Genomic DNA, 144,179 nt, shown 5'->3' with positions numbered 1-144,179 from the left:
GGCACACAAGATACCACAGTCAAACTGGGGGGGGCATTCTTAATTTCCAAAAGTAATGTGCTATGGAATTATATTATTGTTATTGGGCTAAAATAATACTTGATCATTCAACATGGGAAGCCTGAAGCCACAATTGAGTGTGACTAATCCTTGAAATAAATATTATAACACAATAAATAACTTTTCCACTAAATTATTTCAGGGCCTTGAACGTTTTGTCCCCTGAAGTCACTACAACTTCAGGAGGACATTTTATCTCTGGATAAATATGTAAGTTAAGTGCCAGGAAACAGATGACCAAACACCCAGGCACATACACCAGGACAGGCTCTGCCACACAGACACCCACACACATCAGGACAGGCTCTGCCACACCCACATCCAAACACACACACACCAGGACAGGCTCTGACACACTGACACCCAAACACACACCCTAGGACAGGCTCTGCCACACTGACAACTGAACACACATACCAGGACAGGCTATGCCACACCAACACCCAAACACACACCAGGACAGGCTCTGCCACACCAACACCTATACACACACACCCGAGGACAGGCTCTGCCACACCAACACCTATACACACACACACCCCAGGACAGGCTCTGCTAAACTGATAACCAAAAACACACAAACAGCAGGACACAATCTACGTCACAGACGTCTACATCAGGATGGATTTTTCACACTGCATTGTCGTTTATACCCGCCTTAGTGTTTTTGCCCCTTGTGTATTGATGCCCCTGCTGCCCATATATATTAATATTAGCCCCAGTTGCCGATAGCAGGTATAGATCAAGACATTAACACACAAACCAAGCTTTGCATGTATAGATCAACTGAAATTCACTTGTGATCTCAGCACTGAAGGTATATATCAAATAAACAGAATCAGACATACAAATCCTGTATTTGCAGGTATATAATAGTATATGAAACGTAGCATTGCAGGTATAGATCAAATAAATACATGGAAACAGCATTGCAGGTATTAATCAACTGAATAAGATATACAAACACTGTATTTGCAGGTATACATAAATAATTTATGGAAATATATAGATATGGATCTACAGAATAACGCAAAAACCCAGCTTTGCAGGTATAGATCAATTGGAATTCACATAAAAACACGTCATTAAAAGGTATATTTAAAACCCCCTAAATTACAGGCATAGATCACAGTTTGCACACCCCAAAGCCAGCCCTGGCATCCACACTCCCCACACAGCAATCACACTCCCATCCTACCCAGACAACCAGTAAATGCTGGTACCTAAGCATGATGGGACTGTGCTTGCTGTGATTGCTGTCAGCAATCACACTCCTATCATGCCAGGTCAGCAAGTACATGCTGGTACAGGGTGGCTGTAAGTGATGTGTAGACCCCATACTGCTGGCAGCATCAATACACAAGGGGGGCAGCTAGCTAGGTTTCAGCATGTACTGGCTGACTTGGCATGATAGGAGTGTGATTGCTAACAGCAATCAAAGTCCCATCATGCCTAGGTTCCAGCACTTACACATCCAACCAGTAAATGCTGGAACCTAGGCATGATAGGACTGTGATTGCTGTTAGCAATCACACTCCTATCATGCCAAGTCAGCCAGTACATGCTGGTACAGGGTGGTTGTAAGTGATGTGTAGACCCCATACTGCTGGCAGCATCAATACACAAGGGGGGAAGAAAGCTAGGTTTCAGCATGTACTGGCTGACTTGGCATGATAGGAGTGTGATTGCTAACAGCAATCACAGTCCCATCATGCCTAGGTTCCAGCACTTACACATCCATGCTATCACACACACACGCATTCATTCATATACTCATTCATTCACAGATTCATTCCCTCAATCACGCATACTCATTCAAACACCCTCCCCACCCCCTTACCTGCACTGCAGCTTCTCGATGCCGCTCACAGACTTCAGCAGGGGGTGCGGCCTCCCTCTGCGTTCTCTGGTACTGCACAGAGGAAGCAGGACTGGAGCAGAGTCATGTGATGTCACGTGAACTCTGCTAGGTTCCGCTTCCTCTATGCAGTACAGAAGACCCTCCCACAGGTAAGTAGCAGGGCTCGAGGTTGCCCTGGCTGCCAATCTTACGCGGGCCGCACCCTCTCTCTCCTCCGCATTAAAAAAAAAGAAATAATCAAAAGACGGGATTTAAAGTCGCATTGCGACTTTATTCCAAATCATCTCCCAGAAGGCCGAGACCTTGGGATAGATGAGTAGGCAATGCTTCAGGTTCAAATGTCATATATACCATCTAGGCCAATACATAGGTCCCTTAACCATTTTCCAGCATGTACCTAATTTCAAGTAGCTTTGCTTGATATTTAATTGAATTTTAAAATAAATCTGATTTAAAAGAAGTATGCTGTAATATAAAACTGAAATATGAACTTTAATATGAAACACCTTATTTCACTTGATTGAAGTGTACACTCTAAATAGGCCTGCTAGAAAAAAACTTAGATAATTATTTCCTTTATACTCTGATGGCAGAGATGACAAGAGGGAAGAAGATACAATGTTAGATCAGCAGAGAACACAACTTAAGTCCTATGGGCTTTAAGTCAAAAAGGTTGAAGTTCATATCCTGACATTTAAAGACCACAATGTCCTTGTGCAATGTTATTAGATGGATGATATGATTCACTGGATTCTATTCCATCCCACACACAGTATCTCAGTAGAGCCAGGCATCTCTTCTATTTTCTATTTTGCAGACTTTAACAAATCACATGCCCATAACAAAAATCCTCGAGTTCATCTCTTTGTCCCTATACTGCCTAATAAATATAAAAAAGACAGCCTCATACATTTTATTGTAACTAAAGAATAATAATAAGTTTATATTTCCAGCAATGCTTCTACTGCTAAATAAGCATCACGGTAGAAGGTGCCCTTCTGAAATAATTCTGCATTACCTGTGGATTGCTGATGCATGACAATCTATTGAGGCGTTAATTGTAATGTCTAAACCTGACTAAAAAGTCTGGAGAACGGTATTAAATCAACTTTTACAAAGATCCATATAACATGATAGGAAAGAAATATAGGTTAAAAAGCCACGCTGCAACGCTCTTAAAAAGATATTGGCACTTCATTATAGGTTCGAATAATTAATTGTTAGCATGATGACAAGTCCCTAGGATGGAAATGATTGCTACTGCTGAAATGTCATTGATTTGGTTCTTGCAAAGGTACTTTACTTGACATAACCAGTTATCCGCTTAAGCTTGAGACATTGCAGGAAAATACCACAAATTGTTTGGTAATGCAAACATTATGATAAATATAAATATTGTGGGGAAAAATGCCCGTGTAGCATTGCAGACTTTGGCATTTCCAGAAAAAGCACTGCACTCATTATGAAGTTTCAGGGTCCCCAGTCAGCATATCTGATGTCCTTCTTTTCTAGGAGCTCAGAATGTTTGGGTGAATGACTTTGAGTGTGCCGCAGTTTTTTACAACACTAAGGTCACAATATATGTATGTATACATCAGATCATTTATTGAATTAATTTGTTTCATAAAATATGAAACGTTGAAATGACTCCCCCAGTTACCTATATATCTGTCAACAGATTACATTCATGCAAAAAGACATTGACATTATGTCATCAGTTATGCCATCCAGTGGCGTCGCTACAGGGGAGCAAGGGGGGGCAATTGCTAACCCTAGGTTATTCCTTGCCCCCCCCACACCGAATTTCAAAACTGCCGACTGCCTACCGGGAAGCTGGGAGATTTCCCGGTGGACCGGCTGATCTGGGGACTGGTGGATCAATGATGCCTTTAGACGTGACGCTTGTGGGGGCGGGCTCACATGGTCATCGGAGCGCCTCGTGTGCAGTGAGTTCCGAGTGCAGATCAGGCAGGCTGGCTGTGCAAAGAAGTCAGCTGGGAAACGAAGAATCAATACAGTATTAGTAAAATTGTTGGTGGTGGGACTCTAATCAATGTGGAGTGGACATATATTAAATCTAAATAACATACTAAAGGGGGCTGGCTGGGGGGGCATAAGTGCGCAAGGCAGTAAACAAGAGAGGGTTGAGTGGGGCATCATATATAAAGCAATACTAAAGGGGTTCCTTGCTAGGGGCATGAATACAATTGTGTGGGGGCACAACTACACAATAGAGGCAACATACACGTGTGTGGGAGAATGAAAACATAATGGGGGGTTGGGAGGAGCATCACATAAATCAATACATAATTGGGGCATAAAAAAACAATGTGGGGCTGGCTGAATGGCACAAATATAAGGGGGTGTGACAGTGTGGGCATCAATTAACAAGTAGGGGCTGGCTGGTGGCATATCACATAAATCAATACTAAAGGGTGGCTGGCAGGGACATCAATACACAAGTGGATATCATGTGACTAAATGCATCCTGGTACTGTTGAGTAAAATTTAGCTTGTGTTATCATGTGACACAAAAGCAGGCACAGAAGATGGGGGGGGAAGCTTCTTAAAAGTTTGTTGTTTGTAATATGATCAGACCTTCAGTGTCAGACATGTAATATATGATCAACCAACTGCTTTGGTGGTAGATGACATGGGGTTCAAACTGGGCTGGGGTAGGGGGTGGCTAGCGATGGGGATGGGTGGAACTGAGCCCAGCAGGTGCATGACCAGACCCAGGAGAGTTGTGGTTGGGGAGAGGAACACTGCCCACCTTACCTTAACAGCCAACCAAAATTTTCATATTCTCCCCCTGCTCCCCATATACATAGTGAGAAGGGAGGGAGAGGGGGTAGATAGTCAGAAAGGGGTAGAGGGGGTAGATAGTGAGAAAGGGGGTAGTAAGAATATTGAAATAAATAAAGAGTGAGATAGAGAATAAATGAATTAATGTGTGGATAAATTCTGTGAATGAGGGAGAGAAGGAATGAATTAATGTGCGGATGAATTGTCTGAATGAGGGAGAGTACTAATTAGTGTGTGGATGATTTGTCTGAATGAGGGAGAGAATAAATGATTATGTGAATGAAAGTGTGAATAAGTGAGTGACTGACTGTAAAAGTGTTTGTGTGTATCATAGATGTATAATTGTGGAAGGGCAAAGATGGCACTAGCAGGATGTTTGAGCCTTGGGCACCAAGATGGTGCAGGTAGGGTGTTTATGGGACAAAGATGGCATAGGACGGACTGTTTGGGGACAAAGTTGACTTGTGCTGGGCTATTTGTGGACAAACATGGCAAATCTTATGTGTATTATTTGGGTGCTGGGCAGGTTCTATGTGGGCAGTGTGGACTCCAGGGCTGGTTTTGGGGTGTGCAACCTGTGATCTATGCCTGTAATTTAGGGGGTTTTATCTATACCTTTAATGCCGTGTTTTTATGTGAATCCCAATTGATCTATACCTGCAAAGCTGGGTTTTTATGTAATTCTATAGATGCATATCTGCTATGCTATGTTTCCATACATTATTTATGTATACCTGCAAATACAGGGTTTGTATGTCTTATAATATAATACCTGCAATGCTGTTTCCATGTATTTATTTGATCTATACCTGCAATGCTACATTTCATATATTATTATTGTATACCTGCAAATACAGGATTTGTATGTCTGATTCTGTCTATTTGATATATACCTTCGGTGCTGAGATCACAAGTGAATTTCAATTGATCTATACATGCAAAGCTGGGTTTGTGTGTTAATCTATATTGATCTATACCTGCTATCGGCAGCAGGGTCTAATATTTATATATATATATATATATATCAGCAGCAGGGACTAATAATATATATCGGCAACTGGGGCTAATATTAATATATATGGGAAGCAGGGGCTAATATTTATATATATATATCAGCAGCAGGATCTAATATTTATATATATTGGCAGCAGGGTCTAATATTAACGAAACTGCCAGTTCAGCTGTAATTTTGAAATCATGTTTCAATCATAGTCTTTACTTCGAAGAGATAAGTACTCATTATGTAGTTAAAAATGCATGTCTAACCCGTATATGCGAAGTTGCCATCACATAAATCAATAATAAAGGGAGGGGCTTGCTGGGGGCATTAATACAAATAGTGGTGGCTGGAGGCCGATCATACAAGGGTGTGGGGGCACCACATTAATCTATACTAAAAGGGTGCTGGCTGGGGCATCAATACACAAGGGGCAAAAACACTAAGGGAGATATAAACGACAATGTAGTGTGAAAAATCCATCCTGTTGTAGATGACTGTGACGTAGTGTCCTGCTGTTTGTGTGTTTTTGGTTATCAGTTTAGCAGAGCCTGTCCTGGGGTGTGTGTGTATAGGTGTTGGTGTGGCAGAGCCTGTCCTGGTGTGTGTTTGGGTGTTGGTGTGGCAGAGCCTGTCCTGGTGTGTGTGTTTGGGGGTGTCAGTGTGGCAGAGCCATATATATGTTTTTTCAGTGGTATGATTTAATGGTGGAAATTATTAATGCCCCCCCAGTTTGACTGTGGTATCTTTTTTGCCCCCCCCTATATATTGTTTCTAGAGTCGCCACTGATGCCATCGCTTACTTAAGCTTGTTATATCTCCTTATAAACAGGGTCGGAGGGCACAGGCAGGCTGTTTAGGGGCAAATAGGACATAGGCAGGCTGTTTGTAGGGCACAGGTGGCACTGTGGGACATGTTGCTTGTGAAGTTGTGGTACTTATTGGAGCCTTTTAACACATTTGGTTCCTGGGGTTTTATTAATAGTGTGGTATTCTGTGATCATTAAGGAACAATTGTATGTAATTTTAAAAAGAATGATATATAGCTATTTGAATTGCAAATCGTGTGGCTCAGATTGTCCTATAAAAAAGAAAGTACACCCTCTTTGAATTCTATGGTTTTACATATCAGGACACAATGATAATCATCTGTTCCTTAGGTCTACAAAATAGTTAAGTATAACATTAGTTGAACAACACTGTGTTGTGGTTCAACCCCTTAATGACAAAGCCCATACATATACGGGCTCAAAATGCATTGTTTTCAATGGGTTTAGGGACCGCCCATTGTCCTTAAGGGGTTAATAAACAAAAATGAAGCCAAAATGGAGAAGCCACGTGTGAAAAACTGAGTACACCCTCACTGCTTCCATAGGAATTAAGATGCTAAGTAGCAGACAGGTGCTGCTAATCAAATGCCTTTGATCAATTGATCATCAGCAAGTGTGACCACCTCTATAAAAGCTGAAGTTTAAGCAGTTTGCTGGTCTGGAGCATTCAGGTGTGTGTTAACACAATGCCAAGGAAGAAAGACATCAGCAATGATCTTGGAGGAGCAATTGTTGCTGCCCATCAATCTGGGAAGGGTTATAAGGCCATTGCCAAACAATTTAAAGTCTATCATTCTACAGTGAGAAAGATTATTCAAAGGTGGAAAACATTCAAGACAGTTGTCAATCTTCCCAGGAGTGGACATCCCAGTAAATTCACCCAAATGCTCAGAGAAATTAAAAAAAAACAAACCTGACAGTAAAAGTAGAAAAAGACTGAAAAAGTATTGTTTCTTTGGAAGGGTTGCCTCTTCTCTCCAAAAACAGCATGGTAGTACGGCTTAGATTTGCCAAATTGCATCTGAACAACCACAAGACTTATGTAACAATGTAATTTGGACAGACGAGACCGAAGTCGAGATATTTGGCCATAATGCACAGTGCCATGTTTGTCAACCATGAACTCCTCTGTATACCAAGGTATTCAAATGTGAGGCAAATTGCCCGACAGCTAAAGCTTGATAGACATTGGGCCACGCGACAGGACAATGATTCCAAGAACACCAGCAAATCTACAACAACCCATATAATTCAAAGAGGGTGCACATGCGATAAAATATATGGGGCTGGTATCCAGGTCTACTTTTCATTCCAATGCTGTGTTTATTTGATCATTTAGTTTTGCCATAACCTTCTATAAGATCAAGCTTATTGACCATCAAGCTACATTTGTTGCTACCTGTAAAAACCTTCAGAAGTTCTAATAGTACATATTGTGAAATAGCATTAATGTTTTTCCTGATAAACCATTATACTGTAGATTTATAATGGACTGGCTCAATGTATGTAAGTTTACAACAATAGATAGAATAGTAAGAAATCCCTGATTAATTTATGGTGATGTAGCAACCAGGTAGATAAAGACGACAACCACTCCATCTATTAATTCAGAGACCAACATTGAGTTTGAATTGTACTATTCTGTAACAGCATGCCGCCATGAGATTATGAGATTAGCTGGCTAGCATGCTGTAAAAAAAACAAAACCTGATCCCTGCTTACAAAGGGATCAATGGCTGTGACATCAAGGGTAAAACCCTACCTTAATAAAAGTAAATAATATAAATACACATTTTAAAGAAATTAGTTTATAATAAAAAAACATAAATAGGGCAGGTTAACATCATGTGATGTTGTGTTTAAAATTAGCAATAAAGGTTCACATTCATCAATTTTGTCACGACAATCAGTCAAATTTACAATGAAAATCAATATTTTTCTAGTGAACCAATCGGATAACAATAGATGACGGGATGCTGAGAAAACAGGTGGCTCAACTTTATGTTTATGTTATCATATCAAAAGATAAAATAAGAAAACATTGATACCCTAGGTATGTTTAGAAGAGAATGGTATAAACCTAGAAAAAGAGTGCACTGAAGTGGTCCATATCAACCATTAACTATATTGCTGCCATCCTTTTGGCCATATTAGTTTTATATATATTTTAAATGAATGTAACTATTATTTAAAAAAAAATGGACAAATCGGCTTCTGCTGATGACAACTACAATCACTCTCAGTCAGAATATAGGGGTATCACCTATAAATTGTGCTAGGAAATGGGTTAGCAAATGTACATATGATGAATTATTTATAATATGCCATCAAACCCCATGAACGCCAGAGAAGTGTAATTTTTTCTACTGCTACAAAGAAGTAGATGTGTTAAGAAGAAGCCCTCTGCTAGAAGCCCTCTTAAGAAGCCCTCTGCTAGAAAACTAGTCTGTGTATTTATCTGTTTTTTTTTCATTTCTGAAAGTTAAAATAGCACATAAATGATCTCACTGTATGTGCAATAAATATGCAAACCTTTACACTTTTAAACACATTGACAATGACTGTAAGCATTAACCGCAAAACATAAAAAGCTCTTTTACTGCACATCTACCTAGTTAGCAAAACGATACACCTATAAAATATCATTATACCAGAAAAAACTGTTGCATTTTAAAATTGTGCAGCAGTAGGCTTTACTGTTACACTGTTGATCGTTTAATCAATGTAATATGTTATGTATTTATAAATTTTTTAAGGGCTGTATAAATAATTTATCAAGGCTAACAACTTGACAAGCATAAATATGGAGAATGCATAAATAATTAATTAATTTGTGATATGGATGCTTTAACCAGAGTTCATTGAAATTTATGTGAAATAATAATAACCTCTCTTTCAGTTTTTTACCTTAATATAATTTTTAAGTTCAGTGGAAACTTTTTTTTTCTGTTCCATTTTATACACATTTATGTTTATCAAAGTATACTGGGGCAATTTGGCACAAAGATTGAAGTGCTTCCATCTATTCCTCCATATGACACCACTGACACCACTGAAACATGGTCATATCTACTTATAGGGATACGTAGGGAAGTCCCAGGCCAGGCTACCAGGTGCTCTCTCCCCTTGTCCTCTCTGAGGGAATGTTTTAGGTTATATACACAAAACTTGTACTCACTGGAAATATCACAATGGAGTCGGGTCCCTAAAGATGTGGGTTGACCTTTTGGCTCCCACATCCCCTTGAAGATCTCAGGGGTCTTCCTCTTTGGCAGTGGACCAAGAATTTTTGGCCCTCCTTTGGTTTTACCATGGAGGGAAGAAAAGGAAACGTATCCTTTCGGGGAGTATAGCCCCAGAAGAAGAGCATTGAGCACCCAATGTCCTCTGTAGCCCTACATGGAGCACTGGTACCTTCACTGATGAGTTCACAGCACAACGCCTCAGCCTTTTTAAAAACTTTAATCACATCTCTTCTTAGGGAATATGGATGGGGATCAGAAAAGGGACCAGGGAGCTGGCAGGCAGAACACCATTTCACTAATTGGAGGAAGAAGACACAATGAAGCAGTGCTTCACCCAGGGGATTTATAGATATAATTTTATGTAAGACCATTTTTTTAACTTCATCACTACATTACCTTCTGCAGCATGCGTATATGCCTTTTGCATGTGTGTATGGAACTCTTTTGGCTCTATTTTAATGTTTTTTTATTCTGATCTTCCAAAAGCTAATGTAACTTTATACCTTTTATGTTGCCTAATAAAAAGTAGCAACTGACACACCAAGAGTAAATTAGTGTTATGCCCAGTTCTAAATGTAACAACTATACTATATAGCAAGATAAAGAAATTATATAGAGGGCTACATTTGGATTTGGCACCTGTAGTCGACAATAAGGGAATGTGTTTATGAAGACACAGGAATAAGAAATATACACTTGATGTTTAACCCCTTCAATCCCAGGGGTTTTTGGTACCTCAAAGCCCAGAGCAATTTTGCCATTTTTGCGGTATGTCGGTTTAGCGATTATTCTCTGTTCCTGTGAATAGTGTACCCATGTAAACTATATATTGTTTTTTCAAGGAGAGATAGAGCTTTCTTTTGATACCATAGTTGGATGATTAGCTGAAAATTTAGAATGAGAGATTTAGTAAAAACTAGCGAAGATTAGAAAAATAAACACATTTTTTTTCCCTCTGAATCCTCACAAAATTAGGTAAAGTGATGGAAAATCCCCTCCAAGTTTATCAATTCAGATGTCCTGATTTCAGAAATACCTAATTTATATAGATTTTCCAGACTTTCCCAGCACCAGGGAGCATACTATAAAGTGTACAATTTTGTATAATTTTTATGCCTATGGCTTAACGGGTTTGGGGGTTGTGAACAGGGGCAGGAGGGTTATACTGGCTAGATGTTATGCTAGGGCAATGGGAAGTAAGGTTTTTTTATATTTTTTTTTAAAAAAAATTTATTTTAATTTTTTTACATTTTTTTTTATTTTTTATATATATTTTTTTACACATAAATGGTTAGAGGTCCTTCTAGGGACCTCCTGAACATGCCAGTGATGTCACAATGACATCACAGCTCACATTATATATTTTTTTAGTATTATTTATATTATTATTTTAATGATTTATTTAATATTATTTTTTTAATGAATTAACTTTTTCCCCCCCCCAGCTTTTCTGTTACATGACGGGAGGGGGAGTGAGAGACATGGTTCCCCCTGCACCGATCACACTGTGATCATGCCTAGGTTCCAGCACTTACACATTCATGCTATCACACACACACACTCATTCATTCATATACTCATTCATTCACAGATTAATTCCCTCAATCACGCATACTGATTCAAAGATCCTCCACACCCCCTTACCTGCACTGCAGCTTCTCGATGCCGCTCACAGACTTCAGCAGGGGGCGCGGCCTCCCTCTGCGTTCTCTGGTACTGCACAGAGGAAGCAGGATGTGATGTGATGTCACGTGAACTCTGCTGGGTTCCGCTTCCTCTGTGCAGTACAGAAGACCCTCCCACAGGTAAGTAGCAGGGCTCTTGTTGTAGCAGAGCTCGAGGTGCGGACCGCGTAAGATCGGTTGCCCTGGCTGCAGATCTTACACGGGCCGCACCTCGAGGTCTCGCGGGCCGCATTTGCGGCGTTTCTATTGGGGGGGGTTTCCTACGGCCCTGGGGGGGATTTCTTCATTATCGATCCCCCCCGCATGAGTTACTGGGGGGGATCTGTCCCCCCATCCTCCCCGGTTCCTACGCCCATGATCTCAGGTTTAAAACTGATCTACTCATATAAATCTGGATAACAGCCTGGATAATTGAATGTGTGGGGGTGACACACTCAGTGTCATTGTGATTAAAGATATTGTCCAAAAATCAATGCAGCAGTGCTGCCCCCATTCAGGTCTTTATCTTTGTTCACAACCACATCTGAATAGCAGAAAAATAACAACAATGGCTTCACCATCAGACATTCTTGGTAAATGAAACAAGGAAATACATCCTTTAGCAGACCATATCACCAAAACAAAATTCTGGGGTGGACCAGTATGGGAACCTATAGAACATTTAATGCAAAAGTAGAGATTCCGAAGAATAATGGATATTAAAGTACTTTCTTACTGAAAAACAAAAAAAATCCTTACTTTACAGAGTAGCTGCAGTTCCCTTCTCCTCGTCTGTGGTGAAATGATGAAATCAATGCCAAGGAGTTTTGATCATGGCCAAAGGAAATCTAGTAAGACACCTTGCGATGTTCACTAAGCCATCGGTGGAACACTTCCAGTATTGTATTGGGTGATCAGTCCCCCCCCCAGTTGCCATACTGCTCAATGTGCCAGTTACAAGGGAGAACATTGATGTCCCTAACTGGGCCATTCACACCATAGCTCAGCACACTCTTCATATACTGTTTTAAAAGGCACTTTGCACCATTAAGTCACAGAGTTCTGTGGGGTAACATATCCAAGTGCTCCACACTGAAGACAATGGATGTGGAGGAGGAGGCTTGGTGTGCTGCCCTGGACCAAAGGCAGTGCCCAAGGTAACACACATCTCTGAGCACAACACGATGATATGGAGTCTGGAGTGTCTGCCTAACGCTGCTTGTTCTTATTTTACCCATTAGTCACACAATACATATTTCCTCCATTAATGTCACCTGCCATACGGACTTCCATTGTATGTAGAATTTCTATGTCTTCAATTAACACATATAGAAAGTGATTTAACTTTAATGGGGAAAACCACTCACACATGCAATTCTGGGTTATATTCCTATTAGCTTGGTTAATTGGTTGTCTGTTTAGACTATCTGAGATTTTTAATGGAATAGTCTGCTACCTTTACTGGCATGCCTAATTATTTTTTTTTAGTTAATTGTTGAAGCAGTAGGCTTCTTGTAGATTCTTGCCAGTCTCTGATCAATTACTCTAAAATCCTTTTGTGGTGAGTACTTAATGGTACTCAATCAAATGACTTGGAATTAAATTCAAGACAAAAAAAACACCAGGTAGAAATTATTTTGTCCTTGGGGGGGAAATGCTTTTGATAAGGAAATGCTGACAAAGTTTATTCTTTCAAAAGGTGAGTCACATCGAGTGTGTGGGTGTCTGATAATGTCAATGCAATGTGCATTGTCCTTAATATAATTCAACTAATCTTTAGTAAAAATAAAGAAGGGATGTGTTATGGAAGTTACAGGCATGATATGATCCAACATGTGCTCCCAGTCATCTAAAACCCAGGAATAATAGATATTTCTCAATCAATAATTAATACAACACTGCTTTGCCTTTATTTTACCAAAACATGAAATATTGATTATTTATATTTTTAAAACATCTAAATTACCCGGGATTGTTGATAGATATTGTTTCGGAATTTTGTACTGAAATATCAATATCACAAACATTTCTTTAATAGAACTATGTGAGGTTTTTTTGTGTGATGGATTATCTAGATCCATTTTACCTAGCTTGAATGCCTCTCCCCCTGATGAGCTGGGCATGATCTGAGCCTACTTGGGCTTGCCCAGCTCTAGATACTGCAAAAAGAAAGCCTGATTGCTTTGTCTTAAACTCACGTTATCCCTATCCAGGATCAGGACACACGAGAATTATTGTAATAAAATATCTAGCCCACAGAGGGTACGGAATGAGATGGGTGCAGTTAAAGAGCACAAGGAAGGGGTCGGTGGAATAGTGCATCCCTCCCAGAGCTTCTCCATTGGTATCAACAGAGGGATACTGTTTCTACCCAGGGATGCCATTCCTGTGCAGGAAGTGCGGGAGCTATGGGCACTCAGGCGACCTGCACAGCCGACCCTAGGACCCTATGCAGGAACTGTGGAGAAGGGGGCTACCTCACCGCTAGCTGTAATAAGTCCAAACTGTGCAACTGATGTGGCAAGCCAGATCATTTGAATAAGGACTGTCCCAGTAAGCCCCGGCAGTCCCAGGCAGATGGATGGCCTGGGAAATTAAATCCAGGTCCAAGTAAGCCCAGTACATCTGACCTGAAGGAGCCTGTAATGGTGATGCTGCCACTGGATGATCCTGCTGTGCTGGTTGCAGTGGCATTAGTAATCTCAAGTGATCAGATGAAGGCTGTTTCGGGTCCAATGGATCCCTCCAAAATGGTGGGTCTTGCGGATCCCAATGTGCTTTTAAATCCGTGTGCAGGTCCTTCTACCAGCCATGAGAGTCGCATTCCTGTGAGAGACCCTGAGAGCAGTCCTGACAACAGAGGTGGAAAGTCCAGCACTGCGATCTCGCCATCAAATCCGGAACAAGCATTAACTACAGCTGTTGTAGAGGAGACCGTCCAACCCCTACTATCCATTAACCCTACGGATACGATTGCTCCATCTGGACCTATGCCCAAGAGGGGGAGGTCTGACAGTGAATGCTGTTTGGCACCCCTTCTGGGGGCTGATGTGGAGATCCTGGTAGACAACGCAGAGGAGGAATCCAAAGTAGAGTTTTCCGTGAGCCCTGGAGATGATGCAGTTGAATCATCAAAGCGGAAGTCAAAGCAAGAAGACCTTCCGGAGTCATCTGTCTGGAAGGTGGCTCGGAACATACAGAGCTGTGCAGGTGTTGCTGGGATGGGACTTTCTCTGCCTGATCCTTTTTTCATCATGGATTACAGCAGCGTATAAGAAATTTTGAACTGTTTTATGGACATTTAAAGAAGGACTGACCCATGTCAGAATTATTTGGATTGGTGGGAAACCATCAAGTCCAAGATTAAGAACTTTTTTATTGTTGCTGGCAAGAGGAGGGAAAAAGAGCAAACACGTTTTTTAAAGATCCTAATGTGCGTTTGCAAACTCTTTTTAAGTTGAAAGAGGCTGGTGTAAGCAATACTCACGAACTGACTTTTAATTTAAAAAAGGAGATTAAAAATGTTTTAGATTTTAAAAGCAAACATTTTAATGCCCGGGTAAAGCACTTGGAGGAAGGGGAGAAGTGCACTTGTTACTTTTTTAAACAAATATATCAGAGAAATAGAAATGGAAGGTCAGTCCTCCATTGTGGGCATTTTAAATGTGTCACAAGAGTTTTACCAAAACCTTTTTAATGAGAAAGTCATAAATCGTTCCTTTTTAACAGATACTCTGGGGGCCATAACTAATGTTTCAGAACCTGATGATCAAGCGGGTTTAAGCAGAAAGCTGTCCTTAACCAAATCGCATGATGCAATGAACAGCTTTTCTGCTGGTAAGTCCCCAGGAGCTGATGGACTCCCTATCGAATTTTATACATGTTTTTGGGAACTTTTAAATAATTTTATAGAAGCTTTTAATGCCCAGCAGTTACTCTCTTCCTGGCGAAGAGGCATCATAAAGTACATTTTTAAGAATGGTGATAGATCCAAATTAGAGAACTGGAGGCCTGTTACCCTTCTGAATGTAGACTATAAAATGATGGCCAAGATTTTAGCTAATAGAACAAAAGCTGTCATAGATAAGGTTATTCACCCAGATCAGATCTGTGGTATCTCAGGACGTGCTATCTGGGAGCACCTAAATGTAATACGTGGTCTGATTCCCAGATGATTTTATTCAGCGTATTAACGTTTTATATAAGTAGTCTTTTAGCAAAATTTTAATCAATGGCTTTTTAACTCAAAGTCTCTCTTAAATCTGGGGTGAAGCAAGGATGTCCGCTTTCACCCCTTCTTTTTGTCTGTGCCATTGAACCCCTTTTAGCCCTTCTACGAAAGGATAAGTTTATCCGGGGCGTCCCCATCCCAGGGGGGGGGCAGGGGTACAGGTGAAGGCTCTGGGCTACATGGATGATGTTAGTGTATATTGCACAACCCCAGAGTCCTTGAAAAGAGCTATTAGAACAACTGAGTATTTTACATGTGCCTCTGATTTTAAGCTGAATTAACCTATGCGTGTTTGTTTTATGTTTTTCTGGAACTCCAGAAGTGAGAAACTTAAGAGAGAAAACGTGCAAACAATGGTGGTACGGAAATGCCTGATGTGAAGCACATGTTTTAAAAACTTTTACAAAGAATGTACTTTTGCTTACTTTTTACGCTACTCGGCTGGTCATATTTTTAGGAAATATAACTTTTATTCGCTGTCTCTTAACTCTCCTGTGCTTTTAAATCCGCCAAAGCAGTATGTCTTTTTAAGGAAAGCAATACAATTTTATCACCTCCAAGTTTTTAGCCCGGATATTTTATCAAATCCAAAGAAGTTGACTGCTGCTATATTATCAAAGGAACTGAACAAGTGGCACAATACTCTCTCAGAGTCCAGAAGAGTTTGGCAGAATGTATGTCGCCACTTTCTAGCCAACTCTCAGAGAGATCTTGCATGGCAGGTAGTGCGCGAATGTTTGCCAACTAGGCAATTTCAGCACAGGAGAGGCCTTGGTGTTACCACTAAGTGCCCCAGAGATCAGTGTACCCAAGATGAGACAGTGCTGCATATATTTTGGAACTGCTTTTATGCACAGGCAGGCCCAGGTTTAAAATGGATTTGTGGTGTCCAGTTGTTTTATATGGCCTTTTTACCTGTCCCACAGCTGACCAGTCGCGTGTTTTTTTATGGATTATGATAAATTGTATAAAAGAGGCAATTTGGAAGGCCAGGATTATTTTATTGTTTCATAAAGAATATAAGGGGTAGTAGAAGTATTATTACTACCTCTTATAATAAGCAGCACCCATTCAAAAAAAGTTTCCTAAGGCCTCCTGAGAACTTTGAGCATACCCTGCAGAGAAATAGTACATGGGGTAGCAACATGCTACTTGTACTTATTGTCCTATAACTTGCAAAACATAAAAACTGACTATTTTCTAAACTCGGGACAAATAGTAGAATCTATTTAGCAGGTTTTTTCATTAGCTTTTGTAAATGAGCCCCCCCCCCCAGCCTCCTAGTGCCATAACCCCTCCACTAGTTTCTTTAAAATTATTTTTCTTATTCATCTCGCTCTCTTGGTGTAACTTGGTGTTAGCTTGTGTCTGTTATCCTATGTTTGTGTGTCAGTGTTTGGTGTTGGAGTGTCATGGGTGAGCCTAGGGTTGGTGGATTCCTGGGAGAGGGAGAGGAGGAGCAGGAAAGGGAATGTGTCTGTGTGTGTAAGGTGGTGGAGTGAGTGGGTGTTTATGTCAGTTTGCTTGTTTGTATGTATGTTATTGTGTATGTTATGTGTTATTTGTATGTTATTATTGTATGTTATGTGTTATTTATAGAGGCATGTACTGGGCCCCAAGATTTCTAATGGCAACTATGTCCACTGACCAGATATGCAAAAAAGATGCATTGATTGTAAAGGGTCAAGGGATGTCCTGATTCTAGGTGGTGTCTAAATGATGCCCTACTTGTGATACCCAGTTTAACCATTGTACAGTGCTGCAGAATATGATGGTGCTATATAATCAATAAATAATATTACAATAATTGAATTATGCTCAAAACTGAATGATGGGCGGCCACAATTGGATAATGTTCAGAGAGGTGTAGATGAGGCTAGTGCTAAGCCTTCTTGTTTTTGATTCTCACCCCTCAATTGTTACCTTGTGGTGTTTCTGTGATCAATGAAATAATATCAGTAATTAATTTTGACTATAACTGAGGTCCCATATGTACACTTACAGATCAACTGTGCCTTCTTTTGAAATTAATCGTAATAATGTAAGACTAAAACGATACAGCATATGGTTAGTGTTATTAGAGATATTTTTATCATGTCATGGGCGCTTTGCCTAATATTGTTAGTATCTTCTCAGCTCTATTTAATTTAATGAAACAACTCTGCTTACTAATCACTAATTAACTTTTTTGTATGGCATTGGGTACTGATGACAGATCATTAAAATATGCAGCGAACAGATGACTGTAGGCAACTATAAAAATAGTGGTTACTCTCTGAGACTTACTGTAATGTGTTGTCATAATTCATGCCCATTTAGCTAATACATCTCTCTGGAGTGATTATGACCATTCTTAAATAGATTAAACAGGTTTCAAGGATAATACAATTAAACAGCTTACAGCAGATGTAATACTATAAATAGATTAAATACTGATTATGACTTTGTCATTGTGCAAAAGCATTATGGCATACAGTATATGAAGCACCTTGTTTGAATCATCTAGTTCTACTTGAAAGGCACTAATTTGTTTGGGTCTCCTAAACTAACATACAACCATCATCCTATTATTCCAAAGAAACAGGCACAAATATAACCAAAACAAATCTTTGGACACACTGGTAAAAACAATATAAAATGAGTTGTAACCGTTAGTGCATCTACTCTGTATTTAGTTCTGGCCTGGTTCCTATTAAACCCAAACTTTTAAATTACAAATGCACTCGGGAGAACTTATTTTGAGGCATTGACTTGTGAAAAAAGACTAAGCAAAGTAGGATTTACAAACATAGACTTTTACATGGTTACCATGTTTTCAACACTTTTTAACCCATATTGAAGAAGTAATATTAACAGATCATTAGGCACCACTTCTGATTAGCAGTTCTGTGGATGATGTTAGATGCAAATTCTTGTTCTTGGGTAGAACATTGACTTAGTGATAGAGTACAGAGAGTTGTTATAAATGGTACATTTTCAAGCAGGACAAAAGTGGTAAGTGGTGTCCCTCAGGGTTCAGTTCTGGGACCAATTTTATTCAACATATTTATAAATGACCTGGCAATAGGCGTTGAAAGTCATGTTTCCGTGTTTGCAGATGACACTAAACCCTGTAGAGTAGTACAATGTGAGCAGGATATTACTGTGCTGCAGAGGGATCTAGATAGACTGGGGGAATGGGCACACAAATGTTAAGTTATGCACTTCGGGGTAGGGAATGCACAAGCAACCTACACTGTAAATGGTAGTGAATTTAGGGATAACAACAAATGAGAAAGATTTGGGAATTGTTATAGGCAACAAACTAGGCAACACTGTGCAATGTCAGTCAGCAGTTGCTAAGGCCAGTAAGGTATTGTCGTGTATAAAAAGGGGCATCAAGCAAAATAAGTGCCAGTGAAGGTATCACAGGCCCCAGCCAATGGCTGGTAAGATAAAAAATTCACCCTCCACCACCAGCCAATGGCCGGGTATAAAAAGGTGCATCACGAGGGGGATCCAAGGTGAATACAACGTGCTTATCAACCCGTGTTTAGTGAAAAAAAGTGTGCTCCCCACACACTCATCACAGTGCCGAGTGCCACAGCAGATCCACTAGAACGCTAGGGGACGCTATAACACCTCGGGCTCTCTGACGCCATATCCAGCCTTAAGGCCAGAGGACCAAGCTCTCACAGGTACTCACTTAATCTTAGCCAAAACAAATGCTGTACATCCTTGCTACGTCCCACTGCAGCTCCATCTCTGCTCTGGTGCAGCAGTATCCCCTTCCTCCCTTCAACGCTGGTTTTGCCTGGTGCTTGGTCTTCGGAATACGTAAGCATGGTTTGGCGGGTGTACCCAGCTAGGGTACAGGTTGTCCTGTTACAAACACTTTGCATACTTTGGCAGACATGCAAACTTTGGCAGACATGCACTAACATTCATACCCAGGCAGACACACAATAGCACCCATACCCAGGCAGACATGCACTAACATGTATACTCAGGCAAAAACTAACATACATACCGAAACAGACAGACACTAACATGCATACCACCCATGATATATAGTGTATATGAAAAATACTGATTAGGACAAACCTGTACATTTTACTAGTGAGATTACCATTTTAAAATGTATATAAATCTTCGGTCAGAAATTGGCAATTACATAACTAGCTCACAATTACAGAAAATCCCTGGAGATAATTTGCAGTCTTTTAAGTTTACTTAGAAGAAAGAAAAGCTTCCATAGTCAGGACAGTATGTTTTCTGTGAGTTAAGACGCTATCCAATTAAAATGTAAATGAAGGTAATACAATAAGTAGCTTGTGTCCTCTCTTTGAACAATATGGCTTGAGGTATAACTTTGAGAATAAACTTTGCATATAACTAAAACCAAAATATGGCCTAACATTGATACAACTTCTTCCCTGATAAACACAGAAATAAATTACCCTGTGAGTCATATTAAAATGTTTAAAAGTTCTACATGTAGCACTGTGTTTATAAACCAAAATCTTCCTTATAAATAATAAAAAATAGAATTAGAAAAGTCAAAGTAAATTTGTAAATCGTAAATTTACAGAAATCTTAAAAACAGTCACAATATATCTCTAGTAGAGATTTCAATTCCTTTCAAAGATGTAATTTTTGGTTGGCCTGAGAAGGGTGTTAAAAGTGGAGAATAAACATTTAAATACCGTATTTGCTCGATTATAAGACGACCCCCCAAAATCAAAATATTAATTTAGGAAAAAAACAAAAAGCCTGAATATAAGACTACCCTATAGGAAAAAAGTTTTACTAGTAAATATTAATTCATGTAAACTATTTTTTCATATTTAATAAAAGCTATGATTGAGAAAAATATATATTTTTTTATTTCCTTTTATTTGCCAACCTGCCCCCCCCAGTTATGCAGATCTGCCCCCAGGCTTGCCACTCTGCCTCCAGAAATGCCTTATACCCCCCTATTTGACACTCTGCCCCATGATGTGCCTTTTAACCCTCTATATGCCACTCTGCCTCCAGAAATGTCTTATACCCTCCTATATTCCACTGTGCCCCATGATATGCCTTTTAACCCCCTATATGCCCCTCTGCCCCATGATATGCCTTATACCCCTATATGCCATTCTGGCATATAGGGGGGTAAAAGGCATATCATGGGGCTGAGTGGCATATAGGGGGTTAAAATGCATTTCTGGAGGTATATATATATATATATAACTGCTAACAGCAATCACACTCCTATCAAGCCAAGGCAGCTAGTACATGCTGAAACCTGGGGATGATAGTAGTGTGATTACAGCCTCCCTATGCCATGCTACCACCCCCCCCTTACACATCCATGCTATCACACACTCATTCACAAACATTTAAATACTCATTCATTCCATTAATCACACATACTTGCTCAAAAAAACAACCCCCACCCCCTTACCTGAACTGCAGATCTCCCACTCGCAGACTTCTGCAGGGGCCCGGCTGTGCGAGCAACTTCTCTGGCCCCGCCCCCAGAGGAAGGAGGGGGGAGGTAGAGTTATGTGAGGACTGTGCTAGCTTCCTGTTCTCCTGCTGCTAGTAGCAGAGACGCTGCTCGCGACCAAAGCCCGGTAAGCAGCATGGCCCCAGCAGACATTTGGAAAAAACCTTGTCTTATAATCGAGCAAATACGGTAAATGGTGTTTATAAACCAAACATTCAAATAAATATTCAAATGAATAAATAATTTAGAGAAATAATTATGAAATTATTATACTATCCGATCATACATAAAAACATAATAATATTATTTAAAATTCTTTAAAACCAAAAATCTGTAATTAAATGTCCCTTTTATATTAATATTATTTACAAATTGTGCTTGTAGGCTAAAAATCATCTGAGGAAAAGCATACTGGAAAGTCAATAGTAAATCAATATAAGATACAAAATGTTTCTTGTGTGTCTTTGTCAAATCGCAACATATATTCAAAAAAGTGACACAGTTCAAAATCATTGTTTAACCCATTAGGTATTAAAGTTTTTAAAGTATAAATCCACTTCATATTGGTTGATAAGATTATCCCCTCTCCAAAATGTATTCACCTTGGAGATGGCCATAAAATTAAGATGTCTAGGGTCACTATTATATGTTGCGAAATGCATTGGCACACCATGATTCTGGGCGCGATTTTTTATATTCCTTATGTGTTCTTTTATCCTTATATGTAATGCTCTCATCGTACGCCCTACATACTGTAAACCACAGGGGCAATTTAGGATGTATATAACATTTTTTGTATGACAAGTTAGTGCATGTATTGTTGTTTGGTCGTGAATGAAAAGAACGTTTTTACTTTTTTATCAGAATGATTCTTTGTTGTCCTACAGGCCAAACAAAAATTGCATCTTTGAAAGGAATTGAAATCTCTACTAGAGATATATTGTGACTGTTCCTCATCTGTTATGTAACTTTTACAGATCTGTTTTAAGTAAATGCCAGTGTTTTTGTATTACTTTCTTTCAATTTGCTCCTACACCACTGTAGTTTAGCATCAGTGAGGTGTCTTTTAATTTAGATGTTTCATACTTTATTCTTAATATTATTGAGTATATATTTTTCGTCTATTTGGGATACTTCTTTTATAGTATTATCTAGAATTTTGGAGTCATATTTCTTCTCTACAAAATAATTATTTTGCTTGAAGCTCATATTGACTCTTATCTCTGCAATTTTTTTCAATCTTAAAAATTGTCCCTTAGGGACATTTAAAAGCCAGGGGGGATAATGGCAACTGTCTAAAAAAATAAAACTATTGAGATCTACCGATTTGAAATGAGTCCTTAATAAAGGAAATCTATATATACATATATAGTTAAATTGAGGAAATCAACCTCGACCTGGATATAGGATGATGTGAGCTCAATACCCCACTGATTATCATTCCACATAAAAAATCATCATCTATATATCTTTTGTACAGTATCAAATTACCATCTGGGCTTAAATGTGGATTCATAAAAATTTGTTCCCAAGATGACATAAAAAGATTGGCATAACTATGGGTAAATTTTGAGCCCATGGCTGTGCCTCTTAACTGTAAATAAAACTGGTTATCGAACCAGAAGTAATTATGGGTTAATATCATATGCATCCCTTTAATAATAAAATCAATGTGTTTTTCTTGAAGTGTATTGTCCTGTTTTAATATATTGTTAACTGCTTCACATCCTTTTTGATGTTGTATGATGGTGTATAGACTATTGACATCGCATGTAACTAATATATATGTGGTTTGCCATTTTGTGTTAGTTATAACACGTAGTATGTCCCCAGTATCCTTTAAATAAGATGGTTGTTTGGTCAGTATGGGTTAAAGCAGTGTATCAATATATTCAGACAGTCTTGAAGTTACCGAACTAATTCCAGATACAATAGGTCTTTTTCTCATCTTTGTGTATTTTAGGTAAAAATATAAAATACTGGAATAGTTGGATTTTTGGTTAAAATACCTAAAAGTAGACCTTCATTCAGAGTTCTATTTTATATTTCTTAGTCGGATCTGAAGTTAATTTCTGATAGATATCTGTATCATTTAATTGTTTCATAGCTTCTCCGACATAGTCTTTTTTGTTTAAAATAACAATGCCACCCCCTTTGTCTGTTGGTTTAATTACTATTGTTTTATCTTCTTTTAACTCTTTAATGGCCTTTCTCTCTTTATTTAAATTGAATACATATTTATGTTGTTTCGCTTATTTTTCTACATCGCCCATGACTTTGTTTAAAACTACCTCCATGCCTGAAGATTTTTGTGTTTTTGGGTAAAGATGAGATTAATTTCTTAATGAGGTTTATTTCCGAACTAACACAAACTGTAACCCAGGCACCCCTTTCTCCTGTGGCCTCTGGAATGCTGTGTGCAACAAACTAACTGCTGTCTATGACCTTTTCATCTGTAACCACCTTAGTCTTCTTGCACTCACCAACACATGGACACTTCCTCTCCTGCTGCTTTCTCTTACAGTGGCCTTTACTTCAGCCACACTCCCAGACCTGGAGACAATCAGGAAGGTGGTGTTGGTATTCTCCTCTCTTCCTGCTGCACCTTTCAATGTCTACCACCAATTCCCTCTCTCCCTTTCTCATCTTTCGAAGTACACTCTGTCCGCCTTTTCTCCCCGATTGCTCTTCGCATTGCAGTGATCTAGCGGCCTCCTGGCCCCACCTCACATTTCTTTGATCACTTTGCTGCTTGGCTTTCCCACTTTCTTTCCTCCACCATCCCTGCACTAATCCTAGGGGACTTCAACATACCTATTGATGACCCATCCTCACATGCTGCTTCCAAACTACTTTCACTCTCCTCCTCCCTCGGACTCTCACAATGGACTAACTCCCCAATGCACCGTGGCGGTCATCACATCGATCTAGTGCTCTCCCATCTTTGTTCCACATTTCATTTATCCAACTCTCCCATCTGTCTGTCTGATCACAGCCTGCTTACATTTAATCTCAACATACCACACACACCTTCTCTACCGAATAAACCACCTCAAACCTCCCGTAACATCTGCAACCTCAACACTCCACTACGGCAACTCACTCCTCTCAAGTATATCCTCCTGTCCAGACACAGCTACAGCTCGGTATAACCATACACTGGTCTCAGCCCTAGATATGGTTGCCCCTGTAACTGTATGCAATCCCACACCATCCACCTCAGCCATGGCATTCCACACAGACACGCCTTCTTCAAAGGTGTTCACGTACCGCTGAGCGCCAATGGAGGAAGTCTTGTTCACCTGAAGACTTCATTCACTACAAACTCATGCTCCGTTCCTACACATCGGTGTTTCCCTAAACAAACATAATTAATTTCATTAATCACCTCTCTTAATCCTAAACGTTTATTCTCCACTTTTAACACCCTTCTCAGGCCCACAGCACCTCCCTTGCCCTCCAACTTCTGTGCCCAAGAGCTTGTCAAAAACAAAATTTACACCATCAGGGCTAACATCCTCCCCTACATTGTCAATCATATGGTAACTCAACCTCCCTCCCCACTTTGGAGCTATAGTTCATGCCTGACTCTGGACCTGTCCCTTGGATTTACCTTTTTGACCTGGACTGCCTCTTGGATTTACCCTTTTGCCTGCCTGTTACCTTTTTGACCCGGACTGCCTTTTGCTTGCTACTCGTCCCAGACCCTTTTGGATTCTTTCATGGACTATTCTAACTTTGTCCTCCCCAGCAGTCTGTATACTTGATATGGCTACCCTGCTACTTATGGTGAGATGTATCTGCTTTGTTTAATATACTTATAATCAAACATCCAGCTTTTGTCTCATTTGTGAAGTGTGTGTCTATCACTGTGTGCCTTCTTACACTCCCGCATCCTGGATTCCAACATCCAGTAATGGCTGAGATATGATGAGCCTGACATTAGCCAACTCACCTCTTGTCACAGTACCTCATTTGTGAACATGGAAAGAAAAGCTTGCATTCTCTTACAGCTCAGGCAGCATTGTAGGTCTTTGCACATCGCCGCTAACTAGCACTGGAAGACAAATGCTTTTACTTATTCCTTTGCTAGATGTTTTGCAAACATAAACTACATTTAGTAGCTAGACACAGTTATTCTAGGTGCAGATGCAAGCAATGAAATTAATATACTAGAGACCACAACCTCTATAATCAAGTAATCTTGCTTTATTTACCTGAGTGATATCTTCATTTATAAATTCCACATCCCACCACTCTCACATCACACTTTATGTCAGATAATTCATCATATGTCTCTTCTTCATGTTTCAGTGGTCTCAATTGCTTTTTTTATCACTTGTGACACTGTAAGCCCCAGGGAGATGATTTGTTTGACAGTTGGACACAAGTGCATTACAATTCATGTATTTGGGTCCCTGTGGTGGAGCAACTGGAGAGCAGAGTGGGCCATTGCTCTATTTCCCCTTTCTTTTGTAAAAACCTTGCCAGCTAATGCAAGGTAAGTAGATGTCTGTGATTAATCTGAAGCCTGCATCAGGTACAAGTGTTGAGCATTAAAACCCAGTGGAGCCAGACAATCAGTGAGACTGTGGAGCAGAGAGGTTGAGGAGTTTTCCTGTGCTCCCAGGGCAAGGAGAGGCCCTAAAGACAACCCTTGTGCCAAATGTGGCATTACCTGCCTGTTCTTGTGTACTATATATAGGGGAGGTTTCGGGAAATATAGTTGGTGGGTGTTTAGGCTGGTCAGTCTGGACCAGCAATGTATAGTCAGAGAGGGCTCCGATTGGGAGCTAGGATTTCCTTTTATGATTATTTTTGGGGTGTTTGATTTGCGTACTTGCAAATAAATAACACAGTTTGCAGCGAACGGGTGTTCTTGACTCTTATTGCCCAGGAAGACCATACTTAAGATCCCTAAAAGTGACATTTATGGCTGTTGGCTAACAGGATGTGTCAAAATATTTTAGGCATATGCAGCAATAGTCTTTTCTAACTAGATTTCCATGGACTAGTCAACTATGGGGCCTCTAGATGGCCGGATACTCTCTATGCACCTAACCGGGCATCATGTACTGGGCAAGTCCATGGAACTGTGCAGTGGCTAAAAACTGTGGCGATGCTTGCCAAAATTTGGAACTGAATTGCTATGGACATCTGTTGCCCTAGCACGTTGCTCTTTTGGGATTATACTGGGGTTGTGGTGGGTCACAATCAGGTTACGGAGAGGGAGCTCATTTGGGAAACCTGGATTTATTATCCTTAGAACTGGGTTTACCCAGCCGTGGCTCTGGATCTCTGGCCTGGCTACCAATTCGGACTATTCCTGGGGATGTTCCCAGTGCTGTCACACAGGCTCCTGACAACGTATCAAGTAATTTTTTGGAACATAACATCTTGGACCTTGAGCTCTCCATCAGTACCCTAGGATTGATGCCGCTCTTTGGGATCACCCTGAAATAATACCTCTTTGTCAGATGGTCATTGCTGGCCATCCAACTGTATAGAGGCTCTGGGCTGTCTGGTAGTTGATGGGATTAAACTTCCGATCTAATTATGTTATAAATATCTGTGCTATTCCCAATAAACTCAGTTCGGTTTGCACCCTGCACTAGGTCTCAACTAGTTCTTGGGTGATAACAAATAGTTGAGCAATTGAACATTCAGCGGCAAGGAAGATCTTTACGGCGGAGTACGGGTCTCCTTCACACATATCATCTATTATTTTTCATTGATAAATAAATATTGGTGACAAAACCTGACATTATAATATGTATACTATATAATAGTGGACAAGTTCTGTCCAGCTCCAAGACACTGCATGTGCCTATCATCTGCCAGCCCTGGCTTAATGCCCTACTACTGCTGCTGCATCTCTTTGACCCTCCTTACTCTGGGGGCAACCTTTTTTTTACATTTCTATAATGAAAGTTGAGTCCAGAAGGTGTCATGGACCTCTCCCTTTAGGAACGTCCCCCGAATATCGTTCCAAATTGATAAAGTCCCCCAAATTTAATCTGAGCTGAACGGCTGGGGATCAAAATTCATTGCCCGAAAACTAACACTGCAATAAGGAAATTAAAATTTTGTCTGAAGCAATTCTGCTTGCCGTGAACAGGTCTAATGTTTACCCACTAAAGTCAAGAGTGAGTTGAGTAAACCCCTATCTTTCCTTATCCCATGTGCAGTGACATTAATGGAGTGATATAATCAAAGAACACACAGAAAAACCCTGCAACAGATGGGAGATATGGATCCCACCAGACCTCCCCTATGCCTAGAAATCTGTGCAGGTGTACCAGAAATCTCTGCTCCCTTGTGGGTGACACTTATGGGTGACCTATTGGATTTCTGGAAGACTTGACAAAAACAAGATTACGGTAACATTAGAGATGATAGCTGCTTTACAAATACATGCATTTTCTATCATAATGGATTTGATTTGCATTCTATTTGTAACATTATTGCAGCAACCCCAATCACATGGATCATAATATTTTGAATACAGTTTCACCTAGCATTCCTGTATTTTGTAGTATAATTAAAAGAGATAGTCTAAAAGGAATTTGACAAAAAAAATAATAATAATAATAATAATAATAACTTTGAAGCCCAGATGCTACTGATTAATTTGTATTAGTTATAACAGGAATTAATTTTGTAGATGGTTTCAAGTCACATGGTAGAATTTGTTTACTGCGTTTGGAAAATGTTTCTTTATTCTATAAAAAATCATTATTACATTTATTTAAATGTAATCAAGGTTAGTCTGCGATTGATAATTCCAGAATTTGCCCTTTTCAGAATAAATATTTATGTCCATGACTTTTCCTTTAGCTGTGCTGAAAACCAATTACAATGATTTCATTGAATTAACTGATCCACAACAAAACAGTTTTTTATTTTTACATTTCATTATATTTTTAATATCTAGATTGTAAGCTCGTTTGAGCAGGGCCCTCCTCACCTGTCTCTGTAAGTTAAATTGTTATGTTACATACTACTTGTTATCAGTGGCGTCTCTGTTGCCCCCCTGCCGAATTTGGAATAAAGTCGCAATGTGACTTTAAATCCCGTCTTTTTTTTTTATTTTATTTTTTATTTTAATGCGGAGGAGAGAGAGGGTGCAGCCCGCGTAAGATCGACAGCCAGGGCAACCGATCTTACGCGGGCCGCACCTCGATCCAGGCTACTTACCTGTGGGAGGGTCTTCTGTACTGCATAGAGGAAGCGGAACCTAGCAGAGTTCAAGTGACATCACATGACTCTGCTCCAGTCCTGCTTCCTCTGTGCAGTACCAGAGAACGCAGAGGGAGGTCGCACCCTCTGCTGAAGTCTGTGTGCGGCATCGAGGAGCTGCAGTGCAGGTAAGGGGGTGGGGAGGGTGTTTGAATGAGTATGCGTGATTGAGGGAATTAATCTGTGAATGAATGAGTATATGAATGAATGAATGAGTGTGTGTGTGATAGCATGGGTGTGTAAGTGCTGGAACCTAGGCATGATGGGACTGTGATTGCTGTTAGCAATCACACTCCTATCATGCCAAGTCAGCCAGTACATGCTGAAACCTAGCTAGCTGCCCCCCTTGTGTATTGATGCTGCCAGCAGTATGGGGTCTACACATCACTTACAGCCACCCTGTACCAGCATGTACTTGCTGACCTGGCATGATAGGAGTGTGATTGCTAACAGCAATCACAGCAAGCACAGTCCCATCATGCCTAGGTACCAGCATTTACTGGTTGCCTGGGTATGATAGGAGTGTGATTTCTGTGTGGGCAGTGTGGACGCCAGGGCTGGCTTTGGGGTGTGCAACCTGTGATCAATGCCTGTAATTTAGGGGGTTTTAAATATACCTTTTAGTGACGTGTTTTTATGTGAATTCCAATTGATCTATACCTGCAAAACTGGTTTTCCATACATTATTTATGTATACCTGCAAATACAGTGTTTGTATGTCTTATTCAGTTGATTAATACCTGCAATGCTGTTTCCATGTATTTATTTGATCTATACCTGCAATGCTACTTTTCATATACTATTGTATTCCTGCAAATACAGGATTTGTATGTCTGATTCTGTTTATTTGATATATACCTTCAGTGCTGAGATCACAAGTGAATTTCAGTTTATCTATACATGCAAAGCTTGGTTTGTGTGTTAATGTGTTGATCTATACCTGCTATCGGCAACTGGGGCTAATATTAATATATATGGGCAGCAGGGGCATCAATACACAAGGGGCAAGAACACTAAGGGGGGTATAAACGACAATGCAGTGTGAAAAATACATCCTGATGTAGACGTCTGTGACATAGATTGTGTCCTGCTGTTTGTGTATTTTTGGTTATCAGTGTAGCAGAGCCTGTCCCCGGGTGTGTGTTTGGGTGTTGGTGTGGCAGAGCCTGTCCTGGTGTGTGTTCGGTTGTCAGTGTGGCAGAGCCTGTCCTAGGGTGTGTGTTTGGGTGTCAGTGTGTCAGAGCCTGTCCTGGTGTGTGTGTGTGTGTTTGGATGTGGGTGTGTCAGAGCCTGTCCTGGTGTGTGTGTGTGTGTGTGTTTGGATGTGGGTGTGGCAGAGCCTGTCCTGATGTGTGTGGGTGTCTGTGTGGCAGAGCCTGTCCTGGTGTGTGTGTGTGTTTGGTTGTCGTGTGGCAGAGCCTGTCCTGGTGTGTGTGTCTGGGTGTCGGTGTGACAGAGTCTGTGTTGGTGTGTGTGTTTGGTCATCTGTTTCCTGGCACTTAATTTACAGTAGGAATTATTTAATTTATATTTATCCAGAGATAAAATGCCCTCCTGAAGTTGTAGTGACTTCAGGGGACAAAACATTCAAAGCCCTGAAATCATTTAGTGGAAAAGTTATTTATTGTGTTATAATATTTATTTCAAGGATTAGTCGCACTCAATTGTGGCTTCAGGCTTCCCATGATCAAGTATTATTTTAGCCCAACAACAAAAGTATAATTCCATAGCACATTACTTTTGGACATTATGAATGCCCCCCCAGTTTGACTGTGGTATCTTGTGTGCCCCCCCTATATATTGTTTCTATTGCTTGTTATGTTCTGTTTACCCAGCTGCCCCAGTGTACAGCGCTACAGAATATGATGACACCATATAAAACAATACATAATAATATTAATATGTAGGTATATATTTTTATGTATTTTTACTTAGATTACTATAGTTATTTTGGTGTCATTTGGTGTGATTTCTAATAACAATTGTAAATCACCAACACTCATACTTTTAGGTAAGTAAATTAAGTAAGATTGCTATGCATTGTGGGTAGCATTTCTTCTCAACTATATTGCAAGTATATTGTAATAATAATACATTTCTCCCACACAAATTTAGCTTTAATTTCATTATATTTTTAAACTTTATGCATACTGTCATATAAACCAGTTTTCAGATGCTGACAACACAAGTTAATATGGGAACAGGCCAGACTGGAGAATAAGACTGGCTCTGGCAATTTAAGGCCAGAGGCTGATAAATGACATATGTACAGCCACCTACGAGATAGGTTCAGCCACACACTATGATCCTACACACTTTCAATGTACAGCTGCATGTACACCCATTAGCTACACACCAAAAGAACGGATCTGATGCACAATCAGCAGTAAAGTTAAGTGAGCAGTGTTATTTGCTTGAGTTGGCAGGAAGGGCAGTCAGGCAATTCAATATGAATACCTGTCCTGAATGAAAAATATATTCTTTCTTCTAGCCTTAAAAATACATAAAATATATGTTTCTATCACAACAACATACTAGTGCTTGCTGACAGTCAACTATTCCCAGAAAAATTATTCATAAAGTTAGTTTTAATTTGCTGGAAGAAATTCTGTCCTGTCTAATATGAGAGGATATACAAATTTCAGATAATTAAAATAGTTAATTTAATAAGCAAAGGTGAATTGGACTAAAATAATCCATAATTTCAAATACTTGTCTTTCAATAAGCTATGATTGGATATCGGGAAAAGAGAAGCACCATAGCCAATGAGTGCTTATATTTCTACACACACACAGGAAAACAAATACAACAATTCCGTTGTCAATAGGGACATCTGTGTTTGGGGTTGTGACAAGAGGTGGTGATGGGTGGCAGGGCCTTCTTTAAGATTGATTGGGCTTTGGACAAGCATTTGCTTATCCACAACCCAGCTCCATAGCATGCAATTACGCTCTACCCCAACGGCAAAAAAGGGCACAAAAAAAGTTCTTGCCACCCTCACTAAGCAGATTAGGAGGAGACTGCCAGAGTCAGTGTGGTCTTCCCTTCTTCTGAGCCTACCGTGACTCCGGCTGAGATGTCCACACGCGCAGGGGAGGAGCACAATACTATGCCGATTGCATACCAAATGAATGGTCCCGAAAAGGACATGAGAGTCATGATCAAGCACAGCTTTAGGTGTTCACTCTCACTGTACAGGCCCCATCACCCCCAGAGTCCCTTTGCCCCCTCCGTCCAGATTGGACACATATGATTTTCCATCTATTTCCCCAAACAGCATATCAGTGCCATCTTTGTCACCAAACAGCATGTCTGTGCCACCTTTTCACCAAACAGCTTGTCAGTGCCTCCAAGCAGCCTGCATGTGCCATTTTTGACCCAAAAATTCTGCCTGTTCAATCCTTGCCCCCAAACAGCTTATTTTTGTCATCTTTGCCCACACACAGCCTGCCTGCGCCATCTTTGCCCCAAACACGTATACATCTATGCTTACACACAAACACACATCCATGCAAACACATACTTATTAATAAATGTATACATACAACCATCCATACTCATTCACGCATACACTTTCACACATATGCCATTTCATACCCCCTTTACCTTACCTGCAGCTTCCTCATGCAACTGTGGTTGTTGCGGGCTTAAGAGGCAGCTGCTATCCCCTGCAGTCACCCCTTTTGCCCCATGTTAAAGATGGCCCTAAGGGGTGGCACAGGAGAGGAAAGTGGGCTGTACCAGAGACATAAATGGGTGGGGCTGTAGGCATGGTCACTTGTCAACGTTATCTGAGCAGCCATCTTGTGTTACCCAGATACAGAGTGCTGCAAGGTGGCTACATGGTAGCTGTAATGAAACTTTGAACTGCAGCATCACAGTGCTGCATTGATGTTTACAGATCTCTCCAACTGGCCCATAATCCCTGCTGCTCCAAAAAGCAGACTTTCCGGCCAAAACTGTGACTGCTGGCATTTATGTATTTGGACACATAGGTATAACTAGTATTTCAGTAATATGTAATACTCACTGTGAACCTAAGTAAAAGACACCCTGTAAAGAACGTACGCTTGTTCAATGTTTGCTGTAGGATAAAACGTTGGTATACTATATATTAGTAATAAAGCAGTGATGTAATTTCAGTAGTCACACGGTGTCACTGAACTTGCTATGGCTGAGGACAAAAGAGTAAAATCGACTGTATTTGACTTGCAGTGCATAATTTATGAAAGGTCACTCATCTGATATTTTGAAACCATTAATAGACCCTATGATTGAACATTTTAATGATCAACATCAGAATATGCCGTGGGTTTTGCGAATATGCACTGTACTTCCAGGCAGTATGACAGCAAAGAACTGAATATTTTTCACATATCAAATTATACTAAAATTATAGTGCTATAGAGAATGTATCATTTTCTATGATTCAAATTACATTGCTTTGTTGCAGAGAGAAATTTTGATTTGATTTTTTTCAAGCTGAAAAACCGCTGAAACAATGTACTAGGTCTGCATGTAGCAGATGCCCACATTTTAAAACTGTGAAACGAACCTGACATAAAACGCTATCTTTTAAATATTCTTATTAAAAGCCCTTTAACACAATAGGTTGAGTAGTTTATCACCGAAGCAGGAGCAGGCGCTTCTTGAAAACACTGTTAACCTGAGTAGTCTAGCATGCAGTAAGACCACCCAAGCAGCAGCTGAAACATAAAGGCCAAAACATCAAGGGAAATATCCAGAAGAATGGCCAGAGGTCAAGGGTAGGCGGCGACAATGTCATAAACAATTCCACACAGGTTGGGCTGGTGGCAAGTAGCGTAGTCAGGAGGCAGTCCGAGGGTCAAAAACCATAGGCATGCAGCATCTGAGCAAATGGGAACAGTGGGCTGAAGGACACAACCACTGGCGAGCTGGTATAACCAAGCAATGATGGATTTGCTTGGTGCACTTTTACAGGATCTCATGCCTTGTTTCCTATTCCCTGTACAGGGAAAGGTGCACATGCCCCGTTTCTTGCATGCGTCTTACTTTTATTCAGCATGTGTGCCTGCCACGCTGCACGGACCCGCGATGCAGCCTCACAGGGAAAGAATGCACCCTTGGCTACTCGAAGGTAAGACTCCACAGTGGTCGCAACACAATTCTTTTCAAATTGTATTGCCCTCAAGTAAACTGTTGGCAAAGCTTATCCTTTGAAACTTTAAGTCAGAAGAGCTATCCCACAATTTTAAAACATGGCCTCAACATTCAAAATATCAAATTGGAGCATAATGAAGAACACCTTTGAACCCAAATGGAAAACAATGATATACTGAGTCTGCAGAAAAATAACACTATGGTCTAAATGACCTTTCCTCAACCATATCCTATGGCATCAATGCTTTCTCCATGATTCCAATAAAGGAAACCACTACCTCAGAATACATGATGGGAACAAGTCTGTTCTAGCTGGGGAAGGGTGTCCCCAGGATTGGGATCAACAGACTGCATACAACAAAAGCAAAGATGGGCTACCTGTGTCAATTTCCTTGTAGAGAATAAATGTTTCTCTGATTGGTTGCCCTGGCTTATATCATACAATAGGTGCATTTCCATTGACTGCTTATCTCTGACCCTAGGGGTTGTTGTAAATATGCTGGTGGTTAATTTATCTGAATATCTAATAAGATTATATGTTTTCCTGATAAAGAGATTTTTCTTTGGATTAAATACTTCTCAAAAAACTATGATATCACTTTGCTGAAGTGGCCCGAAAGCAGAACGCATTAGAGGGATTGCGTCTAAGGTACATGATAGATTGCACTCTATGACAGCCAGGGGTTAACCCTTTCAACCCTGCTTCCTATCACAGACGTGTTTGAGGCTCACATTTGGCACCAATGATCACCACCCTAACCCATGCCATTAGCAATTACCAAAAACAAATTATATACCTTAAGTCTAACACAAAGTCCAAGTTCAGAAATTGTGCCTTCTTTTTTCCTCTTTATATTACATGCTTAAACACTCTTATCTTCAAGACACATGCCACTTCTTTCCCTCTTGTATCATTTGCGGATCACGTTGAAGTGTTCTTCAGACAACTGGTAATTTAAGAACCATGGGTTAACTACAACTGTTTAAGATATCCTGTCTAAATAAGATTGGCAGTTCCTGAATTATAAAATGTCTTAGTTTTTGTTAAAATAGTCTGTTTGGAACAAATATGCTTTTTTGAAAGTATAAAACCAGATGATTTGGCTGTGTTCATGTATATAATTATCCCAATCTACCGCTTAGTGAAGGTCCATTAAAAGCCACAAAACATGAACAAATTACTGTACCATATAACAAGAGTTCTGTCCTTGGTATTACCGTATTTGCTCGATTATAAGACGAGGTTTTTTTCAGAGCAAATGCTCTGAAAAATACCCCTCGTCTTCTAATCGGGGTCGTCTTCTAATCAGACCTCAAATAGAGGTCTGATTATGAGACTAAGATCCAGATCCCCCGCACCGCTGCTGGGGACCTGGATCCTCCTGTCTCCAACCCACCACACACACACTTACCGGTGCTTCCTGCTGTATTCCCGGGGCAGCGGGTTGACGTCTACGCGATCCGCGTAGACAACGTCCGCTGCAGCCGGAAGGAGGTGTGGCTAGCAGCGGGGGTTGTCTGCGTCCGTTGCGCATACCTTCCCCGACTGTCAGAGATCGGTGCGGGGAACTCTGATCTCTGACAGCCGGGGAAGGTATGCGCGACGGACGCAGACAAACCCCCGCTGCCAACTCCACCTCCTTCCGGCTGCAGCGGAAGGAGACGTCAACCCGCTGCCCCGGCAATACAGCAGGAAATTGGAAGCACCGGTAAGTGTGTGTGTGTGTGTGTGTGTGGGTGCTTGTGTGTGTTAAATGGGGGCATAGGGCATTTCTGGAATGCCTTATACCCCTATATGCCACTCTGGCATTTAGGGGGTTAAAAGGCATATTATGGGGCAGAGTGGCATATAGGGAGGTATAAGGCATTTCAGGAGGCAGAGTGGCATTAAGGGGGCATTTAATAGAGCACTCTGCCTCCTGAAATGCCTTATACCTCCCTATATGCCACTCTGCCCCATAATATGCATTTTAACCCCCTAAATGCCAGAATGGGATATAGGGGTATAAGGCATTTCTGGAGGCAGAGTGGCACATAGGGGGTCAAAAGGCATACCATGGGGCACAGTGGCATATAGAGGGTTAAAAGGCATATCATGGGCCACAGTGCCATATTGGTGTGGCAAGCCTGGGGGCAGATGTGTGTAACTGGGGAACAGGGTGGAAAATACAAGGAAATAAAAACCAAAAAAATATTTTTCTCAATCATAGCTTTTATTTAAAAAAATAGTTTACATGAATTAACATTTACTGGTAAAACTTTTTTCCTTTAGGGTCGTCTTATATTCAGGCTTTTTCTTTTTTTCCTAAGTTAATATTCAGATTTTGGGGGGTCGTCTTATAATCAGGGTTGTCTTATAATCGAGCAAATACGGTAATGTGTATGCGTAAACTGAACAAGAACATTAATGTGAGTAATTCAATATTCTGAAAACATACTTTTTGGGACATACATTGCAAAAATATTTTGTTTTTTGTTATTATTTTGAAGGATAATAAAATCTGCATGAGAGAAGATAGATATAACACTGTTGTGAATCAACATAAATGTCTTATGAAGCTAATGCTGTTTCAAGGGCTTTCTGTATTTCTGTTATTATGTATTAATTTTCTGTTTTGCCTTTGGCATTGGCATTTCCTTTTACAAATTAGTAGGGAGTTGCAATAATCCAGGCGGGATATCACAAGGGAGTGGATTAGTAACTTGGTGGTGTCTTGCGTGAGGAAAGGGCGGATTCTGGAGATGTTTTTCTGGTGGAGGCGGCAGGATTTGGGAAGGGACTGGATGTGAGGGATGAAAGAGAGAGAGCAGAGTCGGGGGTGACACCAAGTACCTGTAGCCAGGGGCCTACAATGTCTTAATCCACCCTGCTGGCTATGCTAACCAGATTGTGGCGCCAGGCTGTCTAAGCAGGGTAAACTGCTATATACAGCTATTCTTCATGGTTCCAGTGCTGAGGAAGGAGTGTCTGACAGAGATACCCCACCTGGGTACCAATGAGTCCATCACTCCATCCATCATATGCACTTTAATTTACATGATAGCTGAGTGGTCAGTTTCAGTCTGCATTTGCAAATATATCAAAGCCTCTACATGCACTTGTCCCTTTCCCCAACTGTCAACTATTTACTGTGCAGCAGGTGCGTTTGGCTGAACACATTTGCTGGCATGTGGTATACTTACCATCAATCAGCTCGAGTGCTGTCTTGGCGAATGTACCGGGGGAACTCTAATGAGATATGCATATATGTGGAAAGTGATCCCATTAATTTCAATAGAAACTCTTTCCTGCTAGCTATGTCACACTTATAGAGGTTGGCTTCCCTGGAGTAAAATTTAAATTCTTTCAAAAACTGATCAACAAACAAAAAAGCACACAGTATAGTTAGTTTTGATATATTTTCTTTTTAAATTTCTTTATTAGGCAGAGAAGCATAATCCAACAAGTTGCAATCAACGTACATTATGACATCAATCAAAGCAAGTACAAATGATCATATGAGTAATAATACATTGCCACATTAGTAGAAGATAGCAAAAGAGAAAAGAAAAACAAAGCACTGTGGCACCCTATGACAAAGATCTGGACAATGAGAGTAAATCATACATATGATAACAGGGACATGGTGGCTCTATACACAGACAGAAAAAAATCTAAGCCCATCTAAGACTCACCCAGGTGCAACCAAGACCTCTCACACAAATGATTGGTAGGCAGTACCATTGTGTTGTGTTAAATGCATTAAAAGGTGATTGGCGAGTATCCATATCTAGAGTTGCAATATAAGGCGACCAGCGATGAAAGAACTGTTGAACCCTGCTTTGCCTATGAAGAACGGATTCAAGCCAATCCATACGGAATATGAACTGCAAGCAGGAGAGGGACATTGCCAGTGATGGTGGTTGTTGGGAGATCCACTGAGATAAAATGGCTTACTGCCGACAGGACGAGGAGAAGGGACTTAGCTCCCAGCACACCAAGTTGTGTAACTTGCGGGATCAAACCAAAAATTTCCCATTCCACAGTGATTTAAAAGGGTATGCCTAGGGTTTCAGAAACGTAAGATTGTAGATCATTCCATAATGGTGCGATCGAGCCGCATGACCATAGGCTATGAAAAAGGTCAGAATCTGGTGATTGGGATTTCGGACACCTCGAGTGGTCAGCAAAACCCATCGAGTAATCTCAAGAAACAAGAACCTTTGAATTCTTAATATAAGCCTAGAGAACTAAGTCCAAGTCTAGAGTAGGGAATTCATTACGCCAAGATGCCGCACCAGCTATTTGCCTTTCCCACGCCAACAGTGGCCTAATAAAATTGAAAATCGTTGCCTCGATAAGTTAATTTAATTATGGTAAAATCTGTAGTGGTAACAGTTTCCCTTAAGCAGAAATAACAGTTGGCACATTAAAAATAAAATTCCATAATAAAAACAGTAAAGAAAGATATCCAAAATTGAAAAAGTCACAGATGTGTTAAAGGTATTTAAGCATAAAGGAATTAAAATACATGACATGCAAGCCGTCAAAGGATAACAACAAATTGCTTGCTAAAAATACATTTGCTGAACAGTGGTTTATCGTGCTTCTTCCTCTTTTAGGTATTGTTCACCTGTACAAAACTAAAATGCACACAGCATTATTAAATAAACATAAAGCTTAAAAAAATGTATTATGTGACAACAATGGCCATAATCAACACAAAATATATTGTCATTTAGAGTTGTCTTTAGCAATAGCTACCACATTTTACTAATTTCAAAAATGTTTACTTTGAATAATTACAATATTGTCAATCATTCTTTCACCAGAGATTTTGACATATCTTCAGAATGAACTGATCTGAACTCCTTTTAGCTGGTAATAACACCGTAATTCCTCTACAAAGAACAAAATAAACAATAGGATTCATTTATCTGTAGATAGTACAAATGACTTTATGAAAAGGAGATTACACACATGCTTGTAGCCTTTTATCTTGAAAGCACTGAATCTGTTTCAATATATGTTTGGTAAGAAAATCATGTTTATATCATTTATATTTTATCTTAATTCAAAATGTAAATTTTTTCTATAGATAGACCTGTTACAGCAATCAAATTATTAATTGTTATGATTCAATTAAAAAATAAAAATTAACTAGATTGTTTCCTGCATTATTGTGTATTTATTATTTTTAACATGACATGTATATGTTTCTATGCCCTATACTTATAATGCATTGCTAATGTATCATGGTCTAAGCTACAGACTTAGTATTGGGGTTTATTTGCTAAAGCAGGAGTTGGCAGGAATTGTGAATTAAGCATAATGGAGCAAGTAGCAGACCCCACTTTGCCAACTATTCAGGGGCATCTTGATCGGGTCTAAAGGCCAAGGAGGCACTTTTGATTTTTGTTTGCAATTATTCTCAAGTCCTCTCTGAGCAGTAATAAGCTGTAGGAAACACACATTTAAAGTGAAGTTATGAGCTTTAACAGCCTGTTAAAACTTGCATGTGTGATTTCAAATCAATTTCCACAAACTCTGATGGATCCATGCAACATTAGAAACATCAATAATTTTTCTGCTGGATGCTGAAAACCATCTCAGAAATAATTATTTCATTATGTTAAAGTTTGCTTCCTTTATAATTTTCAGCTGTGTACTTCGTTATCATATGATAAAAGCAGGTACTGATAGATTGTCGTTGAAAATGGTAAAAAAGCTCAATGTTTAGTGTCATTTTTATGTTATGAAAATTTTGAGAAAATAATAAAATGATAGATCTGCTATGGTTTATTTGCTAAACCTGTTATAACACCCAATGTTTTGTCTAGGGGTATAGCAACTCCTAGAGCCACAATGTTTCCAGATTTTTTGTACTAAATTTTCACATGATAATGTTATAGAGCCTAAAATATGTTTTCTTTACATACAAAAAACATAAGTCAATAAGGTATACAACATTAAAATGTCAAACTCTTAAATATGCTTTTTATGCAGAGAAGTTACTATAAACAAAACTTAACAATTACCGGTAACCCTTTTACGACAAGCGTATCCACCTTAAAGTAGATACTACTTTATCATTTTGCATTACTTTGCATTAAAATACAAAATGATAGCAAACATTGATAACAATATTTTGCAGGATTTCTTCCATTGCACAGGTCCCGCTGCTGAGAAAAAAAATCATTGTGCAGCAACATCCACATAAATACTGCCAATACACAGATTTTAGAGGGTCAAATCATCCATCAAAAACATTTTAGAAGGGGGGGCGGGGCCAGCGCCAATCCAAGATGGCTGCTTGACTTCGCAGCTCCGTTCGTCGTCTCGGAACTAATTAAAATTTTTCTATTCTACTGCGATCATGGGGAAATCCAACCGAGCTACTGGCACCCCTAAACCACCGGGCACGCAGGAAAAGCACCTGGCACCATCCGTTCAGCACTTTTTCCGGGGTTCCCGGGACGCCGAGGCTCACGACCATGCTTCCAAGATGGCGCCTTCCCCATCGAGTCGAGCTACCGAGTGCTCTGAAGACGCCTCCTTGGACCAGGAGTTTGTGACCCAGGACCCTCCGGTTCCGGCACCTACATGGCAGGATGCCTTTAAACAGCTTCCCACCAAGGCGGATTTGGTCTCGGTGATAGACGCAGCTTTGGACCACGCATTGCATGGAGTCAGAGCTGACCTTGCCTCGATCAAACAAGAGGTCAAGCACATAGGAGACCGCGTTGTTGTGCTGGGGGAGGACCACATTAAAACATGTGAAACTCGGGCTTGTATAGTGACCACTCAGATCTCTTTATTACCCTCAACCGACAACTGGAGGATTTGGATAATCGAGGGCGGCGCAACAATTTACGCATCAGAGGTTTACCTGAATCGGTTACTGCTGCCGATATACATTACAGTCTTTTTTCAACAAGCTCCTACAGCACCCGGATGACACGACGATCCAGTTTGATAGAGCCCACCGAGCGCTCAGACCGAAAGGTCCTCCTTCGGCGCCGCCGAGAGATGTGGTTTGTTGTCTACACGAATACTCCGTTAAGGAAGCGGTCTTGAAGGCGTGCCGCCTCTCCGGCGACTTGGAGTTCGATGGTGTGCAGATCCAGATTTTCCAAGATTTATCCCCGCTTACTCTACAGAAACGTCGGGCTCTTAAACCCATCACGGCTGCGTTACGGGAAGCGAACATCCCCTATCAGTGGGGATTCCCGTTCGTGCTCATCGCCCGTAGAGACAAGGAGGTCTACACCCTTCATCAACACAGGGATTTAGAGTCCTTCCTCGCTCAACTTGACTTACCTGTGATATCTCTACCGAACTGGGAACTTTCTTTGCCGCCTCCACAGCCGCTTGCTGCACCTGCCGGTTCATGGATAACACCGTCGAGCCGAAGAAAGAGGACTCGTCGAGCAACTGCTGCAGCGGAACAGACAGGATGATGCCCTTAAGTAACAGACTTCCACTTCTAACTTTTGTTTTCTGCAGCGACACTTGACCGAGACCTGCGGTCTGGCTCGTCACGGCGTCCCGGTAGGGGTTGCTCTGTTGCCCCGCCGGTGAGCGTTGTCTCGCTTTTTGCCCTGTCTCCATGTCTACCGCGCCTGTTGGGTAAGGTGATTTAGACGCTACTTATTGGACATTATGGACTTCGGCACTTTTCTTTTCGTTTCCCATGGTTTTTTTTTGTTTTTTTTCCGTGTTCGATACATACCTATACTCCAACTATTCCTCCTGTGGATAGTTTTGTGCTTCCTCTCTGTCACCACACACTCAAGAGTTCTATGTGCCACCATGTTGCCATGACATGTTTGGCTTAGCTAGGCTCCATGCTTAGGTTATACTCCCTACCGAACCTTGGTGGGCTGGGTCCAGTAAGCCCTTGTATTCCTCTCGGCCATTGCACTCATTCCGTTTATCCCTTTTTTTTTATATACACGTTTTTCACTCTTTGTTTTTTACTACATACTCATACACTTTCTGCGGCTCTTACTCCCTGTCCGCTGCGCCAGTTTATGTTCCCATGAGCGGTGCTTTAACTCACTTATGTTCCGTAGACGGGGACGTACAGTCTCCGTATTCTTCCGTTAGGAGGCCTTTTTGGTTCCTTTCTCCCTTGCCTTTCCAGGCGAACCCCCCCTCAGAGCCATCCTGTCCACGTTGGGACAGTAGATTTGGGCCTGCTTGCAGTCCCCGTGCTCATCCTACGTTTTTACACCATGCCACTTGGGATGTCTTCCCTTTTTCCACGATACACGACACACGACACACACACTACACATTGTTTGGGTTTTGTTGTTTTGTTTTATTGTTTTTCTTGCTTGTCCCAAGGGTCCAGTCATTCTGCCATTTTACATTCGGTACCCTTTGCCGTCTCAATATGGTGCATGACACTCTTAATCTGGTCTCTTTGAATATTAGAGGCCTTAATAAACCCCAGCAACGCCCTAACCTTTGGCGTTTTTACATTCCTTTAAATCTCACATTGCCTTTATACAGGAAACGCACTATTCTGCTGCAAGGGAATTCCCTCTTTTAAACAGGCATTTTATACACTCGTTCCTCTCCAGCTCTCCCTCCTCTAAAACTAAAGGGGTAGCTATCCTCATACATAAGCTCATACGTTTTCAACCACTGGAGACCTGGAAGGATGAGGAGGGTCGGGCTCTATTTGTTAAAGGCTATGTGGGCTCCCACAAAATTACGCTGGCCAATGTATATGCACCCAATTGTAACCAAGCCCGTTTTCTCACCTCCATTCTCACGAAGCTGGACTTCCAGGAGGGTATTACCATCCTGGGGGGTGATTTTAATATGGTGTTCGATCCTAAACTTGATACGTCCTCTGGGAGCTCCCATGTCCCTTTCTCTATGATACGTAACGTACTTCATCATTTACGACTTAACCAATTAATAGATGCGTGGAGGACCCTTTACCCCAATGGCAGGGATTACACCTATTTTTCCCCTAGTCATTGTAAATATTCTCGTCTAGACACCTTTTTCCTTTCGCATTTTCACTTGTCGGTCCTGCAAACGGCTAGAATTGGGGTAGCTTCTCTCAGTGATCATGCCCCGGCCTTTCTGCAACTTAGATTGTCGGATTTTCCCAAGTCTAGTTGGCACTGGCGGCTCAATGAAAATTTGCTGAGTAATCCTCATCATGTCTCGCAGTTGTCCTCCCATATTAGACACTATTTCGAGGACAATGTCACCCCTGATGTCTCGACGCCGGTTATTTGGGAGGCGCATAAGGCTGTCATGAGGGGCCACCTGATCAAGTTAGGGGCCTCCGTTAAGAAGTTGAATTTGGCAACCATTTTGGAACTCACAAAACAAATTGCCCGTTTAGAAACCCGACACAAATTGACCTTGCTCCCGTCCATTCAGGTGGAACTATCGGCCCTCCGGACCCGATTGGCATCTCTCCTTGATGCTAGAACTCAGCGTAACTTCCTATTGATGAGACGCCAGTTCTATGAATTTGGTGACAAACCTGGCAGGCTCCTGGCACGGGCACTGAGAGCGAAAAGGGCACAGACCTATATCACCCGTATTAGGGATCAAGCCAATCAGCTTCATTTCCGTTTGGAAAGAATAGCTGACTGCTTCAGACAATACTATGCTTCTTTGTATAACTTGAATCCGGGACCTCCCCATACGGGCCCAGATGCGGCCACCGTCGATTACTTATCGAAATTTCTGACCGAAACTCTGACACCTGAGGCTCGGGACCTCCTGGACGGCCCCATCTCGTTGGAAGAGGTTGCCTCGGCCGTTAAAAACTCCCCCGCCGGCAAAAGCCCTGGTCCGGATGGCTTTACCATGTTATATTATAAAAAATGTTTCCCTCTCCTGGGCCCGCACTTGGTCTCCTTCTTTAATGTAATCGCCCAGGGTGCTTCTTTTGCTCCAGACTCCCTGACTGCGCATATCGTAGTTTTCCCCAAACCTGATAAAAACCTAGATATGTGCAGCAGCTTCCGCCCCATTTAATTGATAAACGTAGATCTAAAACTGTTTTCCAAAGTTTTGGCGAACCGCTTGCAGCCTTTGTTACCTTTCCTCATACACTCATACACTCCGGGTGGGGTTTGTCCCGGGGCGCGAGGCCAGGGACAACACTATCAAGGTGATTAACCTCATTGCCCACGCTCAACACCACAAAACTCCAATGATCGTGGCCTCGATGGACGCCGAGAAGGCGTTCGATCGTGTGTCTTGGTCTTTTCTCTTCAAGGTCCTTTCGAGAATTGGCATAGGCTGTCGCTTCTTGTCCTGTATTAAAGCTTTATACGAATCCCCGACTGCGCTAGTGGCCGTTAATGGCGTACTATCTGATACATTTACATTATCGAACGGCACACGGCAGGGATGTCCTCTTTCTCCCCTTTTGTTTCTTTTGGTACTTGAGCCCTTTGCGAATGCAATCCGAGCAAACCCGGACATTGCGGGGGTTCGGATAGGACCCCGCTCCCACGTCCTATCGATGCTTGCAGATGACATCCTACTGACCCTCACCGATCCGGTCCGATCTCTCTCAGCTGTCCTATCGGAGCTTGCCAGGTTCCAGGGGCTCTCGAACTATAAAATTAACATTTCTAAGTCAGAAATTATGGGCTTCCATCTCCCTTCCCCAGTGAGCCATCAGATACGTACCAGATTCCCCTTTAAGTGGAAGGACGATTTTCTTAAGTATCTGGGTTTGCTTATCCCCTCGGACCTTTCCAAGTTGCGGGCTCTTAATTTTGAGCCCTTATTATCTACCCTGGAGTCTGACCTACGTAAATGGGCTTTCCCCCATATCTCTTGGTTTGGGAGGGTGGGGGTTATAACTATTGCCGCGTTTCCTCTATCTGTTCCAAACTCTACCCATTACTCTCCCGAGATCCTTTTTTCAGCGTTGTCGCAGAATCTTTCTGCGCTATATCTGGAGGGGTAGGCCTTCGCGCTTGGCGTTTTCGCATTTGGTTCGACATAAGTTGCAGGGGGGGGTTGGTCTCCCTAGTTTAGAATTATATTGGCAGGCGTCCCATTTGCGTCGCATCATCGAATGGTCTGTTCCCTCAGTTAAACAGTGGGTGTCGGTGGAGGGCTCATTCCTGTCGTGCCCTGTTACTGCTCTGTCCTGGATTCGGGACCCATCGCGGAGCGTCAGCTATCCTGCCCATCCCTTCATTCTACCTACCCTTCGAGTCCTGCGCAGAGCCCTAGGGGACGGTACTGTCGCCGGTATCCCTGGCCCATTAACCCCCCTGATGGGGAATCCGGACTTTCCTCCGGGCCTATCCTCGGGTAGTCTAAAAGCTTTTCTACCACCGGGAGTGACCACTCTCCGTTTATGTCATGTGGTTAGCGGTACTGCATTGAAACCCTTGGAGACACTTTTGGGCCCGGGATCCCATTCCTTCTCCACCCAGTTTGTTTATCACCAAATCCGACACTTTATTCTTTCTCTATCAGTCCTCCCGCAGGGAGATAGGCCGCTTACGATGTTGGAGAGGTTTTGCCTAGATCAGAAGGAACCATCCCACTTACTGTCCAAATTGTACGTAGTCCTACTGGCCCCGGGCCCGGTGGTCAAACCCTACTTCTTCAGCCTTTGGGAAGGGGACCTGAATTGCTCGTTCTCCCCAGAGGATTGGTCGAAAATTCTCTCTATTATTCACAAGGGCTCGGTCTCTAGCCGGATGCAGGAAACGTCGTTCAAAATACTTTCACGATGGTATAGGGTACCCTTAGACATCCATAGGTTCGCTCCTCAGGTTTCACCTACCTGCTGGAGATGTGGTACTCATCCTGGCTCGCTGTTACATATTTGGTGGGAATGCCAGGACATTAGGCCCTATTGGGACTCCATCATATCGGTAATCTGTGAAGCCGCTGACCCCGACTTTCTGGCCTCCCCAGCCTCCATCCTGCTTCATCACACAGACACCCCGTTCACCAGTTACAAACGTTCCTTGACGTTTCACTTGATTAACGCAGCTAACACTGTCCTCCCTCGTAACTGGAAGTCGGCCAACCCCCCCTCATTTTTGGCCTGGGTCAATCAGGTAGAATTTGTTTATCAGATGGATGTTTTAGTGGGATCTGCTAAGGGTGCTGGTCATAACGTTGAGCTTAAATGGTTCCACTGGAGGTCATACGTAGCTGCTCTGGAGCGACGCCCTATCCCTGTTTCCATATAGGTTTCTCTGTGCCATCTTCCTGTTTAGACTTTGGCCATCGGGGTGAGTCACTGCCCGTAAGTGTTCCTATGTGCTCCCCTGTTGGTGGTGTTTGTTTACCCTATGGTTGAAGTGCTACCCGCTGGATCCTGGGACTGACATGTTTACCTTAGTTTTCTTTTCCTTTTGATTTGTCTTCTGGTTTATCTATTACTCACATACTGGGTACATTTACGCACATATGGTTTTCTCCACGTTTCCTCCTTCAGGGGGTAGCTCGTCTCCCGTGATGTACCTGGTTTGCTCTCTCAAAAGATCTCAAGGTCTCGCGTTTCCCTCATTGTATCGCACTGTAAAGCCTGGCACATTTGGTGTTAATGTTTGCTATATCAGGGTGTTTATGGTTTGCTATATGCGAATTGTATTCGCCTTCCGGATGTACGTTGTCTCTATGGACTTGTTGTTCCTTATTGTCTCTCTTACCAAACGTGCAATAAACCGAGAATTGAGAAAAAAAACAAAACATTTTAGAAATGTTTCTAATAGGTTTGGGCTTATGGGCAGTAAAGCGCCCCCCCAAATAGGTTAAAAAATAAGTTTTCACTTTATTATTTATTGTTATTTTTTAATCTCATCAGACAGCCTGTCTATTCATGCCCTTGGTGTCTTTGTGGACCTAAGGGATCGCTCTTGTAACTAGAGGGTTTTCCTAATGATGTCATGGTGACATCACTGAGTGGACAGACCTAGCTTTTATTAGTCTGATTAGTCTGATTATTAGTCTGATTATTTTTAATCACTCTGATCCCTTATGTAGATGATCTCCCCTCTTATATGATAAAGCAAGTCATACTAATACATCCTATAGTCACTTTTATTTTTGGCAAAATTGTAAATCCGAAGGTGTGTCAACCAGTTAATTTGTTTCCAAGGATTAATCTTTGACAAATATGTTCTACCACAATTTTTGGTAACTAGGGGACAAAATAAAAAGGACCTGCATAAATAATGTCAGTCTTCATTATTCGTTTGACTTCTACACATCATTCATTGATTTCTACACATTGGAATTAATTAGTTATTCCCATAAACCTTTGACAATGGGATTGCTGCTAATTAACCCTAATGCAAGTAGAGGAATGGTTTCCGTTAATCCTTTCCATTTCTACATTCTTATTGCCTGTATTTGTACAAAGAAAAAGTACAAGAAAAATAAAAGGGTAAATTATTTCTTGAAAATGCCACAAAATATGACTACTCGTGGCCACTAATAAAAACACATTTATTGTGGTGCTAATGAGGGTGAAAGTGATGGAATAGAACTGTAATCTAATTCATTTAATTTTTACCAGATGTCTTTCTATGCTCCATAATAAAATTTCTTTTTGATGTTCCTAAATGTATAACCTGATATATAGCTTTGATTTGTGAATATTAGCTTCCCTATGTAACTAATAAGGCATAGTTCATTACATTTCCCTGGCTTGTTGGGTGACAATATTGAATCACATTACACAAATACAATTAACAGCATTACATTACACTACATTTATTTATATAGTGCCAGCAGATTCTGTAGCGCAGAGTAGGTAGGATAGATTTCAAATCCCAAACAATAATAAACTGGTACAAAAGAAGAAGAAGGCCCTGCTTTTGTGAGTTTATAATATGCTTTAATTTAAAAAAAAAAATATCCTGGATTATATATAAAATTAATTTTCGTAGAAAGATTTCATACAAAAGTTCCTTCAAGATATCTAGATGTCAAAAACGTATTCTCCAGTTATTTGCAAAGATACCAAAAAGGCACTTGAAAAAATGTTTCTCCTCCACTAAAAATGCATATTTTAAGGATTGTCGACTCTTTGGGAGGTCTTTTCATAATTTTTATAGGGGGACATTACAAAGTAGAAAATTTAAACAGTTGGGAACCATTTTCTGGTAGAAAGGGGAAAGTTCACTATGTAAGGTAATCACTATACCAATCAACTGAATATTTCTGCTGACGTATCTACATTTGGCTTTTTTTTTGGCAAAAAATATTAGTATGAATGGAGATACCAGACTAGCCATTTCAACCCAGCCAGTTGAGTCACCTGAGCATCCTTTTACAAACAGATAAGTATGGAGCAGTTCAGGTGGTAATGACTGATGATGATTGGGAAATAAAATAGAAAGAGAGCCCAAGCAGGTAATTACTAGACTGGTGCATTCGTATTCAGGTGAACATGAAAACGAACACGCAGAGTGCATTTTTGTTGTTCGTCCCGAAGAAACGAAGAAGTGAAGATGGTGGCGATAAAATGTACACTAAGACGAAGACACACAAAACAAATAATCTTCATGTTCGTCTTTGTCTACTAATCTCCCTGGTCCCTTCCCCATCTAGCCTACCTAATTTACACAGCATTGCAGGGGTTGACAGAAGCGGAAATCCGTAGGTTCACCGTCAGGGGTTAAGGGGCCGTGCGAACGACTCTATTGGTCGCCTGCAGGGTCCTCCTCTGGCATCAGAGCCTGCAGGCGACCAATAGGCTCACTCGCACGCCTTTTTAACTCCTGACGGTGAACCTACGGATTTCCTCTCCCGTTAACCCCTGCGATGCTGCGTAAATAACGGGAGTGGAAATCTGTAGCTTCGCTGTCAGGGGTTAACTAGGTGCAACTTGGCCGGCAGAGACCACTGGTCTCCCTCCTCCAACAGTTAAAAGTATGTACGAACCACCAATAAAGTCGCTTGTACGGACCTTTAACTTTTAAAGCAGGGAGACCAGTGGTCTCTGCCGGCCTAGTTGCTGGACCAGGATTTTAAAAGTCTGTACAAGCGACTCTATTGGTCGCCAGCAGGGGTCTCATATTCCATCAACCAATGAAGTACAATGAAGTTGACCTGGAGAACGGCCGCAAATGGGCGGGGAGTAGGGCGTGTCAAGACCCCATTCCCCTGACCCAGAGGATTCAAGTGTTGACCTGGAGAACTGGTGGTTCACCTGGAGATCTCCGGGTCAAACACGGAGAGTTCTCTGGGATTTAAGTAAAGTTTGTCATGTTACAAAACGTAACATTTGTCATGTTACAAAAATCGAATTTTTCATTGGAAAAATGTCAAAATATTTGGCAGTTCTCAAGCTTATAAACAACATCACATCTCCTGGACAAGCTTGTATATGTTCAATAAGGCTGCAGATGCAAAAGCTTAAACATGCACTTTAAATCTACTGCACACATAATATGCATTTCTATTAGCTTAGTCATTGCCAGCTACGGAGTAATTTCCAGAACGTGTTTTTTAAATCAAGTGTTATGTTTTATAGGGCTTTTACTCTGAGAATGTGAAAAAGTACATTGTGTAATGGATTCATACTTACATACTAGTTAGGACTAGGCTTGGAATAAAACCCAGTAACTGAATACCAGTGCCATAATTCATAAGGTCATTATTGTGTACATTGTGCGTATTTATGTCATAGCCTCTATATTTTCTTTGTTCAGCACCCCAAAATAAATACCTCACTATCACCATAATGGCTCCACCATCTTCACTACGCCTCCATTATCATATCCAAAGGTGTATCCCAGGTAAATTGAGAAGCAACGCATGTAATACCATTAAATACAGTTAAACACAATCCCAATAAAAAAATTTTTTTTTATAGATTACGTTTAATTGGCAACCTTAATAAGACATATACTCAGGGGCGTAAACAGAAACCACAGGGCCCTGGTGTGAGTTGGCCCGGCGCCCCCCAACTTCACAACTGGCATGTGCAATCATTGACCCCAAACAAATTGTCTGTGCATTCTTTGGCCATTGCCCCCCCCAACATACACTCTGGCACACATATGTAATTATTACACACACTTACTCATACTCACTAATACACACGTACACATTCATTCTAACACGCTCCATCTCACCCCACTTACACATCAATGCTTACACACAAACAACTACACATACATGCTCACACACGTTACACATACAAGTACACAACCATGCTCACGTACACGTACACATTCATGCTCACACACATACAACTACACATTCATGCTCACACACGCACATACACACAATTACACATCCATGCCCACACACACATACATATATGCAAACACATGTATATACATCCCACCTCTCACTCTCCACCACCTTTTTTTCGGTTTTACTACAGGGTCACGTGATGTAACGTGACCCGATACGTCCTGTCTCCCTGTGCCAGTTCAAAATAACTTAGAAAGGGCCCTTCTGACCTGAACCGTTTGGTCTGATTATAGTGCATAACAGGGACAATACAATTTCCCACTTTCTACATTCATTTTATTTTAATAGCTTTTTTAATAGATGGAGATTTTAACTGTCTTTTTTTCTTTTTTGTTAGTTTTTGGATGTAACTACAGTTATGCCTGTAGACACCTGTCTACTTAATTGGCATGTAGGACAAACATCTACCCCAACAACAGAGACATTTACAGGCATCTTTTGTACATTGGTATTAGGCATGACCTTTCCTTCCATCCTTTTTAATGCACACTTATACTATAAAACAAGTTAAGCTAAATTACCGCATACTTCTTTTTCTTATCCATTACAAATTTTCCTATCTCATTATTAGCCTTTTCAAACTGTAACAGTAAATCATTTAACAACTGTAAAGCATTTAACCTATCATTGCATACAGTTGACTTATCCGCAAAATTATTAATAGCTTCCATCTTATATACTCACAATACCGAATCTCTCCGTTCTCATGCAAATTCCACCCTCTATAATGCTCGCAACGTAGTCCTGGACTCACCAAAGATTGTCTTCTTTAACCAAATTTTAACTGGAACGTTAACCTGCCTGGCTCTGCCAATGTAGAAAAGCCCCTAAAATACCGGCATTTATAAGCTTAATCCGTCCGGCTTGTCTTTAAATACTACCGATTCCTCTTTGTATCAAACTCCACTTACACCAGTGTCTTAAGACAATATGTTTTTTAAAATAACAAATACATGTATGTGAGTATCCAGAGAAGCGTCTGAAATACAAGGCTTTATGACTCTAACTACACTATGCTAGTGACTCTATGTGTGCATGTAATGATGGGGTGTCCCTGTCGCCTTGATGCTATCCTTTTTTCTTCTTTGTTATTGCTAACACAACACCTTTACAGCCACAATGCCCAAACAGTCCCAGCCAATCATCTTCTGAGTTTTTGTCCAGTCCTCCTTAGGAAGGCATAATCTTGTACCTGCACCAGCTGCCTGTAGAGATCGCTCTTGTGCAAGAAATTAGATTCCCCCCACAGTGAAGTTTATGGTCCTAAAGGGCAAATTCAAATGGAATGTTGATATTGTCTCCTGCAATTCTTTTGTTGTAGGAAAAACAAATGCTTGTCTCCAGCCCAGATACTATCTCATGCAGTCATTTTGTTTTAGGAGACAATCCCTTCCCACACTTTGGTGTCCTTGGCTTTTCACAAACTATTGTAAAATGTATAGAGATTGTATCTCCTGTTTGTTGTTCCCACCTGGTAGAGAGAGCCCTTTAATGTATTGGCAGTTTCTGGACATTTGGGTTTCGCCACTAGTGTAATTCCTTAAAACTGGTTTACTCAAGAGGAACCCCACTGTGGTGGGAGCCAGCTGTTGTCCTTGGAGATTAATAATTTAATTATATTTGTTACACTTGAGATGTTACAGTATTCCTTATACAGTTAGCTTTGGCTTCATGTAGGATATACTTTAGCATGGTAATTACTCGACTTGGGCGCCGGCCATCTCTTTGTGTTCGACTTCGTGGGGGAAAAAAATCTTCGTTTTCCACGAATATTAGCCCGTTCATGGGTTCTGTTTGGGCGAATATGCGTTTTTTTGCACAAGCAACTCTATTGGTCGCCTGCAGGGGCCTCCTCTGCCATCAACCCTTTAACTCCTGATGGAGCAACTTGGCGTGGGGAGACCATGGTCTGTAGTTAAAGGGCCGTGTGAGTGAGCCTATTGGTCGCCTGCAGGGGCCTCCTCTCGCATTAACCAATTGGTTGCCCCTGCAGGTGACCAATAGAGTTGCTTGGATGGCCCTTTAACTCGTGACGGCGAACCTACGGATTTCCGCTTCCGTTAACCCGATGCACGATGCTGCATAGATAAGGTAGGCTAGATGGGGAAGGGACCAGAGAGATTAGTAGACAAAGATTCTTCGTGTTGTGTGTCTTCGTCGTTTTGCCGCCGCCATTTTCGTATGTTCGGTATTCGGGCTGAACAACGAAAACGCACCCTTCGTGTTCGTTTTCATGTTCGCCCGAATACGAATGCACAAGTCTAGTAATTACTTTATTCTTTATTTGTATAATATTCTTACAGTTTCTCATTTCATATCTGTAAAATGCTTCAGCAATATACTGCAATCATTCAAATGAGAGAATGATCTGATTCTGTATAAATTTGTATAATATTGAATAATATGACATATCATATGTTTCTATTTAAATGACAGTGGGAATAAAAGTTGATTCCGCTAGCAGCTACAGAACATGTTAGGTGCTTATACTTTTCTTTGTTTTCTTTCCCCTTTTTCAACTTCATTACTATGGTGTTAATTATGAAGTGTTATGCTGCTTTGATTATGCATTGTTTTAATCATCACTTGTCATTCATTGGTACAATTAATGTTTCTTGCAAGGTGAAAACAAGACTTGTTTTGCACAGTTTTTGCAAAGAAAATGAACATTTTGCATCTGTTGACTTCCTGCATCTGCATCCTGATTGCTAATAATCATGCTTAATGGCTATGGGAGACTAGTCTTTTTTGGGTTGGATTGCTTTACAGCAGTACTTAATGTAATCTTGGACATATTACTACTAATAGGTTTATAGCCAGTGTAAACCGTGTTGGATCCCATAACTGCATACATTAAGTAAAACTAATCCCTTTTAATATTTACCATGTGTTTGATTATACAATATTTTGAGCCTTTAGTTAGCATTTCCTAATAGACATCAGAATTTGTCCTGCTCAAACGCGTAAAGGCCCCCACTGGACCAATAACTAAGGAGGACTTAAGTTGCTTGTCCGCATTTCACTTTGCAATTAGGATACAATACAAAAAAAATTTCAAGCCGAGGTTAAAGGAAGGTGAGGGAGGTGAGTCTTCTTGCCTGTCAATTTGCTCAATAGTTTAGGTCATGTTCTGGGGTGTGTTTCCTTTTGTTGTCTTTTGTTTGTCCCACATTTTATTTTCAAAGCAGTGGTGTTCCCCGGCCAATTATGTGCTTACTAGGTTGTTAGGATTAGTAGCTGGCAGGGTTGTTTAACAGGTTATGTAATGGTGTTCCACTGGTCCTGGGGTGTGTATGCATGGGTGGCATCACTGTACTCAGCAGATATTGTTTGAAACTGTACTCAGGGCGTGTTTGAAAGTGACATGTACCAGGAGGGGTAAATTCATACTTGAAGAAAAATGTGTGTAAAAAAAACCCCCACAAAAAAATACTACCACAAAGTTTGACAAAGGTTAGTGGTAAAATTAATGCATGGAAAGAGTTAAACTACTAGCATTTTAAATATCCTGGGGTGTCTAGTTTTCATACAAATATGGATTGATGGGAGTAACTTGAAGCGGCCAGCTTCAAAGATGTTCCAAATAGGACATCGGGGGATTATGACCATATTTGAAAAAAAATGGTTTTGCAATAGCAAAATTGGGTATTTCTAAACTCAGGACAAATATTACCTATAAATATCTATTTAGCAGGTTTATTCATTAGCTTTTGTGGATGAGTAAAATATTTCTTCAATAAAAATCAGAAAATGTTCTACATTTTTCACTGTATTATACTTTTTTAAATAGTGAATTATATGAAACAATTGAAATAACGGTATCTAAAGAAAGCCCTTCTTGTCCTGAAAAAACAATATATAACTTGTCTGAAAGAGTTGTCCACTGGTGTCTAGGCAGAAGGAAGTGTAGTTTGGAGGAGTACCAGTTGGGGTACAGTAAATGAGAAAGAAGAAAATCACAGCTAAACAGGAGCCCCACAGAAATGTTAAAACAGCCATTGTCATGAAGTGTACAAAAAAAAAATCAGCTACTGTCACGGAAGGGTCCTCAGCACCTTTTTATACGCTAAATTGTGGTGAATTTAGAGGACAGCTTGTCTTTGCCACAGTAGCCAATATTGCATTCACTTTTATAAAATAGATAATTTGTGATATTTTACAGTTTCAATCCCCCAATTAAAAATAATTCAAAATGGGTAAAATACTAGAGTTTAACTGTAAAGTTTTTTTCATTTGCAAAACATAACATAGTAGCACTGCACATGTATCAGCTGGCCACATAATTCCCAAAAATAAAATGCAATTTAAATTACAATATAAATCATTGTATAAAATGATAAATTAAATAACAAAAACAGAAAAATGAGAAACATTTTGGATATAGGGTAGGGGAGGGCGGAGTTTAACCCTTTACCTATTTTCCAGAGTGCTTGACCCGGGAGAAAGAGCAAGCTCACTGGTCAGGGCCGGCCCAAGGCAAAATGCCGCCTGGGGCGAATTTTAAAATGCCGTCCCCCCCCCTTATCTACCCTTCCTCTTCCCCCCTGCCGCCCCCCCTTTGTACTTACCTTTCAGCAGTCCTGTGGCAAGTCTCCCTGTTCGGTCTCGGTGCCGGCTTGTAATGCTGAGCGCCTGAAATCTTCCGGCACTCAGCATTACAAGCCGGCACCGAGACCGAACAGGAAGACTCGCCGCAGAGGAGAGAGAGAGGGGCGCCGAGCGGGTACTGACAGCTTGGTAAGCGAAAACCACTCGGCACCCCTTTCTCTCTCTTTCGCTTTAAAAAAAAAAAAAAAAAAAAAAAGGGCTTGGGGCGGCAAAGTGCCGCCCCTTCTAAAGTGTCGCCTGGAGCGGTTGCCCCACTCGGCTCCATTGTCGGGCCGGCCCTGCCACTGGTACTGCCACTATACGCAGGAAAAATATTTTTAATGAAAGAGATGACCCCAAGCCATGCCTTCCCCTCATCCCCCATATTATTCCCACTTTTTTAAAGGTCCATGTGATGATCAATGAGCCCCTGGCTCAGCTGCATAAGCCAAGCTAACGGCACTTGCTTGAAAATGTCTGCTGGTGGCGGAAAAGCGTTCTTATATTCTCCTGTGCAGCACCAGCGGCCACCAGTGTTAGTTGACTTTATCAGGCTCCACAGACTAAATGGAAACCTGTGCTTACTCACTTTTCCCTTGGTTGGTTGTTGGCTTACTCCCAGTGCATTCTTAACTGGGGTTGACACTATATCCAGTACATGACCCTTCTGTGCCACTTTCAGGTAGGTAGACTAATTAGCCTGCCTTAACACTAAGCCTGCCATAACACTAAGAAACTGTTTGTTTCTATATTACAAACAGTTAAGCAAAGCCCCAAAGCGAGTCTATTCACAAAAAAGTGAAATCCCAACTGTCTGATATTTCTAGGCATCATCAAGGGCAAACACCAAGGACATTATACTGCAAGGTGGGCTGAGTTAGCCTTGTATAATATATATATATATATATAAATATATATATATATATATATATATCTTTGTTCTTTATAATGCATAGTGATATGGATGTGCCGTTAAATATCCTTTGTAGATATTTATAAATTTAAAATTTAATCTTTAAGACATCATTTTAAAGATGGTATCTGTCACTTATTCAGGTTTTAGCCTGATAACCACTTGTGCTTTTAGTTTTGGAACATTTACTTGCCCTCCTCTAGTTTTGGCTTACATACCCTACACAATCTGATACCATTAAATGTTCCTGCATTTCAAATATGTTCTTTTTTTCTTCCTGTAATTATTTCCATTTACAAATTCAGAAACTGCGCCTAAAATATATGGCTGAAATTTATAAAGCAGAAGCATTTGTTTTGGCAGACTGTCATTCTAATTACAAATAATAGGAAATACTGTGCTATAACTTTGTCAGCCAAGAATAAAATTACATCTGTCTTTCCTACTACGAGATTTAGAGAAATATTCATTGGCAAAACACTTGATTTCTGAACCCTGCTGGTAAAAAGTATATAAACTAATGCATATTCTAAAACTTGTTCCAACATTACAATAATGTGTCCTTGGGATTTATAATAGAATTTAAAAAGCATTTTTTTTACATTTGTTTTGCAAATGATTCATGCTAGTTTAAACAAATTTAACCCACCAGAGTAACCTTTAACACATTTTGATCATATATATTCTAAAATGTCATTAAAAAGCTATTAAGGGGCATTCATACCCCAGTGATTAAATGCACAATTCCTAGATGTGGAGAAAAACGAAAATAAAAAGTTATTTTGAAGCTGGTATGTGGTAAAGCAAAACACAGCAAGGGAAAAACTAGGGTGGGTCAAAGGAGGAAAGAGAGATATAACAAAATATACCAGGACACACATAAAAGACAAAGCAATGCATCCAACCATCCCGTTTTTTTGGAGGACAGTCCTGATTTTGCGAGCAATGGGAATCGTGTGCCTGCAGTATAGATTTTCCAAACTATAAAATTACAGCTCTCAAGTGGCCACCAAGTGAGACTCAGAAGCTGAGTGCTGCAAGGTGGCTCTTTGAGTAAGATATGCCTGCAGTGTCACACCCAGCCTCACCTGCACGTCGGTCCACCTCTCCTCACCTCCAGTTTGGACACCTGACATGTTGGGCATATAAGGCATAATGTATGGAAATTCTGTGAATTGCATATGATGTCGAACACACAAATGCACAATTGACTGCACTCTCAACAGCATTCATTGTAACTTGATAAAACCTGACCCCTGTGATTTAACTTTCCCGTTGAATGGCATCACTATGAAAGTCAAGTTCTGTATACATCCTGTATACACTGAGATGGGGGGGTATGATATTTCTATGGGGTCAGACGATTATAATTAAAGTGAGGTGTCTACTAAGACTATGTACCTAAGCTAGATCACACTAATTGTAAAATACTTACCAAATACGTAATTTTCCATGTTCTATATTTTCTATAGGATGGATGAATTAGAATAGATGTTTTAAGTCTATATTTGTCTGACTCCATTTGAATTGACAAATGTCAAGAGACTTTATGAAACTTATAGCCATAATAAGTATGCTGGTCAAAACTGTTCTGATGCCTTATCGCAGAAGATAAAATTTCTTGACTGCTTAAGCCCATAGCCCAAGGACTAAAAGATACCCAATACCAAGATTAACCACCCCACCTTCCCCCAAATAAAGACACAGGACACCATTAGTGAGGAAGGGCTTTTGGCCACAGCTTTATTAGAATTTGCATAAACATTCCCAAGGCCAGCGGTAAAACACATAACCAATCCTAAAACAACCTGCCAGCACTAACCCAACCAGGCAGATAATTACCACAACAAGCCAAGAGTCCTAGCCCCGTAGGTGTCATAACCCGCCAACGGGACACGCCTCCCCAAGCCCACATTCCATGCTTATTTGTAATCCGGGCTGGCCAGGTTACCCAGGCGCCCAACATGACCCGGGAAAAGAGTTTACTCTGGCATGGTGCGCACCCCCTTCTCGCCGCCAGCACTTCCTCAATGCTAGACTAAAGGCCCATATTAAAGATGTTCAACCCTATAGGATTAAGATGAACCCTGTCAGCATGCGGGAGATCAGTATTCCAAATCCTTGTGTCTAACCGTAACACCACTTATCCTGCGAAAAAACTTGCATAATTGACCTTCCTACGACACCTTTCCAAAGCCTTACCATTGGACTGGAGACTCCAAACAGGCTTGTCAGGACCCGGGCGAGCAGGTCTGGTAGGAGTCCATGTGCAGGGGATACGGGGGACTCTGTCTGTACTCCTTTATGCATGGTGACGGAGAGATAGGTACAGACAGAGTAGCAGAACTGGAAAGGACGGGAGCTGAGGCAGAGAGACAGGAGCAGAGGAAGGTGCAGGCTCGGGAGCTGAGGCAGAGAGACGGGAGCTGAGGCAGGTACAGGCTCGGGTGCAGGTGCAGGTACAGGCTCGGGTGCAGGTACCGGCTCGGGTGCAGGTGCAGGAACCGGCTCGGGTCCAGGTTAAGGTACCGGCTCGGGTGCAGGTGCAGGCACAGGCTCGGGTGCAGGTGCAGGCACAGGCTCGGGTGCAGGTGCAGGCTCGGGTGCAGGTGCAGGCTCGGGTGCGGGCCCACTGGCAGGTAAGCCCACAGGCATGTTCAGGCACAGGTACAGGCTCGGGTGCGGGCCCACTGGCAGGTAAGCAGACAGGCAGGTTCAGGCACAGGTACAGGCTCGGGTGCGGGCCCACTGGCAGGTAAGCTCACAGGCAGGTTTAGGTACTGGTCCAGGTGCAGGTGAGGCCCACTGGCAGGGCGGACGGGAACGGAGGCCCACTGGCAGGGCGGACGGGAACGGAGGCCCACTGGCAGGGCGGACGGGAACGGAGGCCCACTGGCAGGGCGGCCGGGAACGGAGGCCCACTGGCAGGGCGGACGGGAACGGAGTACTACCGGGCCAGGCACGTGTACAGGTTCATGCACGGGTACGGACTTACGCTTGGGTACTGGATCAAGCACGAGTACCGGCTCAGAGCAAAGGCAGTCCTACAACTACAATGCCAAGGCCCTGACTGAAGGGCAGGGCCGGTCTTTTAAAGGCAGGGCTTCACTCAATTCATGAGGCGCAGCTGTACCTGATAATCAGGGTCAGATCACTCCAGAGGGAGGAGGGTGGCCACTAGTGGTAGCAGATGTATTAGCCTGAAGTATAATTCAGCCATGGTTCAGGCAGTAGTGAGTGGATCCTGACAGGCTGGGGAACAATCTCTGACCAGACCAAAGAAACTCCAGAAAACATAGCAAAACACCAGCCAAAACCAAAACTATATTAGACGGCACCAACCTGCGCAACAAATGCAACTCACGAGACAGCTGATCCCAGCAAAGACCCCGAAACCCCCGCCAATGGATGCGAACTCTGTCATAAGGGAAATTTAAATTACGGCCATAAACTCCTGCCTCCGCCCTCCATGCCGCCCAATGAATAAAGGAGTGACAGACGATCCACACCTATACAGGAGGGCCTAAGGGAAAAGAAGGCAACACATGCTGGCGGACGTATAAACGATAGACAACGGTTAGACCCCCACCTGCCCAATTTGCGAATACCATCAGATGACAAACCAGCACAATACGCTTCAGTCGCGGCCCCCATGCGAAAGGAATGGGAAGAAAATCTAGAAACATCCCCCCGGACAGAGACAAGAAAAGCTTAAACACAGCAGTCAATTGATATCTCGTAAGGGGGAACCGTCTAAATGTATGAGAGGGGGGGGGTAACCGGTAACCGGTGATCAAATCTAAAAAAAAGCCTCTAGTAAAAAGACCGGACATAAGTCACCACCAATGGGCCTTAGGGATACTAAACTACCGTGACCTAGCTGATCTGTCTTGGATCGGGTAATGCTAACAGAAGCCTGACCTCCACGAAATGAGACATCAGACAACTGAATACCACCTGGCCTAGCCTTACTAGGTGAAACAAGCTCGCCAACGCGAAAGGCTCCAAAGAAGGCCAATGCAAAGGCGGCCCTAAACAAAGAAACTACATAGCTGGAGAAACAAACCAAGGGTACTTGTAAAAGAATGACCCGTAATAAGGACAGGGAAACTAGCCGCCAGCGATCAGGCTGACAACCCTTTTTCCAACCTCTAATAATCTTATGAATTAAGAACTTCTTCGTAACATCATGCCAACCCAAAGCCTGAAACATAAATGAAAAAGTGGACAAATCCCTTTCTGCTAAAACACCAGATAAGCTGGCTAGCCGCAACAATAAGACAGAACGGCCCATCTCCTACTGTCATCCGTCTGAAAACCACCAAGATCTCCACATCCTGAGCCAGCGCCTGCCCAATCAGCTTGAAGAGGCCCGAGAAACCAGGGTCCATAAGTGAGGAGGGCAGGGAAGACCATCCGCCGCTGTCCCTGGAGCCGCCTATCAGAATTGAGTGAACTGTAAACGAGATATAGCATCTGCGATAACATTAGACAGTCCAGGAATATGTTAAGCTGTAACCCAGATATTAAACTGCAAACAACGAAGAATTAGATGCCTCAGCAAGGACAACACTGGCAGGGAGGTAGACGTTGAACGGTTAACAACATGCACAACACTCATGTTGTCTGTGCGAAACACCACGCGCCAGTTCGCAAGATCGGGACCCCACAGCTCAATGGTGGCAACGATAGGAAATAACTCCAACAAAGTCAGGTTGCACAGCAAAGATGACTCACTCCATGACTCAGGCCACGCATGCACACACCACTGACCCTGATAATAGGCACCAAAGCCAATAGCACTGGATGCATCAGTATACAATTCCAGCTCGGAACTGTAACGCTCAGCCCGCTGCCAGCAAGTGTGACCGTTATACTGCTCTAAAAAGGTGCGCCAAATTTACCTCCTTTATTGATTTGGTAATCCGGACAAAATGCGTGGAAATAGAGATCTCTGCCATCTACGGACAGAAAAGGCAGGACAGAGCCAAAGTAGTAGAAACAGGTTGCAGAATCAGGAATACAGGTTACGGAGACAGGCCACACACAAGATCTGACATAAATAGGACAGGACACCCCTCTGCCGGGGAACAGAAGCTGAAGCTAGGGGCAGAACTGGAATCAAAGAATTAGAAGTTCAGGACAGAGCATAAGGAAATCTAGGAATGGATTGTAGCGAGACAGGGGAACTGTAGCGAAACAGGGGAAACCAGAGATATGCTACTCCGCAGCCTGGATGGGGCATGAAAGATGATGAATTCAACAAAATGTACCAGGTTCCTTCTTAGGAACCAGCCCAAGAGTGAAAACCCTGAGATTGTGAAAGGGGGGAGAAGAGAAGGGGCCTGCCATCCTACCTGCCTTGACTTCTTTCTGAATTTTTTCAGCAACTACTGTCTCATGGGAGGCCATAGATTTTAATTGGGTAGAGGGCACCCAAAAACCTCTTGTGAAACTGTCCTCAAGCAACAAAGTATCATGTCTCTTATTGTACCGAGCAAGCCATTGGAGCATCCTTTGGACGCTCACCAGCGTCCTCGCCCTTACCGGAATCCTCTCGACCATGTTTTGCATTGGCAGCTCTTGCCTTTGTAAAACAGCGCAGTGCTGGGTGGGATCCACGCAATGAGAGCACCCGTGCCGGAATCTGCACAAGTTATACCAGCTGCAGTGGCTCTCGTTATACAACCAACAAAGTCCTCATTTTGTGGATGCGGCCGCCCCTGAAGAAACGGCGGCCCCACGAAAGGGCAACGGATGGGCAAGCGTCATAAGTAACAACCAGAGATTACCATCCTGCATATCAAATCGGAGACCAGGCTGCGCCGCCATCTTCTGACAAAACTGCTGGTCATACATGAACCAGCATTGGCCTCCATACACTTTAAAAGCTCCCCAGATTATGCGCACTCACCGCCGTTCTGGACCGCGTCATTGAGAGTGGCGAAAGAGGCCTTCGGGAATGCCCCCTTTCTCGCTGTGCACCACGTGGAGCGCAGCCTAGCCATGTGGAAGCCAAGGCCTGCATCGGAGATGAAAGACTGGGCGGTCCGTCAGGAGTTGCTGCCGGGGAGCTGCCAGGCAGAGAAGAAGAGCGGAATGGCGCCTCATCAGACAGAACAACAGGAACTGATTCCCTCGTGCGAGCAACTCGACGGCAACGAACTGGACTGGGGCTGAGACGAGCAGGGGTCCTGGAACGTCTTGTCATCCTCCCTCTAAATCTGGTTGCAGGACGGTCTTCAGCAGGTGGGTGTGCTGCTCTGCTCTGGGCTTACTGTAGCAGGTATTGGTGGCACAATACGCCGTTACCTACAGCATAAGCCCGCAGCAACTCCAACATCTGGCCAGTCTCCATAGTACCTACATTTTTATTTTTAATACTATTTTTTTTTTAGGGACGCTGATGAGCTGACAGGATGGAATGTCTGCAAGGTTGCTGGTGACAAAGTGGAAAGAGGTAAGATTCACCTCTTACCCCCAATATGAACCTTATAGCTGCAACAATGTTGCAGCTACCCACCAATGAAAAAGAGACCCTGGCTGAAGCCTTGAGCATGGGCCAGCAGTCATGACCCCCTCCCTATTGGTCCAGGGGGCCCCTTTCTCCTCTTTTACTCTATGTGGTTTGCTGTGTCATGGCTGAGAGCTTACTGTATATGACATTGGCAAAATACATATGCCTCTTTTTTAATGTATCTGTTTCCAGGTTTGGTATTGAACTCTGGCAATTGTTCCATGTCTATGCATTTTATGTTTATTGATGTAAATTACACCTAGACTGGTGCTTTTGAATGCTCTGTTTATTCCTTGGAGAAATGGGATTTTTGCCTTATCAAAGAAAAATGCAAATAAGAAGTTATTTTATTGAGATCTCCAAATTATGTTCCCTTTGCAACCAGATGTAATAAACGTTTAAGAGTGCACAGATAACTATTTTATAGGCAGCAGCTGAGAATTAGGCGTTATATACTGAAACTTGATGTATCAGTAACACTTTAATTCCTGAATAACTCCACTGAGAGTTGTGTTAATTATACTAATTCTGGTGAAATTCTTCTGAAATGGACCCAAGTCAACCAAATACAGTTTATAGGATTTAGAACAAAACAATTCTCTAACATAGAGACATGTAATTGGTGAAGAGTTTAACGGTATCAAAAATAATAGCATATGTATATAACATTTCAAATTGTGAAGAACTGACCCCATTTTAGAAAGATTATTGGGACTGCAATTTTACATTGAGTTGTATGGGTTAAATTGTAGCATTTTGTGTTTTTAGCATCTTGAAGCAGGGTTTCTCTATGAGTAAAGTGCGACAGCAGCCCAGGATGTACCAGTAGATCCTTGGTTCCACTTAAAACCACTGGACTTGGGCACCAGCCAAGTCTTTGTGTTTGTCTTCGGGGGGAAAAAAAACTCCTTCGTATTCCACAAACACTTGCCCGTTCCCATTTTGGGTGAATATTTGTATACGTTCTTCGTGTTAGTTTTTGTCTTTGTTTTCTGCAGGGGTTATTACAGTGTTAATGCTGTTACAGTTAGCAGCTTTGGCACCAGAACTTAAAGGTCTGTAAGAGCGACTCTATTGGTCGCCGGTAGGGCCTCCACTTGCATCAACCAGTGAAGAGTAGCTGCTCTTCATTGGTTGATGCCAGAGGAGCACTCTGCCAGCGAGCAACAGAGCCACTCTTACGGATCTTTAACTTTTCTGACCTTTAATAAGGTGTTCTGTGTTAAATATTCATTCCAGATAAAGCTGAGACTAAGATTAAGATTTAAAATACAAATTGGACTCTGGATTGCTGCTTAGCCAAATTAGTAATCTTTGTTTTTTGGAATGTATTATGTGGAAAACTGGAAATCATTACATTTGTCTGTAAATTTAAGTGTTAGGATGATATATTTCACAAAAACGTTTGGCTTGGAAACAAGATTATATTCATCAAACAATGTTGATTAAAATTACTTCCATGGCAGGTCTCCATACTTTCTATTCATGATTAACAGGGTCAGTAAAACGTTTTTTATAGTTATTGAAATATCTCTTAAGATTATAAAAAGAAAATACAACACTAAACATTAGAATGTAGCTAATTTGAAGATACCAAACATAAATCACATATGTGAAAACAAGAACAAACTAAACTATGGAGAGACATGCGGGGCCCTAAGCAAGGTACTATTTTCCCAGTGTCCCAATTGCTTTACATAAGGGGCAATTCATGTCAGCCTTGTGTATGTATGTGTATGGCTGGGTCCCTACAAGCACTCAAGCCTTAGGCAGGCATCTAGGTTTCCATGCACATGACCCAGCTCTATATTAAGAATTGATCAACTTGACCATGGGAATTTAGATTTTATTGGTTCTATCATTTTTTCCAAACCTACATTTTACAATACTCGATTATAAGACGACCACCCAAGATCTGAATATTAACTTAGGAAAAAAGAAAAATCCTGAATATAAGACAACCCTATAGGAAAAAAGTTTTACTAGTAAACTAGCAGTAGGAAAAAATAATGGATCCAGTAGGGGATGTGTCTTTAAATGGTACTGTGCAAAACTGAGAATATTAACCTATTCTTTAACAATTAACCCTCACACCAACATGCCATCATCACGATAATAACCCTTCTGTCACAATTGTCTTCAGGGCACAATGGGGAACCAGAAGCGGGCTGGTAGGTGCCATTGCCCCTGGGCCTGCCTGAAATTCATTTGAAAGGGTTGAGCTGACTTAGACCAGCCCCTTGTATAAAGACAAGTCTACTCGCACGGTGTGAGCAAGCTGCTAGAAATAGGGCTCCAGACAGGGTAAAGAGGTAAGGGGATAAGGGAATGAGAGAGGGAGTAAGAAAGTGAGAGGGTAAGGGAGTTTGTATGTATGTATGTATATTAGAGTGAGTGTAGGGGTGTAAGTGTGTATGTGTTAGCATGAATGAGTGTATGTATAAGTGCATGCTAGCATGAGTGTGTATTTCTAAGCGTGTGTTACCATGAATTTGTATGTGTATGTGCGTGTTAGAGAGTGTGTTAGCGTGGGTTAGTTGGTTAGGATGTAAGTGTTAGCATAAGTGTGTTTGTGGGTGTGTAAGTTTGTGTACCTGTGTGTGAATATGTATGTTAGTGTAGATGTTATTCACTAGGGGAGGGGAAAAGAGTTATTGGGGCCACATAGCTTTACCTGCCCCCTGAGACGAAGGTGTCAGACTTACTGTGACGGAGCCCTGTATTCGGACTGAGCAGCTCCGCCGTATAAATTTTCCTTGCTCAGTTGCTCGAGGGTTACTCCTCTGTAACCCCCCCCAAGCACTAGTCGAGACTTAGTGTAGGGGTAAAACAGAACTCTCTTTATTAACAACAGCACAGATATTTATACACTAAACACGATAGGATAAGGGGTTTAATCCCATCAACTAGCAGACAGCCCGGCGCCAGTGTTCTATAGCCGCGGCAGGTTAAACCCCAGTTACCTCAAAAGAGCGACATGGTGGGGCAAAGGGCGTCCGTAGCGACGCTGTTCCAGATTGTTGGCGGGCATCACCGGGATCCCTAGCCGCCATGCAGCTCCATAACTTTGCAGCTAGGTCCCAGTGAGGTGCATCGAGCATTTCCTGGCTTGTAGAGCACCCCCCATAGCCGGTTAGTTCATGGGACTCTGGTTCCAGCAAACCAGACGGGTTTCCTATTCACCCTCTTATGTCAATCAGCACAAGGCTGCTAGACATAAGACGGGAATGGGCAGGCAGGTAAGGAGTCTCCCCAGGAATCCACTAGTGCCCCCCTCCCAAACTCAAACATACCCTTATGAATTCTCAGGCTTAGAGGGTTAACGTGACACTTACCATGTGCTGCCAACTCCTCTCCCTCAGTGTTCCTGGCAGTTGGAGGTAAGATCCTTTGCTTTTCTTTTTATCAGTTGCCCACTCATGCAGCCCATGAGGCTTAATGAGCCTCTTGATGTAAATGCATGATCCGATGTACAGGTAATCACGCACTGATGTAAGTGTGTGGGGTAAACTGGTGTCGATGACCCATTTCCCCTGCGTGCACTTCTATTCAGATGGCCATTAATCAGCACTTTAAGGGAGGACCTTTAGATCCCTTGTCATAAGACTTGCAGGAGGCCTGGCTTTTTTGTTATCTCTCTGGGTGGTTGTTGATTAGCTCAGGCAGCAAAAGGACAGGATGATAACTAGATAATACTGTCCCTGCCACTGTAAGCTTCTATGAGGTTAACATATAAATTGAATATGTCCAAAACAATTGCAAAAGCTATTACTAGTATAATTAATTAATGTATCTAATTTATGTTTATACATAATTTATATGTATAGTACATAATATAAAAGATAATGCCTGTTTTTAAAAAAATAATAAACGGTTAGAATTATATTGATTTAAAGAAGTGGTTCACAACTACAAGCCTTGAGGGCTGCAAGCAGGATAGGGATGGTGTGCGTCCTTGCCTGAAAACAATTTGTCTAATGAATTTTTAATTGAGATGCCTGTGCTCATGCTTACCCAACCAAAAAGGGAGGCCTGATTCTGCCCCTCAAGGCCTGGAGTTGTGCACTATTGATTTAATAGATATTTTGCATTCTGAGGGATGGGAGAGAGTCTAAGAGTCAAGAAAGGAATTCTGTAAACCAATAAAACCAAGAGGAAATTCTTGTAGATGAGAAATAGTCTGGAGACAAGCAAATGAGAAGAATGTAGGTATTTTTAAGAGCATATAGAAAAGTGATAGAAAGTGTCCTCTCCATTCTTTCTAAGCACATAACAGAACATGGTGGATGACAGACGGTGTGGACAGTGGGTGTGGTTGGAATTAATTCAGCTCTTACATTTTCTGACCAGGCTTGCTCCTGTTTTGTTTATGTTTATGGACACATAGAGTGAGCACGCATTCCTCGATGGAAGGCAGCGTAGTCTGCACGCCATCGAGGAAGCTGCTTCATGCCGGGGGGGAATAGCAGCCGCTGGAGCAGAGCGGAACTTCATGGGAAGCAAAGCCTAACACTTCCTAAGTTATCCAGGTACCACACCACTCAGGGAAGGACATACCTGGATGCCAAAGCCCAGACATGAGTTTCCCAGCTCCACCTGCCAGGAAACCTCCCACCACAAGTATTACCAAATGCTCTCTCAGCAACATTAGCCCCCTTGATACCTGCTAAGCTTTCCCCACAACTCTGACAAAAAACACATTCCACCGAGGGTGGGTGGGACAAACAACAAGAGGTAATGTGATAACAAAAAATGGCGCCTAACCTAGTGGCACCCTCCCCTTAAATACCCTTCATTCACCCCTGCCAGGTTCTTGTGATTTTAAAGAATGAGACAAAGATAAATCATGTCAAAACGTTTTCCACCGTTAATGTCACCTATAATGTGAACAATTCAATTGCAAAACAAGCTGAAATCTTTGAGGGAAGAAAAAAAAACTCACAATAACCTGGATGCATAAGTGTGCACACCCTTAACCCCTTAATGACAATTGCCGGTTCTGGCACGGCACGGAAAAACAAGTCGATTATGACAAATGACGTGCCAGAACCGGCACGCCTTTAAACGGGTGCAGAAAGCGATCTACGTTCGCTTTCTGCACCCAAACGGCGTTGCTGTAATGCCTCGACCTCGAGGCATTCAGCAACGCCACGATCGGCACCAGGGGCAATGTCTGGCCCCTCCCCAGGGCGTCAACAACCGCCATACATTGTATGGCGGCGGACGCCCGTTTTAAAAGCGTTTAGGAGGCGATCAACGATCACCTCCTAAACTTAAATGGTGTCGCTGGAATGCCGGTGATCTTCGCCATCTGCAAGATGGCGGCGGGCCGGGAAAAAAAAACAATAAAGGTGAAAAAGTGCGCTAGATGGTCTCCTGACCCTCTAGAGAACTCTGGCTCCACTTGCAGGTTGAATACAGGTACTGCATTCAACCATGCAAGTCAATGGAGCCCAGCTTTCTAATCACAGTGTGATTAGTAAAAATAAATAAAAAAATAAAATAAAATTAATAATAATAAAAATTAGAAAAGAATTGTAAAAAAAACAGTAAAATGTAAAAATAATTTCCCACTGATGTCACTATCAGGGGAACCTTCAAGTTGAAAAAAAAATTGACATTTTTTTTTTAAAAAGGCAAAAAAAATAAAAAATATATATAAAAAATATATTTTTGTGAGCAAGTCCTAAAATTAGCACATTAGCTTAAAACAATTCTCGCATGGAAAGAGTTAAAATACTGGCATATTAAATGCCCATGGGGTGTCTACTTTAAAAAAATGTATGATTTGATGGGGTAAATTGAATTGGCCGGGTTCAACAATGTCCCAAATAACAGGGGGGGAAGGATGGCCACACATCTAATTTCCAATTAGAAAAATGCACACGTACCAAATGTGGCCTTTTAGTTCCCCCCAAAAATGACAAACCCATGCATGTGGGGTATCACTGCGCTCAGGAGATGTTGCTGAACACATATTGGGGTGTCATGTGACAGCGGCATAAACCAGGAGCTGTAAATTCATACATAAAGTAGGTGTGTGGGGGAAAAATACACACAAAAAAATACTACTGCAAACTTTGAAAAAATTCTGGTGGTAAAATGTGTGAATGCAAAGAGTTAAAATACCAGCATTTAAAATACCCTGGGGTTTCTAGTTTTCAAAAATATATGGCTTTATTGGCCACACTGAAATGGCCCGGCTCAAAGATGTACCAAATAGGGCATGGGCAGTGGATCCCCAAATGCCAAAGTTCAACATTGAAAAATGCGCATGTCCCAAATGTGGCCCTTTTGCCCCCAAACAGCCAGGCAAAATCATTCATGTGAGGTATCGCTGTACTCAGGAGATGTTGCTGAACACATATTGGGGTGTTTTGTGATAGTGACAAATACCAGAACCTTTTAATTCATACCTAAAGTAAAATGTGTGTGGAAAAACAAATGCAAAAAAATGACTACCACAAAGTTTGACAAAGGCTGGTGGTAGATATGGTGCATGGAAAGAGTTAAAATACTAGCATTTGAAATACCCTGGGGTGTCTAGTTTTCAAAAATATATGGCTTTATTGGGCACACTGAAATGGCCCGGCTCAAAGATGTACCAAATAGGGCATGGGCAGTGGATCCCCAAATGCCAAAGTTCAACATTGAAAAATGCGCATGCCCCAAATGTGGCCCTTTTGCCCCCAAACAGCCAGGCAAAATCATTCATGTGAGGTATCGCTGTACTCAGGAGATGTTGCTAAACACATATTGTTTATGATAGTGACATATACCAGAACCTGTTTATTCATACCTAAAGTAAAATGTGTGTGAAAAAACAAATGCAAAAAAAAATATTACCATAAAGTTTGACAAAGGCTGATGGTAGAATTAGTGCTTGAAAAGGGTTAAAATACTAGCATTTGGAATACCCTGGGCTGTCTAGTTTTCAAAAATATATGACTTGATGGAGTAAATTGCATTGGCCGGCTTCAAAGATACCCGAAATGGCACATGAGGGGAAGAATTACCAGATTTGGAAAAAATGGCTTTGAAATAGCAAAACGCTACCTGTACTTTTTGCCCCATAATGTGTAGAAAAAAGCAAAAAAACATAAAAACATTGGGTATTTCTAAACTCAGGACAAATAGTAGAATCTATTTAGCAGGATTTTTCATTACCTTTTATAGATGAGTAAAAGATTTTTCAACTAAAAGTTAGAATTTTTTTCTAAATTTTTCACCATATTTTATACTTTTTTAAATAGTAAATAATATGATACAATCAAAACAATGTCATCTAAAGAAAGCCCTTCTTGTCCTGACAAAAAAACAATATCTAATGTGTGTGGGTTCAGTAAACGGGAAAGAAGAAAATTACAGCTAAACACGAGCAGCGCAGAAATGTTAAAACGGCCATTGTCACGAAGGGTACAAAAAGGAAAATCAGCCTTTGTCACGAAGGGGTTAAACTAATAGTTTGTTGACGCACCTTTTTGTTTTTATTACAGCAATCAGTCTTTTTGGATAGGAGTCTATTAGCATGGCACATCTTGACGTGGCAATATTTGCCCACTCTTCTTTGCAAAAGAGCTCCAAATCTGTCAGATTGCGATGACATCTCCTGTGCACAGCCCACAGATGTTCAGTTGGATTCAGGTCTGGCTCTGGTTGCGCCATTCCAAAACGCTAATCTTCTTCTGGTGAAGCCATGCTTTTGGGGATTTGGATGTGTGCTTTGGGTCGATGTCATGCTGAAAGGTGAACTTCATCTTCAGGTGCCAAAATTGCCTGGTATTTGGAACCGTTCATAATTCCCTCCACCCTGACTAAGGCCCCGGTTCCAGCTGAAGAAAAACAGCCCCAAAGCAAGATGCTGCCACCACCATGCTTCACTGTTGGCAGGGGAGGGCTGGCAGCCTAAGGCCTGGGGGGCAAGTCAAGTGAAGTGGCTCCCCCCCCTCGCACTCACCTTTCACCCCTCACGCTGCTCCCATCACTATGCGGCCATCAGACTGCTGGAAAACTTATATAAACGGTCGCTGGGTGCTGATGCCACCGGCCGAAGCTACTTTAATCCTTTTTTTTTTTATTTATTTAATATGCCGGATCGGCTTGCAATATTTAAAATAAATAAATAAAGTATTAAAGTAGCGCCGGCCGGCAGCATCAGCACCCAGCGGCCGTTTAGATTCGATTTCCAACAATCTGATGGCCGCATAGTGATGGGAGCAGCGTGAGAGGTGGAAGGTGAGTGCGAGGGGGCGGAGCTTTCACTCCTCACGCTGCTCCCATCACTTGGCGGCCATCGCACACGGCCGCTGGGTCCTGATGCCGCCGGCCGGCGCTGCTTTAATACTTTTTTTTTCATTTAATAGCCGATCCTGCTTGCCATATTAAATTTTAAAAAAAAGTATTAAAGTAGCGCCGGCCGGCGGCATCAGCACCCAGCGGCCGTTTAGACCCTGACTGTGGGTATGGTGTTCTTTGGGTCATGTGCAGTGTTGTTTTTGCGCCAAACATACATTCTGGAATTATGGCCAAAAAGTTTTACCTTGGTTTCATCAGACCATAACACGTTTTCTCACGTGCTTTTGGGGGACTTGATGTTTGTTTTTGCAAACTTCAGCCAGGCTTAGATGTTTTTCTTTGTAAGGAAAGGCTTACGTCTTGCCACTCTACCTCATAGCCCATTCACATCCCTGACCGGTTTTCTTCTCGTCTTTTCATCAATTTTCAAGTTCTTGGTAATATCTTTGTTGTACAATAACAAAAACCAAAATACCACATGTGAATATAAATAACAAAAATATAAGTACTTCCCACAATGAGAGCAGCTACCAACAAACACTCTTCCTCAAAGTGTGTACAACAGCAAACCAGGAATAATGGAGCGCATACACATGAGTTTGAATATGATTGGTTAACTCTGAACACAGCCACAGCCCCAGTTTTAAGAGGGTGTGCACACTTATGCAATCAGGTTATTGTGAGTTTTTATTTATTTATTTATTTTCCCCTCAAAGATTTCAGCTTGTTTTGCAACTGAATTGTTCATGTTATAGGTCACAATAAAGATGGAAAACATACTGACATCTTTTTCTCATTCTTTAAAATCTCAAGAACCTGGCATTTTAACAGGGGTGTGTAGACTTTTTATATCCACTGTAGATGTTGTTCAGTGCTCAACTCATTAAACTTAACTAAAGTCAAGAACCAGAATTCTCTGCTATAACTTTAATGCATTTTATGGGTGATTACACATACTATCGCTCATTTGTGACTTGGTTTACCATTGCCTTCCTTTATTTTATAATCATACTTCTTTGACTGTCCCTTCTGACTTAAAGACTCAATGAATTTTTCAATTAATTGTCTAATAAGGCACAGCAGGTTTGATTTATTGTAACAACATTAAAATATACGGTATTATTTACTTCATCCACATATTAGAAACAACCTATTTGCTCAGATTCAGTTTTAGAATGTTTGAACTGATTCATACTGATTTATTGTGCATACATTTCTAGCCTGTATAACTAACTCTACTGATGAACCCAATTGCCACGTTTATTTTATAATGTTATTATTGATTACTTCAATTAAAGGCTGAATGTTGTGTCAGGAAGTTTTATTGCAATGATGGCAAGAGGTTTCACATATTCACCTCTTGCAATGAGAATAATCCCCCTTTATTGTTACAAAGTAAATGCTATTTTCCAATTTCTCCTTTTTCACAAGCTCAGTTAGTGATAAAACTGAATGCTAAAGTTATGAGTTTTTTTTATTTATTTTTACAAGGAAGAATGTAAAATGCTTTTTCTTTATTTTTGCAGAATGACTATATTTCTGTCAGTGGTAATGTCCCATGAAATCCCGCTCTCTGCAAGCTGCTCCGGCCGGCATGAAGCAGCTTCCTCAACAGCGTGGCAGACCATGCTGCCTCCCGTCGAGGAATGCATGGCGTCGCGTCTACGCATGTACTAGAGTGACGCGCATTTGTGACCTCACCTGACCTCCTGGGCCTCTTTCTCGACCCCTGCTGCCTATTTAACTATTATTTCACTAATACTTTACCCTTGGTTGGTGTAAGACGTATATTGTATTGCTGCTCTAATTTGACTGGACTGTTTGACCTCGGTCCTTGTTTCCTGATTTTGACTTATACCGTGCTCCATATGGAAGTGAGTACAGGGCTTGGTCAGGTCGTGGAAGAGGGACTAGTTGCATGGGCTGTGTTACATTAAAAAGGTGATAGAGAGTAGGCAGAGCAAAACAGAATGTTATCCTACCTAGATAATATAAATATTGTCCCAGAAGCCAGATAATCGGCTTCCAAAGTATAGTGGCATATTGTAGCCTACACCTACTATGGGCTGAGGGGAGGCAGCCACCCCTAGGCAGCTTTATCAGGGGAATATCATAAAAGTGGTTGATTAAGAAGACCAGATATCGCCTTTAAAATTAGACTTAGGCGCCAGCCAACTCTTCATGTTCGTCTTCGTGGGGAAAAAAATCTTTGTATTCCATGAATATTCGTCCATTCCTGTGTTCGGTTTTGGCAGAGGTGCTCCTTGAAGGCGACCAACAGAGTCGCTCGTACGGACCTTTAACCTCCTTTAACCCAATTGGTTGATGCTAGAGGAGGCCCCTGCCGGTGACCAATAGACTCGCTCTTATGGACCTTTAACTCCTAGCCAAGTTTCGGTGTCAACAGTTAAAGGTCGGTGAGATCGACTCTATTGGTTGCCGGCAGGGAGCTCCTCTGGCATCAACCAATTAAGGAGCTCCCAATGGTCTCCCCAGGCTGGGTGTCGCCATCAGGAGTTAAAGGTCCGTACGAGCGACTCTATTGGTCGCCTTCAAGGAGCACCTCTGCCAAAACCGAACACAGGAATGGACGAATATTCATGGAATACAAATATTTTTTTCCCCACAAAGACAAACATGAAGAGTTGGCTGGCGCCCAAGTCTAATTTTAAAGGCGATATCTGGTCTTCTTAATCAACCAATTTTATCACATAAAGGGATATCTTCTCAACTGGGCCACTGTGTAAGAGGTGTACCAGTAGAGTTAAACCCCTGGTTATACAGCAAAGTTGTTGCCAGCACCTAAGACCTGCCAACCTAGGCTAGAATAGGCTACTCCCTATGTCACTCTAAGCACACATAGACTGGTTAGCTAGCCCTGTGTGCATTGGTAGATCTTTTTAAGGACATATTGGCAAGCTATTTTCACAGGCTTTGTAATTTAACAGAGGTTATTTTTAGCCCCTAGCAAGAAATTTCTCCATAGACCAATACTGAATTGGCAAAATATAAAATTAGCCAAAATGCAAAAAAAAACTAAAACAAACTACTTGTGCATATTGTACAAGGAAAGATTGAAAGTCAACATCTGTATGATGAAGTCAATACCATTAGGTAGATGCCTATTCTCACCCTCTGCTAAAAATGTCACAATTCATCCCCAGAAATATTATTTTCTTTGATCTACAAAACTGAACCTAGTCTCTTTCTTGATGTATAACAAATATGTTTTTACTGGTTTATTAAACATAAGTGTAAGGTAGTGAACATATGGCAGGCTAGCAAAGTACAAAATAATAAAAATAAGAAGAACCACAAAATAATTGTAGAATACAATCGCCCTCAGTTGCATACTACTAAGAAAATGTAAACAGAAAGGATCGATCTATCCATCTGTTCATATATACAGCATATCTGGGCATTTACCTCATGACATTATCTTATTTGTTCATATCATGAAAGTTTAGAGATTAATGAATTATTTTTAATATCAACATAATATTTTACTAATTAATAGTTTACTAAACATACCGAGTCTTGAAAACACACACAAAAACATTTTGAACATATTTTAAGTGTGTGCAAATTGCCTTAATAATATGTTTAGAAAATGCGTTTGCTGCCTATCACAATTCATGCAATTATCACATCATGATGAAAGATTATTATTAAAAAAGAATGTCTTCTTGAGTCATTTAAAATGACAGAACATTACATATTGACATTTGCTTCATCTTATCTTTTACTTATATCCGTCAATTACTTTTCACGTCTTGTCACGTAATTTTCTAGTGAACACAATGCCCAATAATTGTGTTGAATCCTAGCAGAAAATGGAATTAAAGGGCTGGGATACAAGACTTAATAAGTTTTCATCCATTTGGCACTATTAACTATTATATTAATGAAAACTGATCGGGTAGATATACTAATGGATATAAATAATTAGTCTACAGAATAAGAAAAGATCATGTTAGCCCTCCCTAGAGACAAAAAATATCACTGCCAATAAAGCTGGTATAATTCTATGTCCGTTTGCTAAATTTGGAGCAACCAGAAAGTAAATTATATCAGTATCTCCTGATGAATATGTCACATTGTCTGAGACGTGACATACTGAATGCTTTAAGAATTTAAATACTGATTAAATAGTTGACTACATAATTGTGCAAGTCAGTGGTAGTCATGTTGGTTGGTCAACCAGTTTAATCAGAGGTCCAGCTGGAATTTCCCTTCCAGACGGTGGTTCTCTTCAGAGTTCACTTGAGTAATATTTAACTGATATGGCTTTTTCTCAGCTTACAGCAAACATACAAGAAGAATAAAGAAAATGAATGCTTAATTTCTTAGAATGTAGCAAATGATTATCACAAAAATAGTACTCAGACGTCTTTTTTTCATACACTGATCATGAGCGCACTTACATTGCATGCAATTAAAACAATTGAGCAATGATTTTCAAGCTCAAATTGGTACACCTTTGTTTACACATTAGTCTTCTTAAATTTGTGCCAGTATAGTAATGCATATAATAAAACATTAGCATTCAGAACCTTACCATGTAGTTGTAACATCTTGTTAATAACAGCTCCCCAGTAAAAAGTCTTTTATATCCTAGATTTTAAGTCCACATCCAAACAAAAGTTGGTACCTTAAGCCCGTGAGAGTCACATATCAGGTTTATTAATAACCAATTTATGCATTTACTGGTGCAAAATAATTTCTAAATGTAATAGTCTATAATTGAAAATAAAGGATTAAAATTCATTTTTTTAAGGAACAGCTTTTATTCAATGTGGCCTAAGCATCAAATGGAATTTATATTAATAATAAAGAGAAAATGAAAATTTAGAGGACACGGCTGCTTAATGTTCCATAAAATTAGAAACTCCAGCTAGGCTGTTTTAAATGTTTATCGCTCTACACATGTTAATGAAATCTGCAGAGACTAGCTTGGACATTTCCTAGTTTCAAAATAATAAGTGATGTAGTTATTAGGTACAACGATATTTGTAGTTCAGTGCATGACTGAGGTAGAGCCTTGGTTGCCATCCCTTTTTCCCACCCAAATAAAACACCACGCAATAAATCAAGGTTTAAACATTTATTAAAGACAGCTATGGGTTAAAATTGCCCATGGTGCCTTCACCTTGCAGCGCCGCACAGTGACAACATCTTTGTAAGCTGTTCACCAAGAGAGCTGTAGTCGCTCCCAGGGATCACCCAGATGTATCCTCCTTTTGTCCCCAAAATCACTTCCAGCACCATTCAGCTTGCACACCTTGGAACCCGTGTACCCAATAAGTAGACACAACTACCTTGAATGGAGTACACAAGAATGAACATTTTATTGAACAGAATATAGCATATTTATCCACAAAAACATCAAGACAACAGCCAGGTTTTAAAAAGAAGAAAATGGCTCAATCACATCAGATAGCCTTTGTACATTTCAACCTGCATTTTTACAAGTGACCCCCCCAAACTTGCCCCACAGGAGGAACCATGGCCCAAATGCCCAGGCTGAATGTGGGCAAGTACCCACAAGACTGCAACTCCCAGGAAGGGGCTGTGTCTGGCTCAGCAATGTAGTTCTGTCACAATATTTTTAAATAACAGTTAACTTTGTGTGCAAATGTGTGCAAGTTTACATGAACATATTAACATATAACCAGGACATTACGGAATTAGAAAAAGTGCAAAGGACGGCTACGAAATTAATAAGGGGATTGGCAGGGGTGTACCTAGAGTATTTGGCACCTGGGGCGGATCCTGTATGTGGCACCCCCCCACACACACACTTTAAAACTGCATAGCTTCTACCGTTATATACCGGCGCAGACACTGAAGGTGGTACAGCATTACTGTTATCATTATATACTCAGGCAGACATTGACGGTGGTACAGCATAACACTTATCACTATATACATATATATATATATATATATATGATTGTTAACAGCAATCACATTCCTATCATGCCCAGGCATACCCAGATTCCAGGATGTACTTACAGACTTGGCATGATAGGAGTATGATTGCTCTATCTACCCCTTCTCACTCCCTTCTGCCCTATCTACCCCGTCTCACTCCCTTCTCCCTATCTACCCCCCTATCCCCCGTCTCACTCCCTTCTCCCTATCTACCCCCTCCTAACTATCTACCCTCTCCCTCTTTGAAGTTCACTTACCTTTCAGGAGTCCTGCGGTGTCTCCCAGCTCTGCCACTGTATGGAACAGTATAGAGTGATGGGAGTTATGATGTACTTTAGAGCATAGTTATATAATGAAAAATACATTGGAAATGGTACAGCATAACACCCATCACTCCCACACACTTATCACTCCCACACACTTACCAATCCACACACTTACCAATCCACACACATACCAATCCACACACACACCAATCCACACATATACCAATCCACACATATACCAATCCACACATATACCAATCCACACATATACCAATCCACTCTCACTGTCACTGTCACTGTCACTGTCACTCTCACTGAATGCTTTCCTACCTTTCCTCTTTCTTCCTTACAGCTTCTTTTCCTCCTCTTCCCTCCTCTTCTTCAGTTCTTCTGTCTTCTTCCGGTTCAGAGGGCACAGACAGTGGTGGGCGCGGCTTCAGTATTGTGCGCCGGGATCCGACAACAAACCCCGGTGAAGAAAATGTAGGTGCGCTGAGCTAGTCACAGGGTCAAATAATACAAATGTATAATACGAGGCCTACCAAACAGGTGTAAGCATGCTGCAAAAACAGTGTATTGGCTGTGCAATGTATACAAAAAACAGAAACTGTCTGCGCTTCTTACCCTAATAAAGTTGGCAACAAATACATAAACATAATATAAATGAGAGGTTTTGGTTATATGAATTGGCCAAAGCATAATTAAGCTCACCCGCCACGTCAAGGCACACTCTCAATAGGGTGAGAACCTACTCTTACCTCCTACATAGTGGGCACACAAAGCAGTTTTATACTGCTACCAAAACCTTATTAATGTGTTGGGGGAGGTGCAATTAAACCTCCTCCCTATTAACCCCTGGACAGCAAGCTGCAACCAGACTGATGAGGAGCCAACAACCTCAAATATGTGCAAACAGGGAAAAGAAAATGTCGGTGCGCTGAGCTAGTCACAGGCTCAAATAATACAAATGTATAATACGAGGCCTACCAAACAGGTGTCCAGGGGTTAATAGGGAGGAGGTTTAATTGCACCTCCCCCAACACATTAATAAGGTTGATAAGAAATCCACACTTACATGCAATTTACCAAAAATATCGCACAGCAGCATACAGTGTATACAATAATATATAATAATTGCATTATTAGCACGTTAATACAAGTTATTTCCCTAAAGAACATGGCAGAAACAGTCAGGACGTAATTTACTACAATTAACAATTAATACAATTAACTATAATTTGTGTTATCTTACTTCTACTGCAGAAAATACCGCAATATGTGTTGGTTAACATTGCAATAAATAGCTATTTAATATTTCATATACAAATTGTACAAAAGTGAGATGATTCATCCAAATACAATATCACTTTACTTTATCAAAGAAACTTGCTTCTATCAAGGAGACAGCATGTTAATGCAAGGACTATTATCATATGAAAACTAATTAGATAATAATATATGTGTTTACTCAAATCGACTATAATAGCTTTGCATGCCACATTGATATAATGTACAGTTCATTTGAGATTCCTATGGTTTGTGTTTAATATTTGAAAATGTTTTTTGTTTACATAAACAATATAAGAGAAAAGACTTTTTGCGGAGTGGATGTCTTTTAATAATAATTTGCAATAAAATTCATATACAGAGGACAGGTTAGTAGCACAATGATGCTTTTAATGTAAAGAACCAAACTACAATTATGCAGGGCCATGTGTCATTTTATGCTATTATAGAGCAGTGCAAATTTTTTTGGTGTTATAGAAGTAGCATAAACACTATTACTGCCACACATAATAATCATAATAATAATAGTTTTAAGATCACATATCAGTTTTTGAATTTGAAAAAAATCTATCAATTTCAGATATTTTTAATGCAAAAAAACAGATAGTGACAAAGAAAACAAAATCTTCTTTCATAAAAGGGACAATTTTAAAGAAAAAAGACTGGCTCTTTTGAAAATCCATTTTTAAGTTAATTAAGGTTTAATGTTCTATGATTATATATAAAGTTAAATTATATTAATATTTACTATATATATATATATTAGACTTGGGTGCTGGCCAAGTCTTCGTGAAAAAAACCCCCAAAGTATTCCACTAATATTCGTCTGTTCCTGTGTTCTTTTCGGGTGAATATTCGTGTTTGTTTTTCTGCCGGTTTTCTAGACGGAGTTAACTCTGTAACAGTACGCAGTAGCTTTTTAAAGATCCGTAAGAGCGACACTATTGGTCGCTAGCAGGGGCCTCATGGCAGGGCCCTCCTCTGGCATCAACCAGCTATTTATATATAGTAAATAGTCAATCATATTCTAATACTGTTTGTGTGTATATCCTTAATAATTTGTCAGCTCTTCCAGTTTTTCAGTTCTTCAGATTGTGAGGAGCATAAACAGAAGGTTGTCCGTGACCCATTGTACCCTGTAAACACTTATTAGCTAACTGTGCTTTTCTATAAAGACAACTGGAGCTCTTTTCAGAAACTGTAAGCATTGAATTTTGAGTTTTTGGGCTAACATGATAACAATAAATATTGTTTTTTATGAGCATGTATGGGAATGACTAGCTTCACAATGTCTTTCATTCTGGCCCATATTCAATAAAATTCAAAACAAAAATTTATGGCAATTGCAAATATATTTAATGTTCATTATATAAAACTAAGATTTGGTTTTGAAAACCTAAACATTTTTACTAAGGGATACTACATTGCATACACACATACATACATACATACATACATACATACATATAGAATGGCATTGCAAAACATTAATCCATATTACCATGAACTATGATTTGTAACCTTGTGCGTTTCAGATAATATATATTGTGTTGCAGCTCAGAATACCTCAAAATGTATTTTGTGGGTAGGTTTTTAAGAAATGAATAATAAAAAATTGAAAAACGTGAATTTTGATAATTATATAAATTGTGTTTCTTTCAAATAATTAATAGACTCTAGGGCAAAATCTATAGTTATAGTATAATAAACACAAAAGTAGCATGTGCAGTATAAATGGAATAGTTCAGCCATCATATGCACTTTTAGCTGAGTGCCCCATGTCAATGATAATTTTTGTACCCTTGAAAATGCATGAAGGGATTTGTCCAAACACATGTCCTGTCAGGGGCATAACTAGAAACCGTAGGGACCTGGTGGGAAAATTGCTCTGGGCCCCCCAATTTCACCAAGCAACATGCCACCTTTTCCCCCAAACAGCTTGTCAGCTGAGACAACTCCATCTCACACCACTTACACAGCCATAACATTATCACCACTGACAGGTGAAGTGAATAACAGTGAATATTAGGCAGCAAGTGAACATTTAAATCCTCAAAGTTGAGTAAGGATCTGAGCGACTTTGACAAGGGCCAAACTGTGATGGCCAGACAACGGGGTCAGAGCATCTCCAAAACTGCAGCTCTTGTGGGGTATTCTCGGTCTGCAGTGGTCAGTAGCTATGAAAAGTGGTCCAAGGAAGGAAAAGCAGTGAACCAGCGACAGGGTCATGGGCGGCCAAGGCTCATTGATGTAGGTAGGGGTTGAAGGTTTCACCACAAGGTCACGTAACGTAACATGACGTAACAAGTCCCTTCCAACTAGGACCGGCACAGCCCATTCAGAACATTTTTGAAAGGACACGGAGAGACATGAACAAGTGGTTGTAGTTAGGCCACTGCCTCCTGTATACCATTGTACATGCAGCTTATAGTCTCAGCAAGCTAGTGGGTGGAGTTCCAGGCGGGTTTAAGAAGATACCCCTATGTGCATGTATAGAAAGTACTCTTATTGATTTCCATAGGAACACTTTATTGTCACTGATTTTCTGCTCAAACAGCTAAGAGCGGCAACACTGGAAAGCTTAAACTAAATGTGCTTTATTTGTTTTCTTTCAGCGGATAATAGTGCTTATAAGAGTACTTGCAAAGTACTTTAATATCTATTCTTTATTAATGAGGTAGCATGGGAATTATTAAGGTTACCTAGATTCACAGGGCATTTAATAAGCTGATCTGTCTACCAACTGCTTATGTTTATAATAATTTCTACCTGGCCTTCCCAAGCTCAGTTATAAGTATAATGGTCTTTGGGATGCTATAATACAGATGGGTCTCATTAGAAAAAGCAGTGTAAGAAATGAAGGGTGTCTTATAAAATGTGATATTAATACATAAATGTACAGTTTTGGGAGGGTTTGGGTGTGTGTAATATAAGCAATCTGGTTTTACAATGTAGGGTCATTTGCACAGTAATGCACTACAAAGGCTCCAACAGATATGGGATACTCTCCAGAGGGTAAGTATTTCACATAAACTTTTTATTTTCTCCATAACTGGGTGATACAGGAAATTTCTGATTTCTGGAAAGAGGGGTTGGGTGAACCACTTTCTGGGAGGTACAAGTGATTGTGGGATGACTAGTTAGGTGCTGCAATAGTCAGTCTAAGTAAAGAGAGCACAGTAAACAGAAGTGTTCTCGGTCAAATATTATCAAATGTAGCAGTGACCTAATTCATTTTCAATATACGTTTTTCTATACACTTGTATATGTGCTTTATTCATCACACATTCCGTAAAAGAATAACCCTGTAAGAGAGTCATAGTTTCTTACAGCGGGAATAGTTGAATGTGCTCCTCTCTCTGTGATCTAGATTATTGGTCTTTGACTGCCAAAGGGGTGATTTTCAGTGTCAACCCACCTGACACTTCAAAAACTTTCAGTTGCATGCACTTAAAACCAACTCATGTGCTAGTCAAGATGTGAGTTTTTTTCAAGTGCTGGACTGACCATTCAACAACTTAGTGACTCCCTCCATCTTACAGCATGTGGTGTGTATAGAAGTGTGTTTGCCCAGGGCGACTGGTCCCCGATCAGTCCAAAATGCATATATATATATTGCGAGGTAGGTCAGGGATCGCCCCTCGCTGAGGTCAAGGGACAAGTGCCCGTCTTCATTCAAACCAGGCAAACAGCAGTAAGTTCGTGCAATCTGACACAGGGTCAGGTTTATTAGAAAGGTTGCAAAGACAAAAGAAATAAAACAACACAACAAAAGAAATACCTTGCCTGTCCGGCACTTACTATACAAGGGATGTCCCTCACTACCAGCTGGAGAGCTTCTCTCTGCCAACTTAACATAATACGTCCAGCAACCTTTACTCACTTTACTCAAATGTCTCTCCCACAGACAGACTTTCTGTGTCCTCAGCCAGAGAGAGCTATCTGCCCTCCTGGCTTCCCTTTTATATCCGCCCTCTCATTCACCTAAATTAATCAACTAGCAGGTGGAAGACTCTGGTGTTACTTCACATAGGAAAGGAATCTAGGAGAAACATACCTCCCTTCCACCACCAATCCTACATGAATGTCACAATATATATATATATATATATATATATATATATATACAGTGTTTATTGTAGACTTGTGCATATGTTGTGTATGTTACCGGGGGGAGGAGGGAGGTTAAAGGAGTTGGGCAGGAGGCCACTCACCTTTCCTTCCTCCGGGACCAGAAGGTCCCAGCCTTCCCTGGGTCTGTGGCAATACACAGTAGAGGACTGCATTGGGAGGCGGGTCCTGCGGGTCCCGCGGGACCCGCCAAAAAACTTGCGGGCGCGGGCGGTCTTTCTGGGGCTGCGGGCGGGAGCGGGCGGTCAGGCACTGTACCTGCGGGTCCCGGTAATCCCGCACAGTCCCGCAAGGATGCCTTCTTGCTGCTCCATTACAGTGTCTCCTATCTTGCTCTGCCCATGAACAAGGCGGAGTCACGTGGTGTGACGTCACTTCCTGTGACTCCGCCTTGTTCCTGGGCGGAGCAAGAGAAGAGACGCTGTGAGGGAACAACTCGAGGGCAGCCTTGCGGGACTGCGCGGGAAATCAGGTAAGGAGGCGGGCGTGATTGGCCACAAATGTGGCGGGAGCGGGCGGGATTGGCCACAAATGTGGCGGGAGCAGGCGGGAGCGGGCGGGAGCGGAACACCTACATTGCGGGAGCGGGCGGGAGCGGGCAGGAGCGGGATTCAAAAAGCAGTCCCGCGCAGGGCTCTAATACACAGCTGCTTAATCTGATGACACGATATGGTCACCAAACACTTTAAGCTAAAAGAAAGATGTTTGCACATGTATCACTTTGTTGAATAGTATGTCAGATATAATTTTAAAATGTCTCCAAAGTAAATAATTGCATGCTTGAAACAGGATTCTGTTTTTCATCATTTTTCTCAACAGCAACATAATACACATTGAGAGCTGTTACTCTATTTCAACAATACTTTTCTGCACAGAACTACTTATTTTGACATAAAGCTAGTTTTAATACAATTATGCAGTATTCTTACTGTGACGGAGACCCGTACTCTGACTGAGTAGGTCCACCGTAGAGATCTTCCTTTGGCATGGTTCCTAGCCACCACATAGTTCCATTGATTTGTGGCCTGTGACGGCCCTGGGTTAATAAGTGCCATCCATAACAATTATTAAGACCACCCGGGGTTAAATAATGCCGTGTCTGATCAGTTACCATTCCCCTTCCCGTCCTACCCCATCCGTGTATCACCTGCCCTGCCTACAAACTTCGGCTCTCGTAGCCCAGGCACCCCCCCACAGAGACTGGAGATACCGGGTCGCTACAGCCGCTAGAGAAGCGGCGGTCTGCCAGCTCGGCTGGCTAAAGTAGTACATGTATAACTCTCTGAGGCTTAGGACACATGGGGGTATGTTTGAGTTTGGGAGGGGGCACTGGTGGTTTTCTGGGGTGACTCCTTACCTGCCTTTCCAATCCCCTGTGCTAATTGGGGGACACAGGGTGAACGGGAAACAGTCTGCCCTAACCAGATTCCCATGGACTAGCCGACTATGGGGGCTCTATAAGCTCAGAAACACTTGATGTGCCTGACCAGCACCTAGCCATAAATTCATGGAACTGTACGGCGGGTAGGAACTGCGGCGATGCCTGCCGATAATTGGAACTGTGTCGCTAAGGACACCTTTTGTCCCACCACATCACTCTTTTGAGGTTACATTAAGCTCGTGGTGGGCAACACTCAGTGGTGGATACAGAGAGGAAACTCGTTTGAGAACCCTGGTTTTATTATAAATCTTTAGGACCGGGGTGTACCCAGCTGCAGCTATGGAACTCTGGCCCGGCTACCGCACAGACTAATTCCCGGGGACGTTTTTGACGCTGTCACTCAGGATCCTGATGTTGGATGACTTTCCTTTTGGGACCATATAATCCTCGGACCCTGAGCTCTCAATTGGTACCCTGGAATTGAAGCTGCTCCCTTGGAATCACCCCGCAATAGTTACTCTTTATTGGGTGGGCATTGCTGGTTATAGAACTGTATGGCGGTGCCTGGCTGCCTGGTGGTTGATGAGATTATACCTCAAATCCTATTATGTTTTGTGCATAAATACCTGTGCTGTCCTCAATAAACTCAGTTCTGTTTGTACCCCACACTAAGTCTCAACTAGTGCTTGGGTGAATATGAAGGGTTAATCCCTTGATTATCCAAGCGGACAATCTACCCCGGCTTTGCAGTAGGGGGACTGCCGCTCCCCTGGACCTATTTGGCCCTTTGGTCTAGGCCAGAATATGTCCCTGTCCTTAAATTTATTTTTATTCCATATGACAGATACAAAATAATTCTTGTGATTTAGCTCTAAGCATGAACAATTTTTCTCCATGGCTTAAAAGTATGGTATATCAATGGCATCATCTTTAAACAATTCAGTGATTCAAGCTCTAACCTCAAATTGTCTGTAAAGCAATCATAGGTTTGAAAACAAAAAGCCAAAGGCATCAACAATGGATATCTTAATTGCTTTCCACTACATTAATTTTGTCACTCAGCATGTATGATAAACCAAATGCTGAAATCATTTAAGGTAAGGTTTCCAAACTTTGGTTTTAAGAAACATAAACATTGCACTTATTGTATAACCTGCACCACTTGGCTCCAATAACATTGTCCGAAAAGTGTTTATGTTTTTTGTTCTGTTCTTTAAACACTTTAAACCATTATAAAGTGGTCAATGGCCAAAAAAAAAAAAATTTTCAAATACACACTATCATATAAATATTTAAGTAAAACATATACTTTTCTTTATTGGAATGGGAAAAACAGTAGAAAGCTTACCTATGTAGGATTGTAAGATACAGATGTGATTAAAATATTTTACATTTAAAGGCACAGTTTAATTAAAGGACATTAAGGGACATAATATTGCTGGGGTGTCCCATTAAATAAATTATTTATTAATTTGCCTTTCTTTTGGAATCAGAAAACCCTGACCATAAAATGAAAAATAGTTGATGATTGCTTTTATATAAAATTACTATGCACATACAAAATACTTTGGTAAAATAGTTACTGTACTAAAATCACAATCAATAACCTATAAGAAAGATAATTTTTTGAGCTAAGGGTTACATTTGCCAAGGGTTACTAAAGCCTGGGTGCATAATTTGTTTTGACAACTGCCTCCATCCCAGGACCCTTTCTCGTCTATAACTAACAAACACACACCTACATTAGACTAACACAAATACACTAACATATCCTGAGGTAGTTCTGAGCATTGTCCAAAATGTCTTGCTTTGCTGAAGGGTGCATACCAGGACATTTTGGACAATGCTGTGGTTTTGACTTTGTGGGAATAGGCCCTTTTCTATTTCTAGCATGACTGTGCCCCAGTGCACAAAGCAAGGTCCGTAAAGTCATTAATTTGGATGGAACAAGCCCGTCCTTCTCGTTCAACATCAGTGCTCTACTGGATGAATGGGTAAAAATGTCTACAGAAACACTCTAAAATCTAATGAAAAGCATTCACCTTCAATCCATATTCCAAAAGTATTTGTAAAACTGCCTCTGCATTTTGCTTATGTTTGTCCTCTGATTTAGCCATTACCAGCATGTCCTCTAACAGGCACTGTGTTCCAGGAATTCCAGCCAACAGTTTGTCCATCATTCCCTGCCAAACAGCTGGTGCAGCTGCAATTCTGTAAATCATACTATTATACCAGAATAGCCCCAAATCAGTATTAATGGTGAGTGGTGGTCGAGAACGTGGATGTACAGGTAACTGTAGATATGAATTTTTGAAGTCAGTTTTGGTGAATTGTCTGCCACCTGCCTTAAGCTGAGTGTTAAGAGCCATACGGAAATTCCCACAAATCTTTAGAATATGTTTACAGTCTCACTGTTATCTGAATTTTTGGCCTATGTATGATAAGGTAGTTCCAGTCTGCCAAAGAAATCACAGATACAGCTGCACCTGTATTTAAATCCATAGTCATGTGATTGTATGGTGTAATGCATGTAATCAAATGTAACCAAATAAATAAAGACACTGAAACCATATTGTGGATGAATAAAGGCCGTGGTCTTTTATTTAGCTTACAACAGAATTGATATAACCATTACCATATCAAACAACTTTGCAACACCAATTTGTAACTAAATATCAAAACAACCAAAACTCTTGGCCCAAACCACAGAGTTCTCAAAATATAATTTAATCAAGGCCAACTGCCCCAAAAGCCGGTCAGCCTAACACCTCCAAAATCCCCAATGTTCGCTCTCTTATCGAGAACAACTTAACCCCAATAAAAGCCACGACATGAACAACATTTTTTATTTTTTTTTAAACTTAAACATATATATATATATGCACATACATACATACACCATCTTTATTATTATTATTAAACAAATAATTAAAGGGAGGGAGGGCGGGAGACAATTCAGCAGCTCTTCCATGCTGCTCCCCGTGGCACAGCTGAAAACCGCCGCTCACCAGACTCTAAGGTCAGTGCAGTCAGTTAGCGCTAGCCAGGGGTCAGTGAGCAAACGCCTCAGGTAACCCTCTTTTATACCTTAAAATCCCGCCCAAAACCTAGCGCGAGCTGTCTGCGAGCGCAGCTAAGTGCAAAAGCGCGGGCGAACTAAGCGGGGTGAGCCCCCTCACGAGCGCATTCCAAGCAAAGATGGCAAAAAATAAGCAGCGCGAGCGCATACCAGAATATTCCAAGGGTGTCCTCTATTTGACCCCTTGCCATTAACCCTTAACACTGAATACATTCCCCAACAACCACATGTAACCCTGTGTTTATGTCACAGGGTTTTTCTCATGTGATTGTATGGTGTAATGCATGTAATCAAATGTAACCAAATAAATAAAGACACTGAAACCATATTGTGGATGAATAAAGGCCGTGGTCTTTTATTTAGCTTACAACAGAATTGATATAACCATTACCATATCAAACAACTTTGCAACACCAATTTGTAACTAAATATCAAAACAACCAAAACTCTTGGCCCAAACCACAGAGTTCTCAAAATATAATTTAATCAAGGCCAACTGCCCCAAAAGCCGGTCAGCCTAACACCTCCAAAATCCCCAACCGCCACAAATGGATACTTAAAAACCATTTGTGGCCCCTTCCACAAAAACCACAGCCTTCTCCACCATACTTTGTAGATCAGCATTAAAAATATCACACCCAATCGCAGATAAATGCACTCCATCTTTTCTGTAGAGGCCTCCGCAGCCCCCTTCCAAATCCACATGTCTAAAACTTAAATCCCCCATCAAAATCATGAATTTCTCAATAGCTCTGTTTAATTTGCGCCTCACTCTCTCTAAGGCTTTAAAATCGTGACGCTGTAACCAAATTAACCGTGGCACAATCTCTGACCACACAAACTTTGTCCCCGTGAATACCTCTTTTAACTGTTCAAGAATATCTTTAAAACTTATCAACAATTGAACAGATTTAACCTTACCTATATCATTACCCCCACAATGTATAATCATAATGTCAGGCCATGGAAAAACTTCAATAAAACATACAACATTAGATTTTAACTGAAAAATACTTAAACCCCTAATACCTATCCAATAAATAATGATCTCTTCGAAGCTGAAACCAAGATTTTCACCATAACATCTTTCCATGGCTCTTCGATGTGCCCAGAAAATAAAAGAGTGTCCCACTATCCATACCACTAATGGGCGTTTACCGGTAAAGAAAGTAATATTAACATAGCCATATAAACATTACAACAATTGAGGTCTGATATATAACTTGAATCGATTTGAATCCCAACGACCCAACCGTTTAATGATAGAATTATCAAGACCCAGCATAGCAGCTTCGGTCGCAGCGCCTATACGAAATGAATGAGAAGATAGCTTCTCAGGCCCCAAACCCAAACTTATCAAACACTTTCTTAAAACTTTTTTGAACTGAAACTGTGTCAGGGGTAAACCCGACTTATGTATCAACCAGTTGCCGTTCAAACCAGGCCTATTTTTATTAAAAAGTTCTGCTGCTTTTACCGGACAAACTTCACAATTAGATATCCTATTCAGTTTGATCCAGCAACCTTTACCCGCTTGATCTGTTTTAGATGTTCTTAAATAAATCAACAATTTCTCATTACATAACACATCCTCATGTCTAATACCAGAACCCCCTCTTTTATTAGCTGCCACCAATTCGCTCACACGAAAGGCGCCGAAAAAGGCTGTAATAAACGCTGTTCGAAATAAAATGGCTTCGTATTCATCCCAACAATTTCTATGTAAAATACCAACTAAATCTTGCAGCAGACTGAAAGAAATCGGTCTTCTAGAATCCAAATTCCTTTGCTTCTTCCCAAAACCCTTTAGTAACTGTTTAATTAAAAAATCCTTACCTATTGGCTGCCTGCCTGCTAATTTCATAAAAAAGGAAACGCCTAGCAAATAACAATTGATTCTACTACGTGAAAAATTCCTATTGATTAACATAAACACAAATTCAAGAGATTTTACTGCATCATTTTCAAATTCATTTAACCCTTTTTCATGCATAAAACTAACCCACTCCTTCCAAGCCTTTGAATAGCTAACCCAAGTAGCCTTAGAAAGAGAATTGTACAAATAATGACTTAACTCGGCGATGTTAACTGCCAAACCTCCCCGAGAACTGCTAAGCCCTCCTTGTCCGCCATCGGCGCCAAACGCCTGAACACCTTAAAATCAAATCGAGACAAGGCATCAGCAATTTCATTTTTAACCCCTTCAATATGTTTCGCCTTTAACCAAATATTATAACGTAAACATAAAAACACCAAATGTCTAAGCAAGTTAATAACTGGGATTGACTTAGCCCTAAGCGTATTTATCACCCAGACGACACCCATGTTATCACAATTTAAAACAATTCTCTTATTTACCCAGTTCTTACCCCACAAAAAGATAGCCACCACCACTGGAAATAATTCAAGTAAAACTAAATTTTTCTTCCAACCTGCTGAAGACCATGATGCTGGCCATTTCTCAGCTGCCCCTTGGCCACCACAATATATCCCGAAACCTACTGACCCTGCAGCGTCAGTATAGAGCTCTAATTCATTTGCATTAATAAAATCACTCTGCCAAACCATAGCACCATTAAAATCTTGAAGAAACATACTCCACACTTTCAAATCCTCTTTGATTTGTTTACTCACCCTCACCCTACGATAGCTCACCTTTTTACCGGCTATACTCCTTGCCATATGTCGAGAAAAAACTCTGCCCATCGGCATAATTCTAGCAGCAAAATTAAGCTGACCTAGCAACGACTGAAATTTCTGAACTGTTACCTTTTTGGAAACTAAAACTTCATTAATAATGCCTCGCAACTTATGAACTTTTTCTAAAGGTAGACGGAATTCCATGTTCACTGTATCAATAACAATACCCAAAAACTGCAGAGAAGTACAGGGCAAAACCGTTTTATCCTTTGCTAAAGGAATACCTAGGAACTCTGAAATCTCAATAAAAGAATATTACAACTTCCAACAATCACCGGAACCTTTGCTACCTATAAACAAGAAATCGTCTAAATAATGAACTACCGAACTACACTCCGCAACCGTTTTAACTAACCATTCTATAAACCCAGAAAAAGCCTCGAAATAAAAACATGAAATTGAACAACCCATTGGTAAACATTTTTCTAAATAAAAATGACCATCAAATTGAAAACCCAAGGAATGAAAACATTCCGGATGTATGGGCAACAATCTAAACGCTGATTCTATGTCAACTTTAGCCAGCAAAGCGTTTTTGCCATACAGCCGAACCCAGAATAAAGCATCTTCAAAAGATGCGTATTTCACCGGAAAATCATCCGTATTTATTTGATCATTCAGAGAATTCCCTTTAGGGAATGAAAGGTGGTGAATTAATCTAAAAGAACCCTTCTCCTTCTTTGGCACTAAACCCAAAGGAGATAACCGAAACCTCTCAAAAGGCGGCTGCTTAAAAGGACCTTCAATCCTGCCCAAAGACAACTCTTTCTTAATTTTATCACGAACCACTGGAACATTCTCCAGAACAGACTTCAGATTATTAACCCAAATACATTCCTCCTCATCATACAATGGTATCCTAAAGCCATCCTTAAAACCATTAAACAATAACTCAGCCCTCTGTCTGTCTGGGTAGCTGCTTAAACAGCGGAGCAGTCTTGACACCATCACCGGTGTCACTGCTTTTCTGAAGTGGTTCTCTATTGCTAGTATTCCCTCCATTCCTACGAAAACATCTTGAACCTGAGTGATTTCCTCCACAAAAAGAGCACTCATGCTTAAACTTACATGAATTAAGAAATTTGCATTGTCCCTCATTAAAAGCCCAACACACTCCTTTCTGACGCATTTGGTTAGCATTAAAAGACTGAACCCTGTTCGTATAATTATACCGTTGTGGCAGCATTATGCTCACCCACGTACCTACGTCCTTCATACCAAACTTCAAGTTTTTGTGCACTGCCAATTTCTGACGAAAGATTTCGTCATAGTTAAACCACGACATACCTCCGAAATTTTTATAGGCTTCAAGGACAGATTCTAAATGTTGGAACAGACCTGAACTGCTATCCTTATGTTTCTCACAACAGACACTCGAATAGATACAGAATGCCTGAAGCCAGTTGTTAAACGACCTAGGGACCGGTCGTCTCCTATCCTCCTCTTTTTCCTGCTTCACCAAAAATTATTTTGATGCTGGAAGCAGTGACAAAATATCAATATATTCGTTATTCCAAATCTTATCTTTTAACCCTTTTGTCAAATGAAAACCTAGGGGTGACATTTCACAAGATAATGCTTCTTTCATATTCACTTCATTAACATAACTTCTCTGACTGACTACACTATGACCACCCCAAGCCTGCGCTGGACTAGGGCCCTGCCAGTCTTTCAATAGCTCAACTAAAGAACCCACAACCATATTTAATTTATTTAAATCGTTCTTAGGGCACTCACCCACGGCTGCCCCCGCACCGCTTTGTCCTGCAGAAGTTCCTGGCTGATCCAAATCCTCCTGTAGAATTGAAGCAGATGCAGCCAGAGACTGACGCCTGCATCCGGAATCCAGACGATTCTGGGAAACCTCCTCTTCGTCCACTTGCTGATGCTTACGCTTCTTACATGGCTGTTTTCCTCTAACAGCCCTAGAAGCCGCCGTACATCTCGCTGTAGAGCTCCTTGATGATCTTCTTCCGCGTTCCACAGATTCTAATGACGTAGCCGCTGCAGCTTCATGATCCCGTGATGACGCAGGAACATCTCGCGAGATCTGGAACGGATTGCTAGAGAGAGCGCCATCTTCCCCAGCTGTCGACTCCTCTTCCGCGAACTCTTCAACTTCAACCGGCTCGATGACAGCATCTATATCTTCGGCAACCGGAGCGGACGAAAGACAGGATTTCAGCCATTCATCGAAACCTCTTCTGCCGGCCCGTTCTCGCAGACAATTCAGCAGCTCTTCCATGCTGCTCCCCGTGGCACAGCTGAAAACCGCCGCTCACCAGACTCTAAGGTCAGTGCAGTCAGTTAGCGCTAGCCAGGGGTCAGTGAGCAAACACCTCAGGTAACCCTCTTTTATACCTTAAAATCCCGCCCAAAACCTAGCGCGAGCTGTCCGCGAGCGCAGCTAAGTGCAAAAGCGCGGACGAACTAAGCGGCGCAAGCCCCCTCACGAGCGCATTCCAAGCAAAGGCGGCAAAAAATAAGCAGCGCGAGCGCATACCAGAATATTCCAAGGGTGTCCTCTATTTGACCCCTTGCCATTAACCCTTAACACTGAATACATTCCCCAACAACCACATGTAACCCTGTGTTTATGTCACAGGGTTTTTCTCAATACAGTGCCAGTCACAACAACCTGAACTGTTAATGTAACCTGATTAGAGCCTAGCTTATATGTTTTTTAATTTTGTAGAGGAATTTGTTCATCTGAAGACTGCTGTACTGTGTAGGCATTCTTTGCTCTGTCTGTTAAATGATTACTGCCCCTCTCTGCTGTGGATCTACACTCATTGTAGGTGGCCCATTTTAACACAAGCATGGCACTTGCATCTTGTAGCAGCTCCACAGCATTAACATTTGTAATGTGATTGTTTCTTCTTTTAATGTATCTTTCCCTGTAGTTTACGGTATGATCTTTTAAAACTTCTGCCGCCTCTGTTTTGTCCAGTCTGCTGTGTAATACATAAGCATCCCTAGAGGCTTGTTTTATAATGCTTGCCATGTACATTGCCTTTTTTAAATGTTACATCTCCTTCTGTAAGCAGTCTCTTTAGCACTGGATCACTTGCAATGCCCATTACAAACTGGTCTCACAAAGCAGTGGGCAGGTAGTCCCCAAAACAACAGGTGCTGGCGAGTTTTCCATAATGCGTTGACACATGTTGAAACTGATTCACCAGACTCTTGCTTTCTTTTATAGACTTGAAATATCTCTCTTATCTCTAGCAGTTTTGTTTTGAAATGGCCATGTAACAAAATAATCAAGCTTGCCAATGCCAATAAAAGATAGAGTTTCATACATTCTGGTCCTATAGCCATTAGGAAAACAGCAACCTGTTTGGTGTCAGGAATATCATTAGGTGTGAAATATTGTTTAAGTCTTTTAACCCAAGAAGCCCAAGAATCTAAGTCAGAATCACATTCCTTTATGGTGCCAATACCTGCCATGTCAGTTGGGTTCTACAGCCTTGTCACCACTGTGATGTTTGAAAATACATCACTTTATTTATGTAAAACAAGTACTCCCTTTATTAGCACAGATATAACAGGTTCTTCATATTGCTGCCTTATTACAATCTTTAAATCTCCAGAACCTTCCCACCAACTGACAACAGGAAGTCAGTAAAACCCAACAGGGAAAAGCAGGAAGTGAGGAACCAAAGAAAGGAAGTGTATCATCCACAGCCAACAACAGCCCAACTGTCTATAAATCGCATGCGCAAACTCATACACTTACACACATACACTCACACAAAGCGCAACAGCCCATTCATCACACTAACACACACTTTAATGTTATATACTAACAGATACAGACACTCTAGCACCATACACTAACACACACTCACCTTGCAGGATGCAAGGGGTAGTTTGTGTTGTGTCCCTTTGACCACTGACATAAACATCACAACTTCTCTCTAACCCACTTACAACCCTTATCCTGCCCTACATTAGCATCATTCACTACCACACAGTCCTCACCTCATGTTTCTCACCCCTGTGGAAGTTGAATAATTTTGCTGATTCTGGATGTCAGCACAATGATCTTTACCTCATTGCTTATTCTGCTGATAAGATAACACTACAATCACCTGTCTACCTCATTTCTTAGTTTACTTATGTCTTGTTTGTGTCTTGGAAGAATGTGTACGTATGGTATGTTTTCATGTGTTTTCTTTGCGCTAAGTGCCTTGTTGCAAAAGAATCAGAGTCCACCACGACAAAGGACAAGTTGTCCCTTTCTTGACCTTCTGTAAGTAAAGATTTCACATGTCTGGGGGGGGCTATTTTTTCTTGACCTTTTTAAACCGTGTGTGTCAGCAAATCAAAGTAAATATACCAACAGATAGCTAGACAATATGGTAATAACTGTTTGCGCTTCTTTACCTATATATTGTTAGAAAATTAAGGAGGGAGAGAGAAGTCTGCGAACTGGACTCTCCCCTGTGCGCACTTGAATAAAGAAGCTCTTGCTTACTCAACTCATTGAACTGGTGTAGTCAAATTTCTTGCCGACATTCACACCCCTTATCCACCTAGATTGTAAATTCCTGCGAGAACTTGTGATAGGTGTGATGTCATTGATGACCTTCCCTCTCTTAATATAAAACCTTATTAGCTTAAAAAGGGTTTATTTGTCAATTAATTTGGGAAAGTGCTGGGACTTACAGCTTTTTAAACCTTAATAAGAAACTATTTAACTATATTAATTGGTTACCTGAGGTAGTTTACTTGCCATAATCTAACATTTATCACATTACCTTTAAAGCGAGAGGAACAACTGGACACTGCCTAGTATGTCTAATTCTAATATAAATACAGGCTCTTAGCTTAATCAGTCCTCTGTCTCATTTTAGATTCCGGATAACTTAATGCCTATCCAATGTATGTTCAAGTTCCCTAACTGTATTAATCCTGGAATGCTGTCAGTAAATGAGGATTGATTAAGAACAACTACTCTACAAGACATCTCCTCATCACTCTAGAGGCTTACCAGCTAAATTTGTTGTATGTTTAATGGCAAGAAAAAAATACATCTCTGTTGAGTTACAAAACTGAGTTACATTTTGTATTTAGGGTAGTTCATTATGTTATCTTGAAACACAAATTAAAAAATCACATCCATTTCTACGCACCATGCCCCAGAACATTGACAAAAGATGTTATTGCTAACAAGATAGATGTTAGCTATATTTCCTTTTGTGGTTTTGTTCACTTCTGCCTAACCATCCAGGAACTCTGAAAAGGAATATTTATTTAGTGTTCAGCACTATTCTGTTATTGTAGGGAAAGTAAAGAACATCTTATGAAACACATTCACACAGATGAAATTAATAACACTTATAATCTTGTTATCATGGCACCTGTCAGTGGGTTGGATATATTAGGCAGCAAGTAAACATTTTGTCCTCATAGTTGATGTGTTAAAAGAAGGAAAAATGGGCAAGCATAAGGATCTGAGTGACTTTGAGAAGGGCCAAATTGTGATGGCATCTCCAAAACTGCAGCTTTTGTGGGGTGTTCTTGGTCTGCAATGGTCAGAACTTTTAAAAAGTGGTCTAATAAAGTAAAAGCGGTTTTATGCACGTGGGGTCCGAAGGTTGGCTCATGTGGTCAAATCCAACAGACAAACTACTGTAGCTCAAATTGCTGAAAAGTTAATGCTGGCTCTTATAGTAAGATGTCAAAAAGCACAGTGCATCGCAGTTTTTTTTGTATGGGGCTGCATATCCACAGACTGGTCAGGGTGCCCACGCTGGCCTCTGTCCACTACTGAAAGCACCTACAATGGGCACGTGAGCATAAGAACTAAACCACAGAGCAATGGAAGAAGGTGGCCTGATCTGGGTAATCATGTTTTCTTTTACATCATGTGGATGGCCAGGTGCATGTGCGTTGCTTACCTGGAGAACACATGCACCAGGATGCATTCAGGGAGACCCCACCTCGCAACTTACAGGACTTAAAGGATCTGCTGCTAACGTCTTGGTGCCAGATACCACCGCACCCCTTCAGAGGTCTATTGGTCCATGCTTCAATGGGTCAGGTCTGTTTTAGTGGCAAAAGGGTGACCTACACAATATTAGGCAGGTGTTTTATGGCTGATCGGTGTGTATATTAACAGGGTTCTTTCATATCATGCACAGACAGAAAAAATAAATGGAGAGAGAACCCTTCTACATATTGTGTGGGAATCATGAACTGACAGTTTTAAAGAATATGTAAAATTGAACATTATTCAGCAATTAACCACGTTTTTCTTCTGAGTAATGACTACCCTTTCCTTAACTGAAAAGCTTTTACAACAAGAAGAAAAAATAGCAAACGTTCAAATGTCAAGAGGAAATTTGCTTTAGCAGACTCTTACAATTAATGTGAAAACTGTTAGATGCTCTAATTTTCTCTTTTATCTACAGTGACTTATTTTCCATGCAGATTGATTTTCACATTCTAAACTTTTTTTGTTCACATTTTCATTTAAATGTATAAATGTATAAGTTACATCCTTATCTATTAATCATGACTTACTTTTAGGAGTTTGATGCAAGAAGAAGGGTTATTATAAAGTTTTGGAGTCAGCTAGCTTCGCCTTATGAGGAAAACTACTCCAAAAGTAGATTTAGTGTTTTAAAACGTATCATTCAATTAGAGTATGTGGCATAATGGTATTGCTGTACAGACAATCCTTATTAATGTTATTAATGTTTTCTCATCATTAGGATTTATTAATAAAATATCACTTACCTGCCACAGAAATAACACTAATATCTAGGCAGAGGTTGTCAATAAGACTGGCTTGATATGAAAAAGGGGAGGTTAGAGTTACATAGTTACATAGTTAGATAGGCTGAAAAAAGACATGCATCCATCAAGTTCAGCCTTTCCCATATCTGTTTATTTCTTGCTGTTGATGCAAAAGAAGGCAAAAAAACCCAGTTGTGGCTCTTTCCAATTTTGCACAAATTGGGGAAACAAATTCCTTTTTGACCCCAGAATGGCAGTCAGATATCTCCTTGGATCAAGAAGCTGTTTCCCCATAATTTAAAAATTATATTCCTGAATATTATGTTTTTGCAAGTATTCATCCAATTGTTGTTTAAATGTCTGTACAGACTCTGATAAAACTACCTCTGCGGGCAGAGAATTCCATGTCCTTATTGTCTTAACTGTAAAAACCCCCTTCCTTTGCCTCAGACTAAATCTCCTTTCTTACAGTCTAAATGCATAGTCCTATGCATAGTCCTGTTTATGAATAGATTTCCACACAATGGTTTGTATTGGCCCCGAATACATTTATATAATGCTATCATATCCCCACCGAGGTGCCATTTTTTTAAAATATATTTTTATCCCACAAATTGATGCCCTTTTTTATACATGACAATACCTTGCTGGCCTTAGCAACTGCTGAATGACATTGCACATTGGCTGTGGATGATACACTTCCTTTCTTTTGGTTCCCCACTTGTTGTCTATGAGAAATCCCAAATCCCTCTCATTTGTTGTTATCCCTAATTCACTGTTATTGAGGGTGTAAGTTGCTTGTGCATTCCTTACTCCGAAGTGCATAACTTTGCATTTATCTACATAAAATTTCATCTGCCATTTGTGTGCCAAGTCGCCCAGTCTATCTAAATCCCTCTGCAGCACAGTAATATCCTGCTTGCCCTGTATTACTTTACAGAGTTTAGTGTCATCTGCAAACACGGAAACATGATTTCCAACACCTATTGAAAGGTAATTTATAAATATGTTGAATAAAATTGGTCCTGGAACAGAACCCTGAGGAACACCACTTAGCACTTTTGTCCAGCTTGAAGATTTACCATTTATAACAGCTCTCTGTACTCTATCACTAAGCCAATGTTCAACCCAAGAACAAGAATTTGCCTCTAGACCAATTTCTTTCACTTTGAATACTAACCTTTTGTGTGGAGCCGTGTCAAACGCCTTGGCAAAATCCAAGTAGATTACATCCACCCTGATCTACACTTCTACTTACTTCTTCGTAGAATGCAATCAAATTAGTTTTACATTACCTATGTTTCATAAAATTATGCTGATTTTTGCTAATAACATTGTTCTTCCTAATTCATTCTTCAACAGTATCCCTTAATAGCCATTTAAATTTAGGAAGAGCTGTCCATTTCCTCATGTCCCACCATTTTCTGCTTATGTTCCTCCCGTCCAATTCCACATAAACGTTTTGGGGAACAGTGGATGACATGGAAAAACTTCTCACATCTATCTAAAATGTTTAACCAGCAGCCATGGCAACAAATCATTTCAGCTTATCAGGAACCTGCAGTTACACTTAATGCACAAAAGGATTGGAACACCTCACTATTACACTAACAGGGACCTTTAATATATTGCATTCTACATATGTCAACATTATATTATGCAGTTGGTCCCCCTTTGCAGTTAAAACAGCATCCACCCTTCTGGGAAGGCTTTCCACAAGATTTTGGAATGTTTCTGTGGGAAGTTTTGCCCATTTATTCAGTAGAGTATCAGGCACTGATGTTGGATGAGAAGGCCTTGTTTGCAATCTCCAATTCAGTACATCCCAAAGGTATTAGATGGGGTTGAGGTCAATAATTATTAGACTTGTGCATTCGTCTTCGGGCGAACATGAAAACGAGCACGAAGAGGCCGTTTTTTTGTTCGTTCCGAAGGAACGTAGAACAGAATACAGTGCCGGCAAACCGTAGGCGAAGACGAAGACTCACAATCACGAAGAATCGAAGATTCTTCGTGATCGTCTTCGTTTTTGCCGCGCAACCGCCAAAATTTCAAACAGGAGTGAGCTGATCTTCGTCTGTCCAATCAGCTCACTCTTGTGACGTAACGCTAAGGGTCTCGTCCAATGCCTGTGCTGCTGTTTTTTGAATTCTGAAGGCGCCTTTATAAGACCAGAGCTTGCCTGAGAGATCCATTCATTTTTCGCTGTGACTGCTTTGGCAACACTGCTGTGCTGCATCCGAGCGTTACAGAGAGAGATTGTTCTGTTCTGTGTGAGACTGGTAAGCCTTAGCCTGCCATTTCTCACTGTGTACTTCATCCTCACTTCAGTGCTACTTAATTAATATATTTAATAATAATAATTTGATTAATTTAATTTTTTTAAAATTAATTTGTCATCAACTTTAGTGTAAGTGCTGTTGAGTTGACAGTGCACCCAGTTCCTCAGTGGCACTGGGGTGCCCTTGCCCTGGGCTGGCACTAGTGCCTATTGCCTGTCCTGCTTAAATAAATTAAATAGAATTTATAAATTACAATTTAATAGAATCTATAATTTAATAGTTCATTATAATATTATATATATATATATATATATTTGTCAGTCATATATATATATATACTATAGTATACTAGTGTAGAGTGTACTGTAGACATTCATCTACTAGTGTCTAATTTAAAATCAGTAATATTAATTAATATAATTAATAATTGAATTCATTATAAAATTATATATATATTTGTCAGTTATAGTTAGTAATAGTATACTAGTGTAGAGTGTACTGTAGACATTCAGAACATCTACTAGTGTCTAATCTAAAATCAGTAATATCAATAATTCTCTAATTCTTTCTTATCTTAATAGTTAATTAAATTAGCTATAAATAAAAGTAATAATATTAATTAATTACTACTAGCGTATAGTTCAGCTAATCTTATTAGTACTGGTGCTGCAGCTCTATAGTTTGTGCTTTGTTTTAGCAACAGTAAGAGACCAAGTCAATTTTTCTTAATTAATCTTTCATTTTATTTCATTTGTTTTGCTCACCTCAGTCCATCAGTGAAGTGAACTTGTTGGGCTAGTGAGTGCAGCCGCATAAGTGCTGTGTTTTTTTTTGATCAGCAAGCAGTGACGTTAACTGTTTTGCAAAGATTTTCTCATTTATTTTACATTTTATTTCAATTTTATTAAAAGTACCCTTAGTGTTTTGCTCACCTCAGTCCATCAGTGAAGTGAACTTGTTGGGCTAGTGAGTGCAGCAAGCAGTGAAGATAACTGTTTTGCTGTGACATTTTATTTTATTTCTAATTCTTTTCAAGAAAAATTGACTGTGACGAGCTGTACTAAGCAAAGCTTCAAGCTACTAGCTGTAGTACTAAAATAATTCTAATCTTCTTTAATCTTAATCTATAATATATTATAAATAATAATATTCTAATTCATAATCTATAATATAAGTAATTCTAATTCTAAATTCTAATTCATAATCTATATTCTTCTATCTATAATACATAATATATAAGTAAATTAGTTCTAATCTATTAATATTATATAACTTAATATTAATTAATAAATCATATACTGAATCTGATTTAACCTCACTTTAGCTTAGTGGGTTTGAGAGCGTCTGCCTAGAGGTAGACTTATAGTAAGGAAATATAGCTTTAGGCTAGCATAGTGGTAGGCTAAGCTCTTAGGCCCGTGTAAATTCAAATTAAAAATAAAATACTGCTAGTTATTAAATAGTTAATCTTGAGTTAATAATTTCAATAACTTTAGGATTTTGGCAGATTGCACACAGCACAGTGCAGTAGTGCATAGTTTTACTTTTTAAGCAGTAGCACTGAAGAGAACTTCCTCTAATTTTTTTGTCTTTAATTCGTTTTTCCTTTTTTTTATTTTTATTTTTTTATTTTTTTTTTATAGTTTTTTAAACACTACACTACACTACACTACACTACACTACACACACAACACAAAATTTGAAATGGATCCTCCTTTTGGGACTAAGGAGGGACAAGCTCCATCTACCACCACCACCACCACCACCAGCACCACCACCAGCACCACCACCAGCTCTAAGATGCAGCCTTTGCGTCAGTCTAGTCGGCCAAGTAGGCCAAGCTCTCGCTTATCATTTGGGGAAGCATTGCTTGAAGGATCATCAAGTAAAGGAAAGGCACCAAAAGCAGGCAGTAGTAGTGCGGCTAGGCCCACAAGCTCTATGGTTTTTTACGGAAAGCCTAAAGCACCAGAAGCACGTTCAAAGTTAAAGGGTAGCACAAGTAGTACCAGCCCAGTGACTAAAAAGAAGTGCCTTTTGCCCCAAGCAGCATCTTCCCCATCCACCAGCAGCATGCAAGGTACCAAGCAGAGCCAAATTAGCAGCAAGACTCAGAGGGGTCCCAAACCAAAGCGATCTCATTCCTTTGTAGGGAAAACCACCACCACCACCACCCCCGCCTCTACCACCACTAGTGCTGCGCCTACTGTTCCCACTGGTACCGCCACGCCATGTCCTCCTAGTACCTCTAGCAAGCCACCAAGTCCTTACAAAATTTTTGTAAAGACAGTTAGAGAGAGGGCTACACATAGTGGAACTCCACCTAGCGAGGTAGCAGAGGAGCCTGAGACTGAGAGGCCAAGTGCAGAGTCTATTCTTCCTGCTCGCACTACTACTAGTCACGAGTCTCACGACGATATCAGTCTTAGCTCCAGCCTAGCAGGAATTCCATTCGATCTGGCTAATGAAGAGCTAGACTATGAGCCAGAGGAAGTAGAGGAGATGAGTGGTCAGGAATCAGATTCCTCAGGGAGCAGTGTCCAAATGACTAGTGCACAATTTTCCCCTGAGCCTCCACCTTCTCCGCTACGATCATCACCATCACCACCACCAGCAGCAGCAGCAAAACCTAGCAAATCTAAAGCAATTAGCAGTCCCACTATGGCCAGTACTGTTACCACCAGTCCCACCACCACTAGTTCTGCCTCTGTTCATCCACCCCGAGCAGTAAGAGCAGCACCCAAGGCACACTCCAAGGCTATGCGCGCCCCAATTTGGGAGCACTTTGAAAATGTTGAAGAAGGGCGCTATGGAAAGTGCAAACATTGTGGGAAGCTAATAAGCAGAGGGAAAGTGTCTGGCCATTTTACCAGTGCTAGCATGAAGCATCACCTCAGCACTCAACACAACGCTGTGCTATTGGGGAAAGATGCAGAGGTAAAACTTAGTGCAGGCAGCATAGCTGGTGGCCGTGGAAAAACCCCAACAGCTTCTTCTTCTGAGCCAATAGCAGCAGCAGCAGCAGCAGCAGCAACTAGTGCTGGCAGCCAGAGACCAAGGCAGGTTGGAGCACTGCATGCCCAGCCCACCCTGGAAGAATTTGGGGCATTCCACTCCAAGAGAACGATGCCCAAACAGCAGGCCAATAAAGTAACGCGACTTATTGGTCAGTTCATTGCTGTTGGAGGGGCATCCTTCTCCATGATTGAAGGGGAGCCTTTCAAACAATTGATGGCGGCTGTGGCTCCACAATACACAGTTCCGTCACGTTCCACTTTCAGCAGGAACATTGTCCCCTCGCTGTATCGGTCCTGTGTTGCAGCAGTGAAAGAGGAGCTTTCCAAGGCTGCTGGTCAGTGTGTTCATTTCACTACAGATTTGTGGAGTGCACCTAGCGCCCAGCATGCCTTTCTTTCTTTGACAGCACACTGGTGGCAGCCCGGTGTGTCTAAGGAAGTTGCTGCAGCAGGCTACCGATCATTCCTTCTCCATGCAGAAGTGATGGATGAAAAGCACACTTCCCAAAATATTCTGCATGCGATTAGGAAAATGTTTAGCCTTTGGGTGGGAGCAGAGGCGGGCACCAATGTTGAAGTTGGTTTTGTGGTAACTGACGGAGGTGCCAATATGGTGAAAGCGCTGCGAGATGGTCATATTGTTGGTGTGCGCTGTGCAGCCCACATCATCCATCTTGTAGTGAAGGCAGCAATGTCAGAAGGAACTAATGTGGCAGCAGTAGTTCTGTCCCGCTGCAGAAAGATCGCTGGGCACTTTCACCATAGTGTTAAGGCTAGCCAACTTTTGAGGGAAGAGCAAGAGAGGTCAGGTCTTCCCGTACACTGCCTACGTCAGGATGTCAGTACACGGTGGAACTCCACGTTAGACATGCTAGAGAGGATTTTGGAGCAGCAGAGGGCAATCCATAATCTTGCCTCAGAGCACAATATTGGGATTACCTCTCCATTGAATAGGGAGGATTGGACAGTGATCGCCCAGCTAGTGGCAGTCCTTAAACCATTCAGGGATGCCACAGAAAATTTAAGCTCAAACACTGCCAGTCTGGCCCAGGTAATCCCAGTGTTCTCCCATCTAGGCAGCAAGATGGATGTGTTCCTTGGAAACCGTGAGGCTGTTCAAGGTGGCACTCTACATCCTGACGTAGCAGCCATAGTCAGGAAGCTGAAGGATCTGCTAAAAGTACACCTTCGCAAGCGAATGGAAGAGAGTCCCGAAATGATGCTAGCGTGCCTTTGTGATCCAAGAATTAAGGGAAAGCTAGCTTTGAAATTCAATGTTCTCAGTAGCTACCGGGAGCAACTGGTCAACAAGGTGCGTGACTGGCAGCGTAAAATGGGAATGCTGTCCGAGGAGGGTGAGGTGCAGGAGGAGGAAGAGATGATGTGGTCTGCTACCCCTAGCAGCAGCATCAGCAGCAGTGCCACAAGCAGCACAACACAGCTGAGTGGAGCAGCTGCGTTTTGGGAAGAGGCACTTGGCAGTATAGTTGGACCATCTGACAGAGCTAGCAGCAGAAAGGAGAGTAGTGCTGCTGAAATGGTCAAACTTTACCTCTGTGAAGTTCCTTCTGCTCCTAATGTTGATCCTCTTAGCTACTGGGATGAAAAGAAGAGTGTGTGGCCTGCACTCTCATGGGTTGCGCAGCAGCTTCTATCATGTCCGCCAACCACTGTTCAAAGTGAGCGCGTGTTTTCTATGACTGGAAACATACTGAGTCCACAGCGCTCACGCATGGCACCTCATCTGATGGAGCAGATTGCCTTTCTTAAATTCAATCTGCCCAAATTGGGTTACCCAGCTCTTAGCTTGGAAAGTTAAATTTTTTCTCTCTAATGTTTAAGGTAGTTTCTCCCCCTGGTTGCACTTGCTGCGGTGTGGCAATGCCTGCTACCTCCGCTGGTGTAGCCAATTTACGCTAGGGCCTAGTGTCTGAGCTCTGTAAGTCCGCTCCCAAACGCCTAGGACTGACAGTCTTTGGATGCTTTGCCCTGGGGTGAAACAGGTGAGTGGGTCGTCAATTGCCCACTCATTCACCTTTTTCCGTTTCCAACGCTGCTGCTGGTGGTGGTGCCAGTATCTTTTGCCAGTTCGCTTCCTGGCTGAAATCATGCCTCAGATGTCCCTAATGGAAAGGGTAGTTTCTCCCCCCTGGTTGCACTTGCTGCGGTGTGGCAACGCCTGCTACCTCCGCCGGTGTAGCTAGCTTATGCTAGGGCCTTGTGTCTGAGTTCTGTAGGTCTGCTCCCAAACGCCAAGGACTGACAGTGCTTGGATGCTTTGCCCTGGGGTGAAACAGGTGAGCGGGTCGTCAATTGCCCACTCATTCGCCTTTCCCAATTCTGCTGCTGCTGGTGGTGGTGCCAGTGTCTCTCTTCAATGCCAGTTCGCTTCCTGGCTAGTGTCATGCCTCGAATGTCCCTGATGGTAAGGGCAGTTTCTCCCCCCTGGTTGCACTTGCTGCGGTGTGGCAACGCCTGCTACCTCCGCCAATGTAGCCAGCTTACGCTAGGGCCTTGTGTCTGAGCTCTGGAAGTCCGCTCCCAAACGCCAAGGACTGACAGTGTTTGGATGCTTTGCTCTGGGGTGAAACAGGTGAGTGGGTCGCCAATTGCCCACTCATTCGCCTTTCCCAATTCTGCTGCTGCTGCTGGTGGTGGTGCCAGTGTCTCTTCGATGCCAGTTCGCTTCCTGGCTAGTGTCATGAATCAAATGTCCCTAATGGTAAGGGCAGTTTCTCCCCCCTGGCTGCCTCTGTCTGCGGTGTGGCAACGCCTGCTACCTCCGCCGGAGTGGCCAGCTTACGCTAGGGCCTTGTGTCTGAGCTCTGGAAGTCTGCTGCCAAACGTCTAAGACTGACAGTGTTTGGGTGCTTTGCCCTGGGGTGAAACAGGTGAGTGGGTCGCCAATTGCCCACTCATTCGCCTTTCCCATTTTTCAATGCTGCTGCTGGTGGTGGTGGTGGTGCCAGCATCTCTTCTCTGCCAGTTCGCTTCCTGGCTAGAGTCATGCCCAAAATGTCCCTAGTGGTAAGGGCAGTTTCTCCCCTCTGGCTGCGTCTGTTTGCGGTGTGGCAACGCCTGCTACCTCTGCCGGAGTGGCCAGCTTACGCTAGGGCCTTGTGTCTGAGCTCTGGAAGTCTGCTGCCAAACGTCTAAGACTGACAGTGTTTGGGTGCTTTGCCCTGGGGTGAAACAGGTGAGTGGGTCGCCAATTGCCCACTCATTCGCCTTTTCAATGCTGCTGCTGGTGGTGGTGCCAGCATCTCTTCTCTGCCAGTTCGCTTCCTGGCTAGAGTCATGCCCAAAATGTCCCTAATGGTAAGGGCAGTTTCTCCCCCCTGGCTGCCTCTGTTTGCGGTGTGGCAACGCCTGCTACCTCCGCCGGAGTGGCCAGCTTACGCTAGGGCCTTGTGTCTGAGCTCTGGAAGTCTGCTGCCAAACGTCTAAGACTGACAGTGTTTGGGTGCTTTGCCCTGGGGTGAAACAGGTGAGTGGGTCGCCAATTGCCCTCTCATTCGCCTTTCCAATTTTTCAATGCTGCTGGTGGTGGTGGTGGTGGTGGTGGTGCCAGCATCTCTTCTCTGCCAGTTCGCTTCCTGGCTAGAGTCATGCCCAAAATGTCCCTAATTGTAAGGGCAGTTTCTCCCCCCTGGCTGCCTCTGTCTGCGGTGTGGCAACGCCTGCTACCTCCGCCGGAGTGGCCAGCTTACGCTAGGGCCTTGTGTCTGAGCTCTGGAAGTCTGCTGCCAAACGTCTAAGACTGACAGTGTTTGGGTGCTTTGCCCTGGGGTGAAACAGGTGAGTGGGTCGCCAATTGCCCACTCATTCGCCTTTTCAATGCTGCTGCTGGTGGTGGTGCCAGCATCTCTTCTCTGCCAGTTCGCTTCCTGGCTAGAGTCATGCCCAAAATGTCCCTAATGGTAAGGGCAGTTTCTCCCCCCTGGCTGCCTCTGTTTGCGGTGTGGCAACGCCTGCTACCTCCGCCGGAGTGGCCAGCTTACGCTAGGGCCTTGTGTCTGAGCTCTGGAAGTCTGCTGCCAAACGTCTAAGACTGACAGTGTTTGGGTGCTTTGCCCTGGGGTGAAACAGGTGAGCGGGTCGCCAATTGCCCACTCATTTGCCTTTCCCATTTCCTTTTCCATTTCATTATTTTCCTTCTGATACACAACCAACCAAACATAACACACACAATAACACATATAACACATATAACACACAGTGACATCACACATAACACACATACACACACACTTACAATGCACAAAACACAAGGACCTTTTCCTTGTTATTTGCCCTGGCCTTCACTCACTAATAGCATTACATTAACACTATAACTCACACTTCACCCTATAACATTGTTCCATCCACATACCTGCCAACAGACCCAACTTTTTCAGGGACAGTCCTGCTTTTTTCCAGTCCTGTCCCATCTAATTTAGCTAAACTAGGTATGCAAAATGCAAATACACATAGGTAGTTATAGCTCGGTAGGTAACGCTACTATAAACATTTAATAAATATAATCAAGTACTAAATAATAAATCTAACTTTAAAATACATTTAAATAAACCCCTATTTTTTTTTAAAAAAAAACATTAAAATTAAATTATTATTATTTAGACATAATCCATCTTTAACCAAACCAGTGCACTGCTACTAATCTTAAACATAACCGTACATTAACCCTAAGCTATTTTTTAGTTCTTGTCCAACATTTTTCCATCAGCATACCTGCCAACACACCCAAGATTTTGGTGGACAGTCCTGCTATTTTCCAGTCCTGTCCAATAAGTAAGTTGGGTTGTTGCAAAGTATGCCATTGTAAATAGGTAGCAAATGTTAGGCATGTAAAGTGGTCCAAAATCAATTTAAAAATGTAAAATATTCCCTATTCTTTTATTAAACATCTATGGACAGTACACCTCGGTATGTGTGTGCAACTCTATTGGTCGTTTCGGCAGGGGGCTCGCCTGCCATCAACGAATGAAGTGCATTCTGCAGTTCTGCAATTCACTCGTTGATGCCAGACCAGCCCCCTGCCGAAACGACCAATAGAGCTGCACACACGTACCTTCACGGCAGCTGCTGCTGCTGTGATGTGTTATTAACCCCGTATTAACCCCTGCTAAGCAACCAGGAGGAAAACGAAGATTAAACGAGCACGAAGAATGTCCGCGAATATTCGCCCGAAGAGAAGACAGGAACGGGCGAATATTCGCGGAATACGAAGATTTTTTTTTCCCCGAAGACGAGCACGAAGACGAACACGAAGAGCCCCCTGGTGCCCAAGTCTAATAATTATACATTAACAATAATTATACATTATGAAGGGCCAGTTTATATATAGAGGGACCAGCTAGAAACTATGAAAGGTTGGCCCATCAGAATGCACAATTAACCCCTTAATGACAAGACTTTTTTAACATTTAGCTATAATTTTCTTCTTTCTCATTTTGTTCGCCCACACACACATTATATATTGTTTTTTTCAGGACACACAGGGCTTTCTTTAGATACCATTGTTATCATATCATCTAATTTACTATAAAAATTTACATATGGCCTTTCTCTCACCTTTATTTTAAAAATCTTTTACTCATCTGCAAACATGCTAAATAGATCCTACTTTTTGTCCTAAATTTAGAAATACCCAATGTTTTTATGTTTTTTAGCTTTTTCTTCAAGTTATTGGGTAATAATTACAAGTAGCATTTTGCTATTTCAAAACCATTTTTCCCCAAATCTAGTCATTCTGCCTCATGTGGTATTTGGGACATCTTTGAAGCCGGCAAATGCAATTGACCCAATCAAACTATATATTTTTGAAAACTAGACACCCCAGGTTATTACAAATGCTGATATTTTAACCCACTAATTCTGCCATCAGCCTGTAACCTACCTGCATCAGAAGCTGTTGCCACGGTGGAGAGGGAAACCCCCTCCGTCAACCAACAGCCTCAACTGCCGGTATCGAGGAGAGAGAGACCTCTCTCCATTAATCAGCAACCACAGCTGCCGCCACGGAGGAGAGGGAGACCCCCCTCCGTCAGCCAGCAACCGCAGCCGCCACGGAGGAGAGGGAGACCCCCCTCCGTCAGCCAGCAGCCACAGTCGCCTCCACGGAGGAGAGGGAGACCCCCTTCGGTGGGAGCGTGAGGCCCCTGTCTCACTGCTTCACAGTGGTGCGCGCCTCTTCACTGCTGAGTGCTAAGATATGATGTCATATTCCAGCACTCAGCATCAAGTGGCACCACGACCAACACAATGGCCTTGAGCCACTCATTCTTGTAAAAGTTTTCAATGACCACTCAGTGCCTCTTTCTCCTCCACTCCCTGCTGCCTGGGTTCAATAATTAAGAGAGATGTCACAATACTTTTGTCCATGTAGTATATGTCATGTGACTACCGGCTAGAATTAACTGGTCTTTAGAATAGACAAACATCCACATGAAGGGAGAAACTCAGAGAGGGGTAGTCCCTCGTTATTAAACAGGATATTATAAGGACCTGATTTTGGTTTTTGCTTTTGAAATGTTGATACGATTAAAGATTTCTTAGGCAGAGCTTTACTATTCAATGGTAATACAGAAAATTATTCAGTTGCTCCCATTGTATACACTTTAATGTACATTAGAAATGTGTGCCATAAAAAACAGGAATATATTCACCTGAGACGTGGTATCGATGTCAGGTTTGTTGTTATAATATACTGTACAGCCAGAAATCCTCCCTTATATGTTCTTTGTCATTTTTAAGTTCATGTCTGTAGTAATGTAAAGTGATTTTACACTACCCTAAGGCATATCAATCTAGGACAGAATATCTATTGACTGAAAGTTATCCCCTATGTACTAAACAGTTTAACATTTTTGTTCTTGCCATTATGTATGACAACACATGTATCATACATTTTACTTTTTTTAATATTCTGCTGATTAATAGTGACCACCTGCAGTAAAAATATTCTTCCTGCTAGTCAGCAGGTTGAAAATGAATAGATCTGCTAAGTCTTTTAAGCATTTCTTATTTACAAAGTGAAAGTTACAGAAATGAATGGGGACATTATGAATCATGCATGGATGACAGTCTTAGCTCTATAATAATATGATCTTTTGGGATTCTGAATGCAGAATAGATGGGAAGAGCAATGGTTATCAGTGCTATGACTGTAGCCATAGTGATTAATGTGATTATATGATAGAATTGTAGCTCTTATGTTAGTCTTATGTGAAAAGTTGTGTCTTTTATATATGTAGAAGATTTTAATTAGAAGATAAGAGAAATGGAGATGGCATAGAAGTATTGAATTGGATTTATGCATTTAATAAGACTACAAAAAAGAGTGTTTCACTTGCATCATTAATATGCTTTGTCACTTGACTAAAGATGTATGTGATATAGAAATAATATGGAAAATTACCACTTATTTTAAATTTGCGGACATTACATAACAATAATTAAATAGTATTTTTTAGCATTCTAGGTTACATTGTATTCTTTTTATTAAAATAAAGGATACCAGTAAGAAAAAACATTGTAATACACACACCAGTATTCAACATAGTTGAATTGATTGAAAATCTCAGTGCAGTGCCACTGATTCAGCTTCTTGGTAAGCAATATAGCCATGTAGAATTAAATAAGACTCACCAAAATGGGATACTTCAACATAGTGGGGGGTTAAGTAATATTTGACCATATAGTGTGATGGAATATTTGTGCTTTAGATAAGTGTTTTTTGAATGCTGTTCGCTGGCAACGTGCTGAATTCAGCTTTGTTTTGTGTACTTATTGTTCATTATCAGGGAGCGTAACTAGAAACCACAGAGCCCCTGTGTAAAAATTACCCTGTTGCCAAGCAATATTTCCTATAGTGCTACATTTGCCCACAAGCAGATTATCAGTGCCATTCTAACCTCCAAACACTCAGACTGTGCCATATTTGCCCCTAAACAGTTGGACTGTGGCATTATTGCTCTCAAACAGCTTGCCTGTGCCATCACTGCTGCAGTTTGTTTGGGCCTTCACTGCCCCAAGTGATGTGCCCCTGCTCCGGTATAAAATTGTTTAGAAAGGGCCAGTGGACTGAAAGCTGCAAGAGAGGTAAGTGGGTGCCCAGTACCCTTCTACTACTGCTGTCGCTGCTGTTCCTTTTCCACCTTTTTCTGCATGTGTCTATCATCCACCTGTGCCGGCTTGCCCATGCCCAGTGCCCTACTACTGCTGCTGCCATATCACCTTCCTTACTTTGAGGGATCAATTATTCAAACTGGTCCAATTTTTTAAAAAAATTAGTTGCATAGCATGCTGCTGGATGTGTGTATCCATTGGTACAGTGGTGCTGTTACTGCTGGTGGTGGTCCTGCAGTGCAAAACCAAAGGTGGAACTTTTCCTTAACCTTGGGATGGTGCTGGTGTAGGTGAGTTCAGAAGGTGTCAGAGACATCCCCTATTGGGAAGACCCCCAAAATAATTAAAAAAAATGCCCCCCCGAATTTCATCCGAGCTGAACGTCCCGTAAAAAAAATGTATTGCCTGAAAACTAATGCTGCAGAAACAAAATGAAAATGTAATCTGAATAAATTTTGCTTACTGTGTACAAGTTTAGTATTCTCAATGCGTATGCCTCTTATGCCTTTTAGGTTGCGCGCTCCCCTTTCTATGGGATGGTTTGTTCACCAGTTTACCTGTTCGCCCTTTGCTGACTATTCCTGACCTTTCCTGACCCTGAACCCTTTGCTGCCCGTCCTGGTACCCCCCTGGATGGCCTCCTTCATTTCTGACTCGGACTCAGATCTTGAATTTGTTTGCTGTTTTAACCCCTTGGTCTGCCACTCTGGTGTACCTGCTATTTACTTCATTTGCTGTTTAACCCTTGGTCTGCTGCTCTGGTGTGCCTGCTATCTACTTTGTTAGCTGGGGCCATCACATAAATCAATAGCAAAGGGAGGGGCAGGCTGGGGGCATAAATAAACATAGGGCTAGCTGGGGGCGATACACAAGGGCGCAAAAACAGAAAAGACATAAGCAGTGTGGGAAATAAAAAAAAAAATTGTTAGCTTAGCCGTCCGGATACGGGTGTCAATGTGGCAGAGCCTGTCTTGGTGTGTGTGTGTTTAGGTGTCGGTGTGGCAGAGCTTGTCCTGGTGTGTGTTTGGGTGTTGGTGTGGCAGAGCCTGTCCTGGTGTGTTTGGGTGTCGGTGTGACAGTGCCTGTCCTTGTGTGTGTTTTGGTGTCGATGTGGCAGAGCCCGTCCTGGTTTGTGTGTTTGAGTGTCGGTGTGCCAGAGCCCACCCTGGTGTGTGTGTTTGTTGGTGTGGCAGAGCCTGTCATGGTGTGTGTGTGTGTATGTTTAGGTGTCGGTGTGGCAGAACCTGTCCATGTGTGTGTGTGTTTGGGTGTCGATGTGGCAGAGCCTGTCTGCCACATTATTTAATTATTTATTTTGTTATTCTTTATTTTTAAGTACACAGTATCCCTCTCTCCCCCGTTCCTCCAGTCAGGGGAGAGGGTGTGCACGGAGGCTTTGCTCTTTGGCTGATAACAGCTGATACTGGGGATAAACCAGAAAAAGAAAGAAGAAAGAAGGCGCAAGAACAAGAAAAGGCAAGGGATGAAGCTGAGCTGTAGAAAAGGAGACAGTGACACTGAAGCGGTTGGCATAGACGTTAGTGAGACTGAGAGAGAGGGAATGCACGTGTGAGATAGTGAATGAGAATGTGGGTCTAGGAGAGCATGTGTGAGGGTGAGTGACAAGCCCCGGTTCTGTGACTGTGCTGTGGATCCGAGGTCTGAATACAAGACAACCTCGATTATAAGACAAGGTTGTTTTTTTCAGATGATTTCAAGCAAACAAAGTAATTTTTAATTATGTTTGGGATCGTTGTCATGCTGCAGAATAAATTTGGGGCCAATCAGATGTCTCACTAATGGCATTGCATGATGGATAAGTATCTGCCTGCACTTCTCACCATTGAGGAGACCATTAATTCTTACCAAATCCCCATCTCTATCTGAAATGCATCCCCAAACTTGCAAACTCCTGCAAACACTTATTCTTGTAGCATTCTCCAGCACTCCAGTGAACACACTGCCTACTGCCAAATATTTAAATTTTTTACTCATGGACTATAGCACCTTCTGCCATTTTTCTACACCACAGTTCCTGTGTTTCAGTGAATATTTGAGTCGCTGGCTCTTGTTTTAATGTAGGAAGTAATTATTCCATGAACCACTTCTAACCAGACTGCTGTAAATTTCTGCCTGTGAGAGACCTTGCTGAAACAGTATAACTACTCTTGTTGGATGGTTCTTTGGAAAAAAAGAGCATTTATCTTTTCGGCCTCTGCTTCTCTAGTGTATCTCCTTAGTCTGGTAGCCAAGTGTCTCTTGTTGCTGTACAAGTGTCTCCTGGTGAACTGCTCTGGGTTTTTACACTCATGAATAAAGGAGCAGCCTTTCCTTCCGTGTGTCAGGCTGGCTCAGCAACTGCCTTTACTCCTCTGTTACCATGGTTACTTACCTGATTCTTATCAGCCAACCCCCTCTAGGCTATTTAAGCAGATATGCCCATTTCCTACTTGCCCTTGTGTTGTTTCTGGCTATCTGTGCCTGACTTGGTTTTCTCCTAGTTCCCTTCAGTCTTCCCGGCTTGTTCCTCACATTGCTGATCTCCGTTTTCCTGACCCTGGCTTGTCTTTTGGTGAACCCTCCTGGATCACAATTTAACTTTTTTTTTTTGCTATTTCAATAAAGGTGTTTTCTACTTTACAATTATGTCCGTCTGGTTTCTGGTCCCTAACATTAAACAGGGGCCACAAACCCAGAAGGTGCAAGCAATCCCCCGAACATTTATACCAGGCTGGACCAGCACATAGACCATTTTGCTTTAGTCCTCCAGACCTTGTTGCTTCGTACTGCACATCTGGCTCCACTATCTCAGGCCTCAGGCCTTCCCGTCTGATAGGAGTAAGGTGGGCTAATCCCCTTTGGAAGATGCAGAAGCCTATAGTACACAATTACCCTTACTTTGTTGTGTCTTTTAAAATGGTATTTAATGTACCAGCCGAGGTTGGTTGGAATAACGAGGCTCCCGTGGCTGCTTTCTCTAATGGGCTCTCAGATATGGTTAAAGACAAGATTGCAGCCCGGGACTTCCCCAGAGATTTGGAGGATCTGGTCTCATATTGCATTGTGAATGTCGGCAAGAAATCTGACGACACCAGTTCAATGAGTTGAGTAAGCAAGAGCTTCTTTATTCAAGTGCGCACAGGGGAGAGTCCAGTTCGCAGACTTCTCTCCCCCTCCTTAATTTTCTAACAATATATAGGCAAAGAAGCGCAAACAGTTATTAGCATATTGTCTAGCCATCTGTTGGTATATTTACTTTGATTTGCTGACACACACGGTTTAAAGAGGTGAAGAAAAAAATAGCCCCCCCCCCAGACATGTGCAATCTTTACTTACAGAAGGTCAAGAAAGGGACAACTTGTCCTTTGTCGTGGCGGACTCTGATTCTTTCGCAACAAGGCACTTAGAGCAAAGAAAACATACGAAAACATACCATATGTACACATTCTTCCGAGACACAAACAAGACATAAGTAAACTAAGAAATGAGGTAGACAGGTGATTGTAGTGTTATCTTATCTGCTATCAACAGAATAAGCAATGAGGTAAAGATCATTGTGCTGACATCCAGAATCAGCAAAATTCAACTTCCACAGCATTTACTCCCAAATCCACAGGAGATCATGCCTGCAGAGGGCTACTATCCATATAGCCGCAAGCTTTTTGGCCCCACTGATGCCTTCTTCTCCTCCCACGCCTCCTAGTTTTGGGACCTCGGGCGATGTGGAGCCCAATAAGCCCATCATCTTAGGTTCACTTGGCTTTTTGTTGAGGAAAGAGCTTTTAGGAGAAGGGAGGGCCTGTACCTTTACTGCACTTACTGCAAACTTGCCCCACACATCCGGATAAACTGGCATTCCCGGCTATCCATAAGAATAAACCTTTAGTCTCAGTGGGGCTCTCTTGGGGCAAGATTTCCATCATTACAGAGGCATTCATTGAGCCCGGGGCATTGGGTCTCTTTATCAACCTTTAGCACCTTCACCCAGAAGCATTCTTCGTACCGCTCGACTTGCCATTGAGGCGATTGAGCTCTAGGGGCTCTCCATCATGAGCTCCAGGGGATCCACTCTCCTTATTATCCTGTGGTCCTGGGATATCCGTGGTTGCAGAAAAAAGTCCACTAGGGGGCGCTCGTGTGTTCCATTCAAATGCAAAATAAAACAAAGAGAAAATATATATAGTGTAGGAGTAAAACAGTATGTTTTGCCCTGCGTGTCGCAGATTTCCCACTCACAGTGTATTGATGGAGTTCAGTGCGTCATAGAAAGGGCCTTGAGGTCCATATGCCAGGATATAAACCGAGAAGACAAACCAGAAAAGGATCCAATAGTGTGTAAAGTATATGGCGCTAGATACGCAACAAGTAGAAATATACTTACACTAAAATAAGTGTCAAGATGCTCGTAATTTCTGGTGATAATCTGGTCGCGTCTGTATATCCTTCTGCTTTGAAGAGTCCAATGGTGAGATACCGATGTGTGTGTGGTGTATAAAACCAGCCACTATTCACATATAAGGTATATTAAAAGAAATATTTATTCTAGATTAGCAGCCAGCTGGATCCATATCCACTGCAGCTTTAAAAAGTATCATAAAAGTGATAAAACATATAAAAGTACTGATAAAATAAAGTTATATCATAAAAAGTCCTTGAAAAATCACTCAACGCGTTTCGCCGTGTAAGGCTTCATCAGGAGTAGTATTTTCTCTGAAGTGAAGGTCCTTTTAAATGTTTGTTTGGCGCCATCTACTTGTCTTCCGTGTTGTGGCGTCTGACGTCAGCTGGACAATTACTTCCGGATTCAGTTCGTTCATTGACATGCCGGGGTCGCTGTCTTTAGTGGAGCTTAGATCCCGATCGGAGGATTCGTTGAACCGTAGGATTAGAGGTAAGTATAAAAGCAATGTCATCTTATTGTTGTCTTTTATGTTGCAGGCTACTCCCGCAGAGAGAACATCTTAATCTGTGTTAGTACCGATGTATGCGGTTGTTACGGAGATCAAAGGGTGAAGGTATCGGGGCAGTGGAGCGGTGATGTTTGCCGAAAACGAGCAGTGAAATGGGGATACAAAGAGATATATATACAGACAAAAAAACGGGGATCTGTAGGAAACATACGAAAAAGAAGATAAAGCATGGCCTGGTGATAGGAGATGCCTGATGTATATGAAATGTGTTATGCTGATATATATACCAATACATAAATGAATGAATTAAAATGGATATATATGAATGAGCATCATGTGATTGTATGTGTGTATTGAATTAAATAAACTGAATCCATGAAGGGAAAAAGGCTTTGAGGCTGGTTATTGTATATAAATTATTATATATAAAAATTAAAATTAGATAAAAAAAAAAAAAAAAATAAATATTATTATATATGAGCTAAAATGTCAAGCTCCATATTTAATCCCCCACTTTTAAAGGTTTTTAATTTAAATATCCATTCTGTCTCCTTTTTGATGAGGTTCTCCGTTGTGTTGCCTCCCCTCCAATGTTTGGGCACCCAGTCTATGCCTATGATTTTAAATGTGTCCTGTGAAAAGAGAGGGCAAGCATTACAGTGTCTGGGGACACTGTGTTTGAGGTTTTTATTTCTGATGTTGCCCAGATGTTCTAAGGCTCTCTCCTTTAGGGGTCTGGTTGTCATTCCCACATACTGTAGGCCACAGCCACACTGGAGCAAGTATATAACATTTTTGGTGGAACAATTGATAAAATGTTTGATAGTGTATGTTAAACCAGTTATGTGTCCTGTAAAGTGTTCAGTCTTTCTGGGTAATGGACTACACATTTTGCAGTGGCCGCATTTGTGGAAGCCATTAGGTTTGGCCCCTAAAAACGTACCTGAAGATATATTTGGCTTTGGTTTAGAGAGTACACTGGGGGCAAGCATGGTTTTTAGGGAGCCTGTTTTTCTAAAGATAATTTGTGGCTTGTCAGGTAGGACTGTCCCCAAAATTTCGTCATTTTTTAATACATGCCAATGTTTATTGAATATTCTTTTTATCTGGTTGGCATGGGTATTATATTTCGTGAAGAAGGAAAAGCTATAATCTCTTTTCAGATCGGATTTCTTGTTTTTGGGGTCTAGAAAGTGTTCTCTATTTAGTCCCTGGACTTGTGATAGGCTGCTCTTTAAGGTTTCTATGGGATACTTTTTATCAATGAATTTTTTTGTTATTTCATCTGCTTTTTTCCTGAAATCATCATCTTTTGAGCAGTTCCTTCTAATTCGTGTGAATTGGCCCTTAGGGATGTTGTTCAACCACTGTGGGTGGTGGCAGCTGGTATAGTGAATGTAGCCATTTCTGTCTGTGGGCTTCGTGTAGTTTCTAGATAAAATTTGGTTATTTTCTGTGAATAGTTCTACATCCAGAAATTCAATTTGGGTGGTCTGGATGTTGGAAGTGAATTTGAGATTATAGTTATTATCGTTTATATGTTTTATGAATCCTTGTAATCTGTCTTCTGTCCCTTTCCAGATAATTAGAATGTCATCAATATATCTCCTCCAGAGCACCAGGTCTGCACCGTATGGATTGTTATTCCAAACCGATTGATCTTCCCATTCCGCTACAAATAAATTAGCATAGCTGGGTGCAAACCTGGTGCCCATTGCTGTGCCGCATAATTGTAAGTAAAATGTGTCCTCGAACCAAAAATAATTGTATTTGAGGATGTGTTCTATGCATTCAAGGATAAATGATTTTTGTCTGGGATCCATATCTCCATCCCTAGAAAGTATGTTGTTAATAGCCTCAATTCCTTGTGTGTGGTCTATGACCGTGTAGAGTGAGGAGACATCCATGGTGGCCCATAGCCACCCAGGGGACCACTGTATGTCTTTTAAAGTGTTTAGTAAATGTGTAGTATCTTTAAGGAAAGATGGAGTGTTGGGAACATATTTTTGTAAAAAATAATCTACGTATTCAGACGTATTGCAGGTGAGAGAATCCAAACCACTGATTATAGGTCTCCCAGGGGGTTCTTTAAGGTCCTTGTGTATCTTCGGTAGGAAGTAGAACACCGGGATTTTAGGATGTTCTGCCTTTAAGTAAGAATATTCTTTTTTGTTCAAAACTTCCAAATTTAGACCCTTCTCCAGTATGGCGTACAGTACAGCACTGAAATCTTTTGTTGGGTTTTGGTTAAGTATTTTGTATGTGGTGGTGTCCCCTAATATTCTATTGGCCTCTTTGATGTAATATGTTCTATCCATGACCACTATGGCCCCCCCTTTGTCTGCTTGTTTTACAACTATATCGTGTCTTTCTTTGATGGTGCGTATAGCTAGTTGTTCCTCCTTACTTAGATTCAATGATTTGTGTTTGGGGTTTAGTTTTTCTATATCCTTCAAAATTAGATCAGTGAACACGCTTATGTGATCACTCTTTTCATTGTATGGAAAAAATCGCGATCTAGGTTTAAGGTCTGTGTGTGTGATCTTGGTTGAAGTATGATTATTTATATTGTCTACAGGTTCAACCAGTGTTTCTATTGATTTTTCTGATTTGCAGAAAAATCTCTTAATGGTAAGTTTTCTGAGATATTTCTGCGTGTCTAAAAAAAGTTCAAACTGGTTGGGCCCTTTGGCCGGGGCAAATTTCAAACCTTTTCTGAGGAGACGAATCTCGTTTTGTTTTAGTTGTATCTGGGATATATTAATGATCCCCTCCTCCTCAGGTGTTAATATCTGCTTGTGTTCACTCTCCTTTCCTCTGCCCCTCTGACCTCTTGTTCTTTTTGGTACTTTGTTCTCTTCCATGGACTCTGCTCCAGGGGAATGTACCGATTTCTTAATTCTATCGCTTCCCTTCGTGGGGGGGTGTCCTTCCTTTTTGTGCCACCCTTTCGGGATGGCTCCCTGTCTAAAAAAGTCTGCTCTTGTTCAATATTTCTATTTATCCTATTAGAGGTGTCCTCTTGTGGTGGGGGTGCTAACGTGATAGGGGCGGATTTGTGGTCCGTGTGTGGTGACCTGGGTCGTGAAGGTAAAAAGTGACCAGTATAGCTATATTCTTTCTGTGATCTAAGACGTGTAGATGAATTGGAATGTGTTCTTATGTGTTCCTGTCGGGTGTTCCTATTGTGAGGTTGGGTATAATTATGTATTGGTCTCCCCCGTTGGTGCCTATGGGGCAAATGGTGTTGATTATTCGTGATCCTAGGTGGGTGAATTCCATTCAGCATGTCGTTCTTATCTCTGAAGAACTTTCTCTTCTTGTTATAAATAATCTCTTCTTCTATTTTATTGAGTTTTCTTTCTATGTTGGCTTTATGAGACTTGACATTGGTTGGGTCAACTTTAGTTCTTATATCGTTTTCAAGTGTGTGTATGTCTTGCTCTATACATTTTAATTGTTCTTTTTGTTGTGTTACAATAAGTTCCATCAATTTGTAAGAACACTCGTCTAACGTGTCGTGCCATTTGTGCATAAACTCTTGGTCATCCTGACCAAAGGCTGGAGTTTTTTGTATCCTCAAGCCTCTAGGTATAGTTCTATTTTTAATATATTGCTCAATGAACGTGATTTCCCACCACCTTTTGATCTCTTTTTCCATAAGTCTTTCTAGATTGATGAAGAGACTAGTGTCTGGGATAGTGTCCTTGTGTTCTTGTGAGAAAATATTATCTAATTTTCTATTTCTTTCTTCTCTTGATGTGAGGAAAAAATCCATCATCTGAATTCTGTGTAATGAAAGTATCTAACTATGATGTATCTATTCCACTATAACTGGGGGTCTCGTGGAGAAATAGGAAGATATGCGTGAAAAAAGTGAGAAAAACCAGTATAGGGAATAAGATAGTAAATGGTAGGAATAATCAACCTTAATGACTTCCTGGTGTATCTGGAACCACAGCTGCAACCCTTAAGCAACACTCTCCGGGTGTTGAAGCAATACAGAAAAAAGTCCACTAGGGGGCGCTCGTGTGTTCCATTCAAATGCAAAATAAAACAAAGAGAAAATATATATAGTGTAGGAGTAAAACAGTATGTTTTGCCCTGCGTGTCGCAGATTTCCCACTCACAGTGTATTGATGGAGTTCAGTGCGTCATAGAAAGGGCCTTGAGGTCCATATGCCAGGATATAAACCGAGAAGACAAACCAGAAAAGGATCCAATAGTGTGTAAAGTATATGGCGCTAGATACGCAACAAGTAGAAATATACTTACACTAAAATAAGTGTCAAGATGCTCGTAATTTCTGGTGATAATCTGGTCGCGTCTGTATATCCTTCTGCTTTGAAGAGTCCAATGGTGAGATACCGATGTGTGTGTGGTGTATAAAACCAGCCACTATTCACATATAAGGTATATTAAAAGAAATATTTATTCTAGATTAGCAGCCAGCTGGATCCATATCCACTGCAGCTTTAAAAAGTATCATAAAAGTGATAAAACATATAAAAGTACTGATAAAATAAAGTTATATCATAAAAAGTCCTTGAAAAATCACTCAACGCGTTTCGCCGTGTAAGGCTTCATCAGGAGTAGTATTTTCTCTGAAGTGAAGGTCCTTTTAAATGTTTGTTTGGCGCCATCTACTTGTCTTCCGTGTTGTGGCGTCTGACGTCAGCTGGACAATTACTTCCGGATTCAGTTCGTTCATTGACATGCCGGGGTCGCTGTCTTTAGTGGAGCTTAGATCCCGATCGGAGGATTCGTTGAACCGTAGGATTAGAGGTAAGTATAAAAGCAATGTCATCTTATTGTTGTCTTTTATGTTGCAGGCTACTCCCGCAGAGAGAACATCTTAATCGGTGTTAGTACCGATGTATGCGGTTGTTACGGAGATCAAAGGGTGAAGGTATCGGGGCAGTGGAGCGGTGATGTTTGCCGAAAACGAGCAGTGAAATGGGGATACAAAGAGATATATATACAGACAAAAAAACGGGGATCTGTAGGAAACATACGAAAAAGAAGATAAAGCATGGCCTGGTGATAGGAGATGCCTGATGTATATGAAATGTGTTATGCTGATATATATACCAATACATAAATGAATGAATTAAAATGGATATATATGAATGAGCATCATGTGATTGTATGTGTGTATTGAATTAAATAAACTGAATCCATGAAGGGAAAAAGGCTTTGAGGCTGGTTATTGTATATAAATTATTATATATAAAAATTAAAAAATAAAAAAATAAAAAAAAATTATTATTATATATGAGCTAAAATGTCAAGCTCCATATTTAATCCCCCACTTTTAAAGGTTTTTAATTTAAATATCCATTCTGTCTCCTTTTTGATGAGGTTCTCCGTAAACTAAGAAATGAGGTAGACAGGTGATTGTAGTGTTATCTTATCTGCTATCAACAGAATAAGCAATGAGGTAAAGATCATTGTGCTGACATCCAGAATCAGCAAAATTCAACTTCCACAGCATTTACTCCCAAATCCACAGGAGATCATGCCTGCAGAGGGCTACTATCCATATAGCCGCAAGCTTTTTGGCCCCACTGATGCCTTCTTCTCCTCCCACGCCTCCTAGTTTTGGGACCTCGGGCGATGTGGAGCCCAATAAGCCCATCATCTTAGGTTCACTTGGCTTTTTGTTGAGGAAAGAGCTTTTAGGAGAAGGGAGGGCCTGTACCTTTACTGCACTTACTGCAAACTTGCCCCACACATCCGGATAAACTGGCATTCCCGGCTATCCATAAGAATAAACCTTTAGTCTCAGTGGGGCTCTCTTGGGGCAAGATTTCCATCATTACAGAGGCATTCATTGAGCCCGGGGCATTGGGTCTCTTTATCAACCTTTAGCACCTTCACCCAGAAGCATTCTTCGTACCGCTCGACTTGCCATTGAGGCGATTGAGCTCTAGGGGCTCTCCATCATGAGCTCCAGGGGATCCACTCTCCTTATTATCCTGTGGTCCTGGGATATCCGTGGTTGCACAAGGGTAATTCCACGTTCTATTCAGTAAGGGCCGAAGTTATGGCATGGTCGCCCAACTGTTCCAAGACACACGCCTAGTAAAAGTGATGAAAGTTCACATATCCGGTATCTTCACTGCCTGAAGAGTACCAAGAGTTCCGAGATGTACTCGATAAGGGCTGGGCTGGTGAGATCTTGCCTCACTGCCCATATGATTGCAAAATTGAGCTGCAACTGGGTGACATACCTCGTAAAGGTTGAGTCTACCCTTTATCTGTCAACAGAGATAATGTTGCCTTTGTCGCTGGCTGTCCAGTCTGCGCACACACTAACTCACCCCATCGCCTTTTAGTTGGCATTCTCCAACCTATACCCAATGGTGAGAGGCCATGGTCATGCCTTGCCATGGACTTCATAGTTGATCTCCTATGGTTGTAGACCAGTCCACTGCATAACATTAAAAAACTCCCATACCTTAAGGAGTTGGCTTTGGTCTCTGTGAAAGAGGTCTCACGGCATTTCTAAAGTCAATTTCCGACCAGGGTAGCCAGTTTGTCTTGAGAATCTGGAAGGACCTGTGTTCAAGACTAGGTATCCAACTCTCCTTCTCCTCAGCCTATCACCCATGATCAAATGGGACTGTGGAAAAGGGCCAATAAGGCCCTGGAGCAGTTCCTGCAGTGCTATATCTTGGACCATCAAAACAATTGGTGGAACCTGCTACCGTGGGCAGAATTTGCTAAGTGTGGTCTCGCCCTCTACCCGGCTCTCCCCCCTTCATGGCAAATTATAAGTATCAACCCTCCATGATTCCCAACTCTATCACTTTACAGGGGATTGCTTCAGACCAGCAAGCTGCTAAAACTTTGGCTTTTATAGAAGTGGTCACACTTGCTGATGGTCAAATAATTAAGGGCAGTTGTTTAGCAGTACCTGTCTGCTACTTAGCTTCTTAATTCCTATGGAAGCAGTAAAGGTGTACTTTTTCACACATGGCTTCTCCATTTAGGCTGTATTTTTGTTGTATATAATCATGACACGGTGTAATGTCATGTTCATCGTAGGTTGTATTTACCTAGTTTTAGACCTGCAAAGGAACGGATTGTTATTATGTCTTGATATGTAAAACCGTACAATTCAAAGAGGGTGTACATTCTTTTTCACGTGTACATACACTATATGGACAAACGTATTGACACACACTTCTTAATAATCAAATCCAGGTGTTTCAATCAGATCCATTGCCACATGTGTATAAAATCAAGCATCTAGCCCAGGAGTATAAGGCCTGCAAAATCATTTGGTGTGGCCTGCGGGGCAAATGGGACAACAACCGCGGTCACTGGGATCACAGCTGTGCCTGGGCCCGCAACTCTAGGAGGCCTGGGTGACCCCCACCATAACTTCTGCAGGGGCCTGCTGCTTACCTTTGCCTTGCTCGCACACTGTGCGAGCAACATCTCTTGTACCGCCAAGGGGATGCTGGAACCCAGCGGAGTCATGTCACGTATATTTTACTGTACATTTAATTGTTTGAAAATGCTTCTTTAATAGAGAATATTATATATTATCTAAAAATCAACTATAATCTATTATAGTAGTCAGGATGCTGATAGTAATCTTGTTTTGTTTCAGAGAACTAAAGGTTAAAAATAATCTGGTCCACTCTACAGTCAATTTAATTTTTTATATAGTAGATGGAGCCAAAGAAACTGAATCTACCAAGAGCACATTTACATAATGCTGATGTGGACTGCAATGGAGATTATTGGTGGTATGTTTGTTACCTTGTATCATGAGAGCAGAATTCCAAAGGTTCTCCCATGGGAGAATTGACTGCAATATAAAAAATATATTTTGTTGCAAGGAAAATATATATGTACAAAAGAACATTTTTGTATGATTCTCACATATGAATGATAAAAAGCATATTACCTTTGTGAAAAAAAATATTTTATTTCCTTGTGAAAACGTAGAAACCTTCTGTGAAAAGCAATGTACTATTTTATTTTATTTTATGGTAGCCAACACAAAGGCAGAAAAAAATGCAAAGTTAATCAATAAAATCAGCAGATAAAGATATTTAGTCACATTTGTCTTTATTTCATTTCTTCACACACAAAAGAGTTTTGCTGCCTAAATTTATCAAGCCATGATAAAAAACTGAAACATTCACAAATTGTGTGTTATATAACAAAATCAAATAATTAACAATAAGTGTAAAGTGCAACTTATAACACACCTCGTGAAAAAACCACTTTAAATTTCCACTAAAATAATACAAATATCAATAAACATAAAGGTGTAAGCACACATGCCCCAATACACAACCTTAGAGTAAATCTGTATATATATACTTGCATAAAATGTGGTATAGGCCTCTCTTTTAGCCCTGTAACTAGAGACACAGAGAGATCATAGTGTAACCCATAAATGCAATAATGATTGTAATGGGGTATAGAATAGACTCACATGGAATAGAGCCGTGAACAGGCTCTATATAAACAGCTCCAGGTGCCCACTTGGGGTGTAAGCGAAAGGATGCCTTCCTTCTGAACCCACTCCAGGAAGTAAAATTACGATTGGGGCATCAGACTCGTTACCAATAGCAGTTTAGAGAGGGTCAATTTTTTGGACCTAGAAATCTCAATAGAAAATAATACGTTGCATACAAAAACTCATTTCAAGCAAGTTGACGTAAATAGCTTCATTGATACCAGGAGCAGTCACTTTAAACCATGGCTGGAGAACATCCCTAAAGGGCAGTTCATGAGAATGAAGCGTAATTGCACAAAAGAAGAGACGTTTGATGAGCAGTGTGAAGTCTTAAAGAAACAATTTCATGAAAAAGGCTATAAAAGGGCTAGTGTTCAACAACAATTTATGGAAGTAAAAACAAAAAATAGAAAATATTTGTTACAATCTAAAAATAAAAATGAAGATATGACTCAAAAAAATGAAAATATTCCAATAATCTTTAACTATAGTGAACAACATGGGTATCTCAAAAAAATAGTTAACAAACATTGGCATTTGTTAAACCAAGATGAAGAATTATCTGATTATTTGGGTTTAAAACCAAAAATTATTTACAGGGGAGGTCAGAGCATACAAAACCAGTTAACTAAAAGTTATGTAAAAACAAACACAGGAAGAGAAAAAAATTTTTTTAAAAATCAAAATGGGTTCTATAGATGTGGAGGATGTGTGGGTTGCAGGGAAACAAAAAAGATGGACAGAAAGATCTTGAAATTTGAGGCCCATACGAATAGAAGAGTCTTCTCTATTAATTCATTGATAACATGTAATACCAATAATCTTATTTATTTACTGACGTGCCCCTGTGGTTTGCAGTATGTGGGCAAGACCACAAGACTGCTTAAAACCTGCATTGCGGAGCACATCAGAAATATAAAAAATCAAGTTTCCAATCACAGTGTATCATCCCACTTTAAAGAGTATCACAATTCCGACCCCAGTTTAATGTAATTTCTAGGAATCCATAAAATAAATAAAAATTGGCGAGGGGGGATTATGGCAAAGAATTAAGTCGAACAGAGATGAAGTGGATGTTCGAAATTAACACTATTTACCCTAGGGGTCTAAACATAGACTTCGAAATCAATGATCAATTATTTTTAATAAAAAAAATGTTTTATTATATATATATATATATATAATTTTTTTGATTTTTATTTTTTTTATTTTTTCTATTTAATAATTATTTTTTTTTATTTTTTTTTATAACAATAAAGGGTTACATTATACTCAGTCTGTTACACAAGATTAATATATGGATGCAACACACATTTTATCAATTCGTATATATATATATTGTTAGATTTATTATTGAATTTTAATGGTTTCTGTTAGTACCGTATTTGCTCGATTATAAGACGACCCTGATTATAAGACGACCCCCCAAAATCTAAATATTAATTTAGGAAAAAAAACAAAAAGCCTGAATATAAGACAACCCTATAGGAAAAAAAGTTTTACTAGTAAATATAAATTCATGTAAATTTTTTTCATATTTAATAAAAGCTATGATTGAGAAAAATATATATATTTTTTATTTCCTTTTATTTGCCAAGCTGCCCCCCCAGTTATGCACATCTGCCCCAGGCTTGCCACTCTGCCCCCTCCTATATGCCACTGTGCCCCATGGATATGCCTTTTAACCCCCTATATGCCCCTCTGCCCCATGATATGCCAGAGTGGCATATAGGTCTGTATTTAAATGGAAATGAGAAGAAAACTTACACGGTTACTAGCAGGCCGTTTGTTACCAAAACTGGATTTGCGGACTTTGAGTCAGAGAAGGGCTGGCTATGATTGCACGGCACTTTTTAAGGAGAAGTAAGAGGGAGAGACTGTGGGCAGGGGTTGCTATAGTGACCAAAAAAGGGGGGGTATTTGTAACAAAATAGTAAAAGTTGGAAGCATAGCATTGTCTTGGTATGCTGAAGGGGACATACCAAGACATTTTCCACAATGGTATGCTTAGAACTTTGGGGAAGGCCATTTTCTGTTCCAGCATGACTGTGCCACAGTGCACAAAGCAAGGTCCATAAAGACATGATTGGATGAGTTTAGTATGAAGAACTTGACTGGCCTGCACAGAGCCCTGACCTCAACCCCTACTAACACCTTTGGGATGAGCTGGAACGGAGATAGCGAGCCAGGCCTTCTCATCCAACATCAGTGCCTTACCTCACAAATGCTCTACTGGATGGGCAAAAATTTCCACATTCCAAAATCTTAAAGAACGCCTTCCTAGAAGAGTGGACATTGTTGTAACTGCAAAGTGTGTGGGGGGGGCTACATATTAATATCTATGTATGTATTGTGATGTCATAAAAGTCCCTGTTGGTATAATGTCAGGTGTCCCAATACTTTTGTCCATATAGTGTATGTGGATAAATGTTCACCCAATTTGAATTCTATGTTTTGCATGTCAGGACATAATAACAATCATCTGTTCCTTAGCAGGTCTAAAAAATATAGGTAAATACAACCTCAGATGAACAACAACACGACACATTACACTGTGTCATTATTTATTCAACAAAAATAAAGCCAAAATTGAGAATCCAATCTAAGTACATCTTAGCTTGCAGAACCACCTTTAACAGCAATAACTTTAAGTAGTGGTTTTCTGTATAACTATCAGCCTCTTAGTTTTGGGCCCACTCCACGTTGCTTCAGTTCATTGAGGTTTGCGGGTATTTGTTTATGCACAGCTCTAGATCCCGCCATAGTATTCCAATCGGATTGAAGTCTAGACCTTGAAGAGGCCATTAAAACACCTTGATTCTTTTCTTTTTAAGCCATTCTGTTGCAGATTCTGTTCCACAAAAAAAATGGCTTTGGAAAAAAACAGAAAAAAACAATTTTCCTCAAATTTGAAATTTTTTTCCAGACCTTCCCATCTCTACTTTAGAATACCTTGTTATACAGAGGAGTTTATGTCAACTCAATGACTGCAAGGTTCCCAGTTCCTTTGGCTGCAAAACAAGCACAAATCATCACCCCTCCACCATTGTGCTTGAAAATTTGTATAAGGTGTTTTGGTTGGTATTTGGTTTTCACCAGATGTGGTGCTGTGCATTATGGCCAAACATTTCCACTTTGGTCCAAAAAACAATGTTCCAGAAGTCTTGTGGTTCGTTTGGATGCAACTTTGCAAACCTAAGCCGTGCTGCCATGTTCTTTTTAGAGGAAGGAGGTTCTCTACTGGCAACCCTTCCAAGCAAACCATATTTGTTCAGTATTTTTCTAATTGTACTCTCATGAACTTTAACATTTGACATGCTGAGGCCTGTAGAGTCTGAGTAACTCTTTTTTTGCAATTTCTCTGAGCATTGCATGATCTGTCCTTGGTGTGAATTTTGTGGGTGAAGGCGGTATTTATGGTGATGTGGGAGGGAGTGGGCGGTCAGAAAATGTACCTGTCGGACCAGTAATCCTGTGCACTGCCGCAAGGCTGGCTTTGCGTTGCTCACACACAGCGTCTCTTCTCTTGTTCCGTCTAGGAACCCTGTGGAGTTACATGAATTTGCATCACTTGACATTCCTGCTTCCCCTGAGCAGCACAAGAGAAAAGACGCTGTGTGCGAGCAACGCGAAGGCAGCCTTGCAGGAGTGTGCAGGAAATCTGCAGTTCAGGTAAGGGGGTGGGGGAGTTTGTATAATCGGGTATGCGTGATTGAGGGAATGAATGGGTATCTGTGAATGATTAGTATCTGTGAATGAGGGAATGAATGAGTATCTGTGAATGAGAGAATGAATGAGTGAATGAATGTTACGGGAGCAGGCAGGATTGGACACACGCTTTGCGGGAGCAGTCGGTAATGGTCAGATATTCAGCGGGAGCAGGATTAAGAAAACAGTCCTGCGCAGGGCTCTAGTCGAATCCTGGGAAAATTGGAAGGTGTCTTCAATGTTTTCCACTTTTAAAAAATATTTATCACTATAGAATGATGTTTGGAAATGGCCTTATAACTCTTCCTAGATTGATGGGAGTCACGGGTTGGAAGAAAGGGAGGATATGAGAGTAGAGAAGTAGAGCTGTTTGGCGAGAGATAGGGCAGAGTTGAAGGTGCGAAGCAGGGAAAAAAATTGTGGGCTGTGTGGTTCTGGTATGCCATAGTTGGTGTTTCAATTATCGGGGGTAACATATAGTAATTGGAGCTATGTTGTCGAGAGATGAGCCAAGTGAAGGTGTTAAAATGGAAGGTAAGAGGTTCTAGTGAGGCTGACAGTTGGGTAAGGGTATTATCTGGTAATGGCCTATAAATATGAGGTGAGCGCTGCAACTTCAGCCTCTGCCATTAGCAGACTTACTTTACTTGTTTATGAACAGTATGGAGGCAAGTGGAGTGAGCATCAACAGAGGCCCCTGCTAAATTATTTGAAACCGTATGAAGGCATTTGGGTAAACTGGCACTCTATCTCCTTTATGGTGCCTTCCTGAAATCACAGTCCTCTTTAAACTGCAAGCCCTTAAAGCTATCACCTCATCTGTGATGTCAAAGATGGGCAGGCTGAGCAGTGAATATTGATAGAATTAAAAAGAAAATCTGCTTAAATGTTATGAAGAACAAAACATAGCAAAAAAAAAGTATGTTATTAAAAAAAAATTTTTTTAAGAAGCATATTCTTATTTTACATGCTTCTATTTAGTATAGAAAACGTCTATGTGGAATAGTACCTTTAAACAAGCTTAGCTCCAGCTAGTAGTTCGCCATGATTTAAGAACCAAAATAGGACATATGTTGGGTTAAAATTTGGCTTAAGCCCACACCAACTTGCCGTGCTATAACAGTTATGTTTTAAGGTCAGCTACTTGATATATTCCATGCATAGTTGTTTGTTTACCCACAGTCTTCTATATTATCTCTGAATGTATGCTTGCTTAATTTTCTGGGAAAAGAATAATTATGTTCTACAAGATTTACTTTTATTTTACAACTAAAGCACATTTACTGTGCTTACATCCCGCTAGAACACAATGCATTAAGTTTTTCTTTTATATGAATTCTTACCGAGAAACACGACAATGAACCTTGCAAAACAAATATGCAAACACCCACACACATAGTATATTTCTATGACTCATCATTTCTCATAACACAAATCACGATCTGAATTTTTTAGATAAAAATAAATGAATAGAAATGAAAGAAGACTACACCGGGTGCCACTCCTGTTAGCTAAGAACATTAAACTGAGGCTACAATTCACACAGGCTCACCAAAATTGGGCAATGGAAGACTGGAAGAACATTGCCTGGTCTGATGAGTCTCGATTCCAGCTGTGACATTCAGATGGCGGGGTCGGACCTTGGCATAAACAACATGAAAGCATGGATCCATCCTGCCTTGTATCAATTGTTCAGGCTGGTGGTGTAATGGTATGGGGCAGGCCCGGACTGGCCATCGGGCACACCGGGCGTTTGCCCGGTGGGCCGGGCCACGGCAGGGCCGCATTGACTTAGGGGCTGATGGAGCTGCAGCTCCAGGCCCCTACCCTACCTACGGCCGCATTAACGCAGGGCATAAGGGGCACCTGCCCCTTAAGCCCGCCGCAACTGCGACCGGGTCCGCCACTCTAAGGGGCCGGGAAGTCCCCACCAAGGCCGGCCTTACGGGTCTGCGGCCGCACAGGGTTTAAATTAAAACATCGGGTTTTTTTTAACTTTATTTAACATCCTCCATGTTAAATAAAGTTTTTTTAACTTTATTTAACAAGGAGGATGTTAAATAAAGTTGAAAAAAAACCCCGATGTTTTAATTTAAACCCTGTGCGGCCGCAAACCCCTAAGGCCGGCCCTGGTGGGGGCTTCCCGGCCCCTTAGAGCAGGACCGGCCTTTGGGGTGTGCAACCGCACAGGGCGTCACACTCTAGGCGGCGGTCCGCACCGGGTGCCGCTCATCAGGGGGTGCCAACTTGCGGCACCCGGCACCCCTCCAGAGACGGACAGTAATGTCCGCCGCTGGAGGAGCAGGCTCGCAAGGGAGCGGTATCGGAGGTCTTTAACAGACCTCCGGTTCCCTTGAGTGATTTTAAGCCGGGTTCAACCCGGCTTAAAATCACTCAAGGGAGCCGGAGGTCTGCTAAAGACCTCTGATACCGCTCCCTTGTGATCCGCGCGGCAACAGCTGCTGTGCGCCGGGGTTTGTTGTTAGATCCCGGCGCACAACACTGAAGCCGCGCCCACCGCTGTCCGTGCCCTCTGAACCGGAAGAAGACAGAGAAGACAGAAGAACTGAAGAAGAGGAGCGAAGAGGAGGAAAAGGAGCTGTAAGGAGAAAAGAGGAAAGGTAGGAAAATATTCAGTGAGAGTGGATTAGTATATATGTGTGGATTGGTATATATGTGTGGATTGGTGTATGTGTGGATTGGTATATATGTGTGGATTGGTATATACGTGTGGATTGGTATATACGTGTGGATTGGTATATACGTGTGGATTGGTATATACGTGTGGATTGGTATATGTGTGTGGATTGGTATATGTGTGTGGATTGGTATATATGTGTGGATTGGTGTATGTGTGGATTGGTATATATGTGTGGATTGGTATATACGTGTGGATTGGTATATACGTGTGGATTGGTATATACGTGTGGATTGGTATATACGTGTGGATTGGTATATAGGTGTGGATTGGTATAGGTGTGGATTGGTATATATGTGTGGATTGGTATATATGTGTGGATTGGTAAGTGTGTGAGAGTGATGGGTGTTATGCTGTACCATTTCCAATGTCTTTTTCATGATCTAATTATGCTCTAAAAGTACATCATAACTCCCATCACTCTATACTGTTCCATACAGTGGCAGAGCTGGGAGGCAGAGGCCTTGCACCCTCACCGCAGGACTCCTGAAAGGTAAGTGAACTTCAAAGAGGGAGAGGGTAGATAGTTAGGAGGGGGTAGATAGGGAGAAGGGCGTGAGACGGGGGAAAGGGGGTAGATAGGGGGAAAGGGGGTAGATAGGGGAGAAGGGAGTGAGAAGGGGTAGATGGGGCAGAAGGGAGTGAGAAGGGGTAGATAGGGCAATCATACTCCTATCATGCCAAGTCTGCGAGTACATCCTGGAATCTGGGTATGCCTGGGCATGATAGGAATGTGATTGCTGTTAACAATCATATATATATACATATAATATTGTTTTTTAATTGTTTTGTCCTATTTTGGTGTGTTACTTACTTTAAATAAAAGGGGTTTTTTTATGGTGTGGGGAGGTCATATTCGGTTTCGGACAGGTAAATGCTGCATTTTCGGTTTCAGTCCAGAATTCGTTTCGGTGCATCCCTACTACTAAGCCAGACAATGAAGTGGTAGGCCTACACCACAACAATGTTTGGCGTAGTATATAGTGATTGGGGTTATGCTGCACTATTGTCAATGTCTGGCTCAATGTATAGTGATAGGGATTACGCTGTACCACTGTCAATGTGTGCCTCAGTATATAGTGATAGGTGTTATGCTGTACCACCGTCATTGTCTGCCTCAGTATATAGTGGTAGGTGTTATGCTGTACCACCGTCAATTTCTGCCTCAGTATATAGTGATAAGTATTATGCTGTACCACCGTCAATGTCTGCCTCAGTATATAATGATAACAGTGAGAAGAGGCAGAGGTGGTAGATAGTGATACAGGGGGATAGATAGTGAGAAAGGGGAGTTTTGTTACAAGTTTTTATTCCTTTCTTTTTTTGGGAGGGGGGGCACCAGAGGAGTAGTCCGCACAGGGCGCCAGAACACCTAAGGCCGGCTCTGCCTTAGAGTGGCGGACCCGGTTGCAGTTGCGGCGGGCTTAAGGGGCTCTGCCTTAATGCGGCCATATAGGCCCAGTCAGTCCGGTCCTGACTGGGCCTATTTTAAGGTAGGAGCCTGGAGCTGCAGCTCCATCAGCCCCTAAGTCAATCCTGCCCTGCCACAGGCGCGGTCGCAGTTGCTGCTTGCTCTGGCAACAAGGTAAATAGGGTGAGGGAAGGGGCTGCAGTGAGAAGGGGCAGAGGGGGGTTAGGTAGTGAGAAAGGGGGAGAGGGGATAGATAGAGGCGGTACATATTGAGAAGTGGGGAAGGGGGTTACATAGTGAGAAGGGGCAGATAAGATGATGAGAGGGGGTAGTGTGAATGCGTATGAGAATGAATGAATAAATGTGTGGATGAATTGTGTGAATGCGTATGACAATTAATGAATTCATGTGTGGATGAATTGCTTGAATGATTTGTGAGACTGCATTAATGAATGTGTTAATGATTTGTGTGAATGATTAAATGCAAAGATGGTACATGAAGGGTGGGCTTTAACAATAAATAAATAAATAAATAAATATGGGCTGCTCAGGCTTAAATGCCCGGGCCTATTTTTTGTCCCAGTCCGGGCCTGGTATGGGGGGACATTTTCTTGGGACACTTTGGGCCCCTTAGTACCAATGGAGCATCGTTTAAACGTGACAGCCTACCTGAGTTATGTTGCTCACCATGTCCATCCGTTTTATGACCACAGTGTACCCATCTTCTGATGGCTACTTCCAGCAGGATAATGCACCATGTCACAAAGCTTACATCATCTCAAACTGATTCTTGAACATGACAATGAGTTCACTGTACTCCAATGGCCTCCACAGTCACCAGATCTCAATCCAATACAGCACCTTTGGGATGTGGTGGAACAGGAGATTTGCATCGCATCAGCAACTGCGTGATGCAATCATGTCCATACGGACCAAAATCTCTGAGTAATGCTTCCAGCACCTTGTAGAAAGTATGCCATGAAGAATGAAGGCAGTTCTGAAAACAAAAGGGGGTCCAACCTGGTACTAGCAAAAAACAATTCGGACAAATTTTTTGGATCGTTTTGGGCCCATTCACTTTCAGGCAACAAATTTTGTTCCCTGCCCATTTAGTTTGGCTGAAAATTTGGGGACATTTTTAATTTGGGAACAAAATTGGTTGCCTGGGGCCCACATTCACTCTCAATCACTCTCTCTTACTCTGATTGGAGGATCGGAAGAGGATGTCACCGCAGCTCCACCATTTTGGCAGAAGTTGCTGGGTTATGTCTGCAGGGATGAGGACAAAGAAAGATACCAGATGAAGGATTGAAGATAGAATAGAGAAGGCAGAGGATAAAAGAAGAAGGTGCAGAATAAGATGAGGAAGAAGATGCGAAAGTGGTAGGCAGAAGCGGAAGTTGTCGGCAGAGAAGATAGGGAAACATTCGGAGAGCATGAGAGAGAGTGTGAGAGAGTGTGAGTAAATATGGACCCACAAATTTCGGACAACACTTCATACATCTAATACATACACACATAAATATTTGCTAAACATTTCTAAATTAACAAAATTCTGATTTCTTAATTTCTAGCTACCTCTGTAAAATAAACAACCAACTCTCTGGCAAGTATAACCACTTCTATAAAAGCCGAGATTTTAGCAGTTTGCTGGTCTGGCGCATTCAGATATGTGTAAACACAATGCCAATGAGGAAAATCAGCAATTGTCTCAGAGAAGCAATTGTTGCTGCCCATCAATCTGGGGAGGGTTATAAGGCCATTTCCAAACAATTTAAAGTCCAGCATTCTACAGTGATAAAGATTAATTTAAAAGTGGAAAACATTCAAGAAATTGCCAATCTTCCCAGGAGTGGATATCCCAGCAAATTCACCCCAAGGTCAGACCCTGCAATGCTCAGCCAAATTGCAAAAACAACCAAGATTTAGATTTCAGACTCTACAGGCCTCAGTTTGCATGTTGAACGTTACAGTTCATGACAGTACAAAGTCTGAAAAAAAAGTCTGAACACGTACAGTTTGTTTGGAAGGGTGAGCAAGTCTCTTCTCTCTAAAATGAACATGGCAGCACGGGTTAGGTTTACAAAGTTGCATCCGAACAAACCACAAGACTTCTGGAACAATGTAATTTGGCCATAATGCACACAGCCACGTTTGGCAAAAACTAATAAACACGTCATACCAACTGTAAAGAACAGTGATGGAGGGGTGATAATTTGGGTTTGCTTTGCAGCAACAAGACCTAGGAACCGTGCAGACATTGAGTTGACCATAACCTCCTTTTGTATACCAAAGTATATCTAGAGTCAAATGTTAGGCCATCTGTCCGACAGCTAAAGCTTAGGTAAAGCCTAGCCAGGACGGTGATCAAAAGCGTACCAGCAAATCTATAAGAGAATTGCTGAAAACGAAAAGAATCAGTGTTGTAGTGGCCTAGTCCAGACCTCAATCCGATTGAAATGGCTTCTCCATTCTAGCTTTATTTTTGTTGAATAAATTATAACACAGTGTAATATGTCATGTGTTGTTGTTCACTGGAGGTTGTATTTACCTAATTTTTAGATCTGTTAAGGAACAGATGATTAATATTATGTCCTGATATCTATAACCATAGAATTCTAAGAGGGTGTACGTTCCTTTCCACATTACTGTTTTTTAAGGATGTATGTTTATGTGTGTTAGCACAAATGTGTATATTTAAGCAAGGATGCGCATGTGTGCGCATATATGTGTATGTGTATTTATGTGTGAGCATGTACGTGCATCTGTGTGTATGTTAGAGAGTTTGTATATGGGTCTGAATATGTTAGTGTGTGTGTCTGGGTATGTTAGTGTAAGTATGTTTGTGTGTGTCTGGGCATTTTAGTGTGTCGAGTTGTGTTAGTGTAAGTAACCGTGTGCATGTTTGTCAGGTTCTGTTAGCACTAATGTGTATTAGTGTGTGCACCAGAACAGGTTAATATGAGTGTCTGGTTGTATGTGTGGATTAGTGTACTGTCTATGTTAGTGTGCGCGCCTCAATGTTATAGAGTGAGTGACTGCGTGTGCTAGTTTAACCCCTTCAGGACCGGGATTTTGATACTAACGCGTCGCTAAAGGACCGGAGCCGTTTTTGTGTTTTTGCCATGTCTTTCTTCAACTGTAATTTCTCTCTTATCAATTGGTGCACCCACACAAATCATATATTGTTTTTTTTAGCACAAGTAGGGCTTTCATTTGAAACCATAGTAAGCTGGGTAGTACATTGTTTTGTTTTAAATAAACTGGAAAAAGTGGGAAAAAAATGAAAAAAACGCATTTTTTTACAGTTTTGTATACATACAAATTGTACACACATTGAACCAATGGGAAAAAATTATCCCAAATATATTCATTACGTTGTCCTGATTTGGAAATCACCCAACATGACCAGGATTTTTATCTATTTTGACCAGTATAGGGCAAATATTGCAAGGCATGCATCACGTTTTTGAAATGTAATTTTTTTCAAATTTGGCATGGTAGTCTAATAACTGCAATAGTTGTCACAGATACTGATTAAGTAGATAAGTCAAGGTGTACAACTAGGGTCATTTTGACACTTTTCAAACAGGGATTTTATCGCCAATTGCTGCCAAATTTTGAGGTATTTTTATATTTTTTTGTTTTTTTTGCATATGTTGCAATGTTGCTTTAGATTTCATATTATATTTTGTATAGAATATGTGCAACTGCAGAAAAAAACACCAAATTGTGTTCACCAACATCCCCCGGTTCCAACAAGGCCTCACATGCATGGTTCATGCATTTTTTGAGGAAGCTATGAGGGCAAAACTGGAACATGCGCATTTTCGTTTTCACATTTGGAATTTTCAGAAATTGGTTTCCTGGGCCCATATCCCATTTGGGACATTTTGGAAGCCCCCCACTGTAAATTACCCCATAAAAGTATATATTTATGAACAGTAGACAAGTCAAGGTGTTCAACTAGGGTAGTTTTGACAGTTTTCAGCTAGCCATTTCTTCACTTATGTCTGCCAAACTTCACAGGGAAATTATTTTATTGCGTTTTTAACGCATACATTTCAATGTACCACATTTTGTTCACCAAGATCCCCTGATTCCAACAAGACCTCACATGCATGGTTCAAGCACTTTTTGAGGAAGCTATCAGGGCAAAACTGGAACATGTGCATTTAAATTTTTTTAAATATTTTTTTTCATCAGATTACTTGTAAGTGACAGGTTTAGGCCGCTGACATCAATCAGGGAGACCGATCAATAATCAGCGACTTAAAATGTCACCGACAAGTGATCAGGTAATAATTATGATTATTTCATTTATTAATAATTTGTGTTTTTTCATTATTACCCTAGATGACCCCTCTCTCTTTGTAGAGCAGGGTCATCCGTGGGCTGCCATAATGATCCGATCACTCCTATTGGCCAGGAGCGATCTGATCAGCCCAGCCCAGCATTTGACCTGGAAGCACCCTGGACTTTCAGGTCAGTGCTGTTATTTTTTTTATTATTATTATTATTTTATTAATTTTTTTAATTAATTTTTTTTATTATTATTATTAATTTTTTTTACATTTTTTTTAACTCTTTCAATGCTGATGCTCCATTGAAGCACAGCATTGACTGATATTTAGTCCCCACAAGCTTGTGGGGACTAATATTAACCCCTGCAATGCTGCGATGGGGGTCATACACAATCGCAGCATTGAAGGGGTTAATTGAGGAAGAGGTGGGGTAGGGGTTAACTGAGGAAGGGTAGGGGGGTCTGGTCTCCACATGAGACCAAAGAACCCTGTCTCCCTGTCCCTGAAGCTGCCTCTGGCAGCTGGGACACAATCTCCAATAGACTGGAGATTGTAGGGGAGGACTTCTGGGGGGTCGTTTTTGCTGTTGCTGGTCTGCCTGGGCTTCCAGGCAGACCACCAGCAGCAGAGCCCCCTACAAAACGGGAATTAACCCCTTCAATGCCGCGGTCAGGCAGCAGGGGGGTGTTGGATCAGGTCCCCACACTTGTGTGGTGACCCATTCAACACCCCCCCCTTCCCTGAAGCTGCATGTGGCAGCTGAAACCGCGATTGCAGATTTTTCTGCAATCGCTGTCTCTGCCTACAAAATCACTCCGTGGGCAGACAGCAGCAGCAGCGCCCCCACGATCACCGCGATTGTGGTGATGTGGGGGCGTTTTTTGGAGGAGACGTACCTGGTACGTCCCGGTCTACCAGTGACTGTTAACCAGGAAGTACCAGGTACGTCCCGGTACTGAAGGGGTTAAGTGTCTGTGTGTGAGTGCTATTGTGTCTGGTTGTATTAGTATGATGTGCCTCAGGGTGTGACCACCCATGTGGCTTTTCCGAATAGCCATCATGCAAGCAGCAATGGATGTCTAGACATTGCTTTGTCACTTTTCTGGGCCAGTCAGGGAAGACCAGAGGCTCTCTTCAACCAACTCATGCTCTCAGTTGCCCATAAAAGCAGGATAGTGGGACAGTGGAACAGTGCCCAAAAATGGAGACTGTACCAAGAAATATAGGGCTGTTTAGGAGTGTAGTTAGTATTTGCATAGCGGGATAATATTTGTGACAGCCCCAGACATCCAGAGTACATTTTGACAGTCGTTTATTTTGAATTACTGAAGTGTGAAGTGACACAAATGAGCTATTTTAGTGGGATAATGGCAATGTTTTAAGAAGCTAATAAAGTTAGATATGTTGATCAAGACAAAGACACCTTGAAAGCTGTGTTGATCGGCCTACATCTTCTCATATTTATCCTTTTGTGGCTCAAAGTGCCTTTGCCTCAATCATGTCAGTTAAGCTATGTTATGGAGTTAGTAGACCGAGGTGCCAGAATTTCCCAGCAAATTATGTATTTGTGCATCAAAAAGCTTTTGGGGAACCCTAGAAAGTGTAGACCCCCTAACTATGTGGATATTAGTGTATGGTGTTAACATGAGTGTGTATGTTAGTGTATAGTGTTAGCGTAAACGTGTGTGTTAGAGAGTCAGAGGTCAGCCTAGGGTAAATTATGCAAGGGGGAAGAGGAGAGGAAGGGAGTGTGTGTTTTTTTTTGTGTGAGTGTTCATTGTTACCATGAGTTTTTGTGTTAATATGTGCATGTGTTCTTTTTACTTGGGGAGCCGTCAAAGAAATACTGCAACAATGGGCTCATATTATACTGCTTTAAGAACAGTGTTTGAACAAAGTTTTGAAATTTGCACTCTTGATGCTGTTTAGAGCATTTTTCAGTAAATAATAATATATCCTTATCAATTTTACACAAGGAATATCAATCGCAATAAATGCATTTTCCATTTATGATCATGATTAAACATTTATACTAACGAGTAAGCTTTCTCTGGAAGATTTGTTACAATTCTTATTTTTGCTACTATTTTTTTTATATAACACACATACAAATTGAGAACACAGTTAATCAGCAAGCGTAAAAGCATGTATTGTTAATTAAGCAATTGTGTTGTACTAATGAACCCCCCAAAAATTGATTCCTTATTACAGCACAATTATCCTTGATTAACCCTTTCAGTACCAGGGATTTTCATACCCTGAAGACCAGAGGTTTTTTTGCAGAGCCTTCTCTTAAAATTATAAAAAAGGTGTTTGTTGTTAAATTGATTTGTATTTACCTACCCAAAATGCCTTGCACCATAGGATTTTTGTGAGAAAAATAAGTTTATAGGCTTGCTGGTAAGTTTGGCAATGCTTCCTTGTTTTTCAAATCAAAGAAATACATAAAAAGTAATAAGTATTAGTGATATGAAAAAAACCTGTACTAACATATAAAACATTTTTTTTTGCAATTTTGGTTACAATTTCTTTTACACTGTGGGTCACATGGCTGAATGACCCAATTCCTGTTTGGCAACATCCCCTGATTACAGTAACACTCCTCATACATATTTTTTATGTTCAAGAGGGCCAGATTCAAACTTTAAGTTGCACACTTATCATTGTAGTAAGGATTGAGATACCTGGGTACCCAATAAATGCGCTATGGATCACAATGCATGCAATCGGCCAGCAGCGGAAGCAATAAGAGGTCTCCTCTGTCCTCTGGTGTAAGCATTGACACCTATAGGAAAATAATACTTATAAACGTATGAGCAGGAAGGCAGCAATGCTTCTGAGGGCAATATTTTGGTGATTGCGGTCAGGTGAACTGAGGGCAATATGGTGGCGCTTGCAGTGATGTCCTCTTCCCCGATTAGTGGATCATGGAGGACGTCACAGCAGCGCCCCCATTTTGGCGAAGACTAATCTTTAATGATTGGTACATCACTAGAAAAGAGTTTATAGTTTTCTCTCACATTCTTTAACCAGACACCTGTCCTATCCAAATATATAAAGCAGCTAATTCACTTACTAAAATACTGTGTGTCATAATATTTAATTGCTGCTAATGTTTAAAGACATTAACACTGTCATCAGAAAAGTAAAATTACCTAGAGAACAAAGAACTGACATTTCTACACAAATTAGCCATATCCCATTCTTTGTGAAATATTTTCATTCTATCTATTTCATTTTGAACTATATGGGGATACATCAAACACAGATAAATGGAAGTTTGTTACGTTTTAAAATTAAGGTCACTTCAGTGGATCTTGTGGGAGTCTATAGATCACTCAAACTTTGTGAAAGAGTCTGAACCCTTTTCCCCCCATTCAATTATTTTATTGCCTTTGATGCTGTTTTCTCCAAAAGTTAGACTGCCGAATTTCCATTTATTTACTTCCTTTAGGGAATCTTTTTCACCAAACGTTCCCCATGCAGAGTGGTGTATTTATGTGGAAAAACACTAAGCCTGACTCGGGAGTAAAATTCGTACTTATGGCTGCCTGCTGGGTACGTGCGACCACACGCTATGCTCTTACATTCTGGCAATGTGTGTGGCTACCTATATCTAGCCGGTTTGTCAGCTGGAGAATCCGGGCCTGGGCACCACCTTAAGTTTACCTACCAGCAGAAAGGTACCTCTCACCTTTGGTGTCACATTTGTTCCAAACTGACATGAAATCATAACACGACATACCACTTAAATACACAATGCAGGTATGAGACACTATGCAGACTAGGGTCGCTAGGCATAAACCTCTGTAGTGGAAACTGGCTGGTTACAAAGCACATATGAGATCTCCCCAACCAACTCAATGAGTAAGCAGGGTTCCAAGAGCACCAGTGTCTTCCACAGATTTTGCAACAGACATTGGTGTCCTTCTATGGACTATTTGTCTTCCTTACCATTAAACACAGGCTTAAAACAGCTTTATTTTTTTCAACAATATTTGTGGCACATTTTGTGAACATGCATAACAACTTGTTCTGTATGATATTTTTTCCACTTAAGCATTTAAATTATTTAATACCAGAAAACAGAGACGTTCAAAGTATTTTACAGTTTGTATCAAAGCTAATTTGTTCTGTGTTCAAAAAAATACATTCTTCTGTTGCACAACATACCCCAAACATAATGTTTTTCTCTCTTTGAAACACATAAAAAATGTCATACTTGATTGGAACTTATTCCTAAATATTTTTTTTATTATTTTAATAATTCAAATGAACACACATTTTTTAAAATGAGTCAGTCATGATCGGTAGAAATACATTGAGCCAACTAGTACAGTAACTTTGTATGAAAATTAATTCTGCATATTTTACTAAAGGTCAAAATAAAGAGCTGGCAAGCTTCTAAGAAAATGCTTTCAAAAGGAAAGCAAATTCAAACCTCCTGCTGTGAGCACAAAATGGAAATTCATGTTTAAAGTGTTCTTTACTGTTCAACTATGTATGGTAAGTATACAATGTGAACAATAATATTAATCGGTTCTTTGATTAGAAGGCTATGCGTTATAAAAAAAAGTTTTAGCCAGTGGAGTCACTACAAAAATAACTAGACAGCAGTTATTTGTAGTCTCTGAAAATACTTCCTAATAGCTACCAGACCTTTAAAAGACAATGCATTTAGAGCATCTACAACTCTACAATTCAAGCACATATTTTGAAAGAACACCTGATTTTACTAGTCTGTAAATCATCACTAGTCTGCACTAGTCTGCAAATGAAAAATAACCATCGTCTTATATTCGAGGTCATCTTCTAATCAGATCTCAAATAGAAGTCTGACTATAAGACTAAGATCCAGATCCACCGCAGTGCTGTAGGAGACCTGGATCTTCCTCTCCGGCAGCCGGTGGAGGTCTGTGTGATGCGTGTACACATCCTCCGCTGCTGCTGGCACTTCTGCCAGGGCTTCTATGATGGAGGTCACATGACCTTCCGGTGCTCATTCATAGAAGCCCCGGTGGAAGTGTCGATAGCAGCGGAGGTTGTCTGACCTTCACCGGCTGCCACCAGCACACACCAAGGAATCTGCAGCACGGGGAGAAGTTTAGGGAAGCACTTGTAAGTTGGGAAGGGTAAGAGTGGCATATGGGGGTATAAGGGCTTTCTGGAGGCAGAGTGGCATATAGGGGATTAAAAAGAATATCAGGGAGGCAGAGTGGCATATAGAGATGCATAAGGCATATCTGGGGGGCAGAGTAACATATGAGGGTTAAAAGGCATATCTGGGAGGCAGAGTGGGATATAGGGGGGTATAAGGCATTTCTGGGGGCAGATTGGCATATAAAGGGGTATAAGGTATTTCTGGGGGTCAGATGTGCATAACTGGGGGCAGGTTGGCAAATAAAAGGAAATAAAAACAAAAAATGCAATTTTCTCAATCATAGTTTTTATTAAAAATGAAAAAATAGTTTACATGTGAATTAATATTTACTAGTAAAACTTTTTTCTTATAGGGTAGTCTTATATTCAGGCTCTTTTTTTCCTAAATTACTATTCAACTTTTGGGGGGTCTTCTTATAATCAAGCAACTACGGAATATGTAATTTAAGGCTGGATAGAAATATATGGAATGTGTGTGTGTAAAGGGTTATATCTAATCTAATCACACCACAGCATGTACTGTGAAGGCAGTCAAATTACTTAATCACTAGACATGTACAAATGGACCAAAAATTATTCGGTCAAATGTTTATTTTTGGCCCATTCGTTTTCGGTCGACAAATTAAGTAACACTTGGTTTGGCTGAAAATTAAGGGCCTTTTTTATCTTCAGCATCTCCGTCGGGAACTTCCTTCAAAATGGCAGCTCTTCTGGTGACCTCCTCTCTTTAATCCTTCTATATGGGGAGAGGACATAACCAAAAGTGCCGCCATATTGATCTGAGTTCAAGTTAGGTCAAAATGAAAACAATTTCGTTGACACCCTCTCCTCCAATTAGAGAATCGGGGAGAGGACCTTACCAGAAGCGCCACCATATTGCCCCGAGTTCAAGTTAGGGCAAAATGACGGAGCTTTTGGTGACGTTCCCTCAATGGATGATAGGGGATAGGACGGCACTGGAAGCACCACCATGTTAACAACTTAAAGAAACAACAGAAAAAGAAAAGACTGCTAAAATACCATTTATCAGCTATGCATTAAAAAAATAGAGAAAAAATAGGATAGTTCTAATAAAAAGGCACTACTAGTCAAATTATAGAAGCTAGTGATCTAGAAGTGGATGGCATTGAGGCGCAATCAATACTGAAAAGCTATCCCTATATAGTCCTACATGGAAAGACATCAATGTGATCGCCCTGTCCTAACCCTCATAACACTGATGTAAATCAAACAAAGAGAAAATAATAAACAAACTAAAAAAAATTGATGCGCGTTTTGCCAAGATGAGGCTCAGCGTCAGGAGTTCTCTGTCTTATGTTTTTTTCTCTAATTTTTAATTAGCTAACAAATGGTTAGATTGAAGATAGAAAACAGATTGAAAACAGATTGAAGATAGAAGAGAAGAGATAGGAGAAGATAAAAGATGAAGAAGAACAAGAAGTTGCTGTCGGCAGAAGTGGAAGTGGTCGGCAGAAACGCTAGAGAAACATTTAGAGAGCGTAAGAGAGAGTGAGAACAAGAATGATAGTGTGAGTAAATGTGGGTCTTGTGTTCGTTGCTTCATACAAATCCCCAAATATATTAACCACTGTTTAGATCAAAAGAGAAATACAAAGCAACGTTCGAGTATGCAGTTACCACAGCAAATGCTGATTACAGCCAACTGGGATAGGAAAGTAGCAGAAACGTTTCCACATAACATATATAGACTTTTGCAAAAACCAATGGCCTGTGGATATTCGTTGAGCTACTTCACAGGGCTAAGACGCAGAGGATATTTAAAGAAAGAAAGGTTTGACTCTAGAGGTATTTGACATTTTTCTTTTAATATATTTTCTTTTAATAAAACAGTTAAATTTTTATTTGAACAATGTGATTGCTGATGTTAAATAGAGGTGATCTGCATGTGCAAATGGGTAGTTGTGCATTAGAAAGTCGTGACGGGACCTGTATGTAATGTATGTATATTACATAACCTGGTGCGAACTTCTGCCAAAATTGTGGTGCTTTCGGTAACTCCCTTCCCAATTGGAGGATCAGGCCAAAGGCCGTCACCTGAAGCATGGCCATTTTGGGGGAAGTTTGCGCCAAGTTATGTCTGCAGAGAAGCGGACGAAGTTAGATGAGAGAAGACAAAAGATAAAAGAGAAGATGAAGAACAAGAAGATGCAAAAGTGAAAATAGTCGGCAGAGAAGGTAGGGGAACATTTAGAGAGTGTGTGTTATGGTTTCTTGTCTGGTACCTTAACTGTTGACAATCAAACAATATCAAAGTCAGTTTTAGATTAATTTATAAATGTCTAAATAGAAAGGCACAATTATTTGCAGCATTAGCAGAAATCATACCTTGTAACTTGATAGTTGCAACAATGTAACAGTCAGACAGACAACTGAGAATCAAGAAACAGTCTGTTTAGTAGTATGCAACATAGCTCATGGTATTTGCAGCAGTAGTAGAAATCATACTTTGTAACTTGATAGTTGCAACAATTTAACTATAACGAAAATAAAGTATCAAATCCTGGATTTGAAGCAGTCAGACAATGTCCTAGAGGGAGCCAGAGAAGCCGTGGATCCAGTGAAGGTAAGTAGGTCACAGGAGGACGTAAATCACATGTAGTGTGGTTTGCTGGAACTTGCTCAGACTCAATAGTAGTGAGAGGAACCGGAGAGTCAGTATCAGATAGCGGAGAGAGAGAGGCTGATCTCCTTGACAGTGGAAGCAGCTTGGAAATGCTTTGGAATAGCACCTGGAGGAGACAAAACAACTAATCGCAGGTTTTCTTAAGAGATTGAAAGTGCAGGGAGGCTTGGGTGGATACAGTTTAAATAGGAACAAGGTGCTATTCACCTGATTCAACTTAAAGGCACAGTTTACAATAAGCAATGATAGGTGAAACATAAAACCCCCACCCCCACAAGGGGCTACCTCAGAGAGCAACCAACTGCTTTAGAGGGTACTGGGAGTGAAAAGGGGCCACCAGATCTGGAGCATGGATATTATAGTGGGGCACCCATTCGTTATGGAGTGAGTCATAGCCTTGCCACTTGACCAGGTATTCAACCCTTCTGTACCTAATGCGAGAATCTGGAATGACCTAAACTATGTATTCCTCGTCCACGAGGACAGGCAGAGGAGGAACAGGAATAGGAAAGTCAGGATCGACCATATATGGCTTCACAAGAGATACGTAAAAAACAGGGTATATCCGTAGATGAAGAGGGAGGTTGGTAGTTTAACGGTGACAGGGCCCATCACTTCCCGTACGGAGAAAGGACCAATATACTGATCAGAAAGCTTTTTGGATGGAGTCTTCAACTTCTAGTTTCTAGTGGAGAGTAGGACTTGGTCTCCAATGGTATAAGCAGAAGGAGGCCCTCTACTCTTGTCGGCATAATATTTATACCTCTGTTGGGCTTCGGCAAGATTGTCACGAAGGGAGGAGATAGAGGTTTTAAGTTGAGTGAGATGGTCATATAGACCTTGATTCTGGGTTTGAGGTATGGAGAGGGGTAGGGAGGATGGACGAAATCCGTAATTCTCAAAAAACAGGGTAGTTTTGGTGGATGCATGGATGCTGTTCTATGAAAACTCGGCGAAAGGGTGGAGAGAAGACCAGTCATCTTGTTGGTAGGTAGTATAACATCCAGGGGCGGGCTGGACCGGGAGGCAATTGCCCCCCAGGCCGCCCTGAATCCGGGCTGGCGGGCTGGCCGGGCAGCCGGCAGACAAACATTCATGGCAGCCGCAAAGTTAAAAACTAAGCGGCTACCACCGGGACTGGCCTCCGTGCCGGTAATGTACATGGCGGGGGGGCGGTCCGCCTGGAGTGCCGTTCACTGAGGGGTGCCGGCATGCCTCCAAAAATGATGCGCGCGGCAACTGTGGCTGTGCGTAGGGACTTGATGTCAAATCCCGGCGCACAACAGTGAAGCCACGCCCACCGTCTTCTGTGCTCTCTGCACCGGAAGGACGGGACACAGAAGAGGAAGAAGAAGAGGAAGAATGAAGAGGAGGAGGAAAAGTGACAGTGCCAGAGGAAAGGTAGGAAAATATTAGTAAGTGTGTGAGAGTGATGGGTGTTATGTTGTAGTTTATGATGAATGTTTGTAAATGAGGGTTTCAGCATGAAAGTGTGGGGGGATAGCATGGCATAGGGAGGCTGTCTAAACATGATAGGAGTGTGATTGCTGTTATCAATTTATTTTTTTTTTGTCCAACTGTGGTGTGTTAACAACACTTTTATTAAAAGTAAATTACATACCAAAATTGGACAGAAAAATTCAACAGTATTAATAGATATATATGATTACAAACAGCAATCACACGCCTATCATGCTAAGTCAGCCAGTACATTCTATAACCTGGGCATGATAGGATTGTGATTGCTGTTAATTATATATATGTATATATATATATATATATTAATATTGTTATTGATTTTTTTTTTGTCTAATTTTGGTGTGTTACTTTTAATAAAG

This window comes from Sceloporus occidentalis, unplaced genomic scaffold (genome assembly GCF_023333645.1).
Source record: "Sceloporus occidentalis isolate IW3139 unplaced genomic scaffold, rSceOcc1.0.p SCAF_30, whole genome shotgun sequence".
Classification (NCBI taxonomy): domain Eukaryota; kingdom Metazoa; phylum Chordata; class Lepidosauria; order Squamata; family Phrynosomatidae; genus Sceloporus; species Sceloporus occidentalis.
The sequence above is the reverse complement of the archived record's forward strand: the minus strand, read 5'-3'. Positions refer to the sequence as shown.